General features: G+C 43.9%; 1 protein-coding gene and 1 long non-coding RNA gene across 4 annotated transcripts; one reads left to right on the top strand and one right to left on the bottom strand.

The window, feature by feature from the left end:
- Positions 1-25,085: 25,085 nt before the first annotated feature.
- Positions 25,086-141,056, bottom strand: Lyn (LYN proto-oncogene, Src family tyrosine kinase). Of its 3 annotated transcripts, none has more exons than NM_030857.2 (13): positions 140,832-141,056; positions 75,255-75,391; positions 71,749-71,794; positions 70,929-71,034; positions 68,837-68,935; positions 68,628-68,731; positions 67,328-67,477; positions 65,552-65,704; positions 58,262-58,444; positions 56,380-56,456; positions 31,063-31,216; positions 28,981-29,112; positions 25,086-26,949 (listed from the first exon to the last, which is right to left on the bottom strand). In NM_030857.2, exons 2-13 carry the CDS (start codon positions 75,384-75,386, stop codon positions 26,747-26,749), a joined length of 1,539 nt encoding a protein of 512 aa, NP_110484.1. In that variant the 5' UTR covers positions 75,387-75,391; positions 140,832-141,056; the 3' UTR covers positions 25,086-26,746. The 3 variants fall into 3 exon arrangements, with proteins under 3 accessions (NP_110484.1, NP_001104568.1, XP_006237896.1); NM_001111098.1 differs by having other exon boundaries at positions 75,318-75,391; XM_006237834.5 differs by lacking the exon at positions 140,832-141,056 and adding an exon at positions 84,205-103,941 and having other exon boundaries at positions 25,633-26,949.
- LOC134486916 (uncharacterized) lies at positions 32,750-54,464 on the top strand. Its single transcript, XR_010066479.1, has 2 exons — positions 32,750-35,947; positions 48,150-54,464. It is a non-coding gene; the product is annotated as an uncharacterized LOC134486916 (long non-coding RNA).
- Positions 141,057-144,179: the final 3,123 nt, after the last annotated feature.

The following is a 144,179-nucleotide window of genomic DNA, read 5'->3' as shown; positions in this document are numbered from 1 at the left end:
ACACACACACACACACACACACACCCCACAGGTGCATGCACACATATATTTTGGGAATTGAATCATATAAAGTATAAAAGTTCCATAGCTCTTCTGGTCAAAATGGAGAGGGCAAGTGTTAGTTCAAGTCTCAAGGCCTAGAAACTAGGAGTGCCGATGTTCGTGAGCCATAGAGAACCGTCCCCCCAGCTCAAGAGGAGCTTAAGTGGACAGCAAACTGCCCTTCCTGTCACTTTATTCTAGTCTGGCCCTCGACTGGTGGTATGGGGACTACCTATACCTGTGACGGTAGATTGTACTCAGTCTACTGATTTAAATGCTAACAGCTTCAGGAAACACCTTCACAACTGTAATGAGAAATGACGTTTTACTAAGTTTTTGGGTCAAGTTGGTACCTGAAATGAACTGTTACGGGTCCACCTCTTTCAACTTAGTATACGGGTTTGCTTACTCTCCAAAAAGACAATCTAGGCCCACACAATACTATTATCCAACTCACAGCCAGAAATGCACTAACTCCTTCCCCAGGAGACACAAAGTCCTGGAAGAATTGTGACTTTCCTGATGTCCCATGGCTTCAATACCATGATGTTTAATCAACAACACCTAAAATACTGACCTGAAAAATGACACATTGAACATTCCACCGTAGGGGAGTCAGAGAAGAGACTCACTTCCGTTCCACCGACCTGCTTCCAAGTGGAGTTCTATTTTGGTTCTGCCCGACTTATGAGTCATTCTATGCTCAAAACATTTTTCTACTAAGTTTAGTTTGTTTGAAGCTTCTCCAATAACAGAGATTACGGTTTAAACCTCCATGTCAGGGAGGTTTGTGAAACACTACAATCTGTCTGCTGTGGGTTTCGGCGCACATCAGAACCTCTGTCAGGCCACAGTTAGGCCCAAAATGTCATTTTCTCAGGCAGAGTCATTGCTCTCTTATATGAATTCACTATGTATGTTTTTTTTCTTTTTTTCGGAGCTGGGACTGAACCCAGGGCCTTGTGCTTGCTAGGCAAGCGCTCTACCACTGAGCTAAATCCCCAACCCCACTATGTATTTTATAACTGGAGGAAAGAATTTGACTTTTTCTTTCTGCAACTGGAGAAACCAGCTCTGTTTGTGTTGCCCCGTCAGTGCCGGTGGTGATGAGAGGAAGAGCCCTCATCTTTGCTGACCCCTGTTGTGTTGTGACAGAAAATGGTATTGATACAGTGACACTGTTGCCTACCTGGAGCTTTGCCTCCCTGATTCCAGGATGTCTCAATGCCAGGCAGAAACACCTGGGAAAGAGGTGATGATTCAATCTTCCTAGGAGGAAGCAGGGTCATGGCACAGAGAAAGAGGAGGAATCCCAGTAGCTACTGAGTCTGTCGTTGCAATGACTTATGTCTAAGTTTTTGGACCGTGGAGATACCATAGTTCTTTTGAGTCTGAGACATTTAGCAAAGCATATGCTATACTTCTCTCCTAGGAAACTTGTGTCTCAGAATACTTTGTTTCCATTCTTTCAATTTTTGTTTCCTTCCTTCTCTCTTTTCTTTTTTCTCCCCCCCCTCTCCGTCCGTCCCTCCTCTCTCTCTCTCTCTCTCTCTCTCTCTCTCTCTCTCTCTCTCTCTCTCTGGAAACAAAGTCTCAGGATGTATTTCCATCTGGACTCAAACTCCCTTTCTTCCTGCCTCAACCTCCAGTGTTCTGTTTGAGTGCTGGATTAGTTTAGTATTTCCAGGCAAAGATTCCAACTAATGGAGCAAATTACCAGCAGATACATCATTCCTTGGGTAGCATCGTTGAAGTTGGGCAGTAATTTGTTTGATTTTGGGAAACCGTATAAAACCCAAAGGGCAAAGAAGCTTTATTGGGAAGACAAAACCCACCAAAACGTTTGAATTACAACTTGGATTTGTTGTCATCACCATCTTTAGTACTATTTAACCCTAAGTGAAAGCTTGAGAAACAAAACCAAAACCACCACAAATCTGATCTTGCCTTGAAAATCACGTCCTTGATTTACTTGGTTTTTTTATCCTTATTTTATTGTTTGTTTGGCATGTCTTGATGCCTACTGCTCCTGGAGATCAGAAAAGGGCTTTGGACCCCATGGAAATGAAGTTAGAGATGGTTGTAAGCTACCATGTGGGGGCTGGGAATTGAACCTAGGTCCTCTACAAGAGTTATCAGTACTTTTAACTGTGAAACCACCTCTCCAGACCAGACATCCCCCTTCTCTCTGCTTATCTATCTCTTTCTCTATTACTGTCTCTTTTTTCCCCTCTGTATGATGTGCATTTATATGTGTTCCTGTGTATGAATGCAGGTGCCTGCATGTCATAATGTGTGTGTGTAGTTTGCATGCATGGGTGTATGCACATTTGCATACACGTGTGTGTGTGTGTGTGTGTGTGTGTGTGTGTGTGTGTGTGTGTGTGTGTGAATGTCAGAGGACAATCTCATGAATCAGTCCTCATCTTGCTCTTTGCTTGGCACAATGGTTCTCCACTGTGCATGCCAAGCTAGCTGGCCCAGATGCTTCTCCTTTCTTTTCCTCCATCAGGAGTGCTGGAGCGTCTAAGCTCAGGATATCATGCTGAGCCATTCCTCCAATCCCCAAAGATAGTTAATTTCTTAATGCAAGAACATACCTCTTACTCAGATATGATGAGAGTGATATCTTTTTAGTCATAAGTGAGTGAGAAGTGGCATTCAAATTTATAGCAAGAGTTTCCCTAGCTCTGCACTGGTCTTACTACCTATTGGCAGTTCTAAAGCTAGCCATGTTCATCACAGGCTAACTGTTCTGTTCCTTAGTGGCTGTGGACAACACTCCTTATTTCACCTACTTCTTCCTTTTTATGCCATGTTTTGAAAAATCATTCAGATTTAAGGAGTTATTAGTTGATTTTTTTTTCACTTTCAAATACTAATCTTGTGGGCTGAAGATGGCTCCATAGTTAAGAGCACTGGCTGTTCTCCCAGAGGACCTGGGTTCCATTCACAGCACACATAAGCCAGTTCACAGCCATCTGCAACTGCAGTTCCAAGGGAATCCAACGCCCTCATCTGGTCTCTGGGGGTACTGCATGCATGCGGTGCATAAAAATAATATTCCGGAAGACACTCACATAAACTAAAACATAAAATACTAATCTTCAGTGGTTTTTTCTTTTTAACTCTCTATTCGTAATAAGGGCATGGTTTTATGAATAACTGTCTGATATTAAAGCAAACACAAACTCAGGCGGGAACTCTTGTAGCTGTTGGATTAAAAGGAAGCAATAGCAGTAGGATTTCTTGGACTGACACTCGGAATTGAGATCTGCTATTTTGTGAAGCCTACGTTATTTTTACCTTTAAAATAAAAAGTGTCTGTTAGGCATTTTTTTCAAGTTCGTATTTCAGATAAAAAAAATCCCTCATAAACATTGTTTTTGGATTGCATTTCTTGGAGATATAAAAATAGGCATGTCTGTAAACACTGAGATTCTGGAGCTAAATTGTAATTATAATTAAGTTGTTTAAATCTAATTCCTCAAGAATCCTTAACAATTGTGACTGCTCTTTAGAAGGGATATGGGATTTCAACTCCTTGTTCTTTTATGCTTTTATTATGGTCATAAACACATATTTCAAAAGCTAATGGGGTTTACAGTGGTCTCTTCACACGTACAGACATCTTGAACGAACCATTTCAGTTTTGAACTAGGACCAAATGTTTGTGTCTGAAGGGAAGTAGCCAGAGCCTTTAGTGGGTTATTCATGCAAGTGGACACTAGGTGGTGCTGTTTCTTGAGGAATTAAGAAGAACTGACTAGTATTTAAAGCCTCCTTCAGAGGTCGGTTTATTGTGCTTTCAAAAGTGGGGGAAAATACATTTGCTTTTTGTACTTAGGGAACGTTTAACTTTCTGAATAAGTTCCACAATTAAGATAAAATGGGCCCAGTGAACAAATGGCGTGTTGAGTAGGATGTTGAATAAAATATGTATGCTTCGTCATGCAGGAACCAACTCAGGACTGACTGACTTGGGTTTTGTTGCTATGTTTAATTTGGTTTTATAGAACAGTTTTAGGTTTTCAGAAAACTGTTGAGTGCAGGGATTTCTCACAAAGCCTCTATATCGTTTCTACTATTATTGGATGCATATCTATAACCCCTGCTACTCAGGAAGCTAAGACAGGAGAGTGGTGAGCAAATTCTGGGCTAGCAAGAGAAATTCATATGACTTTATCTCAAAATAAAACCCAAAATATCTAGGGTTGCAGTTCAGTAGTAGAAAACTTTCCTACCATACAAGAGATGTTAGGCTCGAGCCTCCCCCACCCCCAATACTCACACACTCAACTTAGTGGTAGAACATTTGCCTAACATTTGCCAAACCCTGGATTCCATTCCCAGAACGGAAACATAGAAATACACAAACCTTGAATGCATAGAATCAATATGGGTACAGTGACTACTGTTCTTTGAAGTGAACTCGAATACATCGGAACTTTGTAGGCTTCAATTATTTTAAAACCTACTTTTAATGAGGATTCGCAAAACGCTTCGACTCCCTTCTTGTCCACTGTGCAAAGGTAGGGGAGAAAGGATGGTAAATAAGATAAGGGGATGTGCCCTGGCCCGAGAAGAAACTGTATAGGGCCTCTGGGAACAGGAAGATGGGGCACTCAACGTTGTGGTCCAGACACCGCCTGGATCGAAGGGACCCGGTCAAACAGCTCCTTGCACCCAAATCCCATGGGAGGGAGAGCTAGACTTTCAGAGGGGCAGACATGCCTGGGAAACCAGAGGAGACGACTCTCTGCCCACATTTCTGACTCTAGAGGAAAACGCCTAGAGCCACCTGGGCCCCCTGTGCACAGGGTCCCGAGCAAAGGCGGGGCAGGCCCTTCTGGTTGCTGCCCTCATGGAGTGCTGAAACCTGGCTCTGAGAAGCGACTCCAGACCTGAGACGAGAGGTAAGACCAACTTTTCTGCTCCAAGTGACCTGCCTGGTGGACTCAGGACACACGCCCACAGGAAGAGCTGAAGACCAGTAGACAGGAACAACTACATGCCTGAAAGCAGAACACTCTGTTCCCATAACTGCCTGAAAGAAAACAGGTCTAGAGCACTCCTGACACACAGGCCTAAAGGACGGTCTAGCCACTGTCAGAAATAGCAGAACGAGGTAACACCAGAGACAACCTGATGGCAAGAGGCAAGCACAGGAACCCAAGCAACAGAAACCAAGACTACATGGCATCATCGGAGCCCAATTCTCCCACCAAAGCAAACACCGAATATCCAAACACAACAGAAAAGCAAGATCTAGATTTAAAATCATATTTGATCATGATGATGGAGGACTTCAAGAAAGACATAAAGAACTCCCTTGGAGAAATGCAGGAAAATACAAATAAACAAGCAGAAGCCTATAGAAAGGAAATGCAAAAATCCCTGAAAGAATTACAGGAAAACACAATCGAATTAAAATTGGAAATAGAAGCAATAAAGAAAGGGAAACAACCCTGGATATAGAAAACCAAAGGAAGAGACAAGGAACCGTAGATACAAGCATCACCAACAGAATGCAAGAGATAGAAGAGAGAATCTCAGGAACAGAAGATTCCATAGAAATCATCGACACAACTGTCAAAGATAATGTAAAATGGAAAAAGCTACTGGCCCGAAACATACAGGAAATCCAGGACACAATGAGAAGATCAAACCTAAGGATAATAGGTATAGAAGAGAGTGAAGACTCCCAACTTAAAGGGCCAGTAAATATATTCAATAAAAGTATAGAAGGAAACATCCCTAACCTAAAGAAAGAGATGCCCATAAACACAAAAGCCTACAGAACTCCAAATAGATTGAAACAGAAAAGAAACTCCTTCTGTCACATAATAGTCAATTGTTAATAGTTAATTGAGAGCAAAACTCTCAATTAACATAGATAGAGAAACCAAGATATTCCATGACAAAACCAAATTTACACAGTATCTTTCTACAAATCAAGCCCTACAAAGGATAATAAATGGTAAAACCCAACACAAGGAAGCAAGCTACACCCTAGACGAAGGAAGAAACTAATCATTTTGCAACAAAACAAAGAGAAGACAAGCAGAAACATAATCTCACATCCAAACACGAATATAACAGGAAGCAACAATCATTATTCCCTAATATCTCTCGACATCAATGGACTCAATTCCCCAATAAAAAGACACACATTAACAAACTGGATATGCAATGAGTTTTCCTCTTAGCACATTTTTGCTGCCTACAGGAAACACACCTCAGAGACAAAGACAGACACTACCTGTAAAAGGCTGTAAAACAACTTTCCAAGCAAATGGTCTGAAGAAGCAAGCTGGAGTAGCCATTCTAATATAGAATAAAATCGATTTTCAACCAAACGTCATTAAAAAAGATAAGGAAGGACACTTCATATTCATCAAAAGAAAAATCCACCAAGATGAACTCTCAATCCTAAATCTCTGTGCTCCAAATACAAGGGCACCTACATACATAAAAGAAACCTTACTAAAGCTCAAAGCACACATTGCACCTCACATGAAAATAGTAGGAGATTTCAACACCACACTCTCATCAATGGGCAGATCATGGAAACAGAAATTAAACAGAAACATAGACAGACTAAGAGAAATCATGAACCAAATGGATTTAACAGATATTTATAGAACATTCTATCCTAAAACAAAAGGATATACCTTTTTCTCACCCCTTCATTGTACTTTCTCCAAAATTCACCATATAATCGGTCATAAAACAGGCCTCAACAGATACAGAAAGATAGAAATAATCCCATGCATCTTAACAGACCACCACGGGCTAAAGCTGGTCTTCAATAACATTAAGGAGAGAATGCCCACATATACATGGAAGTTGAATAATGCTCTACTCAACAATAACCTGGTCAAGGAAGAAATAAAGAAAGAAATTAAATAACGGTTTTAGCTGACATTCATGGAGAGAATGAATCCTTAGAACTGTGCCACTAGTGAAAGGAAATCCTGTCTAGAGTATGTTTCTTTACAAAGCTGTGTCACACCATCCTTTGGGCCCTCTGCTGGAAAAGTAGAATCAAGTCTCAAATAATGCCTTTTAAATTGTATCCTCTAGTATTATAGATGTAGGACAGTACTGTATCATACCTCTGTGGATGTAAAATAGCTTGTACCTGCTTTATGATACGTAGTAGTGACCGTGCTTTATCAGAGCTGTTTTTAATGATGTTGCTCAGAATGTTTTCTTTCCAGATGATGATTGAGAAGCTAATTTAAAAAAAAATGGTGCCAGGTACCACAAGAGTAACAGAACTGTGCTGTTTTCTCGGGTTTTGTTTTTTTACTTTTTTTTTTTAATGGAGTATGCTGGATGTCTCTACAGTTTTGTTCAGATGACTGCAGAACCTGGAAAAGCTGTTGCTGCTGTTGATGCATAACACTGCTATTATTGGTCTTTTTATATAAATATATATATATATATACAGATATATAATTTGAATTTTTTGAAACTTTACCTGTGCTGTCAACTTTGGAAAAAAGTATCCCCGTTTACTGTGTTGAGTTGGCACTGTACAGAAATTAACAGCCATATTGGTCTAGAAATGTTGAACTTAAGTTTTTTCCATTTGTACAGGGGTAGCACACTGTATTAAATATGTAAGGTCTTATATACGTGGGTTTGATTACAAAAACTAATAAAGTATTCTCTAAATTAAAAAAAAAAGAAATACAGAACTCAGGTAAACAGGTTAGATTATCCAGTGCTTGCTGTGGTAAGAGAATTGAGTTCTGATGGTGTCAAGTAGCATTGGTTTCTGTTGCTTATGTTCTGCTTGCTTCTCACCATCTGGTTATCTCTGGTGTTACCTGGCCTTGCTGTCTCTGCCTAGAACCTGTTCTTCCTGTGAGCCTGGTTATGATGGACCTTGTTAAGTCAGGCTGTCTCTGGGTGTGGGAGGGGGACTGCAACACCCCTAGGCAGAGTTGCATACCAAAAGGAAGATGTGTCTCAGGCAAGGCAAATAGGTCCTATATCTGCTGAGCCCCTTGGGTTTCCCAGCTAGGCCAGGAATTGGGTCTGGGGAGTTGTTTCTCCTGTGAGCCGATTCTGACAGATCTCCTGGGAGTTGAGCTGTCTCTAGGTATAGGAAGTGATCTAGATCTGCCCTGGGCAGAATTGAAAGCCAGAAGAAAGAAAGCCTTACATTTTTAACTTATATATTCATCTTTTATATTACCTACCTACTGCAGTTTCCCATTCCTTCTGTCCTCCCAAACCCCCTACACACACACACACACACACACACACACACACACACACACACACACACACACATACCTCTCCTCTTCCCCAGATCCACTCATCCTCTCTTTCTCTTCAGAAAAAAGTATCAAACAACCATGGTATAACATGTTACCATGATATGACTAGAAACATGAAAAACAGAAGGGTTCCCAAAGTAGACAAAAGGACCAGAAACAGCCCCACTACCAATGTTAGGAGTCCCACAAAAACAACAATCTATACAACCATAACATATGTGCAGAGGACCTTTCTCAGATCCATACATGTGCCCTGACTGTCACTTTAGTCTCCATGAGCCCCTATGAGACAGACTTCATTGAATCTGTGGGCCAGGTTCTGGGGTTATCCTTTACCTCACTGTCTTTAATCCTTCCTCCCCTTCTTCCATAGGATTCCCAAAGCTTCTTCAAATATTTGGCTGTGAGTCTCTAGTCTGCCCCTATCAGTTGCTGAATGAGGCATTATTGATTGCCATTACGCTAGGCTCTGCTCTATGAGTATAGCAGAATATCATAAGAAATCATTTCATTGACTTTTTTCTCGTGGTTGGTTCTATCTTAGGTCTTTGGGCTATTCAGCCTTTGGTTCCTGGCCATCAATAACACGTCCAGGGAGTGTTAGGGATGGGCTCCCTCTCCGAGCATGGGTCTCAAGTTGGACCAGTCATTGGTTGGCCACTTCCATAAGGTCTGCACTAGCTCTACCCTAGCACATCTTGCTGACAAAACAAATGGTCGAAGGTTTTGTGGCTGGGTTGTTGTCCCAGTCTTTCCACTGGAAGCCTTGCCTACTTACAGAAGATGGCGGGTTCCAGCTCCATATCCCCTTATGAGCAGTCTTCACTACAGTCACCCTTATAGATTCCGGTAGTTTCCACTATGCCAGCTTTCTATTTTGCTCCCAAAATGGACCCCAATTCAAGGCGTCTCTTCCATTTCTCTTCCCCTCCATATTCCCTCTAAACACACCTGATCCCTCCTGTTCGCATCCCCACCGTGACCCCACCATATATCCACCCAAAAACCTATTCTAATTATCCTTTTCAGATAGATTCATGCTTCCCCTCCTTAAGCTTTCTTTATAATTTAGCCTCTCTGGGTCTATAGAATGTAGCATGATTATTTTCTACTTTACAGCTAATATCCATTTCTAAGTGAATACATATCATGTTTGTCTTTCTAGGTCTGAGTTACCTCACTCGAGATGGTTTGCGTTTTTGTTGTTTTTGTTGTTGTTGTTGTTGTTATTGTTGCTGTTTGTTGTTTGTTTGTTTGGGGAGGGGACAGTTCCATTCATTTGCCAGCAAATCTCATAATGCTATTTTTTTAAAATAGCTGCATAACATTCCATTGTATGTAAATTTATCCACTCTTTGGTTGAGGGACATCTAGGTTGTTTATAGTTTCTGGCTATTATAAATAAAGCTACTATGAGTCTAAAAAAAAAAAAAGAAAGAAATTAAAGACTTTTTAGAATTTAATGAAAATGAAGGTACAACATACCCAAACTTATGGGACACAATGAAAGCTGTGCTAAGAGGAAAACTCATAGCTCTGAGTACCTGCAGAAAGAAACAGGAGACAGCATATATCAGCAGCTTGACAGCACACCTAAAAGCTCTACAACAAGAGGAAGCAAACACACCCAGGAGGAGTAGAAGGCAGGAAATAATCAAACTCAGAGCTGAAATCAACCAAGTAGAAACAAAAAGGACTATACAAAGTATCAACAGAACCAAAAGCTGGTTCTTTGAGAAAATCAACAAGATAGATAAAACCTTAGCCAGACTAACCAGAGGACACAGAGAGTGTATCCACATTAACAAAATCAGAAATGAAAAGGGAGACATAACAACAGAGCCAGAGGAAATTAAAAAAATCATCAGATCCTACTACAAAAGTCTATATTCAACAAAACTTGAAAATCTGCAGGAAATGGACAATTTCCTAGACAGATACCAGGCACCAAAGTTAAATCAGGAACAGATAAACAATTTAAACAATCCCATAACTCCTAAAGAAATAGAAGCAGTCATTAAAGGTCTCCCAACCAAAAAGAGCCCAGGTCCAGATGGGTTCAGTGCAGAATTCTATCAGACCTTCATAGAAGACCTCATACCAATACTATCCAAACTATTCCACAAAATTGAAACAGATGGAGCACTACTGAATTCCTTCTATGAAGCCACAATTACTCTTATACCTAAACCACACAAAGACACAACAAAGAAAGAGAACTTCAGACCAATTTCCCTTATGAATATTGACACAAAAATAATAAAATTCTGGCAAACCGAATCCAAGAGCACATCAAAACAATCATCCACCATGATCAAGTAGGCTTCATCCCAGGCATGCAGGGATGGTTTAATATACGGAAAACCATCAACGTGATCCATTATATAAACAAACTGAAAGAACAAAACCACATGATCATTTCATTAGATGCTGAGAAAGCATTTGACAAAATTCAACACCCCTTCATGATAAAAGTCCTGGAAAGAACAGGAATTCAAGGCCCATACCTAAACATAGTAAAAGCTATATACAGCAAACCAGTAGCTAATATTAAACTAAGTGGAGAGAGACTTGAAGCAATCCCACTAAAATCAGGGACTAGACAAGGCTGCCCACTCTCTCCCTACTTATTCAATATGGTTCTCGAAGTCCTAGCCAGAGCAATCAGACAACAAAAGGAAATCAAAGGGATACAGATTGGAAAGGAAGAAGTCAAAATATCACTATTTGCAGACAAAATGATTGTATACTTAAGTGATCCCAAACATTCCACCAGAGAACTACTAAACCTGATAAACACCTTCAGCAAAGTGGTTGGGTATAAAATTAACTCAAATAAATCAGTAGCCTTCCTCTACACAAAAGAGAAACAAGCCGAGAAAGAAATTAGGGAAACGACACCCTTCATAATGGTCCCAAATACTATAAAATACCTCAGTGTGACTTTAACCAAGCAAGTGAAAGATCTGTATGATAGGAACTTCAAGCCTCTGAAGAAAGAAATTGACGAAGATCTCAGAAGATGGAAAGATCTCCCATGCTCGTGGATTGGCACGGTTAATATAGTAAAAATGGCCATTTTACCAAAAGCGATCTACAGATTCAATGCAATCCCCATCAAAATTGCAACCCAATTCTTCATAGAGTTAGACAGAATAATTTGCCAATTCATCTGGAATAACAGAAATTCCAGGATAGTTAAAACTGTCCTCAACAATAAAAGGACTTCCAGGGGAATCACTATCCCTGAACTCAAGCAGTATTACAGAGCAATAGTGATAAAAACTGTATGGTATTGGTACAGAGACAGACAGATAGACCAGTGAAATAGAATTGAAGACCCAGAAATGAACCCACACACCTATGGTCACTTGATTTTTGACAAAGGAGCCAAAACCATCCAATAGAAAAAAGATAGCATTTTCAGCAAATGGTACTGGTTCAACTGGAGGTCATCATGTAGAAGAATGCAGATCGATCCATGCTTATCACCCTGTACAAATCTTAAGTCCAAGTGGATCAAGGACCTCCGCATCAAACCATGTACACTCAAACTAATAGAAGAAAAAGTGGGGAAGCATCGCGAACACATGGGCACTGGCGAAAATTTCCTGAATAAAACACCAATGGCTTATGCTCTAAGATCAAGAATTGACAAATGGGATCTTATAAAACTCTAAAGCTACTGTAAGGCAAAGGACACTGTTGTTAGGACAAAATGGCAACCAATGGATTGGGATAAGATCTTTACCAATCTTATAACAGATAGAGGGCTTATATCCAAAATATACAAAGAACTCAAGAAGTTAGACTGCAGGGAGACAAATAACCCTATTAAAAATGGGGTTCAGAGCTAAACAATGAATTCACAGCTGAGGAATGCCAAATGGCTGAGAAACACCTAAAGAAATGTCTAACATCTTTAGTTATAAGGGAAATGTAAATCAAAACAATCCTGAGATTCTACCTCACACCAGTCAGAATGGCTAAGATCAAAAACTCAGGTGACAGCAAATGCTGGCGAGGATGTGGAGAAAGAGGAATGTTCCTCCATTGTTGGTGGGATTGCAGACTGGTACAACCATTCTGGAAATCAGTCTGGAGGTTCCTCAGAAAATTGGACATTGAACTACCTGAGGACCCAGCTATACCTCTCTTGGGCATATACCTAAAAATGCCCCAACGTATAACAAAGACACATGCTCCACTATGTTCATAGCAGCCTTATTTATAATAGCCAGAAGCTGGAAAGAACCCAGATGCCCTTCAACAGAGGAATGGATACAGAAAATGTGGTACATCTACACAATGGAATACTACTCAGCTATCAAAAACAATGACTTTATGAAATTCATAGGCAAATGGATGGAACTGGAAAGTATCATCGTGAGTGAGGTAACCCAATCACAGAAAAATACACATGGTATGCACTCATTGATATGTGGATATTAGCCCAAATGCTTGAATTACCCTAGATGCACAGAACACATGAAACTCAAGAAGGATGACCAAAATGCGAATGCTTCACTCCTTCTTTAAAAGGGGAACAAGAATACCCTTGGGAGGGAATAGAGAGGCAAAGTTTAGAACAGAGGCAGAAGGAACACCCATTCAGAGCCTGCCCCACATGTGACCCATACATATACAGCTAGCAAACTAGATAAGATGGATGAAGTAAAGAAGTGCAGGCTGACAGGAGCCGGATGTAGATCTCTCCTGAGAGACACAGCCAGAATACAGCAAATACACAGGCAAATGACAGCAGCAAACCACTGAACTGGGAACAGGACCCCCGTTGAAGGAATCAGAAAAAGGACTGAAAGAGCTTGATGGGGCTTGAAACCCCATATGACCAACAATGCCAACAACCAGAGCTTCCAGGGACTAAGCCACTACCCAAAGACTATACATGGACTGGCCATGGACTCTAACCTCATAGGTAGCAATGAATATCCTAGTAAGAGCACCAGTGGAAGGGGAAGCCCTTGGTCCTGCCAAGACTGAACCCCCAGTGAATATGATTGTTGTGGGGAGGACAGTAATGGGGGGAGGATGGGGAGGGGAACACCCATACAGAAGGGGAGGGGGAGGGGGAGGGGGAGGGGTTAGGGGGATGTTGGCCCGGAAACTGGGAAAGGGAATAACAATTGAAATGTAAATAAGAAATACCCAAGTTAATAAAGATGGAGAAAAAAATAAAAAAAAGATAAGGGGATGTGGACCTGTTTAGAAGTAGTTCTTTGAAGCGATTCCAATCTCCATTTGTGGGGATACCAGCAGTACAGTTCAGTAGTGTCAGAAAATCAAGCAGGAATCAGCAGCAGTGGAAACTGCCAGGCCTCCACCAAGTTCCCATGAGTCAGCAGAATTGACCAGAATCAGTTGGAACTTCTCTGCTGTGCCTCTCTCAATGAATTGAAGATCAATGAAGATGCAAGACCAGTGAAGCATTGCAAAGCTAGCTATGCAAGCTCAACATCACTGTCCATTGACTCCTATTTATACTCTCAAAATATCACATGTTCTCACATAGGTCTTGCCTTAGCAAAACACCACGAGTCAGTATCACATGACATATCCAGAAACTTCTACTTCAGGAATTAGTTAAAACCCAAATGACTGAATATACCTATGAGAGATTTTTTTCTTAATTAAATAATTTGAAGTAGGAAGACTCACTTTTAGTTTAGATCTTTTGAGGTGGGAAGACCCACCTTTGTTATGGGCTACACCTTCTGCTGGCAGCCTACACAAAGGACATGGGAAAATGAAGAGCTTGCTCTTTGCTTGGCCTCACTCTTGCTGGCAAACTATTCCTTCATTGCTCTAGAATGTACTTCTTTGGGAATCCAGCATATACTAAAGACCAACTGAGACATCTAATCTCATGAACTGAGCAACTGCTGGATTCTTGGACTTTCTGTTGGTCAGTTAGACTAGCTGGACTACAGCCTATAAGGCACTCTAATAAATTATCTATCTATCTATCTATCTATCTATCTATCTATCTATCTATCAATCTATCAATCTATCTATCTATCTATCTATCATCTATCAATCAATCTATCTATCTCATATATTTATAGATTCATTCTATAAGCTCTGTTCCTTTAGACAACCCTGACTAGTACAAGTACATTATTATTTTTTCAAGTCCACACTTTTCTAGATTTGCTTAATTTGTTTCTTATGCCCTTTCGTGTCTTGGAACCCATCCGGAATATCAGATTCCATTTGTTGTTCTCATCTCCCTTGCCTCCCCTTGCCCATGGTAATTAGTTACTCGATGTAACTGGTTTCCAGTAAACCGGAAGGTGTTGTGTATTCTTGGCCAGTCACCCTCCTTTTCAAGTGGGTCTTCTCCAGTGATAAACACGAGGCTACAGGGGCATAGCATGAAGGTCACAATATCACCAAAGCAGCTGCTCACCACGGATGCTGCCCCTTAACCCTCGACAGAGGAAAGCTCTGTCAGGTGTCACCACTGTAAAGCCTTATCCTCCTGCTCTTCAAAAGTGTTTCTTCAAAAGGAAGCACACAGTGAGCTCTTGTCGGGACCTGGGCTTCACTTCTACCTGGGGAAATTGAAATTATTTGCCATGAGAAAATTGCTTCCTGTTTATTTGATGACTCATTTATGCACACCAGTATGGACTTATGGGTATTTATTTTACCCCCAGTATAAACTTATGAGATGTTTATTCCACCTCTAGGGTGGACTTATGGGTATTTATTCTACCCCCAGTAGGTCTTATGGGTATTTATTCTACCCCCATGGTAGACTTAGTATTTATTGTACTCCCAGTGTGCACTTATTGGTATTTATTCTGTCCCCAGTGTGGACTTAGAGATGTTTATTCCACCTCCCAGTGTGGACTTATGGATATTTATTCTATCCCCACTGTGGACTTATGGGTATTTATTCTACACCCAGTGTGCACTTATGGGTATTTATTCTGCCCTAGTGTGGACTTGTAGGTATTTATGCTGCCTCAGTGTGGACTTATGAGTATTTATGCTGCCCCAGGGTTATACTCTAACACATTATGCTGTTCTGTTGCTTGTATTATCCCCACTTGGCTTCTCTGCTCTTCCACTTGGCTTCAGAACTTCTTGTGTGTACTCCGATCCCTGTGGGGTGTTTTAGCAACTTGTTTACTTTCTAATATGCAGATTTCTTTCTCACTCTTCTAATAGGATTTAGTATTAGTGCTGCCTGAGCATCTTCTTTTTCTTGCCTCTAAGTTAATCTATAAAAATGAAAACAGAAAAATACATGAATGCTGAACAGGTCAGCCTTTGCTATGACTTTATTGTGTTCTCTTCACATATTTTGATTTTCTCCTTTGCTTTTTGACCCTTCATTATTTTACATATTTTCACAGACCTTTTAAAGTGACTCTGAACATCCTTTGTAAATAACTATATGTTCTGATTATATTTTAACGACGGATCGTGAGTGTTGTCTCAGTTTCTCACATACATCACTGTACTGTTCTACATGATTCTATTACCCTTCTCTTTATATGAAGCACACACTAAGCTGGTGTGTGCTTCAAACGCATTGCACATTTCTGGATGCACAGCAGGTTTAGAATGTATTGTTGTTACAAATTAGATATTTGCAGGTGTGTGTGTTGTGTTTTATAAAAAGATAAGGAAGAAGCGATATATTTGGTGGGTGTGTAGTAAGGTGTGTGTGTGTGGGGGAAGGGGGTGCCTCTGTGGGCCCATGCTGAAGCATCCCTTCCTTCTAAGGGACTAGCAACATAACAGTATAGTAGAGAATAGAGTTTATACAGAGCATGGGGAGAGGAGTTGAGAGGGTAGTTGAAACAGAAGGGCAGAGAGAGAGAGAGAGAGAGAGAGAGAGAGAGAGAGAGAGAGAGAGAGGAAGGAGGAGGAGGAGGAAGAGGAAGAGGAGGAGGAGCAGAGCCTGGCCATGAGCACGTGGGAGAGAGAGAGGGTAGTGGAATGGGGAGAGAGGAGGGGGCAAGCAGCCCTTTTATAGGGAGTCAGGAATACCTGCCTATTGCTAGGTAACTGTGGGGCAGAGCCTAGAAGAAATGCCTACTCTCTCTCTCTCTCTCTCTCTCTCTCTCTCTCTCTCTCTCTCTCTCTGTGTGTGTGTGTGTGGTGAATATGTGTGTTCTCTCTCTCTGTGTGTGTTATCTGTGTGTGTGTGTGTGTGTGTGGTGTATGTGTGTGTTCTCTCTCTCTCTGTGTTCTCTCTCTCTCTCTCTCTCTGTGTGTGTGTGTGTGTGTGTGTGTGGTGAATGTGTGTGTGTTCTCTGTGTGTGTGTTATCTGTGTGTGTGTGTGTGTGTGGTGTATGTGTGTGTTCTCTCTCTCTCTGTGTTCTCTCTCTCTCTCTCTCTCTCTCTCTCTCTCTCTGTGTGTGTGTGTGTGTGTGTGTGTGTGTGTGTCTGCCTAGGGATTGAACTCAGAACCTTATGGATTCTGCACAGGAACTCTACCGCTGAGCTATGTCTTGCAAGTAGTTATTTAAGGCTTCTTGCCTTGTTTTGCATATTTAAGATTTCTGAAGGTCACACTGGGTTAGATTATATCAGTATTTTAAAGCTCTTGATACACAATTAGGTTTTACAAAATTGACTAAACGGCACGAGGCTAATGCACAGAAAGGAAGAAAATGATATATCTAGATTATACAAATAGCAAAGGGGTTTGGCTGAGAATGTAAACAAAATTGGTTGATTCATGAAGAATACATTCTTTCTAGAAACAATAAATCTAACTCAGATCCTGGATACCTAAAATATGGGCTCCTTAAGGGCAGCACAGTCACCACTCTCTTGGCAATGATGACCTCCCATTTTTCCCTCAGGCCTCTGCTTAATTGTACTGCGTTCTTTTACCCAATGGGTTCAATTAGCATAGGTGCTGGGCCTACCAGAGAATGACGACAGCTGATAGGAACAAAAATGGAGTCCTAGCTCTTTTCAAACCCTCTCACCAACAGAGAAGCAAGAAGCAGGATTCCTCTCATTGCAGCTGTAAACCTGTAACTTCCCGGAAATTGCCCCAGAAGTCCCACTTACAGGGAAAGAACACCCTCTGAACACGATGTGCAACCGTAAAGGCTTCTGCTTTTATTCTTTCAGATTTAAATTCTAATCGTGCTTGTCAAGGAAAGGAGGGGAAAAGATTTCTTTGCAGCCTTTTTAGATGTAACTTGCGAACCACCTAAATAATATTGATGACTAGTTAATTGTGACTCCACTGGCCTATACTAGGCTGTCCTTAGGCACCCCTCTTCCTCCTAACCCTTGTGTTTAAGTCTATGCTAAATTATCTTTAATTAAAGCTCCAAGTGTGCTTCGTGTACACCTGGAAGTCGTTTTTACCGTTGTTTTGTTTTTCTTTTGAGTCAAAGATGTGAATCTCGGTTTGGCCCCGAGTTGAGGTTCTGAGAGGTTAGGGGAGGTGCTCCCCATTCTGCTTAGGGTGACAGCATGGAGCTGTCTACGTCTCCTCACCGCTGACGCTCACGTGTTCAGCAAAGACGATGACAGTGGTCACCGTAGCTTTAAGGGTGTGTTGGGAAGGTGAGGTTTATGCCTAGATAATCGTCATATATCAGCTTTCCCTAGCACCCATCCAACATGGTGCCTGCTCTACGGCAGGTGATTAGTAAATATGACTGATTTAGAGAGCGAGTCAATGAGATTCTAGTGTCTTTATTCTCGTGGTTGACAATAAATTCATTCCTGTTTTTGCTTCCCAAATTCTGGTTTCTTTAAGAGAAAGAAATGGCTTCCAATAACAGCTTCAGCAGCAGCATAAGACAATTTGGACTGCGGGTGTGGTTCAGGGGCCAAGAATTGATACAGCACGTCCAAGGCCTGGGTTCAATCTAACACTGCATAAACAAACAACAACAAAACCAGGAAACTCTTCAAGGACTATAAGAACAAACATCAGGGAGAGTTTGTCTCTAGGAAGCAGCAACAGCAACAAAAAGAATCCCGTCTCCTAACTATTTTATGTTAAACATAGCTTGACCTTGGCGTGCCTACACGTCCCTTAGAATCAAAAAATGGAAACCATCTTTCTTGACAGAATTGTAGCCAGATGTGTGTATGTGCCCACAAATGTAGCTAAGAGCTTGAGTGCAGAATGTATTTTTATATCATGAGATTCAAGATGTGTTTGGTTGTCCTCTGCCAGGAAACAGTTCTCCTGATGCTGACCCACTGCTGAAGTAGCTGTGGGGTCCAGCAGGGCCTGGCTTGGCGTGACATGTGCTTAGGGTGCCTGAGGAGTCTCTGGAGTTATGCTGCTATGCTGCCCCCCTCCCTTATTTTTTTTAAAATTTCATTTTATTTTGCACGTGTGAGTGCTTTGCCTGTACATGCATCCCTGGTGCCCATGGAGGCCTGTAGAGGGCATCAGATCTCTAGGAACTGGAGGTACAGTTGTCACTTATGTGAGCACTGAACAAAGGTCCTCTGGCGCTCTTAATGACTGACTGCCTTAGGGTTTTACTGCTGTGAACAGACACTATGACCAAGATAATACTTTTTTTTTTTTTAAGATTTATTTCTTTCATGTATGGGAGTATACTTCACTGTGTTCAGACACACCAGAAGAGGGCATCAGATCCCCATTACAGATGGTTGTGAGCCACCATGTAGTTGCTAAGAATTGAACTCAGGACTTCTGGAAGAGTAGTCAGTGCTCTTAACCACTGAGCCATCTCTCTAGCCCGATCAAGGCAATTCTTATAAGGACAACATTTAATTGGGGCTGGCTTACAGATTCAGAGGTTCAGTCCGGTATCATCAAGGGGGAAACATGGCGGCAGCATCCAGGCAGGGGTGGTGCAGGAGGAGCTGCAAGTTCTACATCTTCACCTGAAGGCTGCTAGCAGAATACTGATTTCCAGACAGCTAGGATGAGGGTCTTAAAGACCACACCCACAGTGACACATCTACTGAAACAGGGTCACACCTTCTAACAGTGCCACTCCCTGGGTCGAACATATACGAACCATCACAGTTACTGAGCCATCTGTCCTTGTCCCTCATTTTGATGCTTTTTGCTTATGTCGGTTGGTCCGAACTGTCTGTAGGCTCACAAGCAGCAGCGAGTGCAGCCTCTGCATGTGCATTCACTGTTTCCTGCTTACTAAGGCCTCCCACCACACTCAGTCTGTGTGGTTTTGTATATGTGTGTGGGGAGGCATCCTTTTTACCTTCTTTTCTGGTACTTTACAGAGATGACTGGGACTGAGGGGGCTAATTCAGGTGCTAATTCACATAGGGTACTAGGGACTAGTCCTAGGGTCTCATGCATGCCTGACAAGTGTGCTTAGCCTTGCACGATGATTTGGATGACAGCCTTTTCTACTTACTATGACCAACTTTTTCCTACTTACTATGTCTTGTTCCTGCTTTTGCGTGTTCTCCTCTTTGCACTTACCTGTGTCCAAATTCCCTCTTGTTACATGGACCTCAGTCTTACTGATTTAGACTACACGTCTACAACATCATTTATCCTATTTCTGTAAAAACTCTAGATCCGACTACAGTCGCACTGAGGTATTGGGAGTAAAGATTTCACCATATAAATTTGGAGCTGAAGTTCAGCCCATAATACTCTTGGGAAATAGAGAATATGAGCCAGCATTGGTTTTATTAAAAGGAAAAGAAGCCACATTGACAGTGTAGAGATCAGTTAGGAACAGACTCAGCCCTACTAAAGCAGGGGCATAGTCTAAAATTGGGTTGTTTGGCTGCCCTCCCAGTGTTGGACATAGCACATAGAGATGGCCTGATTAAGTTGTACACAGTTTTATTGGCCTCCCTTGGCCTTTGAACCTTTCTAAGCCTGAATTTATTCACAGCCTATCTGTGGTGGTTTTAATGAAAATGGCCCCCATAGGCTCATAGGGAGTGTTGGTGTTTAAAAGGCTTAAGGTGCCAAGCCAGACAAAGGCCTTAGGAGGAAGCCAGTCTGCCCACAACTTGATAATCGCATCTGGCCTCTTAGTGGTGAGAAATCTATTTCTTTGAAGTCACCCAACTGAAATGACAGCCTTCGCTAAGGCCGCTTGGCAACTACCCTTGGTGGGAGGCCTGTATCTAATTCACATTCTTTACACCTGAAGCGTTCAGAAAGCTGAGACAGGCTTCGATTCCGAGGCGACCAGAGTACACTTCCAAAGCTTGGTGGTGTATGGCACATTTGGTATTCTCTGAGAGCAACTGTGGAGAAGGCCTAGGAAGGAGGTGCCTGCTGGAGCCCCGTGGCTGGCCTTCTGGTGAGCCAGCTGACAGGTCACTGTGGATGTCAGATGCTTTGTCTCCGTCACAATGACTTCATCTTCTCTGCCATCGTCTTCAGGTTTGAGTCCACAGCTTCTGTGATGTTAGCATTGCTGCCTGCCTGCCTGCCGCACAAACAGAGCTGCCTCTGTCTTCCCTACAGTTTCTAATCAGGATACACCCTCCTTCCCTCCCAAGTGCCTTCCTGGGTGCTGGGGTGTGAATCAGGGCAGTCTTATTTCTATTCCAGAAACTTTGGTTCTTCTTTGGAGTGTGCAAACACTGTCTCACTCTGCCTGTTTGTACTGTACCCTCTCCCCTCAACCTACTGCTGTCTTTGACTCTGTGCTTCAGCTTGCATTTTAATTCTCTGTTCCCGAAGCTTTGACCTCTGGGGCCTTTGTGATCTTAGAGGGAAGGTCTTTCCCGGGGCCAGTGCTTCAAAAGAACCCCACACCTCCCCTCAACTCCAGCTCGTCTTTAATATGCAGACCAACTATCCAGGAATTTATGCCATTTTCTACCTGTCCTACCCACCCAGGGCTGAGTAGTAGACAGTCAGGAATCATCCCCATCAGTCAGAACTGACTGCAAAGATTCAAAGTAGCCAGTTCACAGCCTTTCCCTGTTGCCTGGACTTCCTACAGATGCTCAGATTTGCTCTGCCTGACAATGTTGTTGCAGTGCATGCTGTAGACATGGGAGGCTCCTCAGTCAGGTGGTGCTGCCACCTCATGGTCTCTGTAAGGCCCACTCCTAACTTGGACTTCTCTGAACCATGGTCTGACCCAGGTTTCTTGGCTTCTAAGCACCTGCCTTGCAGCAAGTCTCAAAGAGGTACACCATCGCTGCCACTCTAGGGCCTTGTCTGAGTTGGGAGACCCAGTGAGCCACTGTAAGGAGCCTGCCAGGAAGTTCAGAAAGGCAGGGTCTGTCTTTGATGTGTCCCATCCCTCTCTGTGCCTCTTCCCTTGCTGCTGTCTTGTCCCTGAAGCTCCTCTTCCTCACATTGTATGCCCGAGCTGTCCCTTTTCTGGTTCTATCTTGTCCTTGCTGTGCTTTTCACCACTAAGCAGGCAATATTAAGGCTAAATGTTTCTGTCCCCAATACATCCACTGTGGTTTCCTCCGCAGGGAAGTGTCTGTTGAGACAGTGCAGAATGAATAGCAGGGAGGAAGCTGGCCCAAGGTCATCAGAGTAGGAGAGCTGACCCTGCCCTCACCTGCTGCAACACTTTGGAGAGCGGGTTCTACACCTTGACTGGGCAGCACAGTGGAGTTGGCCCTGGACATGGGGGTTACGGGTGAGCCAGCCTGAGGGTGTGAGCACAGGAGAGCTGGTTCTGCCTCTTGTCTGCTCTATGGTAGTGCAGGAGAGATGCTCTCCTTCCCTTCCTCATCACTCAACACCTATGGCAAGCAGGAGAACAAGCCTATACCTCACCTGCACAGCAGGGTAGAGCTGGCCCTGGTTGTCGGGGAGGGGGAAGTGAGGAGGGTAGGCTTGAGGTCAGGAGAGCAGGAGAGTCAATGGGCTGAGGAGTTCAGATTTCTCTAAGGCCCAGATCCAGAGCTTTGCATTGGCCACTCCAACGTCTACCCCATTGAAGAACTGCTGGGGTACATGAAGGGACCAGGCCTATAGATCCCAAACTATAGGATCTCCATGACACAGAGCAACAATAGGATATCCAAGAGAAGTCCCAGTGAGTTCCAGTATTGATAAGAGGAGCAGAAGCCAGAGGCCCCACCCCAGACTAAGGAGTCATTGCAATGAACACGTGTAAGCAAAGAAGTGTGAACAAAAGAGTGTACTGTGGGACACACTATGGCAGACTACAGCTTCCACAATAAGATACTTTTCTCTGTTTTAGGGGAGGCTACAAGGGTGGAGGGCAGGTATGAGTGGAGGGAGAGATGAGTGGGATGGAGGTGCATGATGTGAAATTGACAAAGAACAAATGGAAAGTTACAAAAAAAAATCTGAAATTGAAAATCCAAATGACTCCAGAAGCTAAGGGATAAGACTAAAAGTAAATAGAACTCAGCTATCCTTGTTTTCTGATGTGGCGTCTCCTCTGGCGCACATAAGCTCTGTAGAGTTTGACAATCTAGATGATTCCAATTGTCTTTCCAGTATCCTAGAGATGAATGCCATGGGGACTGCCACTGTCATTTCCACACTCAGGGAAGGGCAGTGATGCTGTGGCCATCCTAGTAACATGCCTCTCTGAAGCACCTAACAGATTTCCGAGAGCACAGGACACAGGCTCGGTGGAGTTCCTGAGCAGTTAAAGGCCCCCCAGGCCTGATTACTGGAGTTACATCTCTGGAACCAAGAAAAGTTGGAAGAAGACAACAAAGTTGTCGACGTGCAAGCATGGCCCTTGTTCCCTCACACATCACACATACTCTCGTGTGCAAACACACGCACATCACATGCGCACACACACACATACACACATATGCACACATGCATCACACGTCAAACACATTTATACATTCACATGTATATGTACACACACACACACACACACACACACACAAAGCACAGGGAACTAAATTGGAAAACTTTCTATATAATGGTCTAGAGCTTGCTGAAGAAAAAAAGTGTTATTAGTTTTAATATAGTCTCCCTCATAAAATGGACCAAAAATATTATCAAAACATTTAATTTTAAAGGCTATAATCCCTACAAAGTGTGTTTTAAAAGTATATTGGTGAGCTTAACTCTTACATGACATTTTATTAACTTTGAGGCTGAGTCTTGGTGTATGACTGTGGTGGTTTGAAAACAATGGCCCCAAAGGGAATGTCATTATTAGGAAGTGTGGTCATGTTGGAGGAGGTGTGGTCTTGTTGGAAGAAGAGTGTCACCAGGAGTGTGCTTTGAGGTTTTAGAAGCTAGTCTTAGGCCTAGTAGCTTACTCTTCCTTCCTGCTGCCTGCGATGTAGAATTCTCAGCTATGGTGCAAACACAACTGCCCGCCATGTTTCCAGGAATAAGACCCTAATTAAAAGAGTAGCCAAGGCTAGCCTCAAAACATGGCTTGTATGACATATTGTATACACAAAAAATTACTTAAGGAAACGTGTCGTATCTATGTGGACTTTATTGGATCCTTTTGAAATGTAAATCCATGGCAATCAGAACATCCAACTGAATCAGGGCTCATCTGCTACCAAAATTCTTCAGGATTTGATTTTATAAGGTAGATGCTCTTAGTGGCCTTGAGGTTGAAATTAAGTGCTCTCATTTTATCTCACAAGGAAACAAGGAAAACAAACAAACAAACAAACAAGCCCCAGTTTAGTCCTTCAGTGTTGAATGCACTGGATCGCTCAGTCATGAAATTAGATCTTTTAAGAATTTCAGGGCTGTTGTGTGAAATGGAGAAAACTTTGATAAAGTGCCAAAGTTAAAAAAAAAGCCTGGGGTAAATGGCAGGTGTACTCAGAGTCAACATTTCCCTTAGCAAAAGTAGCAAGACTTGCCAGCTCCTAATCTAAAAGGTTTAAGTAGGAAAATGTGGAGTTGCCCTCCCACTGGGAGGAGGGGAAGAAGGAAGGGAGCCTCCAGGAGGTGGGGTTTAGCTGCTGGCTTTGCTGGTGGTAAAACCAGGAGAGCCGGAGCCAGCAGTCGGAAGAGCATTTCATTTCATTCAACATCTTAGCCCTGTGGTTCTGCTGATTAGAAAGGGGGCGAGGATGGAAATGAGTTTAGAACTCTCTCTCTCTCTCTCTCTCTCTCTCTCTCTCTCTCTCTCTCTCTCTCTCTGTGTGTGTGTGTGTGTGTGTGTGTAGGTGTGTGTGTGTGTGTGTGAGAGAGAGAGAGAGAGAGAGAGAGAGAGAGAGAGAGAGGTGGGGGAAGGGGGAAGGGTTGGGGAGGGAGGAGGAAGGGAGGGGGAGAGAGAGATATGTGTGTATGATAGGTAATTTGTGTGTATGTGTAGATGATGTGCAGGTGATGTGTATATATGTGTGTGTGAGATATGTGTGTGTATGATATGTGTGTGATGTATTATGACACACACACACATCACACACACACTTATGGATGTGTGTGTGCATTTGAGTGGTCAGAGACTTGGGTTTTGGTCTTTTCACCTTCATCTTTTTGGGGTCTCTTGCTTGTTGCTGCATATGCCTGGCTAACTGGACCTCAAGCTTCTGGGGACTGTCCTGTATCTGACTCCCACTCCAGTAGGAACACTGAAACTGCACAAAGTACCTTTTGTTTTACACAAGTTCTGGGGGTGCAAATGAAGATCCTTAGACTTAGCAAGCATTTTACACACTGAGCCGTCCCCCCCCCCCCCCCCCCCAGCAAACCTGCTATCTCCTGATGAAGCAAGCATGAGGAAGAAAGGATCAAATACTCGATAGGAGAGAAATGGAAATGGAAAAAAGAAGCTGGATCGGGAGAAGTAAGAGAAAATGAAAATGCATCCTGAGCCATGTTTTAGCGATTTCTTTAACTTTAAGGATTCTTCACTCTTCCTTCCCATGAAGTAGACAATGCAGGGGAGTCCGAAATGAGTGTGTGGAGAGTGCGGGGTGGGAAGGGCCTCAGAAAACCGCTATTGTAAATCAGGTAACCAAAGACGCACATGCCATGTTTGTAAACAGGGCACTTGGGAATGAAGGGCTTTAGAATACTTTGAAAGGATACTATTTTAAAAAAATCAGGGAAAACACACATTAAAGTTGGACAAACACGAGACGTTCAATCCCTTCCCCTAGGCACCCAGAGCTTCAAATAAACACACAGATTACAACAGTAAAGGTGCCTGCAAAGCCTGTTCCTTGGGCATCCAGGCATCAACTCCTCAGCCCTCCAACCGGAAACACCCCAGCGTCCAACCGGAAACACGCCAGCGTTGGAGGCGCAGACTCCACAAGCTCCTGCAATGTGACTGCACAGAATGACTCCCTGCCCTTTCCCCACCAACCGGCTCTTACTTATGCACGGACAGGAGTTGGAATCTGATACACGAGACAAAGACCTCAAGATGTTATTGGGTGTATTAAAATAAAATCAAAAATAGAAATATTAGGTATGTACACAGTAACACCAGTGAAAGGGACAGACACAGCAGTTTCTAATGGGAGTTTACAGGGGAAAAACCCAGGTAACGAAACTGCTCTGGTCACCAGAGGCTTCTCCATGATTGCCTGCTTCCTACCTTCACGTGTAAATAGTCTCCCACACAATTTAGAAAAGATTACTGAGTCACAAAAATAGCCCCCAACATGGCATTTTAACTTCCTTAGAGTACGACTATACTATATGATTTATAAAATGTTCAAGTCATTTGAGGCAATGAGAGAAATGCTTTGTATTTTTGGAGGGTCTCATAAAGTCCTGACAGACTAGGAGAGACGCTTACGTTTCTCCCAAAGGACACCATCAGGAAAGCCTTGAGAGAAACCTGTGACTGAAATACCTGGACCATTACAAACATTCCTCTACAGGGCAGAACTTGAGGCTTTTCTGTCCAAAGGGCTCCAGTTCAGCAAAGGTCCTTCTGCGTGCCCACCCACGCACAGCGCTCCTGCAGGGGGAGTGAGTGCTGCCTTAGGTCCAGTGATCTTACCGCAAAGGAAAATGTTTAATCGTCTCATTTTCTGGGGGGTGAGGTGGGAGGTGAGGAGGAATCAAACTTCCCAAGCCAAAAAAAAAAAAAAAACCATTCGAATTTAGAGAAGATGTTTTAAAGCTCGTGGCCTTCGCCTGTAAAATTCAACAGGCTGGATTAGTAGTTTTTAAGAAAGTAAGCCAAAGCACTGAGAAGGTAAGGGAGCATCTGCTGTGCACGGGGTTTACTTTCGCTAAGTGAGTTTAGTTCTTGTTGCATCTGGGAATTTGTTGCAAGTCTCTGAACCTGAGTCACTTGGCCCACGTAGAGCCAGTGTGCTTATTGGAGAGAGGGGGTGTTTGTATTCTGACCGTGGTCCCACTGAGCAGTGGCCACCCATGTATGAAACAGCATCCTCTGTCCAGGATGTTCTTCCTGAGTTAATGCATCCTGTCCACAGGAACCAGGAACACAGAGGGTCCTGGTATTCTCCGCCACGGCTGCTTTTCCTATGAGCTCCAGTGGGCTGGTCTCCATGCCCACTATGGCTGCTGCTGATACTGCCCTTCCGTGGCAGTGTAGAAGTCATCCAGTACACTCTGTAAGTAGTCAAAGGTTGGCCTCTCCTCTGCTGATTCCTTCCAGCACATTTTCATGATGTCATAGAGCTCATCTGGACAGTTCTCCATTCGTGGCATTCGGTACCCCTGTGACAGTGCGGTCATCACATCTGCGTTAGTTCTCCCTAAGGCCCAAACAAACAAAAGCGATCATGTTGAGTTTAGAAGCCTGGCTCAATGGCACAACGCTGCAAGGGTGGGGTACGTTCTCCTCAAATCACAGATTGAAGTCTTAACTGCCAGAGTGGGGCTGTGATTGGAGATCAGGTCTATAAAGAGATGATTAACTTAAAATGAACCCTGTAGCTGGGTTCTGATCCAATGTGACTGGGATCGTTCCAAGAAGAGGTGATCACATTGCAGACACATGGAAGACCACAGAATGCCAACTGGATCAGACAGCCATCTGCTATCCAGCGAGAGAGACCTCAGATGAAATCTGCCTTACCAACTCTTGATCTCTTGGATTTTTTTTTTTTTTGAGCATCCATAATAGTGTGGAACTCCCGCTGTTTTAAACCACAGTGTTTTATGTGCCTCTTTCTCAGCAAATTAGGACAGAAGGAACTTGGAGCATCTCAATTCGTATGTTCTAGAGCGGGTATGCATGTCAAGAAGGCATAGATTTGCAAAAGCAAAACTAGGCATGCTTCATAGGCACCGTGGCCTGAGTTAGATTCTCAGAGCCTACATTAAAAGCCAAGGAAGTGGGGCTGGAGGGATGGCTCAGGGGTTAAGAGCACTGACTGTTCTTCCAGAGGTCATGAGTTCAATTCCCAGCAACCACATGGTGGCTCTCAACCATCTGTAATGAGATCTGGTGCTCTCTTCTGGCCTGCAGTCACATATGCAGGCAGAATGCTGTACATAAAATAAATAAATAAATATTTAAAAAAAAAAAGCCAAGGAAGCTGGCACACACTTGTAATACGAACTCAGGGGGAGAGTGGGGGTTGGGAGGCGGTGGAGGTAAGACTAGCAGATCTCTGGGGCTTACTAGCCAGTCAGTCTAGCCTACTTGGCAAGTTCCAGGCTGAGGGACTATCTCAAACTCAATTGACGGCACTAAACAATGACACTCAGTGCTGTTCTCTGGCCTCTACAAGCACGTGTATGTATACATGTGTATTGGCACTCATACACACGCATGCGCCAGCATGCTTCTAAATAACTCCTTCATGTTAACATGCACATACTGTCTGAACGTGGCCAAAGAATGACCCACAGTGAAAATACCTTGGGGAACTGTGAGAGAGGCTCCAGGGAAAACGGAAAAGGGCCTTTTACTTCAAGAGCACTTTGTTCCTTGGCTTGTTCTTGGATATGGCTTCGTGCCTACTGTGTTAAACATTTACACTCAATTTATAAGACATGATTATGCTTGCTGGATGCAGAACATAACTATAGCACCAAGTCTGGTCAGTGTACACTGAATCTGCATGCTGCTTTCTGCCTTGCTTTCCCAGATATACTATAATCTATAGTATGCGCCAGATGATAGTGTTTAGATTGGTCTGTCCTGAGAAAGTTCTGGGAAAGGGCTACTCTGTTAATATATAGTATGTGCTTATTGATGCTTGTTTGCATGGTTTTCTGACCTCACACAACCTTCCTTGGATCGTTGCCTTTTTGTTGTTGTTGTTATATTTGTATATAAAACTACACTGAAACTTAAATAAGGTTTCTGAAGCATCCGACTGTAGTCTGCCCTATTCCTTCAGGTCCTCAGATCCCATAACCGGCAGAAAGAGCTGCACAGGTAGGCTGAGAAGTCAACAACATGCACACAAACCAATGTTAGACCCAACTGACCTTTCAAGTTAACCATACCAGCCCAATATTTAACCTCAGTTCTCACCACTAGCAGAAGACATTGAAGACCCTCGTTCCTTGTACATGTTCTGCCCCATCTGGAGCCCCGTTTTGGCAGAGAGGGGCACACTCGTGTCTAATCTGCCTCACCGAAACACCCAGAGCAGTGCCGAGTGCACAGGGTGAAGAGTGAGTAGAGACAAAGGAGCATCTAAGCATCTTTCAGCAAGATTTGCATAAAAGGTAACGACCCCAAGCTGTCAGGAGCACAGGTAGACGAGACTGTTGTCTTCGGGGTGCTTGGTTCTTCCCTCGCACTGGAGGGGGGTGTGGGGAAGTGATACCTGGGTAGGGAATCTTCCCATAGGTGACGATCTCGTACAGGAGAATTCCGAAGGACCACACGTCAGACTTGATAGTGAAGCAGCCGAAGTTGATGGCCTCTGGAGCCGTCCACTTGATAGGGAACTTGGCACCTGAAGAGGAAGACATGGGCTCTTACTCCAGGTTTAAGCTAATGGGTTAGAGGTAATTTTCTTCCTTGACTTTTTTTTTAAAAGAAATTCAAGTAATTTACTTGGAATAGAAAAGATACATGCACAATCAAAATGGACATGGTGTCAAATGTCATTCGAACAGAGTCACCTCCCTTGCCCTTCCCTTTAGGGTCCTCCTTTCTTTAGAAGCAGTTTCTTCTAGAACCTCCAGGGGGCACTGTAATCAGCTCAACTTTAAACGGGAAAGGGTGCGGTGTACTATTTTCTTACACTGTTGGCCTTTCAAAAGGGTTGCTGAAATTTTATCTAGAGTTTAGTATGCTGGCATGCACCTGTATTCTCAGGTGAGATAGGGGAATCTCTTGAATCAAGGAGTTTAGCTTTAAACTCCTGGACATCAATATAGGACCCCATCTCAGAAAACGAAACCAAACATACAGTATCAAAACGTCACACCAAGCCTTCTCTACAACACAGTTCAGGCTTTTCTTTAGTAAGTCCATTCTAAGTTTGAGTGGCCATATTTATTATTTCATTTAAATGTACCTACTTAATTTTTAGTGCCGGAATGAGTGCTAAGTACACATTTGACTACTGAACTAGATCCACAACCAGAATTATATTTAATTTCCTTCGAGGAAAGCAAGACTTGGCGCAGTCTGTAGCTCCAGCATTGTGGAACTGCTAGGGGTTCATAGCCACTGCTTGAAAACATTATCTTTACTATGTCTTTGCAGGCATTTTCTTTTGCAGTGCCTTACTAAGACTAGTAGTCCCTATAAGAACAGAACAGACAGTTGTGTACACCTGTTGTGTGCTGGGCTCACAATCACTGACTCCTGGATTGTTTCTAGACAGCCTGGAGCAGTGGTGCATGATGGGAGGACAGAGATACAGAGTCTCGGAGCATCTCCATGTTACCACTTTCTATTTGGTATCATCCTAACATGTTCTTTATGGTCTTTGTCCTTTCTGGTATTTTTCAAAGACTCAGTGCTTGTTGGTGTCAACAAACCAGTGTAATCAATTCTCTCTCATGTACTCAAAAGCTGGATTCCCTGGCTTGGATCCTGGCTCAGACCCTTACAGAGGATCTCTAGAGTTGCAGAACCTCCGAGGCCCATCATCAGTGGTCTGCAGCATAGACTAAGTGTTACGAACATCTCTGCAGTCCAGGGAAGCACATGTGCTTTATTATTTGAGAGGGGAAAAAATCTGCCTTACAGGGTAAATAAAGAATCTTAATTTTGACAAATTTAGTGTTGACTAAGTGAAATACAAGGCTGGATGTGTGGTGCACATACTTGTAGTCCCAGCACGTGGGAGGCTGAGGCAGCAAGATTTAGAGTTTGAGGCCAGCCTGGGTTACACAGCAAGACTGTGCTACAACTCAGTGGTTGAGCTCTTGCCTTGCAAAGATGAGACCCTCGTCCATTAATCCCCACTGCCAAAAAGTAAAACACCCCCTTATCTCAAAAACCAGCAAAGAAGAAGACAGATACTACTGTTCATGAATCTTGTTACAGTATTGAGTGGCCTTATCCAAGACAGATCTTACACAGAAAGCTACCATTGAGGCACATCTTCAATATTGTACCAAATAAGCCCTTTTTTTCCCCTTCAAAATGATGACTTTTTTGTAGATGCTTTATTAAAAAGCAAACAAAAATGAAATTAGGCAGAGAAATAATGAAATATTTCTTGTTATGTCGCTTTTTGAGTTGTTTGTATATTAACTACCTGTCAGATACATAGCTAGGAGATTTCCTCATTACACAGCAATGCCTTGTCTTGAAGGTAGAAACAAGGTCGGTGGGAACCGAGAGAACACAGGACAGAATTGGGGGGTGGAAAAGTGGGAGGGCATCATCATGGGGGGCAATAGCACACTCCTGCAGCAAGATGGCCTCTGTAACCCAGCACACGTACCTTCCCTCGCTGTGTATTCATTATCTTCGATTACTCTCGCGAGGCCAAAGTCTGCAATCTTGCACATGAGAGACTCAGAGACCAGCACGTTGGCAGCTCGCAGATCGCGGTGGATGTAGTTCTTCCGCTCGATGTACGCCATGCCTTCTGCAATCTGCAAACAGAAGGGGGTCATGTTCATATTCTAGAGAGGCTGTCATGGTTGGCCATCAAGAAAAAAACTAGTTTTTCAAAATTTTAAGATAGTGCTAAAGTCACCCTTAGAATTCTTTTTAAAGTCTGTCCCTAACATCTCCAACAATGGTAACTTTTTTAAAAAAAGTTTTTATTTTATTTTTATTTATCTCTTTGTGTGTGTGTGTTCGTGTCGGTCCGTGTGTGTGTGTGTGTGTGTGTGTGTGTGTGTGTGTGTGTGTGTGTGTGTGTCTTTTGTGTCTCAGTGAAAACATTGCATGCAGGTACTCTTGGAGGCCAGAAGGGGGCATTGGATCCCCTGGAGCTGGAGTTGCAGGCAGTTGAGATAATTCAACATGAGAGAGGGGAACTGAATCTGGGCCCTCCCTAAAAGCAGTTCACGGCCTTAACTGCTCAGCTATCACCTCAGCCCCATGGTAACATTTTGTTTTTTAAATAACAATAGATTCAGCATTTTTAACAGTGTGAAAGCTTTTTTTAAGACCTGTAAAACCTGCCCATGCTGATATACAGAGGTCATGTTAGATTCTTAGGTGAGGTCCCCTAAATTTATATATTGATATCCTGACCCTCAATATGATCCTTATGTGTTGGTAGTTGTAAAGTAACTAGGTTGGGGGGCAGTGCAGACTTGGTGCCCTTATATAAGAGGCCACAGAGAGCTTCCTAATCATTTCCACCTTGGGTGGCCATGGCTATTAAGAGGCTGTAAGGAGAATGGGCCTGTACCAGATACTGAATGTGCTGGTGCTTCTTTCTGGATGTCCCTAGAACTCTAAGAAATAAATGCCTGTTGTTGGAAACATCCAGTCCATGGTATTTTGTGGTAGAAACCAGAACTAAGACAACAGAAGAGAAGAAAGTGATTTGCTAATACAAGACACCAGCAACAGGACGTGAGACACACGCTTGTTAGTAAGACCCTTTCTGTCAGGATCTTGCTAAGGAAGAGGTGGGGCCAGCTCTCCAGAGCCTCTGAGCATAGTCCCTCAGGACGAACAGAATATACTCTGGCAACAAAGCAAAAATATGAGGCAGAATGAAGGATTCATATAGACAACAGCCCAGAGAGGAGAAGGTACTACTTAGTGCTGGTAGGAAATGTGGCAGAGCTCAAAAAATCAGTTAAAGGATTGTGCCACCAAATTACACAGTCAAGGATAAGGAAGGAAGAAAGTGTGTGTGTGTGTGTGTGTGTGTGTGTGTGTGTGTGTGTGTGTGTGTACACGTGCGCATACGCTCATGCTTGTGTGTATTTATGTGTGCATGTATGTGTGCTTGCGTGTGTTTATGGAGTGCATGTTTGTGGTGTGTGTGTATTTCTGTGTACTTGTCTGTGTATTTGTGTGTATGTGTTTAAGAGAAGCTTCCTCTGGGGTTGGGGATTTAGCTCAGTGGTAGAGCGCTTGCCTAGGAAGCGCAAGGCCCTGGGTTCGGTCCCCAGCTCCGGGGGAAAAAAAAAAAAAAAAAAAAAAAAGAAAAAAAGAAGAGAAGCTTCCTCAATTAGGATGACTTCTCAATAGAGTGAATTGTCCCCCAGAGGCTGTAAATTGCATCTGGGAAGGCTCCTCCATCACCAGCAGCAGCAGCCTCCTTACCTCACACTGTGAAGACTGCACAAGCCCCTTCAACCTCTACTGCTCAGCAAAGGAGCAGCTGGTTAGCACTTCCTTTCCTTCCAGGCCTCATCCTGGGTCCTCTTCCGGAGTCCTCCTAGTCCCATCCTGAACCTCTCTTCACCTGTCTTGCAGCGTTGGTCTGCACAAACACTACTCACAGCTAAGGGTTACAGCTTTACCATTGTTTTCTGTTGGGGGGGGGGGCTTACTGTTGCCACAGCAACCAGATAATCAACGCCTCTAAGGCAAAGGCTGCACTGTATATCTTTTCTATTCTCACTCGAGTGCAACTTTGCTGCTGTCACTAATCTCCTCCAGAAAAACGAGCTAGAGTTTTGATTTTTGTTTTTAAGATTTATTTATTTATTTCGTATATGTGAGTACACTGTAGCTGTCTTCAGACATACCAGAAGAGGGCATCAGATACCATTACAGATGGTTGTGAGCCACTATGTGGTTGCTGGGAATTGAACTCAGGACCTCTGGAAGAGCAGTCAGTGCTCTTAACCGCTGAGCCATCTCTCCAGCCCCCGAACTAGGTAGGGTCCAGGAAGCTATGTTGCTAGCACACAGGATTTGTAGGTGTCATTCTTCTGGTCACAACAATTTGAGAATACGCAAAGTGCCCCAGATCTACTTTGAAGTCTAGTCAACCCAGAACTTCACTCCCTATGGGCACCCAGGCACACTGTCCAAATACTTTAATAATGCTACCAGGAGCTGGTAGCATTCTACAGGACCTGGCTTTGCTTTATCTTCCTGATTCCTCACCATGACTCCTCCTGCAGCCTCTTGGCAACCACCCTCAAACCTCACTCCCCCGTTATGTGGCCCATTCATCCTGCAGGTCTGGGCTGAGAGGCCATTTTTTTTCCCTGAGCCTTTGTAGCACAGCACTTTCTCCGAGGAGTGCATCTCCACGGCTCGTCACTCTGTCCATGTGCCCATCTCATGTGGCCACTTCCCTGGGCACAGGTGAGCTGCATGTGCTGCCTGCATTCAGCTCTCAACTTGGTACAAAGGAAGCACGATGACATGGGGGGCTGACCTTGTAAAACATTGCACACATCTGACGATAGGTAAGCACATAGAGCAGAAACCAGAGCATGGTGGGGGAAAATGTGAGGCTGGTTGAGATAGCAACAGCTGGGTGGCCTCTGCTTTCCCTACTCTCAACGGCCCTAGGCGCACAGAAGATGCTCGCCCTTATCTGGAAATATTCAAAATAGCTTCAACAGGAAGCCCACCGAAGGCGGTGGGGTGGGGTGTGAATGCCCTGGCAAGGGCATGCTGGCATTCGTGACTTCCTCTAGAAGACTCTGCACCAGACCAGTGGGGCATGACATAGAGGGCAGAGGGTGATGTAACACAAGGGACTGAGGCAAACGTTGTTGGGGCAGGACTCAGGCTTCAGTTTCTCATAGTTTGCTGGCACGCCAACCTCAACCAAACTTACTAAAGGCAAGGCAAGAGTGCAGAGCATGCTGGGACTAAGCAGAAGAATGGGCCAAGAAGCTGTTACACAACTGGATAGAATGTTTGGGTTAAGGAGACAGAGACGTGCCTTGCTGAAATGAGCCAGCAAGGTTCTAGAACCCCAAAGGGATACAAACAATTGCATGGTCATTACTGATGCTCTCTGAGCCTCTTTCCAGTCCTCCTTAGTAACAGAGCCTTCTTGAAATGCTAGGCCATGCTTACCTAGCTAACAGTCTAGTAAATATATAGACCCTAGGTCAGGAGTGCAAAGAGCTGAAGCTGGCTAAAATCCCGACTCAGGGCTCAGCTCCATCTCCTGCTTGGCCATGGATTTCCAGGGTCAGCTTATTCTAAGATCATTCCAAGAACTTGCTAGGAGGGCTCCAGGCACATCTACTCAAGCTGGGCACCTGCTGAAAGTGTTTGGAGGTGATTCTCTGAAGCAGTCACAGTCTTGAACAAGCCTTGTGTACTTGGGATCTCTATTCCAGTTACAGCGCTTTTCCGGACAGTGATATTGGTGTTGAGATGAAATCCTAAAGTAGCTTGAGCTGAGCTCAATAATTAGCAGACACCCCAGCAAAGCGAAAGGCTCCCAAGTATTACCACCCTAGTCTGTAAAATTCGTTCCCTCTCTTCAGCCCCCAACTCTACAGTGTTCTTTATTTGGCTTTTAAAAACCAACCAACCAACCAACCAACCAACCAACCAACCAACCAACATTTAGAATCAAAAGGGTTTTACTGTAGCCAGAGCAAATCTGGCTATATTTGATAGCAGCGGGAAGAAACCAGACCCAGCTTCTGCTGGTCCAGATTAGGAGGATGCTTTGTTCATAGGATATCCTCTTCCTCTTTCAGCAGTACAGAAAGAACTGTCAGCTAGATACATCAAACCTGTCCCCAGGGATCCCAAGAGAAGAGCTCAAGCCTCTCACTTCCTATATCTCAACACCACATAAAAGTCACTGGTATGGCAGCTACTGGAGATACCGTGTCTAGTGAGAAAGGACCCTTTTGACCAGGAAATGGTTTTGTTGTGTTGTGTTCAGGTAGTAGATGATGATGATGATGATGATGATGATGATGATGATGATGATGATGACAATGAGGACGACGATGATGGTAGTGGTGGTGATGGTGGTGGTGGTGTGGTGGTGATGATGATGGTAGTGGAGGTAGTGGTGGTAGTGGTGCTATGGTGGTGGTGGTGTGGTGGTGATAATGATGGTGGTGGCGGTGTGGTGGTGATGATTATGATGATGACTATTAGAGAGAGATAATAATCACCACTCGTTCAGCATTTACTCTGTTTTACAGCCTTTACGCTTAATTCATGTTTGACCCTAATGACAGCCACCAGGCAGGTTTTACTCCCACAGAACACATGCAAGTGACGCTTAGGAAAGCTAAAGTCCCCATAAAACACACGAGTGAAGGAAGCCATGGAGGTATATGGCAACCATACTCCGTGACCACACTCTGTCCAGCATGGTGCCTGCCACTTGAAAATGTTTCTGATCGAAGCAAATGCTATAAAACACGCCCTTGCTGAGTGTGCCGCTCTCCTGGGAGGAGGGGCCAAGCTACCAGGTAAGGCAGAGAACTATGAACCACAGGGTGGACACCAGCTTAGCAACCTAGTCATAGGAAGTAATAGTGACGATGCCTGGGGTGAAGGACTGTCTTGTCTTGTCAGTTGATAAACAGACTTGCAGTGTCAGGAAATGAGTCCTGAGGTGCAGCCACTCTAATGGGACTTGGGGAAGAACAGAGGCTTCAGGGACGCTCTTACTCACTCACCAGTCAGCTGACTTACCTCAGCTTCTGATTATCTTCAATGACCAATCAGCTGAACATCCTGCCCTCCCAAAAGCCCAGAGCCACAGGTCTGGCCAAGCACACATGTCAGAATGGGGAGTATCAGCCTCTAACAGAAGTCATTCCAGGAGCCACAGCATGCAGAAAACACACACTGCTTCTTGTAAGGGTAGGCTCAGATTTTTTTGGGGGGTGGGATGAGGGGGTGTAGAGTGAGCCGAATCAGGGCTGGACCTTAGACCATGGTCAGAATCCCAGAGGTCACTATGGACTGCTAGCCTGTCATCATGCCTTAGTTTATGAATATAGCTACACAGTTATGTTGCTTAGCAACAGGGATCCATTCTTAAAAATCTATCATTAAGCGATTTTTCTATTGTTCAAGCATTGTGTGTTATACTTACATGACCTAAGGGGTGACATCATCACTAGGTGCTATAATCTGGGACTACGGTTGTCTATGCAGCCAATGGCTGGCACAGCATTGGAATTGGGTAACCATGGGTGATTTTTCACACAAAGTGGTTCTTATAGCACAACGGTCTTACATGTACACACACACACACACACACACACACACACACACACACACACACATATGGTGGGCTGGGTATTGATTGACTCTAAACTCCAGGGTCTTATTACTTTGCAAATAATTTTCTTCCAGGATACAACATTAGAAATGTTAAATCAGACTAAAGATATTAGAAGAATCTTGCTTGGGCATGCTAACATAAAGGTCCCATCCACTAACAATGCTTACATAGAAAGCCTGTCTTCCTATCCTGCACACAAGGGGTGCACAGTGCAATCTGTCTCATCGGGCCCCAGGATCGCTCTGAGGAAGGCAACACTGGTCCCTCTCTGCTAATGAACTTAAACTTCACATCCCCATTGCACACTTAGCGCCATGCTGGGGTCTTACAGCACAGTTACATCTGTCTGAAGAACATCTAGGGCCCACAGTGATACGCAACGAGCCCTCTTTATGAGGGATTTAACTCTAGCTGGAAATAACAATTATGTCTGCAAACCCAGGCAGAACTCAGATAATTCTCCTTGCTAGTGAGAACTGCTCCCAAGTCAGTCATCTGCCTCCCTGTGTGGAATTGGTCAATCCCAGCACCCCACAGAGTGGTATCTTTGGGCTAGCTCCCACCACAACAGTGCTTGGAATCCAGGTGGCTCCTAACTGTGCCCTTCGTCAGCTGTCGCCACCACACTTCCTGATGTTTTGGACAGATAATGGAGGGTCTCACAGGTGACTTGACTCCAGTGTTTACGCCCACTAATTACTGCAGCTTTTGCGAACATCAGCGGGTAGCAGGTGAAGAAGGTTTGTTTCTGTTTTTAATAAGAAACACCCGCACCAGAGTCAGAGTCTCAGGGAGAAAGGAACTCAGGAAAACTGAATGCGATCTCTCAAGCAAAGCTAAACTCTATCCCAGGAAGTTCCAGCCTGAATGAGAAGCTGGAACTGAAACGCAGCCTGCCTTAGAATGGGCTGTGGGAATAGTCAGACATCCAGAGAAGCAGGAGAGACTCTAAAGAAGGAGCCACCGAAGGGTGGAAGAAGGGACCCACCGTTCTGCTGCCTCGTCTGATCTGTGGAGCAAGCTTCTATTCCTCTCGCCTCCTGTGGCTGAGCAAAGGGTCCAGATAGTTAAAGCACCAAGAGCCCATGGAGTAAGGATGACTCCAGTAAAGTGGAAGGGAAAATGAGTGGCAACTGGTACACATCACAATCTCTAAAGTGTCTCTCCCGATGGGGAGAAGGTGTAGCGATAAGAACAGAAAACAGAGTTTGCAAACCAAGCAAAACAAGGACTCGCATTTCTCTGTGTTCCCAGCAGGGCTGCATTTGTCCATTGGTTCTTCATTTCCATAGAAACAAGAGTTAGTAATGGCCACTGATTCTGCACACTGGGTCCCTGCACTGCAATCTATTATGTGGGTAGAGGAAGCATGGATCAAAAAGCCCACTCATTGCTGTTGAATCTCTTGAAACTCTTAGTTTTATTCAGTCATAATATCTACATTTCCCTAAGAAAACCCAGCTAGACAGAACGATCCAAGCTTTGATGTTGATGGTGCTGATGACAGCGGCTGTCACCCAATAGCTTCTCCTCACCCTGACACTGCTACACTTTTATAACAGTCAAAGCTAGGCCACACGACAGGTGCCACTCATCACAAAGGAGAGGAACCGGAGTCCAGAGAAGGCCTGCTCCAAGGAAGACCAAGATTAGAAGCCATGTTTAGTAGGCTCCTCCTTGTGCACACTGGCTTCTGCCTTTAAAATGAGAGCACTCACCAAATAAAGAAGAGAAAGAGGAAGAAGACGATGAGATAATTGAGAAGCCAGCCAAGGCTAAACTGGAAGTCTGTTGGCCTGCCCTCACAGCGGAGGACGAGGGAGGGGAGCGGAACACGCCCATGCAAAGCCACATCTGTGGCTGGTCAGAATGTAAGCAGCCAACAACAGGCAAGGATTCCTCAGGGACGCGGGTTTCCAAAGGTGGCTCCGCCAAGCGACCGACTGCAATTAAATTAGTATGTTCCATGAGGGGAATCACTTTCTTCAGGAGGTGGAGGGGAGTTGTCAGTTAGTTTTCTTAGACTTTCTCTTGCACAATAACCCACACGTGACTACTTCACTCCTCTGAGAATTGTGTGAACTCACTAGAAAAGAGGAAGGTGGGCTAGTGAGGGGCTAGGGACCAGAGTGGATGCCGGGCAAAACAGCAGGGTGGGCTGTTATTAGCGAATATAGAATTACTACATGTCCCAGAAAATTTTTTCTGAAAGAAAGAAAGAAAGAAAGGAAGAAAGGAAGAAAGAAAGAAAAGATCTCTGACTCCCAGAACCCACATAGAAAAGCCGGCTATGGTAGCATTCTAGTGCTGGATAGGCAGAGATAGCATGATCCCCTGATATCCTAGTCAGTGAGAGACTCTGCCCCAAAGGAGGTAAACTGCTCCTAAGGAGTGATACATGAGGTTGAGCTTTGGCCCTTCAGACACACATGCACCTATACTTGCACATGTGCATTTGTACTCACATGGACACACACACGTGCGCGCGCGCACACGCACACACACACACATTATATACACATAGAAGAAACTATTGTAGGGGCTTGAGCAATACTTGTACATCTGTTGTGGTAATTTCTTACCCCAATGAGCCCATATAAAAAACACACAACCGTTATTATATTTGTAAGTCGTATGCCTAGATCTATCACTACACTAATCTGTTTCTCAGGTATGAGACCCCTTTTGCAGCTTCTCCAGGACATGTGGTTCTGCTCCATCCTCCTTCCACCTCCTCATCCTCTGTCTCTCTCTCTCTCTCTCCCCCCCGTCTCTGAGACCTCCAGTCCCACTTTTCCCATCCGTTGTCCAGTCACCGATCGGCTCTAGCCTTTATTCGATCAGTCAGAATGGGGTGAAGGTTTAGTGAGATCACCTGAGTATGTGATCTACTTCTCATCAGAGGCAGCCCCTCTCGAGGAAGCAGGATTGATATCAAAGTACAAACAGTGCCTGGACAACCACAACATACATCTATGCTCAGAGAAGCATTACACACAACAGTAACCCAATATCCGCTGATGGGTGAATACTGTGGAACATTATACAGTCAACAAAAGGAAGGGAATCTGATACACATTACAACATACATGAACCTTGTAGATATTAATCTAAATAAAACAAGTTAGGAGCTTTAAATGGTCAAATTCAGAGCTACAGAAAGCAGAAAGCTGGTTAGCAGGTTGGTCATCAAAGGAATATGGGGAGTTAGAAATGGGTGTCAAACGATAGACTTGGTGACTCACAGTGTGGAAGTGCTTAATACCAGACATAAGTAGAGAGTGACAGGCCATGTGGATGTCTGAATGGCAGGGTGGGACGAAGAAGAAATTGTCTTCTCTTCCCATTCATTCAGTCTAATCTCAAAACTGCAAACAGATGGCCCAGGGGATAAAAGCTCTTTATACAGGACTCATAAACCTGAGCTTAATGGGAAAAGGGAGTGGGGGATAATTATTACTATAACATTTTCAGATTTATTTATTTTGCACAATGACTGCTTTGCATGCGTGTATGAGTCCATGTACCGCTTCCACAACTATTGCACAGAGAAACCAGGGGATGGGCTCAGAACTCCTGGAACTGGAATTATGGATAGCTGAGCCACCATGCGGATTCAGAGACCCAAACCTGCGTCCTCTGCAAAAGCAACAAGTGCTCTTAACCACCGAGCCACTTTTCCAGCCTGAATAATTATTATCCTGATTGTACTGCCATCCCTGAACCCTTTGTGTGTGTGCATGTGCTGCTGACATGCCCTGACATGCTAAGCATCGCTGTGCCACTTAAACCCTCAGCCAGCCCTGAACTGTACGGATAGGAAAATGACTAACAATAGCAATGCGCTTACGGCAGTGAAATAAATTATAAACACTAGAGTTGGTCTTGGAGAGGCCAGATGTGAGGCCATGTGGGAGGAGGCCAGGAGGGCATAGCCTGGTCTCAGGTACACTGGCTATGCAGGTTGACTACCATGGATTCATGGAGATGACTTATGGCTTTGACAAGCACAGGATAGGGCAGGAAGTGGCTGACGTGCTAGAAATCTTTTCACTGCCACAGCAGTGGTAGAAGTGCCGTACCTGGTGGTCTCTACAGAGACCACGAAGAAAGGAGAAAGAAGCAGTTTTCTACTGACCCCAGTGAGGGAGGGGAGGGAACAAGAGAACTGCCACTGGCCACTGTGTACTTCTTCAGAGTCAAGACTGTTCCTGCTGTGGAATGTGCACTGTGACCAACGGGGGACTCCTGATGCCTCCAAGCCCCTAATGCTTCCCTCAGCTCGAGGCTGAAACTGCTCAGTGGGAGTGAGCTGTGACTTTGACAAGAACTAAGACAGCCACCCTCTGATGCAGCTGTCTGGTCCTTGTGCACAGCTGTGCTCTGTGCTGCTGCTGACCAGGGAAGACCTGGGTGAGACCTAAGTGCGGTCTGTAGGGGAATGCAAAGGAAACAGTCAGGAACAGATGACATTGTGACAGGCACACACATATTTATAGATTTTTAGTAAAACATGGGGGAAAAAAGCACTGTGCCTTCTCTAGGTGCCCCCAGCTCAGCATACTGCTGTTATTACCATTACTGTTGTTGCTGCTGGGACTGAAACTGATTGAGCTACAGTAGCTTTGCCTTAGTGTATCAAAGGACTGAAAGGTCAAGGTCCTTCTGAGGTGGGTGGGAGCCTTCCTTGAGAGAACTGCATTTATTCGTCCACCCACCCGTCCATGTATCCACTGACACAGACGTCCCTGCCTACAGGCCCCGCCCTGTTCTCAAGGCAGGGGTCTCCCAGAAAGAGTGCAGGTCTATCACGGTTACTTTCTGATAAGGGAGACAGAAGGCAAGGACTCGTCAAGACACCAAGCCAGGAACAAAGGAAATGGATTGTTTCCTCTCTACATTTCAATTGGTTAGACTGTGCCCTGCAAGCAACCACTAATGCATTCACCCTGGGATGAGCTTCAAGGAAGTCTGTAACGCCATCTAATAAACTCCAGAAACAGAGTCGGGGTTCATCTCTATTTGTATTTCATCCCCTTTGAAGTGAGTTTTCAAAATAGTCTGTGTTTACGGATGGAGCCTAACGGTTTCCCTCTGCCACTCCAGCTTTTCCTTATGAAGCAGGAGGGGGTAGAGGCTGGAGTAACATTGAAAGGAATGTGTCTGCTCACTGGTCAGAGTTTGCCTGAACCCGCAGGATTGGGCAGCTGACTCCTTGGCTTCCTTGACTTAATGAGTATGACAAAAGGCCAGTTCCTCCAGCTGATGTGCCTCAGAGAGGAAGAAGCATGGGCTTCTGGCAAGATGGTCTGTGAAAGCATCACCCAGCAACTTCCCATCAGTACTTCCTAGGCTCATCTAAACCCAAAGGACACCCAAGGCCTGTCCTTGATTACAGATAACCAGACCAGGTATACATAGGTTTAAACAAGCACATAAGAGGAGACTCAGGATACGATATGAAGTGGGACTCTGCAACACAGTTGTCTAAACACGGAACAGACATGTATGTAGAGAGCTAACACCTGGAACATCATCTAATACAAAGTGCAGATCAATGGCCTCTATCAGGGCTCAGTCTGTCCTGAGTGATGGATAAAGTTCTGGAGGTCTCCAAGCAAGGTATGACTCAACTCTTCTCATCCCACAGTTCTCTGGCCAGTTTCCAGTGGTCTCACCAGCAGGGAAACCAGAAGCAAAGAGCAGCAGGCAGTTACCCTATAAGTCACCAGGGGGTGGCAGAGGTAGCCATGTGAGTCACCTGTGTAGGACTGCATTTAGTAAAGGACTGAGGAGAGTGTCAAGGTTGGCAACTCTAAGGACCATGTCGCCTTCAGCGAGAGGAGACCAGCCACAAATGGGAATGGTTCTGGAGCAGGAAGAAAAGGCAACTCGGCTGGGCATGGCTAGTGTGATGTGATTAGCAGACATCTGTGTGGAGAAACCAAGAGAGCAGTGGACTGGAGGGAGGCATTAGAGCTGGAGACAGGAGCTACAGTGCTCTCAGAGCTGGACAGTTTTACTAGATCTACAGTGCCCCAAATGGCTATCCTTCAGAATACAAAAGTTGACCCTGCAAATCAGTGGTTCTCAACCTGTGGCTCATGACTTCCGGGGTGTGCATGGAATGACCCTTTCACAGGGGTCATCTAAGACCACTGGGAAACACACACATTTATAGTACATTTCATAACAGCAAAATTACAGTTATGAAGTAGCAATTTTATGGTTGGGGGTCGCCACAACATGAAGAACTGTATTAAAGGATTGCAGCAGCATTAGGCAGGCTGAGAACCACTGATATAAAGAAAATATTTGCAGATTTAATAAATTAAAGATCCTGAGATGAAATGCCATTCTAGGCTCAGGGCACACCCCATGTCTAATGTCTGGTTGCTGTTTAAGTAAACAACCAAGGGACGCTTTTCTTCTGCAGAGGAGTCTTGGCAAAGACACGAGGTTGGGGTAGGCACGACTCACAGAACCCTGCCTCAAACCAGGGAGTGCCAAGAGCCACCAGAACCTAGAAGAGCTGAGGGAAGAATCAGGGGTCCTAAGGAAACATTGTATTCCTGAGGCAGCTGCTCAACTTTAAATCATAGGAATTTAACCTGCGCTTACAGGAGAGTCAAACCTCTAGAAACAGCTGGAGAGGCGAGGGCTCAATGTGTAACACAGTGTAACATTGTAATGCAGTGTAGCATGTCAGGCTGGCTGAGGCTGCTTGAGGGCCCTCTCAGGGAAAAGTCCAGCCAGGTAATCCACTGAGAGCCCCACGAGGGTGGGTAGTTTGCAGATGAAAGAGACACACTAGTGCCCAGGAGCTGAAAAGGCATGGGCTTGGATCATATAGCAGGACCCACAGATGAGTAGTCTTGAATCAGAAATGCGACAAGCCAGCAATCATAATAGCACATAACTGAAAATTAAGGGTCTAAGAGATGAAGATCTGGCCAGGCACGAGGCCAGGAAAGATTTTACCCGGAAGGTGTGATGGAGGGGACAGAGAGAGAGAGAGAGAGAGAGAGAGAGAGAGAGAGAGAGAGAGAGAGAGAAGAGGGAATATGATGAGGGAGGAAGTGGGGCAACAATGACGTGTGAGGGGGCAACACTAAAATGAAATGAGAACAGTAGAGACAGCAGGATTAAAAGTCCAATGAGCACCTCTCTCTCACCACCCAGGGACTCCGTGAGGAGTAAAAGACAGAGTCCTGGAGGGCAGGAAGTAAGAAACAGCCTGAGTTTGAAAGTGAGGATTGCTGGGAACAGTGGGAGATGTGCTTAGAGCCAGTGTTCTGTGTCATGGTGAGGCAAGCATCCAGGAACCCCAGGAGGACTGCAGCAAGCAGTCTGAGGGTGAGGGCTTCAAGGGAGTTGAGGCTCTGGGGATGAAGCAAAGGGTCTACAATCAGCAGGAGGATCACATTGTGTAGGAATGCGCTGAGAAAAAGTGAGGTAAGAAACACACTTGTACCATGTATCTTAAAGGAACAAGGGGTTGGTATGACCCAGGAAATGGTGGAAAATTTTCTACCAGCTTTAAGTCATAATTTTGTAGAGGAGTGTTCCTTCACCATGTGAATTCCAGAATCAAGGTGCAGTGCTGAGGAAAGGCCCAGACTTAGGCCAAGAGAGGAAAACACCTGTTCCACTGTGCACCCCCTGCCCTCATGCTTCAGTTTCAACCAGTTCGTTTATAGTTTTTCATTCTTCCTGGAGCTCTTTATGCCACAAGGAACGTGAAACAAAGCCACTCTTTGTTTTCTCTGACAATCCAGATACTCACATTCTATTTCCTTCTTCTCTTGCTTTTGTTTAACCGATTAGGCAAGTTTTGTGTAGGGGACTAAACACGCGGAAGACGAGGAACATGAAAACGTTTTTGTTCACACTTGAGCCTCAGACGACCTTCAAGGTGACACACATTCTTCCAGTTGCCAGTTCAGAGCTATGTGAAGTAAGACAGGTGTGCTCCAATTTAAGGGTCAATAAAATGACTTATGGAGTTTTTACCCAGCACCCACTCTCTTCAAGGCTCTGCTGCTGTTCACGGATGATGCGAACACAAACAAGAACTCACTGAAATAGTAATTGTACATGCTATGGAAGAAATGTCTAGCAGTGTCTTCTGAGAACCATGGAGCAGACAGGAGGGGAAGTGGCTCAGGTGGGAGGTCAAATGTTGGCAGCAAGAGTGTGGGCAGGCATGAGGCAAAGGACAGTAGCTCCCAGGAAGGAAAATTTGGGAAAGACGCTGAGTCCAGAAAGCATTTGTGAGCTGCAGAGCTGAGGAAGGAGGGGGCTGTGGTCCACTGGAGCTGGTCGGAACCCATGGAGGGGAGTTGCATGAAAGCCATCCAGGTGGTGAGATACAGACAGTGTGCAGACTTAGAAAGATGGGTAAGAGAGGGTGACAGAAGGTACTGCCAGGGGTCATGGAGAAGGCAACAGAGGAGCTGGGAACAGAGTGTTTTTGGTTTTACAACAGTGTGAATGGACTTAATGCTGCTGACAGCAGGGAATATGGTTAGACTGGTGCATTTGACGATATGTATTTTTTAACCACAATTGTGTATGTGTGTCTGAGGTTGGGGGCGGGGCAGGGCATGGGCACGCGCCACAGAACACATTTAGAGGTCAAAGGGAAACCTCAGGAGTCCTTACCTTCCACCCCATTTTTACATGGAGCTGGGGGCTTTGAACTCATTCTCCCTGCTTGTGTGGCAAGTGCTTAACATACTAAACCATCTTCGAGCCCCTCTTTAACCGCCATATTTGAAAACCCAAGAATAAGAGAGGAGAGAGGAGAGAGGAAGTGGAAGAGACGGGGAAGAGGGAAAAGAGAAACCCAGCAGCTGACCTGCCTACTTAGTGAAACTTGGAAAGAAGGAAGCCGAGGAGAGAGGAGAAAAGAAGAGCTGACAGCCAACTCTCTGTCTGAGATTTATGGGTCCTGGCCAAGTTTTAGGTCAGCTTAACCCAAGCCAGAGTCATTTGGAAAGAGAGAACCTGAATGAAGAAGTGTTCCCATCAGATTGGCCTGTGGGCAAGACACTGTCCGTGGTGAGGGCCCAGTTCCCTGTGGGCAGTGCCAGCACTGGTTAGGTAGTTCTGGGGTATAAGAAAGCAGACTGGGCGAGCCATGAAGAGCAAGCCAATAAATAGCACCCCTCCACGGGCTCTGCATCAGCTCCTGTCTCCAGGTTCCTGGAAGTAGGAGCCCCAGGATTGAAGGGGTCATGGAGAGCAGCGAGGCTTAGCACTATGTGGCAGGGTTAGAGTCCCTGATGAAAGCCCAGGAGAGGCTGTTGGTGTAGGTGCAACCCACTTACAGTGAAGACCCAATATTTTGGAGATGCTGGTACCATGGGACAACCAGCAACGACAGCAGCAGTTGTGCAGTGGACCTGGCTTCAGTTTACAAGACAAGCTGTGTGCGCTGCCTAAGTCCTGTAGCGTCCAGAAGAGTATGGATTGTTACCAGATATCAAACGCTGAACGTCTTATATCATTGAGTTCTGTTTTAATTTGACTTGATTGTAATTATGCAGATGGTCCTGGGGTGTGTAAGAAAGCAGGGTGAGTCATGGGGAGTAAGCCAGAAAGCAATGTTCCTCCACACCTCTGTTTCTGTTTCTGCCTTGAGTTCCTGTTCTGATTTTCCTCAGTAATGGAGACTAGATGTTATTTGCAAGCATACGAAAAAATAAACCCCTTCCTTCCCAGGTTGCTTTTGTTTGTGATGTTTCATCATAGCAGTACAAACCCGAACTAAGCCAACGTGTGTGGGATGTTTAAAGTTTAATGACCTTGCTGCTTAATTTTTATAAAACACACACAATTATATTTATCTGTAGGTATAAAGCGGTAGTTCGTTATATGTACACCCATCAATATACCAATCACCTCAAATGCTTGAAGACAAAGGCCATAGATTCTCAAATGTGCAAACTGACAATGGCCTCATGGATACAGAGAGGAGCATGGCAGTTGCGGAGGCTGGAAAGTGTAGAGGTGCGGAGAGATGGAAATAGGCAGGTTGCTGTGGTGTGTCTAGGTTTCCTGAGCAGACATTCAGGTGCCGTGGGGCAGATTGCTGCCTTAGACATGGCAGTAAAATCCAGAAAGAATGTTCCAGAGGGAAATGCAGAACTCAAGAATGCCCCACACCTCCCATGCACTGCCTACACCTCAAGGAAACCCAAGAGAATGTGTTCCAGAAACAACATGACCTTAAGATAAACATTTAAGTCAAATGGTCACTAACTGGGGTGAAGGCCACTTTCAGTGACTCCACTTTCCTGTACTTTGCAAAACCCTGGGGTCCAAGAGGCTACTGCACAAACATCTTGAAGCACATGATGTTCTGGGGCAGAGAGAGAAAGCTCTTCTCCACAAAAAAGCCAGTATGTTTTCTTGTTCTTTCGTTTATTGTAAAGGCCGATAACTAAAATGTAATCTCGTTTCCATTTTTGCCTTCCTAAGACTTAATATAAGCCTACTTAAGGAATGAAAAGTATACAGCTCCCTCTGTGTGTGAGCAGAAAGTACGATGTGGAGAATGGCCTGGGGAGGGCTGTGGGGGAGTAGGGGAAGGAAGGGTGACCAGGAAGAGCAGTCAGGCAGAGAATAGGAGGAGAAAGGAAGTCTAGGAATGGGGGAGAGAAACAGCCAAGAGGGACTTTCCCCAAAACCAGTACACTGAGAAAGGCCTTGCAAAATTCTCTGAAGGCTCTTTTGCCCCAAAATGCAATGTAAGTTTCTTTGTTCTCAGTAAACCCCCACTCCATGGGTAGCTGGCTCTGTGGCCTTTCTTGCTCCACAAAGGATATGACGCACTTTATGCCAACTCTCTTGGTTCTGTCCCTGTATATCCCTCTTAGGATCGTCCTCCACCTCCTCACTCCTCACTTGTTCTTTTGAAACCCTAATTGTGTCTATAGCCCAACTTCCCAGAGCTCATCAGTTCCACCCATCTTCAAGTCCCAGACCCCACAGCAAAGCATCTGAAACCCAGGATGCCTGTAGCCTGTGCTCACAGCATCCCAAACCTTCCTACTCCAGAGCGGTGGTGCCACTCCTGCAGCCGCTCAGTGTAGACAGCTGAGCAGGCTCGGCACCTACTATCGACCCCACCCCCAGTCTCTAGTTCTTCCTGTATAACACAGTTTTCTAGCACCATAATAAAACACTGGAGGCAAGGTAATTCTAAGGCAATGAAGGCCTATTTAGATCATAGATGGCCAGCTCTGGCAAGGGCTCCTCCTATTTCTTAGATAAGAACTGTCTCCTACTAAAACTCAAGTTTAGCTGACAGTGCTACTGAGAGGTAGATGGACCCTGAGGACCCATTTGTGAATTAATTATTTCTCTTACAGCACTAGGGATGGAACCTAGTACCGTGTGTAGTGGGCAAACGCCCAGCCCTGGATCCACAACGGCCATGGACGTCATTATTGGTGAGGAAAACTTAGCAGGTGGGGGCCTGGCGAGATGTCTCTGGGGGATATCTTTGAAGGGTACACTTGGGACCTTTCCTCGTTCTCTCTCTCTCTCTCTCTCCCTCCCAACCTCTCTCTCTCTCTCTCTCTCTCTCTCTCTCTCTCTCTCTCTCTCTCTCTCTCTCTCTCTCTCTCTCTCTCTCCCTGTCTCTCTGCTTCCTGGCAAGCTCTGACAGGCACTCTTACCAGCATGGTGTTTTCCCTCACCACAGGGTCACAGCAATGAAACAAGCTGACCATGTACCGAAACATCTGGAATCGTGAGCCAAAATAAACCAAAATAACCCTTTCCCCCCTTTCCCTTTCTAAGCACTTCTTTCTGATATTCCTCATGGTGGCTAATAGAAACCAGAGGGCAGGAGGGGCAGTCTTGTGTTTTCCTAGGAGTCCGCTTCTTTTTTTTTTTCCCCTTCATTTTTTTATTGGATATTTTCTTTATCTACATTTCAAATGTTATCCCCCTTCCCCATTTCCCTTCCAGAAATCCCCTATCCCATCCCCCTCTCCCTGCCTCCATGAGGGTGCTTCCCCCACCCACCCATCCACTCCCTCCCGCCTCCGGCCCAGGCATTCCCCTACACTGGGGCATCGAGCCTTCACAGGACCAAGGGCCTCTCCTCCCACTGATGCCCGACAAGGCATGGCTGGAGCTATGGGTCCCTCCATGGCTCTTTGGTTGGTAGTTTAGTCCCTGGGAGCTCTGGGGTGTCTGGTTGGTTGGTATTGTTGTTCTTCCTATGGGGTTGCAACCCCCATCTGCTTCGTCAGTCCTTTCTCTAATTCCTTTACCCGCCCCCCTTCTCAGTTCAATGGTTTAGGAGCCCATTTCTTAAAGTGCTCACATCCACACTCCGTATACATGGGCTCTTGACAGCCATAGTCAAGTTAGACCCACGCTGCAGACCCTCCTTTCTAGTCATTCCTGTATCCAACATGGCAAGGCCAGAGTTGACAGCACATTCCTGCTGCAGAGTGGTCGGTTCCTGACACTCCCAGAGCCGTCATGCCAAGTAGCCTGCCAGGACGTTGTGCCTCAGGAGCCTGTGTGCCATGGTATCACCAGAAATCCACCTGGCTAGAGTTTTCCATGGATGTCATAGTGACTCCAAGAACCATGTATTCATCCAAGCGCCAAAACATTAACTAAGAGAGCAAAACCACTGCAGCCCAGGCAGGACCTCTGACTGAGCACACTCTCTCGTGTTGTTCAAATACAGCTTTAACCCGTGGAGCTATCTAAAAGACAGTTCACTGTGACTGACAGACATATGCAGGGTCCCCAGCATTTATGTCCCGCTCACTGGCTTCTCTCATTCCACCACAAGCTTCACTTGCAACTCTTGTAGCTTCTTTTCTAGGCAGTAACCGCCCGTAGTCAAAGCTCACTTCCACAGTCTGAGCCTTTCCCAAGCTGATGGAGTGGTCCTGTCCCCACAGCCAGCTCTCCTTCCCCATTGGGTTCCAGCTTCCCCGTCTACAGTGCTCTGAGAGCAACATAAGGTGCTTACTTTGGCTACATTACTGGTGCCAAACCCTGTCCTCACCCACCATGCATCTGCCTCCCACAATAAGCCATGTTCTTCTGGGAGACTGAGTATGCCTTGCTCATCCCATTCCTAGCAAGGAGCCAGGCTGTGCTCCCTGCTCACTGTGGGTGAAAGAGAGGAGAGAGCCACATGGTGAAGGTAAAAGGAGCACAGAGAAATCCCAAGGAGTGCTGTCCTTCCTCTGCTTTGAATGTAACTGGTGAGGACCCTCACTGGTCCTAAGCCACTCACTCCATTAAGTCTGGCCCTGTGGGATGCCATGACATGTTCCCAAAGAGAAAGCTGACTTGTGACTCCAGGATAACACAAACTAGCAACTATCATCTTGGACAAAAGAGTATCAAGATTCAAGGCCAATCTGACTCATGGGTTCTTTCTGGGGCTAGCACGGATTTCCAACCAGGTTCAAACAATACAGACGGCTGTGCCATCGCACACCCGGAATCCCAGAGGTGGCAATTGGAGCAGGGGATTGAAAGTTTGAGGCCAGCTTAGGCTAAAGAGCGAGGCTCTTTCTCAAAAAGAAATAAAGAAATAAAACAATCAAACCCTGAAAAACAAAACAACAAAACAAAAAAACAACAACAACAAAACAAAACAAAACAACCAAAAAAAAAAAAACTCCTCTGGGCTCATTTGTGTTTGTGACCACAGTCCCTCTGCCTAATATGCTAACCTCACAACCCACCATAAACACAAATAGAGTTCCTGTTTTGCGTTATTTTTAACTGACAATTAAGTGGGGTTTTTTTTCTTTCTATTTCTTCCCCTTGAAGAAAACTGCCTGTTATCCAGTTTTTCAATTCCTACATCGGCTCCAGTTTCACTGGTCCATTTTTATAAGTTTTCATGCCCCAAGGGTTAAGTCACATGCTTCAAAATGAGTTTTGAATGAAACTCATTATTCAAAACGGATAAAGAGAAATGGGGTCAAGTTACAGTAAAACATATGGAATGAATTCTAGAGTTCTGAAGTGTAAAAGGGTGGCAACAGTTACCAGTGACTAATTGTGGATGTCAAAACGGGTAGGGCAGTGACTTTTGACTGTTCACCGAGATGGCTCTGCAGGTGATGGCACTTGCTGCCAACGCTGATGAGTTGAGTTGTATGCAGGGACCCCATGTGATGGAAGGAGAGAACACAGGCCTGTAGATTAACCTTTAAACTTTACATGTATGCATGTGCACGGGTGTGTGCACACAATAAAAATGTATTAATTTTGTTAAAAGTCACACTGAACTGGGACAGTAGCACATGCCTGTAATCACAACACTTTCAAGGTGGAGGCAGAATGATGGTGAGTTGAGGGCAGCCTGGGCTACATAGCAAGGTTCTGTCTCAAAAGCAACCGACAAAAGTAATCACACTGTGCATTTTAAATGTGCACAGTTATTTTCTTAGCAACTAAAATCTTTTTAGTTTTGAAAAGAGACCGCTGCCCTGCCTCAATCTGGCTACCAAAATAATAATAACGTATTTATGCCCCTTTGTTTAGAACATTAAGGTCATTAATTCTATCAGAGTGGCAACTCATGTAGTCTCAGTAGAGAAGGAGTTTTTGTGTCATGCAATGCTAGAGCTGAGACCATGAAACACCCAACCCGATGCTGTGTACACAACTGCAGCAATCCATCTCCCGTTTCACAGCGCGAGGCAACCGCCAGTTGTGTAGGTTTGCATGTATTGGGAAGTCATGGTTTCCAGGCACCGATGCACTCTGAGGCATCTTTGTCCTGGTCCCCATGGCCTCTTTCTCTACACAATATTTCTTCGGGAATTAGTGAATGCCCACTTCATTGCTGGTCTTTCCCATTCTTGTGCCATCAGGTGGACAAGCAAGTGCAAGGGCCAAAACAGAGGCACATATGAGAGGCTCCAGGAAAGAGGAACGACTAAGAAGGTGGGAATCATCATGGTTTCCAGGCAGATGGACAAGCCAAGCCAGTTTCTAGAACCTTCCACTTGCCTTCAAGCTGGTTTCTACATGTCAGTGCCTCTTCCTCTGTTGAAATAAACTGAGGATGGTGCCCTTGGCAATAAGGCTACAGATCCTAGTTTTGAAGAGTTGATGAGTAACTTGGGGGTACAATGCTTGCTTTGCAGGCAACTGCCTAGAGATCAATCCTTAGTGCTGAGTTTATGTTTTAAATCTGAAACAAGGCTTTGAACATGAAGTAGATCCGTATTACAATGGTTCTCAAACTTCCTAATGCTGGGACCATTCAATACCATTTCTCATGTTGCGGTGACCCTCAACCATCAAATTATCTTCATTGTTACTTCATAACTGTGATTTTGCTATTGTTGGGAATCATAATGTAAACATCTGTGTTTTCCAATGTTCTTAGGTGACCCTCACAGGGTTCTTAGGTAACGGCTCACAGGTCAAAAGCAGCAGCTTTGTGAGGACGTTATGGGAGCAATGGTGGTGAAGGAATGAGGCTGGACAAGAGTCAGGAGCTGGGAAATGAGAGTCTGACTTCTCTTCAGTTCCTCCCGAAGACAGAGTAAAGAGATAACATTAATATCATATTGCATCCGGTGACATTATCAAATACTCTAGGAGCTTCCTAAGGACATTTCTATGCTGTACCTTCCAGTTGATTTATCACAGATTAGTCTCCTAGTTACTGAAAGAGGTTGAGAAACACTTGAATTGAGATTTGCTCCTTTCCTCAGCTTACTGATTTCAAAGTTAGACTGTGACTTCAAATTTAATACCAATGGCAAGAGACATCTCAAGGGCAATTACTACATCATGCAATGACTTAGGAGTGGCGGTGCATATGTGTGATCCTAGCATGAGGTAGGTAGAGGCAAGAGTATCAAGAGTTCAAGGCCACACTCAGAAGAAAGAAAGGTGTACATTGACAATAAAGATGAGTGGAAAGAAGAAAGGAGTTAAAGAAATCATTAACTTATCAGCAAGGCAAGGCAAGGCAATGGAGGCAAAACACCCGCCATGACAGGTCAGACATGAAATCATCACAGGATGAATGCTGACCACCAGTGCCAATACAATACAGGTGAACGTGCTGATAGATGGTCTGTAGTCAAGAAACCCTGGGCTAAGTCCTAGCAATTCCACCCGCAAATCGAAGTCAACTCACGCATTTGTAAAACACACTAAGAAGGCCAGTCAATGCATCAGAGTTGTTGGGCTCTCATTGGGTAAGGGAGATTGCTTCATTAGCTAGAAGAAGCTAAAGCAGACGTTAATTGTTGCTATGATTCCGTGATCATAACAGATGGGCTTTTACAGCTTTGCTCAGAGATAACTGTGTTTCTCTGAGTGCAAACTGTGTTTGCTTTTCAGAGGTGCTGATGCCAAGTAGCAAAAAAAAAAAAAAAAAAAAAAAAAAATGCTGTGCTTCACTGGGCCAGAAAGACGAAGGGATTTTATCTGATCTTCAAATTTTGTATGTTATTTTCTCCTCAGTTTTACAAGCTTGTGATTTCACATCTGGTTGTGTCCCAGGGTGTTCCCAACTAATTTCTGCCTCTTTTGCTACATTTTTTTTGTTTTGTTTTTTGTTTTTTTCTTTATGTATCTCCTGGGATTTTGGTGAAGGTAATATGCTCAGAAATGTCAAATGTCTCCTAAGGCATCACTTTCCCCTCTAAGCAAAGAAAAGCATGAAACGGCGTTTAAGTACAAGGAGAAAAGCTGTGAGGAAATTTGTTCCAGTCAAAATTCCTTCACCGCTACCCGGTGACCAGGAGCTACATGGGCTGGAGGGGTGTTGCTGAAGAGCGAGGATTACACGGGTGCCCCATAAGCCTTTTCAGAGCTTTCCTGAGACAGGAAGTGATGAAATCAGCTCTCACATGAACTGGGAAGTGGCCATGTGCATCATGGGTTTTCTGTCTCAACTGGACACCCGGGGAGGGCGGGAAAGAGAAAGTAGAGAAGTAGGTCATGGGGAAGTCCCAACTCTTCCCCTCATGCTTTTCCTTGTCCTTCTGATTGTGAGCAGACGCAATCTCTGCTGTTGACGGTAATGGTACCCATGGCGAACATTTAATTTTTTCCACTCTTGACCGTATATGACAATGCTAACAGGACAGAGTGACCATCAACGTATTATACACCTGACTCACTGATTAAATTAGGACTCAAATACCGAGTGGATTCAACCAATTTCTACCCTAAGAAATAAGCTGGGGAAAAGATATGGGACGCAGGGATGAATTATCTAAGTATTCAGCCACCAACTATCTATCTAGATTAATCTCATTAATACTCACTGTTCCTGTGCGATTCTCCACAGAAAATGGACAAAGTTAACTAGAGGCAAGTGAAAAATTAAGAGAGGGCTTGAGAAGTATGAAGACTTAGCCCAGGCTGGCCTCGAACTCATGATCCTCCTGCCTCTGCCTCCTTCAGCAAATCCTACCGGCGTGCGCCACCACAACCGGCGTATGAAGACTTAAAAAAACACACACATTGGGCTGGAGAGATGGCTCAGCAGTTAAGAGCACCCGACTGCTCTTCCAGAGGTCATGAGTTCAATTCCCAGCAACCACATGGTGGCTCACAACCATCTGTAAAGAGATCCGATGCCCTCTTCTGGTGTGTCTGAAGACAGCTACAGTGTACTTATATAAATAAATGAATAAATCTTTAAAAAAAAAAAACACACATGAAAGACAAGACAACCCGTTGCGCAATACCTCCATAAATGGAACCCAGGGCATCAGGGTGGCAAGAGGAACACTGTAGAAGTCATTGTGTAAGACTGTTACCAGGGGTGAGCCCAGCACCCCAGTCACAGGAGGAAGAGTCACAAGCAAGTGGAACAAATGACGAAGGAGCGTAAACAGGTGCTTTCACCAGCTGCACCCCAAGGGAACGAGCATGGCAGAGTCTGGATGGGGCTTGTGTTTTGAACAGATAGGAACACAGAAGGAACGAGATCTTAGGTATGAAGAAAACAAATTGCCTGGGTGTGTAGCTGAGTAACGGACAGGCTTCACATGCATAGGTCCTGGGGTCAACCTATGAAAAAATGAAGGGAGAGAGGGAAGAAAAAGAGAGAAGGTGGGAAGGAGGGAGGGAGGGAGGATGGGAAGGAGGGAGGGAGGGAGGGAGGGAGGGAGGGAGGGAGGGAGGGAGGGAGAAGTGAGTGTGTTTGTCCTGAGCCTGCATGCTCAGGCTATCCCTGGCTGCGGTGTAACACTCTCAGTAATATGACTCGGCAGTTTACCCAGGGCCACCTCCCTGGAAAGACGCTCTGGGACATGGAAGTGAGAGTTCATCTGGCACAAGCTGGAAAGGACAGTGGCGGTGTCTTGATTGTGTCTAGCCTCTCCAGTCACCAACGGGGTTTAGGCTAGTTAAAGTGGAGTCCTGTAAATGGGTCTGGTATCCAGATGCACTGCCACAGTTAGAGTAGGCTCTGTGGACATTATGCCTGCAAGCTACAAAGGCTCAGAAAGCAACCGTTCCCTAGTCTTATTCATACGTCAATGAAAGCTACCCTTCATATGGTAGCCTCAGACACCCAGACTTAGACCTCAGAATTTCAGCTACAAGATAACGTCTTATCAAATAAGATGTACAAAACCAAATATAGATACCCATTTGTAAAAAGACAAAGACAGCCATTAGATACAGCATATACCCTGCTGTGTGTAAAGTCTGACCCAAACTATGGGCACAATCTGACCCAGGCCACGTGTGCCATATTACCTTATCCCTGCCCCACGGGACAAACCTTTACAGTGGTCCTCTATTCTCCAGCCTAGTAGGAAACACCACTAAAGCAGAGGGCCTCTTTATCTGTGTTCAGTGCAATAGACATTTATCAGACTTCTGCTTTCTCCACTTCCTGTTCTGCTAGCTTTGTGGGACCCACAGCTGCACCCAGCCATGCTGCCTTTCCTGCAGGGCAGTTGTCTTCATACCATCGTCCTAAATGGATGAAGCCCTGCACTGGCACCTTAGAGCCAGGGCCAGTATAGGAGTCCAGGATGGCAAAGAAGGCAGGCCTCTGGTTCCTTTCCCTTCCTCCCCGAAATGTATATTTCCTTACTGCACCAGGCATAGTTCAGATTCCAGGGAATTTGCCTTGGCTTATAAACACACTTCAGGAAGTATGCGACTCCAAAAAAAAAAAAAATAGTTAACTCTCTTTAGTATTGGAGACATTACAAGCGAGTATATCTCAGACCCCTAGTGAGACACACAATAGGGGTTAAGAGGAAGAGTAGGCAGAATGCCAGGACTCCAGAGAATCAGTGTACTAGAATCACACTTGATTAAACACATGCATGATTTAAAGGCTGATGCACTTACACAGTATGGAATTGGCTTTTCAAAAGGCTCAGCACCATTCCTATGAATTATGGGAAAGTGATCCAGAATAAAGAGGTTGACCTGCTTCATAGAACGTGATATACCAGCGGGTCTGAAGGCAGATGGACAGACATATAGACATACAGACATACGACAGTCCCATGCACGCACGCACACACTCAAAGGGAGTTCCTTCTCACAGGAAGAGACGTTGCATCTGCAAGAGTACAGGCACATTCACTGGGCTTCCTAATACTTCACCTGAGCTGAAAAGTCAATGAGTTTCGGGAGCAGAACCTTGCTGCCTTCGTCACTCTTGAGGAAATCCAGCAAGCTACCTGCAGGCAGAAGAATGACTGGTCAACGCCATGCAAGCACACGAGGCAAAAGCCAAAAATTCCATCAAGGGGCTTGTGGTGGAGCTCAGGGGTAGAGTGCTTATCCAGCATGCTCGAGGCCCTAGGATTCATCTCCAGTACTGAGAAAGAAAACTGCCATTAGGGAGAAGCTCCCATAAAATGATGGGCTTTGTAGCTCAGAATGCTTATAAAACCTTTTCCTGAGATTGCACAAGCCCAATCCCTTTCAGTCTGTTACTGTTGACTGGCTACTCTCAGGGCAGATGGGAAGATAGTGGCATCTTCTCTCCATAGCTATGTGAAATCATGTTTCAGAGAACTAGCCAGTGTAGTAACATCCTGCAGCTGCCTAATCACTGGTCAGCTTGTCTGGGACAGAAAGACAGGAAGCACATCTCACGGAAGGCCTTTCCCTTCTAGGCATCAGGTTAGGCTGGCTCTGACTTGTTTCAGAAAAAGTACAGACCTCAGAAGAAGCCTGAGGCTCTGGGAGAGCTGTTGCACTGGAAACAAGTCAGTTCCCTAATTTTGGTGCTGACAGCAGCCCCCACCTACTTCCTCTGGTTTCATATCTATGAGACCTCTTTCTCCCATAGAATCACAAGCACCAATCTTACATGCAGCCTTGGTCTACTTATCGTCAAGTCTCTGCAAAGTGGGCCCTGTAGCGCTAAAGGAGTTCTTGTCGAAATGTAAACAAGGGGATTTAAGTTGTACATTGTGGGGTTTGGTGGGTGGTAAGCACTTAGTGTCACAGAATAGCACTTAGTTCTTGGACACAGAAGCCACTGGCCAAAGTGGTACATGTTAAGTACTCAGCGAACACTAGTGTTTCAAGGAAATGCCACATGTACAAATGACAAAGCACCTGGTCCTGAGTATGGTATCTCAGTTATAGCAACCAAAGCCATGGAGTTCTTTCTATGTTATTAACAATATCTCTGAGGCTGGGGACACAGCTCAAGGAGAACGTACTTAGCCAGCCTTGGGAAAAGCGAAACACAAACAGGACAGCACATGTCCCCTTATGGGGAATGCTTTGAGTCAATGATGTTCTGAACGGCACTTGTTAACAGATATTAAGTTAAAATATGCAACACCCATGCTTCTAACCTGCTGGCTAATAGAACTTCCTGTTAGCTCAGTGCTAGAGTACTTGTCTACCATGAGTGAGGACCTAGGTATGATTTCCAGCATTGAAAACAGTTACTGACATATTGACTATCACAGCACGCTCTAGTCAGACTTGCAGGAGCAATTATTAATTTAGGATTATTACTCACCTTGCTTTCTTCCCTACACTCATTTTTCCAAAGACTTAAAAAACAATGTGAGGGCTTAGAAGTATCTCTCTACCAGACTGAAGGCGAAGGGAAAGAAAATCATGATTGATAGCCATTTCCAAAGAGCTAACCAGGAAAGATGGCTACTTAGGACCTTTTCTTCAGGGATTCCACAACACGGGGATTTAACTTCCATGGGTTAAAAAACATTAACTAAATTTAGGCGCTACCTAAGCGTTCCACCTCAACCACATCCTCAGACCCTACGTTAGCAATTTAAAGTAACATTCAGAAATTTCAATCATGCTGAAGAAGAAAAATAAGCTGTTTTAGAATTATGACTACTCAGACTTTGTGATTATGTAATGTCCTCTTTCTCTTACTTTCTGACTTCCCAGTACTGAGTAGGCTTTACACTAAAGCTGAGGGTTCTCTGATCACTGTAACACTTTGCTATGCGACCTGCCTCCTTTAGGGGTCTGGACTGGGGATGCCACTCACCCTTGGCCATGAACTCGGTAATGATGTAGATGGGCTCCTCCTTGGTGACCACGGCATACAGCCGCACTAGCTTGTCATGCTGCAAGGTCTTCATGAGGTTGGCCTCTTCCAGGAATGCTTGAGCAGACATGGTGCCAGGCTTGAGGGTCTTTACAGCCACTTTTGTGCTGTTGTTATAGTAACCTGGAGAGGACCGAGAGCAGAGCATGCTGGTCAAATGCAGAACCCAAGTGCTGTGCTTCCCAAATGTGGCGCTAGGAAGCTTATTTATAGACAGGAAGCTTAAGATAAAACATACTGTGGTGTTAAATACCAAGGGCACAGTGACTGGAGGGTTTGTGGGAATTCTTTGTACTCCTTTACGGAATGCTTAATATTTATTGCAAAATCTAAAAGGTTTTATACAACAATAGTTGTGAAAACTCTATATGCAATTTACCATGAGGAATAATATTTCCCTCTAGTTAATAAATAAAATGTTATTCAAGGCAAAATAAACAAGAAAATTAAAACTTTATAATGAGAAAGAGAGAGAGAGAGAGAGAGAGAGAGAGAGAGAGAGAGAGAGAGAGAGAGAGAGAATGAACATGCAAGGGACAGTGTAAAAGAAAATACATCAACACACATTAAGCACTGGTTATTATTAATGAAACAATGCAGACAATTTTATAAAGTGGCTAAGTACGTGGTTTGTTTTGTTTTGGTTTGGACACTATGTAGGCTTGGTTGGCTTGACTCTGGTGTTCCTCCTGCCCCCATCTTTTGGTTTCTGTGGCTTGAGTGTGTGTCTCCATGCCTGGGTTATATCAGCTATGCGGTCAGGAAGACCTCCTGTAGACCTGTAAAAGCTGCTTATATACACACTTGAAAGTATAATACCCTAGGGTCAAAGAAATATTTTCCAAGGTTTTCAGAGGCCTGGTCTCTGGCGAGTGCCCATGCTGAAGGCAGGTATCACACCTGGCTACCTCTCCTGGCACTCTTTGGGCAAGAAACCTGGATTTCTTCAGTGGTCTTTCCCACACCTTCAGGAACGCTGGCTCGTGGAAACCCTTGAGAAATGCCAACTCTTTAATGTAGCTTTTAAAGGTCTCACTATTTTGGAAACTGCTTCAATGAAATGCCTGTATTTTTTTAAGGAAGTCCTTTTTTCTTTTCCGGTAATTTGGCAAAGCAGAAAAAAAATAATAATCAAAATTCCCCTTTCTCCGTCTGTTTCCATAGGTCTCTTGAAAAATAAAGTTGAGGAGGGATGTTCGGCTGGTAGCACCCTAAAGATCTGCTAGTGTGTCACCTGCTGTGACAGACCTTTGCAGCCACCTTCAGACAATGGCTTGGGAGTGGACAGGCCCCTTCGCAGGCTAGTAAGTCAGCTGTGGCAGGCAGCAGGCTCACATGACAGTGGCTCTGGGTGACAGCATTTGGGGTGGCTTCTACTTGTTTCTTATCTTTTCTGTTTTTATTAAAATCAACAATGATTATGCCTATTTTTCACAGAAGGAAGTATTATTGTTATTTTTAAAGTATTTTCGAAATAAGCAGACCAAGAAAGCATTGATTTCTAGGAGTGCCTGTAGCCAGTGATTTTCTTCTGGCCGTTGAGAACGAGTTCTCTGGGTGGGGGTGTAGCTCAGTGGTAGAGTGCCTGATGCCCTCCATCCCCAGCCTTGCAAAGAAAGGAGGAGGAGAGGAAGAGGGGGAGAGAGGAGGCAGAGGCTGATCTCTATCAAAATAATTCCTTTTTTTAATATAATACTCTGTGATGCTTTATAGTGTAGTAAGATTGACAAGTGTAAGTAAGACCATGGAGGAGAAATGCGAAGAACGTGTTAGAAATAAGCTTTAAGCAAACCGAAGACAGCGATAGAAAGGGAAGCAGAAGCTACCTCTTAAACATCAGAGAGTGCTGAGTAAATTACATTCACTTGTCTTTCAAAGGTGAACATGGTGTCTCTTTATTTGCATTGAGAGCAATTGTAAAATGGATCCCATCCATTAGTCTTTTAAATCATATTGGAAGTGTGCAGAGGTAATGAATACCTGTTGTTCGTGCACAGGACCCAAGTTTGATTCCCAGCACCCACATAAAGCTCACAAGTAACAATCCACTCAAGTTCCAGGGGGATCCAGTGCCCTCTCAGGATCTCTGGAGCATAAAGCCTGCACACAGCACTACACATACACACATGCAGGTTAGACATTCATGCTTGAAATGAAGTGAATAGACCTATAAAAAATAAATTACACTCAATCACAAATTCCATTATGGTATTTTTAATTTATAGACAAGCCCTCAGTTCTACGAGCATACTGATAGAAAAACATAAGAAAATGCACTCTTGGAATAGGGAGGGAGTTAGCGGTGATTACTCTGCAAGCACGAAGCCTGGAGTTTGGATGCCCAGCGCCCATTTAAAAGCTAGGCATAACCCTGTGACTTCAGTGCTGATGGGGCAGAGATAGGATTCCTCGAGCTCACTGGCCAGTGAGTCTGACTAGGTTAAGGAGCAGTAATTCCCCTGGCTCAATAAATGAGGTGGAGAGCAAATGAGGAAGACACCCAGTATCAATATCTGACACGCCCCACCCCCACGCACACACAGAGACGGAGGGGCAGAGCACGAGATTTTCCATGACTTATACAGCCGACAAGGGACTAGTATCTCGAATCTGTAATTGCTACAAATCAGTTTTAAGTAGCTTTTATATGCTTTCCAGAGGCAGAGGTAAACGCTCGGATGCACATTCTCAAAAGGAGAGATTACAATGGCTCAGATGAACCAAAGGAATTTGATTGTATTAGTAATCAGAGAAACGCAGAAGAAACTCTCCAAACCAGCCCGGCTGACAGAAATCAAAAAGTGTGTTGATGACTGTAGGTAAATGCTGGGGTTCGAGGGCCGCTATGGCTGCTCCCTCAGTCCCTGCCTTGGCTATTTTTTTTGAGCACCCCTGAATGTTAATGACAAAGCGTTGTGATGAAATCCCAAAGGGCCTACAAAAGTTGATGACAGCAGCCTTCTGAGTCACCACACAGGCGGTGCTGCTCTGGAGCCATGCTGTAGGCACAGGTCCACTGTTCCGGAGAAGGTATATTGTGTATTGCTATGAACAGGTGAAACCGAGACCTGTTGACAGTATTAATAGGGCAATGATTCATCCATGGTCTTTCTTATATAATCCATAGAGATTGGTCTATCTATACAGTCCATAGGTGATTGATCTACGATCCTGGAGCACATAAAAATCCAAGGATATCTTTCACATAAAATGACACAGTACTTGTTTCCAACTTGTGCACATTTTCATGGATACTTTAATCACCTCTAGGTAACTTAAGATACCTAGTGAACGCAAATGCTACGTACATAGTCGTTAGACTATATTGCTTAGGTATAAAGAAAGAAATGAACAGAAAACCCTGTATCATAAGTGTAACCCTCTCCCCAAATATTTTCCACCTAACACAGGTTGACTCCAGAGACATAGAGGCCTGACTGTACTTTATGACCCAGCAAATCCATTACTCCTAGAAAAAATATTCATGCACCACCAAAACCACAATCAAAGCAATATTCACAGTAGCCACAACTTAGGAGTAACTCTGATTTTACCAGTGAATGTTGAAAAAAAAGAAGAAAATTCTATATCTGTTGCACACACACACACACACACACACACACACACACACACACACACACACACACAGCAACAAATATGCACTAACTGTTATGACATCCCAAGACATGGATGAATTCATTAAAAATGTCTAATAAAAGAGAAGAAATTCAAGAATATATTCAGTGTGACCCATTAATATTAAGCCCAGACAAAGCTGGAGTAGTCTGTTTGATACATGCTGTACCACACATAAAAGTAGTCAAACTATATACAAAAGACCTTGCACTAAACTATGTATAGAAAGACTTGGCCTGCACGCATAAGCACCACTTCCAGAATCCGTGGGTTTAAGTCAGGAAATTATGACAAAGGTCAGAGTAGCAGCTGTCCCTGGGGGTAGGTAAGGCTGGGATAGAGAAGGGACAAGAGGAACTTTAGGGTCTGACAAGTTTTTTTTTTTTCTGTGAACTTTGTAAATACTTGTTACTATTCGTGCTGTAGCTTTTCTGTGGACATGCTACATCCCCTAGAATCAAAGTTAAAGAAACAAAGTCACTCCCACTCATCAACCCGAGAACAATGGAGCCTGGAAACGTTCACATCCTTTGAAATGATGAAAAATATGCTTTCCAGAGGCAGAGCAAAAGGTTGCCAGGAAAGAGCGCAGCTGCTAAAGACATTGAAAATGCTGATAAGGAATTTGGATTCAGCCGTGACTTAACATCTGTGTCCGCAGCTTTGGAACACCAGCAGACCCACCAAAAGGATGGAGAGTTACCTTTAAGAAAAGCATATAATTGATGTGGGAAGTTGGCTGATTATTAGTTTTAACTAAATTGCTTCTAAATAAGAATATATTGGATTGAGAGATGATTCAGAGGGTAAGAGCACTGGCTGTTCTCCTAGAGGCAAAGGGTCGATTCTCAGCTCACGTGGCAGTTCATAACCGTCTGTAACTCCAGGGGACAGAAGCCCTTTCCTGGCATGTTCACAGTGAGCGTACATACACACAGGTAAGCACTCAAAAACAAGAAGTAAAAACAAATCAATCTAAAAAGAGGGGGGTGGGGGACAGCCAGGCAGTGGTGGTGTGTGCCTTTAATCCCAGCGCTTTCAAGGCAAAGGCAGGCAGAGTTCTGAGTTCAAGATCAGTGTGGCCTGCATAGTGAGTTCCAGGACCTACATAGTGAGATCCTGTCTCAGAAAACCAACCAACGAAAGACTGAATCAAACAAAACTCAAAAATGTTCATTCCTTAAAATAAAGCCTTCCAGAGAGCAAGCTTTAAGAAGTCACATCCTCCCCGTCGTCCCTGTCCAGTCAGATCTCTGGGAATGTTAACAATACACAGAGGAAGCAAGGCACCCACAGCAGACGCTAGCATTGCACAAATGGGAGGAAACAGCTTGACGCAGAGACAACTTTCGCTTTCATCCCAAAGGCCTTCTTCCTGCAAAGGGCAGGTCACATCTGAGGACCTCTTCCCTGTGTTTCAGTCCTTATATTGTGAGAGGCAGTCTGTGAATAACACATCGTGATTAATGGATATTATAATTTACTCACTTACAACGATGATATAACTTTAACTGGCTGGATTTTGTTTTGTATGTGAAAAAGTAGTTCCCGTGTTCCTTGAGGATTAAAAACTAAATCTCGGGACTGGAGAGATGGCTCAGTAGTTAAGAGCACTTGTTGCTCTCCCAGAGGATGCGGGTTCTATACTCAGCCCTGACATCGTAGTTCACCACCATCTGTAACTCCTGCTGGGGTGGGGAATCCAATGCCCCCTTCTGACCTTCCTAAGTACCAGACATTCAAATGTTTCACAGACATACATGTAAGGAAACATCCATACACCTAAACAATAAAAAAAAAAATCTTTAAAAAACAAAGCAAAGCAACGAAACCTGGGCAGTGTTACAGTCTCTCTGTGAGAGGAGGCTCGGATGGGTGGATGGATGTGCACACACGCGGGAGTGAGGCACAGGCACCACTGACTCTGACACGCAGCACCCACAGTCACTCACTGTCCTTTTGGCTTTACTCCCAGTGCTACCTGCTAAAGTTCAGCAGGGTGACATCTTCCAGGTGCTAAGGAGATGCCTAACCAACAGTCAAACTCAGATTCGGCCATGTTTTCTGTTTCTTGTTCTTCCTTCCTGCCTTTTCCTCTCATTCCCTCCCTTCCTTGAAAAGAAAACTTATAAACAACTGGGTGAACGATGGCTCCTGGCACCCAGGAGACCTAGGCAGGGGGATCGATATGAGTTCAAGCTCAGGAGTGAGGTCTGGATAAGACAGGGGGATATGGAGCAAGACTGTCTCACAGATGAATGAATGAATGAGTGAATGAATGAATGAATGTTGAGTAAGTGACACTATTGATGTCACTGTTTTAGTAGTAATATTTTGCTAGAATTTTGAGACACATTACTGTGGGGGACTGGTTAAATGGTGCCTAGAAGCTCACTATATTGTTTATTTCACATCATGCCTGCGTCGTTGAAACAGAACTCACATGTCAGGCTCTTTGTCCATTTCAGGCACACAGCTCGTCATAGTCGTGAGGTTACTACCATAAGCTACTTTGAAACATTTCCATTAACTCTCAAAGATCAATCCCTCAGCAACCGGGCACCCACTTTCAATCTCTGTGGCTTTGCCTGTTCTGGGCTCTTCATATTCTATGGGCACACAGAACGATGCCCCCATGACCAGCTCTTTCCAAGGGGTTGTCCATGGTACGTGTGCACCAGCTCCTTCTATTCTGTGACTATAACAATGTTTGCTTGTACATTACATTTTTGGTAAAGATTCAGGTTGCTTATACTTTTGTTTCTGAGACAGTTTTTGCCATGCAGCCCAGGCTGGCTCCAAACTTAAAATTTTCCTGCTTTATTCTCATAAACGTTGAGGTTCTAGACCACTTCCCTGCTATTATGATATTATGAGTAATGCTGTCACAAACGTTCCTGTTCAGGCTTTTATGGCACGTACTCACTCACTCCCCCCCTCCCTCAGTTGAACTTGTTTCTTAATGTTACTGCTATTTTGCTTTGACTTGGCATTTCTTTCTTTTCAAAATGTTATTTTATGTGTCTGAGTGTTTGTGTATATCAATACACAAGCACATGGCTGGTACCCAAGGAGAGCAGAAAAAGGGCATCAGATGCCCTGGAACTGCAGTCACTGACATCAGAGAGTTGCCCTGTGATGCCAGGAATTGATCCAGGTCTCCTAGAAGAGCAACCAGGGCTCTTTCACCTCTGAGCCATCTCTCCAGCTCCTTCTGTGCTTTTTCACACAATCGTGTGGATGCCAATTATCTCAAAAATTATTTAAAGAAACAAAAAAGGTCCTAAGCCTGAGTGTAGCTGTCACTGAGTTGAGACTTCAAGTGTTTGCCCAGAGTGAGAGAATGAAAGATGGCTGCAAGAGGAGAGAGGATTTGGGCAAGCATCCATGTTCCTAACCTGGAAAAGATAAAGGAATCATTGAGTCCCACATCTGTCTGCATTGAGCGAGCATCTAAGCAGACAGAATTTGGCCCAAGACAGAGAGGAAAGCAAGAAATGAGGCTTCGGAGTGGCCCCGTGCTTGGCTCAGTGGCTGGCAGAGGTTAGAAACCTTCATCATCCCCTCCAGAGTGGGACACTGTTGAACACTCACCCATCCAGACTTCCCCGAACTGCCCTGCGCCGAGTTTTTTCACCAGCTTAATGGACTCCCGGGGGATCTCCCAAGCATCTTTATCCCATGGCTTCTGTGGTTTGGGACTGATGCATGCCTTCTCCAGTCTTCTGCATAGACCATCAGACTGCTCTGAGGTGAGAGGAAGAACAAAGGTTAAGGGATGTGTGCCGGGCTGCAGAGATGCCTCAGTAAGTGAGAAAGCTTGCTGTCAATCAAGTCTTACCAACCTAGGCTCAATCCTGGATTCCCCAACATACACACACAGCAAATGTAAAAGGAAGAAGGGAAAGGAGAAAGAAAGAGAAAGAGAAACAGTAATCTAAGCAATAGAGTTTGTAACCATGGCAGATGGGTGCCAGGGTCCCCTTAAATTCAAATAACAAAGTTCCATATATCTATATCTACATCTACATCTACATCTACATCTACATCTACATCTATATCTATATCTATATCTATATCTATATCTATATCTATATCTATATCTATATCTATCTATCTATCTATCTATCTATCTTATTTAAATTATTCTTATATTACTTATATTACCAAATACAATGTGAACACCATGTTGTAACCCACATTGTTTAGGGAAATGACAAGAAAATCATGGGTACACATTCAGTACAGACACATTTAAAGATTCTTGGCTGGCCAAATCTCTGATGCAGAACCAATATGGTACGGTCTTTTTTGTGTCTATGTAGGAAATCTTGAATACGCTGTTATTTTTATAAATACAACCTGACACCATCTAAAATGCAAATGGGGATACCTTTTGCCTAATCCAACCTTAAAAATTATCGGAAGACAATTTGAAACATTTTGTTTCATTCATTAACACCGCCAGCATAAGTAGACCCTCAGTGAGTGAGTTTTGTCATAGAGCCTCTTAAAGCAGGCAGGAGGAACCCACTACAGCGGCTCCCACATCTGATGTCAGCCAAAATGAGTGGACTTAGTAAGGCCACAGAGGTGAGCTTCACAAGGCAGACACTGGTACCGGACACGAAGCATTGACTTTCTACTTTTAAATATGCCATAGTTCCCGAAATGCAAAACTTTACTGTCAGAGGGTTTGCATGATGGCTAGGCAGGTAAAAGAGCTTTCTGGGTAAGCGACTTGAGTCCAATCCCTAGAACCTATGATGGAAGGAAGGATGGGCACACAGTCCTTTTGCATTACACTCAGAGACATGAATCTGTACAGCTTGTCTTTTGAATATCTACACACGTTAAGAGTATGCCTTGTGTAAAAATAATATATACTTTTCTCCACAGGAAGGGAAACGCACTAGATGTTAAGTAACTGACAATAAGCAAGAAGGCCCCACAGCAATCTCTCTGTGAATGTGGTGACAGCCCCCACTTACTTGCCCAATGTTCTCTATTTACCACGGTGTGAAATCGCGCCTATACAGTCAGCCTGTGTTCATCTCCAGCCAATAGCGCATGGAGGTTATGAGGGTGAAAGACTCTGTCCAACTGTAGGGACGCGTAAGAAGCTGAGTACATTCACCGAGTAAGCCGGGGTGATAAGAAGACAAGGCGAGTGAAACGTACTTTCAACTTACGCCAGCTCACAACAGATGCATGAGAACACATGACCACTGGAAGTCAAGGGGTGTCTATGTTAAGGAAAAACTGCTCATAGAGTACTACCTGCCGCATCAACGGAAAGAAAAACTATAAACTTTATATTAATCGTCATAAAGACGATCTAACTTCTCCTGGCCTTCGGCTTTCACTTACTTTGGTAATGCTTAATCATGTCACTGATACAGGGAAAAGTGATCCTCGGAGAGATGTAATAACCACCATTGTCCAGGCTTCTGATTTTGTAGTGCTTAATGACGTCGCCATGCATAGGGTCGTAATCTCTGACGGAAAGAGAGAAGCTTCCTGTGGGGAAAAGTTAAGCGAAGGCGTGCTTACATGTTACTAATAAAGGCCACGTTATACCGCACTGTGGTACACACTTTATAACGAAATTACAAATATAAACGCATCACAGGAAAGTCCTGCAGCCGGGTGCAGGGATGATTTTCATCCAAACACTTGGGAGGCAGAGGCAGGAGAATCTTGGCCAGTTCCAGGCTAGCAAAGGCCTCAAAAGGGAAAATTAAAGGTACTTTAAAATTTGGACTCGATCAATGACAATAGCATTGTGTTTGCTAGACAAGCAGCCAGTATATCACTTTCCTTCTTCACCGTGGTTTTCCAAAGTCATTTGACTGAATAGAAAAATCGTTTTGAGTTTCCTCTTGACACTTAGGACTCACTTTCATAATAACACAACAAAACTGTAAGTACGACCTGGCCATAATTAAGACTGTTTTCTGTTTATTAATGTCTATCATTTGAGTTTGTCATTTGCTATCAAAATGCAAAACTTTACTGTCAGCGGTTTGCACGATGGCTAGCTAGGCAGGTAGAAAGAGCTTTCTGTGTAAGCGACTTGAATCCAATCCCTTGAACCTGGGATGGAGGGAGAGAACTAATTCTCAAGGATGCCTTCCAACCTCCACGTATGCACTGTGCCAGACAGGCACACGCACGTGTACACATACATGTGCACACATAACATGTACACATACATGTGCACACATAAAAATAACAACAACGACGACGACAACAACAACAACAACAACCTCAAAATTAAACCATCTAAGTGTGGTGGCACAAGCTTTTAATCCCAGCACTTAAGGGGGATTTCTGAATTTGAGGGCAGCCTGCCTAGTCTACCTAGTGACTGGTCTACCTATTAAGCTACAGGTAAGCCAAGGGCTACAAAGGGAGACTCTGTCTCAAAACTGAAGAAAAACCAAATCCAAACCCAACCCAACCCAAAAGTCACCCCTTCATTCCCAGAACCTACTGAATTCTTTATTTTATTCATTCCAGAATCATTTTTTTCAAATGATTTCCAGTGTGTATGGCTGTAGCTTGATGGCAGAATGTTTACCCAGCATGCACGATGCCCTGTGAGCTACATCTAAGGAGACTGCCCAAAGCCCTAAGAAGTCTCTATGGTCTCTAACCACGTACTCACCCTTTAAAGTTTCACTTTCTCTGATCAGGAAAGCCCCGGCACTGTTCCCTGGTGCCAGAAGCTGTCGTTCTGCATCTTTCCTTGTTATGTCCTTGAAGAACCACCTGTGAAGACATATTCACATTTCATAGGTGTTTGGGCAGGGATACAAATGTAAGCAAACCAGCGCCGTGTTCGGAAACACCAGCTGGCTGTGCGAGAGGACTCACTCTTCGGTTTCTAAGGTGTTGACCTTGGCCACGTAGTTGCTGGGGATGAAGCCTTCTCTCTTTGATGAAAGGGACTTAGCTTTCCACCACTCCCCGTGCCTGGAATAGAAATCAAAATTAATGGTCGCAATGGCAACGGTCCTATGGCATTTCTTTTGCAGAGTGAAGGCAAGAGGGAGCATTCCTAGAATCCCTGAACCCAAGGGAAAAGTGCATTCCTTTTCATAGAAAAATATATTTAGTGATAGGAGCAAAAAAAAAAAAAAAAAGCATCCTTACAACTTCAATGTGGCCTGCAGTGCAGCATAGAAAAGAACTAGCAAAATGGCCAACCTTAAAGACGCCAAACACTTCTCACTTACCCCGGTGCCTAAGAAATGTCTGAAAGGATCCTTATAGCAATGGGTGTGGAAGGAATAGAGACTTAAAATTCATGTGCTATAAACTTTATCTACTTTATCCAGAGATAGGCACCATGAATAAAGAAAAATAAAAAAGTAAATAAATAAACAGACCAAGAGTAATTAAGAGGAAGTAAGCCTCCTCACGTGGTACTGCACAATGCTATACTAACCCAAAGTGTGGCAGGAAGGAGAAGCAGGAAGGGCCATGCCCAGAAGGAGCAAGCAAACCAGATGGGTGGGGGTATGTGATTGGTCCTTGAAAGCCTCCATGTTACTCTTCAAATGCCTGCATACAGATCAGACTCTTGTCTGTGAGAAAAGAGAGTCATAGCCAACTCTGAGCTGTACCTGGGAACTGTTTATCCAAACCACAGGCAGCCTGCGTACGCTACCCCTTCAAACAGAGCAAACTGTAGATTTAAAGTATTTAGGTTGGATTTTTTTTTTTTTTGACATGTAGGGGTATCGAACCTAGGACCTTGCATATGCTAGGCAAGCTCTCTCTCACTGAGCAACCTTCTCGGGACCTAAAACTTTTATATCTATGGTTCTTATTATTCTCCATTCAAGTGCAGCATAAGGTTATTTCTACAACAATCACAACCACATTGTGTTAGACAGGAGAAGTTGTCCAGAGATGGTTTGAAGTACGGAAGGTGGTTATTTAGCATAGATGGGGCTCATGGGCCACGTGGTGCGATTTCTAAGGATGGGGTGCCACGGCCACACTGGAAAGTCCGGCTCAGCTTCCTCACTGATTCCCTGCAGCTGCTTATGTGTTTCGTTTCCTTGACCCCTGTGTGTTGACTCACACGCGTGACCCTGGTCAGGCCCCAGGGCAGTGAGGAGGGAGAACAAGGAAGTCTGAGCACTTTAGGTCTAACTTCCTTTCTGTACTGAATTTGCATAAAGCAGCACCCTGACCCTGACCTGCCACAGAGCGAGAGAGTGGATAGCCCCTCCCCGAAGATAAAGCGCTAAGTGCCTATCCAGGGCATCAGGGTGAACTTGCATTTCAACGTGGCCCTTTCTTGTGATAGTTCTGAGACCATGAAGAGTCACTTAGTCTATTCCTGGGAACCTTAACTTTCAAAATGGAGATGACCCTATCTAAGTCACGGGATTATGATGGGCATTATGTGTGTGTGTGTGTGTGGTATGTATACATGTTCATGAATGTGTACTTGTGTTTGTAGGTATGCATTACATATGTACATATGTGCTCCTGTCAGAAGATGCCTCATAGGCATTCCTCAGATGCTATAGGTAGATATAGATAGGTATAGGTATTAAAAATAGGTATAGGTATGTATAGAGATAGGAATAGGTATAGATTAGGTATAGCTATAGGTTTTTTTCACAGGCCTGGAACTTGCCAGACAAATTAGACTGGCTGGCCAGAGAGCCTTCAGGGATGCGCCTGTCCCACCTCCCCGACCATATGCCACCACAAGCAAGTGCTGAACTAACTCAGGATATGACTGAGCTCTCTCCCAAACTCTACAATGGCCGTCTTAAGTAGCATGTCACAGAGCCAAACTTCTTAGGTAGCATTTTGACAAATAAAGAAACAGTAACTGTCCTTGTTGGGAGAAACGATGGAAGGGCTCACCCCTACATTCATAAGGGAAGTTCTTTTTGCTCTGTTCCTTCTGGCACTGAAGCAACTGGGGGGCTGGCATACTTACTCTTCCAGAACTTTCATCTTTTCTCCTTTCTTGAAAGACAAGTCGTCTGGGTGGATGCCATCATAGGGATACAAGGCCACCACAATGTCCCCTTGCTCCTCTGGATCTAAGAACAAAAGATACAAGCAGAGCCCTTCAAAACCTAGCAACATAGACACAAAGGAAGAGAGGAAGCAACGGAGAGAGGGCCGTGGAGTGAAGCTCCGTGCTTCCCACCTGTAAATGGCATGAGGTACATCCTGTGCACACCAAGACCCACAGGAACCCACTATACCTTTAAAACCATGTTTAGGAAAAAATGTACGCGTAATCGTGGCAACACTGCCATAGTCCCCAAAGGCAGAAGCTACCCTAGTGAGCACTAGTGGAATGCATAAAGTGTGACACATACACAGAATAGGACATCCACATACACAGAGCAGTCAGCCTTAAAAAGCATTGAAGTTCTTACACACAATGGAGTGTAGATGAGCCTTGACGACCAAGTCAAACGAGCCAGGCAGGAAATGACAAAGACTATATTTCCAGTTGCTTGTGCTACATAGAATCAAGTCCATAGGGACAGAGAGTGCAATGGTGGCTGCCCAGAGCAGAAGGGAGTGGAGAACAATGAGTGAGTGCTTAATGACAGTGTTCCACTCGGAATAATGAAAACCTTCTGTGACGGACACTGGTGACACTTGCACAGCAATGCGTACTTCCTGTTCTGAGCTCGACATTAAGAAAAAAAAAAAACCACTGAAGCTGTGATAAATTTGAGTTACATATATTTTCCCATAACGACAAACAAAACATGAATAAGGTTGAAAGGAAAACATACCTTTTGCTTGAAATCTCTGTCCTGGTAAAAGTTGAGATTCAGGAACCTACGGAAGAGTATTTGTTAGAGGAAAAAAAAGTCATGATAGTTTTTCTTTTTTCTTCTCACATGCATGCCATTTTCCTAACAGTGACAAGCGAGGTTTAGATTTGCAGCCACTAAACGAGAAAGAAGAGCCAAACAGAAAAATCCTATAGGGAGATGCCAGGGCTCCTAGTTAGACTCTCACACTCGATGACGTCTTTGGCAGGGTCCTACCTGCAAGTCAGTTTCATGGCTTTTCGTGGACATATAACCCTTGGTTTGTGTCAGTAGACCGAGTGGATAGGGCTTCCTGAGATGGGGACTAGATGACAACCCACCAGGATTGTTTCTCATGCTTTTAACAGGACCCTAATAATTGGGGTGGCAGTTTGCCCAGTGTGATGTCTGCTTCTAGACTCACAGCCCTCTACACAGTGGTGGGGAGGAGCATTTCATAAGCTCACTGGTTGGGTATGGCCTTGGTAAAATGTGCCTCTTAATGCCTAGAAAGAACTAAATGTTGGAGGCACAGCAGTTATGGAAGGTACATAGTAAGTAGGGCCAGTACGACCAAACACAGAAGTGACAGGACCCTGCTGACTTACAGACATCGTCACTTGCTCATCTCCATGCTTCCTGAACTTACTTACACATTTGATCAGACCTGTCACTAACAGACAAACACAAGCCCGACCGACTCAGGCTTTCTTGTCTGGCTGTCTGTCCAGCGTCCAGGGGTATCCCTCAGTTATGGCAGCAGCAGGGTGTTTCACACCAGGTACCTTCTATTCCGAAGCCTTTCCACAAAGAGCACTGCTAGGGGTTATGTAAGGCCTGGTGACCTCCTCTAAGGACATCCTGCCTGGGCCCTGATTTTAAACATCTCATCCCTCTGCTTCTCCTCGAGTAGTCATTTCATCAAAGGTGACTGACCAAAGTGGTTTATACTAAAATATAAATTTCTCCTGAAAGCGAGCCCATAAAATCTCAATCAAATACACTGAGCGAAAGGACTGGAGAAGCGGGCAATCATTGGTCCATACTGACATTCAAGACTTAAAGCAGTTTTATACTGCTGTTTTAGTCATGTAAGTTGCATAATTAAGAACTGCATTCTGTTTTATATGATTTAGAGAAAACAATTAGGTGAGAGATTAAATAATTTTGAAAGCAGCAAGCTGATCTGCAAATACCAGAGAGGTTAGTTTACAATACAGCAGAGCACATTTTTATATGGCTGGCTAGGCTGGTCCTGAGATGTGTGCACCGCAGGACTCCAGCCCATCTTAAAGCACTTTCGTAAGACACATACATGTGACGCCCCATGCTATCACTCTAGCTCTTTCTTGAGCAGTTCCACTTTACCTCCTTGCAGAGCCCTTTGTGATCCAGTGGGAGCATGTGTTTTTCACATGTGGCAAAGACCGAGAGTCTTGTTTATGGTCATAGGATGAAGCCAAGCTAAGAAGTCCATGGGGAACATCTATGACCACAGAAGACCTGAACTAATTTTTTTATGGTGAGCAACTGAAAGATTTTAAACATGTTCACTATTGCTTTTCAATCTATGTGTAATCTTTTTTACATTGAATGTTTGAGTTTTTTTTTTTAAACTAGCCTCCTTTGCTTTCCTAAATAAATAACACTTGGACAAACAAACAAAAACAAAAATCCCAAAATGGACAAACGAAAAACCAAACCAAACGAAAAACACAACAGATCCAAGCAAACAAAGAAAAAAACAAAACAAAGAACTCTTCAGGTTTTAAAGCACATAAAAAGCTATAGAATTTGCTACAAGAAACAGAACTTTTAATGAGGAATTTGAAGTGCACAAGAAAACTACCTTTTGCCTTTTCTTTGCTCTAACATTTCTATTAATCACGTTTGTCTAAGGATATAACTCTATATCCATATTTATAAAGTGATTTTAAATTTTATATTGATATATATTCATCATCACCAAATTACTAGTACTCTTAACAATCTTCTACATTTGGGTGGATATGCTTTCTAACCTTTTTTTTTTCAAATGTATTTATTTTTATAAGGATAGGTATTGCACCTGCACAGATATCTGTGCACCATGTGTGTGCATGGCAGAGTCCAGAAGAGGTGTCAAATGCCCTGGAAGTGGAGCTACAGAGGGCTGTGATCTGACATGTGGGCCCTCTGCAAGACCTCTATATGCAACTTTATCCGATATATTGATAATGTATCTATTCAGAAACACCATATAGAATAACTTAACAGTTCAACGCAGTCAACATTCACCACTGCTTCTTTTTAACTAACTCTGACCTAGCAGTCTAAATGATGACAGCTGATTCTGACAGCACTAGACAATGACAATATATTTCTAAAATGTCAGACTTAACAGCATAGGTCAGGGGCTGGAGAGATGGCTCAGAGGTTAAGAGCACTGACTGCTTCTCCAGAGGTCCTGAGTTCAATTCCCAGCAACCACATGGTGGCTCACAACCATCTGTAATGGGATCTGATGCCCTCTTTAATAAATAAATAATTCTTAAAAAAAAAAAAGAGCATAGGTCAGACTGGAGAAACTCAGCAATTTCTTCTGTTTTGCTTTTTCAGACAGGGTCTTACTGTGTAACCCTGGCTGTCCTGGAACTTTCGATGTAAACCAGGCTGGCCTCGATCTCCCATGGATCTACCTGCCTCTGCTGCTGACTTGTGATTGCAGGTACCACCATGCCTGTCCAAACAGATAACAAAGGCATTTGGGCTAAATGGGAATAACTTGTTTTCAGCATACATGCCAAGACAGTCCATGACACCTGGGTGATGGGTTGGCATACAGACACCCAACGAGAAAATGCTTTCCAGGTTATGAGCTCCAAAGTAAAGCGGATTGAAAGTTATAACTATCCTAAGTTCTGAGTTCCCCTGTGTTCCTAAAACTTGGCAGCACTTCTCCAAGTCCAGCAAGTGGCACATCGCTTAAAGTTTCTAATGGGGACACCCGTGTAAAGTGTCAAGGCAGACTCTGATAAGCTTTTTCTTAACCTTTTACTCCACTATAATAAATCGTAATGATCTTAGTCTCTGTACAATGTTAAATCAGTTGAAGAAAAGGCAACAAGGAATTAAATGTAATACCCCAAAGACACACTAGCTATCACATGTTTTAGATTCTGGTTTAAATCCAGCAAATCCTTTGTCCCTAGAACCTCTATCCTGAGGCACACATGCCCGGGTACATGCTGAGGTCTTTTCATCAGGAGCATTAAAGATGGTTTTCTCCATGCTTGAAAATGAAACCAAAGATCTATTTATCATCTAATAAGTATCCAGACTATCCCTAAAATCTCTACACACTTTTCAAAGGATTAAGTTACAAGGAATATAAAATTATCTGGGGTCCGTGTAATCAATATGATTTTTTTTTTGCATGCAAAGATTGGGGTTTAGATTGTGCAGCCGTGCTCTGACCCTGGTGTCCCTGAGACTAGTCTACTTACTGGCCTTTGCTGTTTATTGGACGTTGGATCTCTCACATAAATAGTTCGGTCAGTATTACGTACTGGTTGAGTCTTCATATCTACTCCATCGTCATTCAGATTGTCTTTCCTTTTTGATTTAATACATCCCATATTTCCTGTTGGAATAGAAAAGCAATGGTGTTGTTTTTTAAACAATCCAGAGTTGGATGAAAGTCACTCAAATCTCTGTATTAAAGAAGAGCAAAAAGAATATATTCATTCATTGTGATACACGGATTAGCATCCTCGAAGGCCGATGCTGCTTGGAAATAGGGCGTCTTGGTTGTTCATTTGTTCCTTGCTTCATTTATTCAAAACTACTTCCTGAGTGTCGCCTTTATATCAACCCAACATAGTTCCTTCTGTAGAGTTGCTCATGTCTTTGTGGCAAAGAAGGATGAATGGCATTAGAGTACGGTGTGGTGAATCTATGACACAGGACACTTGAGTCCCAATAAAGGAAAGGACTTGTAATTCAGGCAAGAAGAGAAAGAGCTGCTCCAGGAAGCTTCCTGAAGTGAGGTGAAACAGATTTAAATCTGGCGGCAAATCGGCAAAGGGGCTCTGGGAAGGGTCTTCAGATGAAGCCATAGTGACTACTGGTCCGCTACTGGCTAATCTGGTCCCAAGAACTAGTGGAAGAAGAGGTAGCCCTTTAGTGAAGGAGCATGCAGTCAGAGGGGGAGAGAGAGGACCATAGTGAGTATGACAGTATCAGTTTAGTTTGTGTTCCCTGAAGACAAGTGACACATCCCCTCTGCAGTGTGCAAGGGAGAGACAAGGGACTTGAGGCGTCACAGGCTGGTGTGATTGACAGCTGTCAATCTACTGGGTGGGGGTGGGGAACCTACAAAGATGGCGGTGCCTTTGTCAAGACTGGAAATAAAAGAGACACAGGTCTGAGGGTAAAAATAATTGAAGGATCACTCAGATGATCCAGTTGCGTAGGCTTCCTGTTAAGATATCCGAGCCTGCAAACCAGGATAGACGGTCGTACTTATAATACAGTGCCATCGCCCACAAGCCATGATTACAGATAGAACTGAGGGGTGAACTATCCCCCCAACCTGAATCCTGATGCCCCCAGAGGAGTTACAAGACTGCTATAGGAAACAATTTGACTCAGCCTTTGAGAAAGTGCCTGAAATGATGTATATATTATAATCTCAAAAAAAATTAATTAAAACAAAAAAAGAGAAGTGCTGTGGGTCCCAAACAGCCACAGAATGAGTGAAGGGTATGGGGATGGGAACAAGGGGGCAGGGGCTTCACAGAAATCTCAGGAACTTGGCTGCCAACTGGAGAGGCAGCAGGAGTGGAGCCCGACGTAGCCCTCCGGTGGACGCTGCCCTGCCCCCTACAGGCTTTGGCTAGCTCTGGGACTTGAGCTTGTTCCTCTCTTCAGCAGTCTGGGGTGAGAAGTCTCTGAAGCACAGCCACTCCTTTTCTCAAACTAGCAAAGTCGTAAGCGGTAATTCCCAGAACAAAGGGGAAGTGAGCACTTTGCTTCAAAACAGACTTTTCTTCTTCTTTTCATAGCCTAAGTTTCTGAAATGGAGATACTTTTTTTTTTTTTTTTGAGTTGCTCTGTAAATATGTGTAAGTTCATTCCCCTTATCCATGCTTCACCCCACCCGTTTCCAAAACTGCTGTCCAACTGGACATCCCTTAAGATGGTGTTCTACACATGGTGACAGGAAAGTCCCGGATCCCTGAGCACACAGAAGCTGGCTATGCGCACTGAGGAGACTGGGCTCCTCAGATCCCAACAGGATCCCCACCCCTCCCACCCCTACTGCTAAGTTCACCATACTGCTGCTAACACCAAAACAGAACTGCTGCTCTTAGACAGGGCTCAAGGCCCATTCTCCTCTCCTCTCCTCTCCTCTCCTCTCCTCTCCTCTCCTCTCCTCTCCTCTCCTCTCCTCTCCTCTCCTCTCCTCTCCTCTCCTCTCCTCCCCTCCCCTCCCCTTCCCTCCCCTCCCTCTCCTCCCCTCCCTCTCCTCCCCCTCCTCTTCCTTCCCCTCCTCTTCACTCCCTTCCCTTCCTCTCCTCTCTTCTCCTTCCCTTCCCTTCCCCTCCCCACCACTCCCCTTCCCTTCCTGCCATTCTGGCTCCTGAAAGCTGGAATTACAGGTGAGCAGCCAGACCAGGCTCAAGCCTCCACCAAAGAGAAGGCTTAGTGGACCCCTGCTTTGTGCTAACAGACCGACCGACCATGTGGGTCTTTGCTGAGAAGAAGCATCCGAGGGAAAGAAGGGGACAGGGTGAAACCCCTCTTAGGCTCTGTTTTCATGGGAGACAGCATGTGTGGTAAAAGACTCTACACAGCCCTCTCAAAAACTGCAGTTTGGAAGCAGGGATGGTGGCTCAGCTGTAATCTCGAAGCTCAAAAGGCCAAGGTAGGAAGATAGAGTTCAAGGCCAGTCTGAGCCACACTGTGTGAGCCTGTCTCATAAAAATTAATTCATTATTAATTTTGTTTTAAAAAGGAAGTGTCTCTAGAGTAGAAGCAATGCAACAGTTTGTAGAAAATATGGGAGGGGTGGAAAACAGATAAAGTTAGACAAGTCTAAAAATGTGGCCTGCTCTAAAATGACTGGCCTAGAACTTCTCTAGGGAAAAGAAGGCAGAACTGTCCCATACTAAAAGAGATTAGGGGGTGGGATACAGCTTAGCATACCCATGAGGGCCAGGGTTCCATCCCTGGCCCTGTAGAAAAAGACTAGAATGGCACAGGAACTCCATGTGCACCTTGACTGAATCCGGGGAGGGGACTGAGGGGATGCAGTGTGCATAGCCAGGAAAGTCTAGGGGAAGTGTGTCGGTCCCAGCACAGTCTTAGGAATTGTCTCAGTTCTATAGATTCAGGAAAGGTAACTTGGAAACGTAGGATGTGAGTGAGGGGTATAGGAGTAAAGGCTATAAAGTCTTTGCAATTCCAGATCCTTCTACCACAGTGAGAGGGAGCTGGAGGAGAGAGGTGGTGTATAGATGCATGAAAACTTGTGACTCTACAAAAGGGACGGCGTGACTTTCTATCTCTTTCTGTAGATTTGAAATTTTCAAAAAGGTAAATTTGGCAGGTCGATATTATAAACAGATATATAAAATTCATTGAGGTTTTTTTTTTTTTTGCCAGATGGTGCTAGCGCATGCCTGTAATCCCAGGAGGCAGAAACAGGTGGATCTCTTAGTTCGAGACCAGCCTGGCCTACAGAGGGAGTTCTAGTAGAGCCATGGTTACACACAAAAAAACCCCATCTCAAAACAAAACAATACAAACAAAAAAACAGAACAAAAAAGGAAACAAGATACAGAACAAAGTCTACTGATTTTCCAAATGTTAAAAATAGTTAAGAGGCTTGTGGGTGTCTGTGCACATGAATAGATGCTACTAGGAATGCTCTCTGGCAGATATCATCCCTGTAGCATGCTAAACAGTCTTGCTACAGAGCAGTCTTCATTTCAGCAGGGAGCCACAAAAACTATCTGGACTGACACAGAGATGTGGAGAGCTCTTTGTGAGAGATAAATTTATGGGAAACATCAAAGTCGGGCTGGCAACTAGCAGGGGAGCTCTCTTCTTCAGGCGTTTTGACCTGAGGAAGACCTGGAGCAGAGGTGATGACTCTGTCAGTGGAGGACAAACATAAAGTAGCAAGTGGATGGGTGCAGGGTGTCAACCTGGACCAGAGCGTCAGATTGTTATTTGCTTGTATTTTGTGATTTCCCCCCACTCGCCGTCACCACAATTAACCCAGAAACAAATGCTCGCTTTGCATGGTGGACAGGAAGTGAAAAGAAAGATCAAAGAGAGTAGCACACCACATGGCCTGGGCTGAGCTCTCAAGCACAGAGTTCAGGTCTGGGCTTCTGCATACAAACCCAACCAGGTCCTGCAGCAGCTCCTTGTGCTGTAGGAAAGAGTTAGAAAACCCCAGAATGCAATCGATTCCAGTGGAAACCCAAAGGCATTGCTACACTGCTCCCAAGGATCTGACCGGTCTGAGCTGCTTTGCACCTTTGACGTAGTTTAGGGAATGTATAATGTGCTAGAGTTTCTTGTTTACTCCCTGAAGAAACTCACCATCTCAGGCCTTATGATTCTCCCTCTACAGAGGTGAGAACTGGCGCTGGGGAGTGACCTCAGGCTGGCCTCAGGCTAGGCACCAGAGCCAATGTCACAGCCCATGAGCTGCCATTTCCTCACAACGTAAATGCTTGAAATAGGCATTTTACTAAGTTACACTCTATTATCTTAGTGTAAGTTAGTTACACTAAAATAGATCAGTCTCATAGGCTGCCTCTTAAGGTGTTCACCATTAGAATCAATGAGATTAATACAATGAAATCAGACAGTCAGGTCAGGGAACAGAGGTAAACACAATGTGCTTCTGCCACGGGTGACTTATCTAGCCCAGCTGAGCTGCGTGCTAACTTCAGGGACAATGTGACTCACCAGGAAAGAGGAAAGGGACAAGCCTTATTCAGGAACACTGTGGGTCCCTAGTAAGAATTTTAATTTTGTACTCAATGGACTTAATTAAATAGAGTAGATGATGCTGTGTGTATTACTTCTTGATATTCTCTCTCTCTCTCTCTCTCTCTCTCTCTCTCTCTCTCTCTCTCTCTCTCTCCTTCTTTCTTTCATACTATTTACTATATAATCCAGGCTGGCCTTGAACTTCAATCCTCCTGCCTAAGGTATCCCCAGTGCTGGGATTTCAGTCATGTACCCAAGTCTACCTCAAATCATTTCTAACAGTAAATAAAGGCACATTTAGTATGCAGATACTTTATTTAAAATCTATTTTAGGGGGGGTTGGAGTATTAACTAAAACTGAGAATGGATAAGAACACTTATGAAAAATCACTACTTTGCATGCCAATTTAAAAAAATACAATAGTGGGGCTGGGGATTTAGCTCAGTGGTAGAGCGCTTACCTAGGAAGTGCAAGGCCCTGGGTTCGGTCCCCAGCTCCGAAAAAAAAAGAACCAAAAAAAAAAAAAAAAAAAACAATAGTTACACAAAGAAGGCAGGAAGGTAAAGGTGCTTGCCCCAAGTCTGACAGCCAAAGTTTCATCCCTGGTACCTACATGGTGAGAAAAGCATGCAGTCACGGGCCATTTTTAAAATGTAATAAAAATAGTATGTTTTTAAAAAGGATTTTCAATGCAGATATTCACTATGGATAGAAAGTACTTCTCCAGGAAACATTACTTACTAAATCAAAATCCTACTAAGTGCCAAGCACAAGATATGTCCCTACAAGTTATTGATCAAGAAGGTCCCAGGAAGCCCTCCAAACAACACAGGCTATAGGCATTGCTCTTGGTTGCCTGCCATAGCTATATGTAAAATCCCATTGAGACATTACCCACTTTGGGTGCAAGACACAGAGAAAGCTCGAACTGACCTGGAAACTTTCTTTATCCTGGCTAGCTCTCATGGTACCAGACATTGTTACGAAGGTCTTTGAGGGAGAAGAAACATCACTGGATTATCCAGCGGTGAACCCTAAATGCTACAATTCCAATTTATCAGGTGTGGCCACTTGTGCAAAGTAGAATGTAGGTTATGAGGTACTGAACATCCTTCTGATTGGACTTGAGGCCTGCTCCTCAAGAGGGAATTTATATCTAGTGCTATAAACAGGGTCAAAAGCCCACATCTTGGGGGTTCATAGGCCCAAGTCAGGGGATGTACTCCTATTGTTTTGCTAACTGGACAAGTCTTCAAGCTGACTTCAAAATATTTATGCTTGGTGCTATTTTCAACCTTGGCCAGAGAAGTTTCTTTTTGCAGTGTGTCTCAGACAATGTTGAGGCTGGTGACCAATCAAAGCGTTGAGACTGAATGGCCATTGCATGACTGACACCCTAAATGGGGTGGCTATATCATCCCCTCCACAGCTCAGAAAAACAGCATGGAGGGAGGTCAGAACCCAAGGAGGCCAAGTATGGAGAAGATCCTGTGAAGTGCTGTGTGGACATGACATGGCCTTCTACTCACAGACTCCTAGCAACTTTGGTTACCTGCATAAGAAAGAGTTGAGTCAACAATATTTCATAAAGCCAAGTAGACTCAGTGGATTGGAAAAAAAAAGGAGAGGGCATGAAGGTGGGAGGAAGACTCGATGGGGCGGGGAAGGGGGGGTAGGTCTGTGGAAAGGAAGAGGAAGGAATTTGGGGGTGGATAGAATCAAGTTACATTGTGTGAAACTGTCAATAAATAAAAGATATTATTAAGATAATAAAACTTAAGTACACGTTTTAAAAATCCTTATCGTTCAAGGTTTGACCCGACAAAAAGACAAGTCCGGATTCCCTGTAAAAGCTCAACTCTGTGGTCTAGAGCTGCAAATGGATAGGCAGCCCTTCACGCACACAGGAATACAAAAAGTTGGTAGGTTGCCGATGATCTCTTGCCCGAAGATTCTTTCATAAGAACAAAAATTCATCTGCATAGGTAGCCATCAATCTAAAAACTTAGAACAGTAAAGGAATAATTGTTTTAAACCAAAGACAATATTCTAGACCGCCTGCTGTGGTTTGCCCTGGAGTTATCTGTATTTTGATGCTAATTCCTCTGCCCCAAGGACAGCTGCCTAGTCACATGCTCAGAACTCAGGTGACTTCACCAGAACCTTCTCCCCATTTAATTTATAAAATATAGGTGAGGGCAGGAGCAGGATAGAAGGAGGCCTGTCATTGGATGAGAAGGAAGGATGGGTGGGAGAAAAGTTTAAAGGAAGAGGAGGAGACTGGAACAGAAAGAGGGAGAGAGAGAGAGAGAGAGAGAGAGAGAGAGAGAGAGAGAGAGAGAGAGAGGGGAGAATGGCAGGTGAGGTTAAGACTCCACGCTGTACTTTTACAGGTTGTTTCAAATGTTAAGGGATGGATGTGTACAGGGCTTTGTATGTTTAGGTGGGCAATTATATCTTATCAATTGGGTCAAAGGTTCTTGTGTTGTGTGTTCTTTCATGTAGCGATTTAAGTGTAAGGGAGTGTGGGGCGGCTGGTCTTGGGGAACTGTGGTGCCAGATCTAGAGCGGGATAACAGACAGCATTTTTTATTTTTTATATTTTTACAACAACAACCACCAGACTGTAGCTCATGGTTATCAACCTGTAACCTTAGGCTCTATCTGTAATAATGCCTAAGGATTGCTGTCTATAGAATAAGAAAGCCACCATGCATCTGGACACCTTAGGCTCTGCTTCTGGGAGCTCCAGCAATCCCAGAGGACCCCAGGATGTTCACAGCAACTTTATTTATATTCTAAACAGAAACCAACAGACACCACTAGGGAAATTCATTAAATTAGGGCAAAGTGACAAGTTTTTCATTGTTTGCATCAACAGAACTTAGACCCCAAAAAGGAACTTGGATGTCAGTTCCTCTTTAAGGAATCTGTTAGTCTTTGCATGTTATCTCATGTTCATAAACATAGCACTTGAGATTGCTAGAGCAGAAGGGGTGCTATGAGTTTGAGGCCAGCCTGAGATACAGAATGAAACCCTGTCAGAAGGAGAGGGAGAGGGAGGGGGGGAAGAGAGAGAGAGAGAGAGAGAGAGAGAGAGAGAGAGAGAGAGAGAGAAGAGACAGAGACAGAGGAGACAGAGAGAGGAGACAGATACACACACACAGAGGGGGGAGGACAGACAGAGGACAGAGACAGATACACACACACACACACACACACACACACACAGAGAGAGAGAGAGAGAGAGAGAGAGAGAGAGGAAATCTGAATATTCTAGATCTTTCTAGTTCTATTATTGTATTCTTCTATTGTATTCCTGTCTATTCCACTCTATAGTCATGAATATTATAACCAAATACGCGTCTACGAAGGATCCATGCAATCCCACATCTTAAAATTTAAAGACAAAACCAGCAGGATTTGACCCTTTATGACCTAAATATTATGCCGTTATAAACTAATAGAAAATAAGCTGTGTTGCTAGCTGCAGTAGCACAGAACCGAAAGCCTAGCACTAGGCAGGAGGGTCAAGAGCTTGAGACAGTTCTCACCTAAAGGCTCCTTGGGAGCCCTGATGTCTGACTTCGTCTTACATAACCTTGCACTGTAGCAAGCAGCTGCCTTAAGGCAAACACAGAGGAAACAGGGCTCTAAGGTGTGGAAAAGAAAGGGATGGTCACTCCAGCCCCAGGAAGGCCCATTCCGGGTCATCCAAAGTCTCAGAACTTGCTTCATCTGGCTTCAAAACTGCACTTGATTTACACCCACCACAGCCTCCTTGCCTGCCTGTGGACAGGCCTCATGTCTGAGAGATTCCTGAGTTAGGAGCAGAGACAGGAAAAGAAAACAGAAGCCCAAGAACCTTTAAAAGGTTTTTTTTTGTTTGTTTGTTTGCTTTTTTTAATTGGATATCTTATTTATTTACATTTCAAATGTTATTCCCTTTCCCGGGTTTCTCCTCTGCAAAGCCCCATCCCATCCCTCCTCCACCTGTTTTTATAAGGGTGCGTCCCCACCTCCACCCACCCACTCCCACCTCATTGCCCCAGTATTCCCCTACAATGGGACATCGAGCTTTCACACGATCAAGGGCCTCAAGTCAGCTTTAAGTTTGGTTCAAGCGTCACTGACGGGACCGATCACTACAACAATGCCCCATCCTCACTCTCCTTCCATTACTTCTCTTTCTACTTTCAGAAATGAAACTTAAGAGGAAAAAAAAAGGCACATGCAACAACCAGTTTAGGAAGAGAGGGCCCCACCAGAACACGCCCTCTGACAGTGTGTTTGGAAACCCCATGCAAAACAGAGCCGTAAAGCATCTTGCTAGACCCTCTTTACATAACTCAGTAATCATTCCAAAATCATTCCAAATCTGATCTTTCCATCCATATCCCAGAAAACCAGGGCCACCATAGTGACTGAGTCGGTAACCTTACCTGTGGTCTCGATGGGTGATTTGGGGCTGTGAAGTAACTGTCAGTCGGTACTGCTCTGCTGATGGGGATGCTACATGGATACTGAGAACATTTGTGTTTCCTGAGAACCGTCCACAGAAGCAGAAAGAGGAGCCCTTGGACAGTCTCAAAATCCCTTTCTTAGCTGCCTTCCAGCTCCCATGACAGGAAGTGAAGAGAGAAAGAGGAGGCTCCTCCTTCAGACCTAGAGTCCATCCAGATAGCTGACTGGACTTCTGTTTGTCCAATTGCAACATCAGACCCTCCCCAGGGCTTAAGTGTCATAGGTGATGGATAAGTAGGAACCAAGATGGGCTGGGTGGGGGCGGAGGGGTCTGGGTGAGCCATAGTGTTGGTAAGGGGACTGAGGTGAGAAGAGAGGCAGTTGGAACTTACAAAAAGTGAGAAGAGAAGGAATAGAAGAAAGAGCGGCTGGTTGGGATACAGCCTGCATTTGCACGGCCCACAGCCACATTACACGGTGTCCTTTGGTTCTTCTAAGACAAGGTTTCACTGTTTAGTCCAGGCTGGCCTCAAATTTTCAATTCTTCTCCCTTAACCACCCCCCCCCACCCCCATCTCGCTCTCTTTCTAGCTCGCACTCTCTCTCTGTCTCTGCTGTGGGTCTCTTTCTCCCTCTCTCTGTCTTTTTGTCTCTGTCTCTGTGTCTATTTTTTTTTTTTTTTTGCTTGCTTCTTTTTTTAAGACAAGGTCTCAGTACGTAGCCGTGACTGTCCTGGAACTCACTCTGTAGACCGGGCTGGTTTTGAACTCACGGAGATCTGCCTGCTTCTACCTCCCAGTGCTGGGGTTATTTATAGGCATGTGCCACCACACCAGGCTTTCCTTAATCTCTCAGCACTGGAATCACAGGATTATGCCACACACTGCTTCTGTTAGTGGTTAGTTGGGAAAGGGGTCATGAGAGAGGAATTTGTTTTAAGAATCTCTGATATGTACTGGGGTGTACATCTTACATATAGAAGTGAGGTAACGCAGTTTGAAGTAGTTGCTGTTTCTTTCCTCATGTCAAGACAAAGGATGTCAAGACAAAAGTCTATTTTTATTTTTCCTCACTGAGTCTGTGGAAGTATTTCAGGGGAATCCAGAGGTCTTCGGTATGTATACGACTTCCCCCAAATCAGCAGTTCTCAGTAAACTCTCAATAGCCTTCCGTGCCCAAGACCAACTCAGTAAGAATCTGAATGAGACTTCTTCCCCAGACAGTGTGAGAACCACCCTACCCCAGTGTCAGATTGGCAAGCAATGCGAAGAAGCCTAAAGGACTAGGCTGCTGTCCTAAAGAGACGGAATCATCTGAAAACAGCCGAGTTCCACCGAAAGAGACTCCTGACAAATTGAGAAGCTTACCCCACTGACTGCTATTCAGAGGGCCGAGGAAAGAACATACACACAAAATGTAGGTTTTCCTGGGGCTGAACTGCAGTGTATAAAGTCCTGCAGAGAGCTACACACAAAACTCAATGGCTCCAGAATTAGGCAGTGGTGATGTGATGGTGTGCACTGTGAAAAGTATATGAAAACATACTGAACAGGAGACTTTAGTGTGTGTGTGTGTGTGTGTGTGTGTGTGTGTGTGTGTGTGTGTGTGTGTGTGTGTGTATAGGTCACGTGGATATGAGCGCAGTGCCTTCAGAGGCCAGCAGAGGGGGTCAGATACCCTAAAGCTGAGTTATAGGGAGTCAGAGGCAACTCAACATGGATGCTGGGAGCCTCTCTTAACTGCTGTGTCATTTCGTCAGCCTCAAGAATTTGATACTTTAAAATGGTGCACTTCTTTGGTTAGAACTTTCAGAAGGAGAACTTGACTTTAAAAATGCCCCCCTCCTCATTGCAGCCTTATTTATAATAGCCAGAAGCTGGAAAGAACCCAGATGCCCTTCAACAGAGGAATGGAAATGGATACAGAATATGTGGTACATCTACACAATGGAATATTACTCAGCTATCAAAAACAATGCCTTTATGAAATTCGTAGGCAAATGGTTGGAACTGGAAAATATCATCCTGAGTGAGGTAACCCAATCATAGAAAAACACACATGGTATGCACTCATTGATAAGTGGCTATTAGCCCAAATGCTTGAATTACCCTAGATGCCTAGAACACATGAAACTCAAGACGGATGATCAAAATGTGAATGCTTCACTCCTTCTTTAAAAGGGGAATAAGAATACCCGTGGCAGGGAATAGAGAGGCAAAGATTAAAACAGAGACAGAAGGAACACCCATTCAGAGCCTGCCCCACATGTGGCCCACACATATACAGCCACCCAATTAGACAAGATGGATGAAGCAAAGAAGTGCAGACCGACAGGAGCCGGATGTAGATCGCTCCTGAGAGACACAGCCAGAATACAGCAAATACAGAGGCGAATGCCAGCAGCAAACCACTGAACTGAGAATAGGACCCCCGTTGAAGGAATCAGAGAAAGAACTGAAAGAGCTTGAAGACCCCATATGTACAATAATGCCAAGCAACCAGAGCTTCTAGGGACTAAGCCACTACCTAAAGACTATACATGGACTGACTGTGGACTCTGACCTCATAGGTAGCAATGAATATCCTAGTAAGATCACCAGTGGAAGGGGAAGCCCTGGGTCCTGCTAAGACTGAACCCCCAGTGAACTAGATTGTTGGGGGGAGGGCGGCAATGGGGGGAGGATGGGGAGGGGAACACCCATAAAGAAGGGGAGGGGGAGGGATTAGGGGGATGTTTGCCCGGAAACCGGGAAAGGGAATAACACTCGAAATGTATATAAGAAATACTCAAGTTAATAAAAAAAAAAAAGCCCCCCCTCCTAAGGGATATGGAAAAATGACTCAGCAGTTAATTGTACTTGGTGCTCAGGGAGAGGGTTCTGGTTTAATTCCTAATGCCCACGTCAGACAGCACACAATCTCCTGTAACTGAAGCTCCAGGAATCCACCCTGGCTTCTGGCACCTAAGGGCACCTGTACACATGTATAAAAATCAAACCATATAACAAAAACCGAAAATAAGAAATCAAATATATTTTAAATGTCCCTACCTTAAAATGAGACATTGACTCAGTGAAGCTTACTTCTAGCTTAATTAGTTTCAGTAGTTCCAAGGGTTTCAAGCTTCAAGTATGCCAAGAAAACACTGTAACCCTAGCTTCATCTTCAATCCTCCTTTTTTGGGGAGCGGGAGTGGAAGAGGGGCTGCAAGTGTCACAGCCAACAGGGAAACAATCCAGGTGAGGTAAGAATGAAATCTGGGTTCATCTCAACTTAGCTGCTGCCCGGCCAAAACTTCTGGAGTCTGACTCTTAGAGGTTTTTTAAAACACCTTTAAATGCAGCAAAACTTTAGAAAAAGAAGTTTCCATCTGACAATTATCCCAACAAGGTACCACTCTGTAGCAGAGAGCACCTGTGACCTTTTCCGTGAGGATGGCTTGGATTGATTGAGAAATTGCTCCAGAGTCTGGGCATGGGGAGGAAGGGTTTGTATAGTCTAAGAATGGATTCAATTGACCAGGAAACAAAGCTCAGGATTCTGAGGGATTCAGTGAAGGCTGGCCTTACAGAATAGCAAAGATCAACCGGTATTAACGAATCCATTCCCAGCCTTCTGGATGGATATCACGTGACAGCTTCTTTCATTGAATGAAACTGCCTGCGTGTTTAATAACTCTGGTTTCTCTGGTGCTGTGTGTGAGCACGAGAACCCTGTGTCCTTTGATACCCTTTACTTTGTATTTTGAGATAGTGTCTCACTGAATTGTCCTGGGTGGCCTTGAACTCTGGAATGAAAGCTGACTGTGAACTTACAGTCCTCCAGAGTAGCTGGTGTTGGGTGAGAATTCCAGGAAATAAGCTGCGTCTGCTGAGATTGATCGACTGATTAGAGCCGCAGGCGGTCGGGAGGTTGGAATGGTGCAGATCCAGAAGCTTGTCCTATCTCCCACCAGCTTTAGCACCTGGACCAGTCATTCCTTCACCACCTTTGTATCAGAACTAAGGACCTTTGGGTAATAGGTAAAAACCTTTCATAATTTATTCACTTAGCAGACTACTCATCAACTCCCAAAGCTATGGCCGTCATCAGACAGTGTCTCAGACCTATTGGAAAGCTTCCTACATCTTGCTCTAACTTGTGATGTACACAGAGAGGTGCAATGAGGTACAATTTCATGAAACTGCTTCCACATTAAAATTTTGAATTTGGGTTAACCTGAATCTGTGTTTCTGGGCCACGGTCACCCAAATTTGGTTCTAGGATAATCTTTTATTTTCAGAGTGAGAACTATGGGTGGGTGTGTGTGTGAGAGAGAGAGAAGGGGGGGAGGGGAAGGAGGGAGGGAGGGAGGGAGGGAGGGAGAGAGAGAGAGAGAGAGAGAGAGAGAGAGAGAGAGAGAGAGAGATTATAAGCCTGTATCATTAGAGCTGGCATACTGGGGGAGAAGGAAGGTTGTGACTGACCTTCAGGACTCTACTTTCCAAATGCTGGAATTACATTTTAGCTGGGCACTGCCATTTTCAGGTTTCTTCCCTCTTTATTTCTGTTTCCTTTTAATCCCAAAATAATGCAACTGATAGAGGTTCTACATGCTTGATGCCTTCTTTAAAATTTAGGTTTTTTTTAGACCTAAGTCAGATCTTCGATCCAGTCTACTGAATTTGAAATCATGTCTTTATTCTGTGTCCCAGCACTCACACAGAGCCATAGATCCAGAACTGCCCACTTAGCTATGCCGTGGACAGACTACAGGAGCATGTGAAGCTCGCTGATGCTGAAACTACAGCACACGAATGCCGCAACTTCTTTGCCTATCAGAACCTTTAATGCATCTCTGGGAACACGGCTTCACTGGAGTTGCTAGAAGGCATTCAAGAATGAACGTTCTGAAGAAAAAGCTATCCATTCTGGAGGCCAGAGGGGACACCAGACAATCATCACAGGAGTGAGCAAAGAAATGAAAGGGTAGTGAGTAAGACTTCTAAATCCAGCTTAAGTCACTTAAAGGAATCCACTTTCTCCAGCCTCTCGTTTCTTCAGCTTAAAGTGAATTTTGGGCAGGGCAGGAGGCAGCCATGGTCAGATTAGCCAATGTAGCAAAGTCTTCTATAGTGTGGGCCTCTCTTAGCCAGACATTAACACTTAATAACAAATAAATTATTTCTAGGAAAATTACTTAGAGGGGTGCATTACACAATGTTCAGTGTAAAAGAACATTTATTATGGGGTCTATTTCCAGTATCACACAGAAATTACTTGCCAGACAACTGGCCACTGATTATAGAAATGCCAACCAGTTCTCACACTTCATTTCAATAAAACTCAGTTCTCCTAGGACTTTGGTTTATAAGATGACCCGTCAATGCCTGCTATTTTCAACTGTAAGTTTTAGGCACTTTCATATTAGATGCAAGAGAGTTGTTGTTATTTTAATAGCTTGAGAATGTTATTCTTATCAATTTTAACCGGTTTTCAAAAGCTCTTGTCTATTTTTTTAATTCGATATGTATATGAGTGTGTGTGTGTCTGTGTGTAGGTGTGTACATGTGTGTGTGTATGTGCCTACAGAAGCCAGAAGGAATGGATATTCCTGGGACTTGAGTTAAAAGCAGTTTGTGAGCCCACACAACATGGCTGCTGTGAATTGAACTCAGGTCCTCTGCAGAAGTGAGTCATGGTCTAACTGCGGAGCCATGTCTCCTTGAATATTTCTATGAGGTTTATTATGGGGTGTCTCTTGGGTGGAGGTTAATGCAGGGCCCACTATGTAGCCCAGGCACTGCTTCCCAAGTGTGGGGTGGTAGGTGTGCACCACCACATCTGGCTCAGAGCGTCCCATGTTTTTAGAAGTTGAGGATTATTAAACCTTGTTAGTCCTTTATTAATGATTTTTAGCAGCAATTGTAGTTTAAGTATTTGTGTGAGATCTGCATACTTCGATAAATTGCTGGCCTGTTTCTTGCTGTATCCAGTCTCACATCGTGCGTGGGACCTGTGATCATTTGCTCTCAGGGTGATAAGGCTCTCACTTTAGGGCTGTATGCTTACTGTATCTCATATGCCGCTGTAGGCTTTTGCTTCTCCTTCCTGTTCCTCCTCTCACCCTCACTTCCTTCCACATCTCAGGATAGAGCTGACCTTTCACACCAGTGAATACTTACTCTCCCCTCCCCCACCCCAAGACAGAAGACAGCGTTTCTTTGGCTGTCTTGGAACTTGCTCTGTAGATCAGGCTGGACTTGATCTCAGAAATCTGCCTGCTTCTGCCTCCCGAGTGCTGGGATTAAAGGCATCTCCTCCTACGGACCCAAGTTTCAGCATGTTGTATGTGTTGGGAATTTTGGTTCACTTCCTTCTTCAGCCCAGTTTCCTTCCAACATTCTGAAAATTCAAATTTTATTTTTTTCACTGCTAAAATATGTATTCCTGTGGACATGCCCATTTGAAGTTCTGGCAAAAGTAACTGTAAAACTCAAGTTAGGCTGTGGACTGCTCAACACAAAGAACACATTTGTATCACATTCCTTCCCCAGTGCTCAGCACCCTCTATGGAAGATGAGATAGAAAGAGTCTAAGAGCAGAGGACAGGAAGCACCAGAGCCACACTGTCTTCTGGACATGATAGGACCACACACTCATGGGTGCATAGCCACTATGGGTGTCCGCTCAAGTCCCACACAAGATCAAGCCAGCCAGCCTCACTATACGGAGAGGGGAAGGTTCACAAGCTACCACCTTAACTGAAGAGCTGTTGGCAGATGATGGCTTCTGGGGTCAGGAAGGATCTTTTATTAAGGGTGTGGCTCCTGGGTCAACCGAACTTTGTGGGTATATGTGGGTAGCATGAACTGAACTCATTGGATTATTCAAAAGAAAAAAACGAAGGTCAGGAAATTGGGGAGGATATAGAAAAGGAGTTAGGGGAAAGAGCAGAGGATGACTGTGACCAAGATACACTGGAGACATGTGTGAAATGCTCAAAGAATGAATAAAAATCTTTTATGAAGAAGGAGAATGAGGAGGAGGAGAAGGAGAAGGAGGAGAAGCAGCAGCAGCAGGGGTGGCAGCAGGGTGGATCCAGTACTATGGCCCAGCAAGTACATATGCTTGTTGAAAAGCTTAATGATCTGATTTTAATCACTGAAACCTGTATAATAAGTTTTGAATTTTGTCTTTCCAAATTCTATGTGAACATAAAGTATGTGTATATAAACAATATACACAGCATCTATGTTATATATTTATTATATATACTACGTACAAGTTACATAACGATCTATACTCATTCTATATAGATCACTATATATTTTATGTATAACCTACTAAATGGAAATATATTAAATCTTTAATCAAATAATTTGAATGAGACTGCACAAAGCTACTATGGATTTTCTGGCCTGCAGCTCTGGTAGTCTATAGGACTGAATAATTTGGGATAGATGAGTACAGCTGGAGCTGTCGGCCTTGCTGAGAATTTAAAAGGAAATGAAATTCAGTTGTGACGATTTGTTACTAGTTTTCTAGAAAAATCTCTGGCCATGCCGGCAATGAGCCCAAGTGTGCTCTGGAAGACTGAGAGGGTCCAATGGGGAATTTCAGAGGGACCATAGCAAAAATAAGTTGTCAAGCAAAAGCTTCCTGCCTGGAATGAGCTGAGGAGAGAGAAAAACCTGGTGTAGCTGCACAGAAGCAGGTAGAGGACGGCATATGACAGAGCCCAGCTACCAACAGACCTCTCCCAGTTCTGACTGATGGTCCCAGGTCAGCATACAGGAAGCAGCCCCTCCCATTTGACTTTCCCACTTGCAGAACTCTCCCTGGCAATCTCACTGAGGAAGACAACAGTGGATGACTGAAACCGAGGATTTTTTAAAATTTTGTTTCTTTTAACAAAAAGGAACAATATGAAGAGAGGATGAGCTCATGAAAACATATATGCACAGGGAAATGAGCCAACTGAAGGTCTTAAGGGGGAAATTAAAGGCAGGACCAGAATCACACAACAAACCAAGATGCACCAGTAAAGCATCAGCTTTCTTTCTGGACTCAGACTTTATGACCAACAGTCCAGCCATCTATGTTTAGAAACATACACAATGGTTGACTCTGTCTCACATAAATAGTTAAACCCCAACACAAAATGGATGTAACAGATGAGAGCAGGAAATAGGGAAACTGAAAGATGACTTGGTGTTACTTTGGATGTGCCCGTGTTTGCACAGTTGTTAGGTGTGGACAGCAAATCCATACAACTCATACTCATCTAGAGGCCAACCTAACGAGGAAGGCAGTGCTTCTCAGCCTCTGTAATCCGAACAGTTCAAGCAGGACAATAGCTGAAGAGGAGGCAGTCCTGTACAGTGCAGGATCTTCTGTAGCAGGCCTGGCTCTTACTTACTGAAGTTCTCCATCCCCCCCCCCCCCCCACGCCACGACCGTTTGTGATGACCACAAATGTCTCTTGACATTGCGTGATGTCCTTCGATGAAACCTGCCTGACTGAATGCTGCCATTTTACTGATTGACAGAAACCCTCAAGTATTAACATTCATGTTATAGACTGCACAGAACAAATATGTTCTCTTGTTCTTCAGTAAACGATGAGTTTAATATAGAAGAAGCATGATGAGAGGACCCGTCTAAACAGATGTCTGACACTCTGACAGAGAGCTCATCTTCAAGATCAGTAGGCCTAATGAAGGCTGAAATGGATTTTGAAATGTTCAGTAACAATACTGCCAGCCTGCCTGTGGTCTTAGTATAAAGAGTCTCAGGGGCTAATGATAGAACAGTATGAGTGACCCAACGGGCCTATGAATGACTCAGTGTATCTATTTCCCCTCACAGCACAGCCAAAGGTCCCCACAGCCAAACCAAGATTAGCAACTCAGATTTCATTTTCACTAAAAGAAACTAAAAACTCATTTAAAATGACATAGTACACAGAAATGGAATCACACACACGTAACCAGCCAGTCTCTGGCAGAGGAATAAAGGTGGTTCGGCGGTAAACAGAGGGTATCTTGTCAACAATCAGTATAGAGCAACAGAACATCATAATGGGGTTGACGAGGATAATGACCCAGACCCAAGCCTTACTCCAGTCTCAATCACAGATCTAAAGTAAAATGCAAAACTAGAAGATAATACAGAAAAAAAAAGAATACAGGAGGACATGGGCTGGTGCTGAATTTTAAGATCCAAAAGAAAAATGGTTGAAGTTTATTAAAATTAAAATCTTCTGCTCTGCAAAAGTCAGCATTAAAGAAAGCGAAGGATGGAGAAGCAGGGCGGTGCATATCTTTAAGCCTAGCACTCGGAAGGCAGCTCCAGCTGGATCCCTGGGACTTCCAGGCCAGTCTGGTTTACTTAGAGCTCCAGGGCAACTTGGTAAGATCCTATCTCAAAAAAAGAAACATCAAAGAAACAAGGAAAAGAAAGCTGAGCCACAACAGGAAAAAAAAAATCTTTTTAAAAGTTCTTTTTTAGTAAAAGGCTGGCAATCAAATTATAAAAGGAACTCTTAAAAAAATCAATACTGAGAAAACAAGTAACCCATTATTAAAAATATATTAAATATATTAAAAATGTATGAAAGTATTTAGCAAACACCTTACCTAAAAACAACAGCAACAACAACAACAACAACAATAACAACAACAAAACCCAAAAAAACTCCAAAAGTCTACAGGGGCTAGGGGCCAGCAAGGCACTTCAGTGAGCAAAAGCACATGTGTCCAAGCCTGAAGACTTGAACTTGGTCCTTTGATACTATATGGTGGAAGGGAGAAAACCGATTTCCACGAGTCGTTCTCTAAGTTTCAAGAGTTCCCCTTGGTAATAAAAAGGGGCTGGAAAGGTGGCTCAGTGGTTAAGAGCACTGACTCTTCTTCCAGAGGTCCTGAGTTCAAATCCCAGCAACCACATGGTGGCTCACAACCATCTGTAATGGGATCTGATGCCCTCTTCAAAAAGTGAGACTAAAAAATAAAGAGGCATACAGGTGGCCATGAAAAGATACCCCACATTATGTAATGAGGAACTGTAAATTAAAACAATAATGAGACATCCATGAATGTATGAAACCGGCTAGCTCATAAAATACCAACACCACCCGTTGTCTGGGCGGATGAGGAGCAGCAGGATTGTCTCACTGCTGAGAACAACATAGAGAACAACCCATGGTTTTAAGGGTTTTCTTACTGTGTGGTCCAACAATCCCACTCCTTGGTAGTTATGCTAGAACGCTGAAGAATCTGCGCAGGGATGTTAATAGTACCTTTATTCATAATCGACAACAATGTAGAAGCAACCAAGATATCCACGGAGGTGCAGTTACTGCTTATTACTAAGGAAATAAACCCATGAGAGATGGCTCCCCAATGTGTACTCCAACCACATGACAGTTGGGAAAAGGCAGAGAACAGAGACTGAAAAACAGGGTCAGTGTTTGTCAAGGGGCTGAGAGGAGGAAGGGATGAGCAGTCCAACTGGGATGTTTTACTGACTCTATTTCATGAAGTTTATGGTGGAAACATTTTATTATGTATTTTTCAAAATCCATAGAATATATAACAAGAACAGTGAGAACGAACATATAACATGAAAAGTGCCAATGTCATGCTGGACGTGTAGTGCACGTCTTCAATCCCAGCACTCGGGAGGCAGAGGCAGGTGGAGCTTTGTGAATTGGAGGCTTGCTTGGTCTACAGAGTGAGTTCTAGAACAGCCAGGGTTTTTACACAGAGAAACCCTTCTTGGGGAATGGGGAGAACAAAAAACAAAAAACAAAAAACAAAACAAAAAAACTAAACCAAACAAACAAACAAAAAAAGTGACAACTGTGGACCTGCAGTAACAATGTATTGGACGGAACTGTCATCAACTCTAACCAACCCCTAGATGCTCTTACGGGAATTTGGTGAGTGGGAGGAGGATTGGTGAGAGCTGTACAGGGACTCTGTGCTTTCTGCTCAGTTTTCTACAATTCTAAAACTGGCCCTTACTCCATTAATGCCTTTAATATGTTCTGACAGAATAGGTCACAATCTGAAAACTTTTAAATCAAGTTTTAAAGAAAGGAATTTTACAAAGACTATTAGCTAAAAGCATTTCTACAAGGAAAGTTCTATAGCACAGCATGTGCCCCTCAACACCCAATAGCCTTGCAATTACCAAGGTCACAGGGCTACTTGGCCTGCTCTGAAACCCCTGGGCTGAATGTAAGGGGAGGGGAGGGAGAGGAAGAAAGGTGGGGGGACGAAGTAGACTTTCACTGATTCTTCTTGAGACAATTCTCAAGCATCTGCACTTTTAGCTTGAGATAAGAGTGGGGAGCACTATTAATGCTTAATGATAGTCATTATTCCTAATATGCCCATAGTTGTTTATATGAAATAAAACATGCAATTAGATGGGGCTTATAAAAACAATAAAGAAAGTGCATTTGATAATGTAGCCTTGAGATTGTTCAGATAATTTATCAACTCATGTAGTGAACAGGACTTTACCAGCAGTTTGTAACCTGGGGGAGAAACTACTTTTTTATATATATTTTAAAATTTGGAGACAAGGTTTCTCTGTGTGGCCCTGGCTGTCCTGGAACTCACTTTGTACACCAGGATGTCTTTGAACTCAGATCTGCCTGCCTCTGCCACCCAAGTGTAGGGATTAAAGGCCTGTGCCACCACTGCCTGGTTTATTGTTCTGGAATTTTTAAATCTCTTTCTGTTTTTGTCTTTGTTTCTGTCGTGTGTGTGTGTGTGTGTGTGTGTGTGTGTGTGTGTGTGTGTGTGTGTGTATCTGTTGACCTTAGGTCTGTTGGAGTCTCATGCTCCTTTTTCTCGGGGCCACAAGCTGGCTGGCATGAACTTCTGGCCATTCTCCTGTCTCTGCTCCACTCTTGATGCAGGAATGCTGGGACTCAGTTTCTCAATCTAGCCTGGACACTTTATTCACTGAGTCATCTCCTTGATAAATAAATTGGGTATTTCCTTTGACTGATCTAAGAACTACTTTCTAATTAATTTTATCAGGGCTGGATGTGCTCAGTGGTGTTCCAAATGCTCAAGGTCCTGGGTTCAATTTCTAAGAGTAAAATAAAAATAATTAATAATAATTTTAATAATAATAATTGATAGTACACAAAGCATAAAAATTGTTCTTATTTGTGGGGCACTATATATTTTGATACATGTTTAAGAATGCTAAAAGAACTATAATTAACTAAAAATATTTAATTAAATTTTGTTCAAAAGTGTTTTAATATAATATACATTATGTTTCCATAAAAAAGTTACAAGGCATGTTAAGAGCCAAGGAAACTGAAACAAAAATCTTAACCCTTACTCTCCCATGATAGGTCAGTTTTTATTTTTCTTTATTTTTTCATTATCACGGTATCCACATGAGCTACAGTCTTTTACACTTAAAAAGACATGGTTATGTCAGGTGTGGTGACACATGCCTTTACTCCAGGCACTCGGGAGGAATAAGCAGGTAGACCTCTGTGAGTTCAAGACCAGCCTAGTCTACACAGAGTCCAAGACACCAGAGCTACACAGAGAAACCCTGTCTCAAAAAACCAAAAAAAAAAAAACCAAAAAAAAACCAAAACCCAAAAAACCCTGAAACCAAAACTGGTTTTAGAGGTTCTAAATAAAATACAAATTTATCTAATTCACCTGCACCCAAGGTGGCCCCTGAGGTTGTCCTGAAACAGGAACTAGTCCCATACCTGTAGGTGACCTGATGTCTAGTGCTCCCTCCCTCAGATGGGAACAGGGTGGTCTCAGCTCAAAGGCCACTGAATGGTGCTGGGTCCAAAAATATTGAAAGCAGGGAAGGACACAGGAAGGCTTTCTTTCTTGAGGCACACTCGTGAGTATGTGGTAAAGTATGGAGGTTAACCCTAGGCCATGAACCTCTCCCAAGATTCTCAAAGCTTAGCAAGGCGTTTTATTACTCGGCTAAGCGATGCAGTGCAGGACACCACAGTGTTCTGAAGAGACTTTAACAGACCCTGGGAGTTTTAAATGGAAAAGAAGCAAAGGCCTGGGCAGGTCCAGAGCTGTTCCTCTTAAAAATGAGGCCAAAAAGAGCCACAACAAGAGATGGTACAAAAGGGTGACTCTTGGTGCCACCTCAGGGCACCAAGTGACATCACAGAATGCTGTAGGGAACTTGAAGCTTTCAGGGGAAATGCCTCGAAGGCTTGGTTCCAGCACTGGCTCAGCTGTGTGAGCTTCCCTCACCCACCTCTTAGCTGTGGGTGACCAAGTTGGCTGTGTCTGATGTGACTCAAAAGCAGCAAGTGTCAACTGCAAAAACATGGAACAGAGAAACAGGACAGTGACATGGAGTAGCATTCCAAAGGTCTGAGAAGTGTCATGGCAAGGTACACGGGACCCGCTTGTGAGTGACTGTGACTCTGAAAATATAACAGAAATAGGATGTTTCCTTCCAATGTATGACAACTTTTCAAACAGCACTGTGTCCTTATATCCAAAACTTACTCCGCTTTTGGACCTCACTACTCAGAGTTTCTTTCATTCTACGACTACTAGAAAAAAGAAAATTGAAGGCAGAGGACCATGAGCCAAGAGTGGCTAAGTACCGGGGAGAGAGAGCAGTGAGCCTGTGTGAACAGAGGCTGTATACCTTGTGTATGGTGTCAGGAACACACAGCATGTGTGTGTGACCACCAGCCAGCACTGAGGGCAGGAGCTGGCACTGAGCGATCCTGCCTTCACTTTCTGCATTGTCTACAGTCCAGACAGAGACGTTCCTGGCTTTCCCAGGGACTAATACTTTAGGGAACACTGTCAATCAGTTTTAGACCATGTTTTCTTATAAAATGTAAAACTTGCTCAGTGGGATGTACATGTCTGTGGTCCCAGTGCCTGGGGTAGAGGCAGGAGGATCAGTTCAGTGTCATCTTCTGCTATTTAAATTTAAGGCCAGCTTATCTCATAAGTAATTAATAAGAAAGAAAGAAAGAAAGAAAGAAAGAAAGAAAGAAAGAAAGAAAGAAAGAAAGAAAGAAAGGAAGAAAGGAAGGAAGGAAGAAAGAAAGAGATGGAGGGAGGAAGAAAGGAAGACAGAAAGACAGACATTTTAAAAACAGTAAGATAAAATTAAAAGGAAAATTTTAATGTTTAAAGAACACAAAAACACAAGCAAACGTCATGCAATATTACCATAAAAATTCCAAGACTAAGATAAAATACAATGCTTTGTACCTCTGTAACATGTTGAAAGTTTGAAAGATTTTTTTTCTGTTTTTCTTTCTTTTTTTGGACAGGGATTCTCTGTGTCACACTAGCCTTGTTGGAATTCACTCTGTAGACCAGGCTGGCCTCTGCATTCCATGTGCTGGAATTAAAGGCCTGTGACACTTACTCCTGGTAAGAAATCCTTTGACATTATTTACTTTACCTATGTACTTCGACAGCATATCACAAAATTCTATTGATTCTCATTGTTTATTAAATTCCTCACTGTACTGACCACTCAGCATGGGAAGCCCCAACCATGCAGGGTTGCATTTTTCTAGTCAAATCTAACCTCATGAGGTCCTGTCAATTCTGTGATAGACTTACACTTGGGTTCTGAGCTCTGGGAAGACATGCATGAGAAAATGGTATATTTTGATTTTCTTCCCTACATTATTTTTTCCCCAGCAGATTTCCTTGATATTAATGATTATAGGATCTATTTAGAGGTGAGGTTGTCCACCAGCTGGTCCCTATGGCATTGGTCTTCCCTCTGCCCTTGTACTGTGGTTCTGACTAGGAACATTAGTTTACATTTAAAATTCTTCAGACACTTCCTCCCATCTCTTACCTTTCTGGTTTAGTACAAAGGACACACAGAGAAACAAGCTTTAGAAATGTGATGTCCTCTTCCGAGTGCTCTCCCGACTCATAGCTCTCTTTGTTCTTCTGTGACACTAGCCCAAGAATTTACCTATTTTATCTGTCATGTAAATGTAGGTCCATGACAGCCAGGCTTTCTGTCAGTAGTGTGCATTGCTGACTTGTCAAAGATGGGCATTCTAGACATTCTATAGACATTGTACAATAAAGGCCATTTGATAGGATAAATGTGTAATAAGCATTCAATATTATCCTCACTGTCACCTCTCATTAGATCTAAGAGCATTGTCTTTCTTTGCCAGGAGTACACGCTCACATGCTCACGGTCTGGCAGTACCTCTCTCCAGCCTACATCTGCGTGGCTCCAGCAGAAAACTTCTGTCAGGGACACAACTGATGAACGTGGCGGTCATCTTGTCTCCCCATATCTATTTTAGCAAGTTCTTCCCATGTAGGCAAATCTGACCAGCCTGCCAGACCAAATGCAAAGTCTGACTAGCTGGCCTTCCACAACTCATGTACTCCTCTGCCTCTTATCTCTTTTCTCCTCAGTTACGAGTCCCGCCATTAATAACTCACAATGAGACTTTCCGTGTGCATTGAGTCCTCTGCATTGGACGCAGGTACAACTCTTTCCTCAACTCCACTGCACACACCCTGGGGGGCAGACACAACGTCACCTCTGTCACCTGTGTGACATCATCATACTTAAGTGAAGAGAGGCATCTTGGCCTCTTACACAAACAAAATCACTAATTTCTAGGCTACTGGGCAAACAATTGTCGGTACCTTAAACAGAGAAAGGAGGCCAATGGCTACCTGGTCAACAAGGCAGTGGCCAAGCACCATTTGTTGAATCAAAGAGGACTTAGAAATTCTATAAACTATGTTTTGTGGTTTATAACAAGCATATAAGTAGAACCCACTCCTTTTGGCCATATTTTTTTTGGTTTATTATAAATGATCAATAAATATTAGTTCTCAAGGTTATTTTACTTTCAGACACAACTACACCACAAACTGAGCCAAATCCCACCCACTTCATTAGGAATTGGGAGTCACTCAAAGGATTTGGGCTAAAAGACTCTCACTTTAAAACAACCATCTCCCTGACATAAAGCAGAAAAAGACAATAGTATGGGGGAAACTGGGTCCAACCTGGACCTTCCATTTTTTAGTAGACACATAAGCACTAGAAAAGTTTCTTAATATGTGTTTACTTCATCTGTGAAATTAGATAATTCCACTCTTCCAAAGGTTACTGTGAGAACTAAATAAAATACCAGATGTTAAATGATTCTCACAAGTAGGTAAACAATGGGTTGTGTCTCAGCTTCCTTCCTGGTCCCTTAAAGCCAGAGCAGAGTGACTTAATCACACTTGAAGGAAGAGAGGCTCCTGTGACTTTTTTTTTTTAACAAACAAAATCATTAAATGAAACGTCCTAAGGGCTTTGGGAAGCGGTTGGGGGTGGGGCAGGCAAGAAGATGGAGGGGACGGCATGGGAAAGGGTATGCGTGTGTGTGTGTGTGTGTGTGTGTGTGTGTGTGTGTGTGTAAGTCTCATAGTGAAATCTATGATCTTGTACACTCCCCATATACTGGGGCTGGAGAGATGGCTTGGTGGTTAAGAAAACTGGCTGCTTTCCCAAAGGACCAGGGTTCAATTCCCAGCAACCATATGGTAGTTCACAACCATCTGTAACCGAATTCCAGGTATCTGATGCCCTCTTGTGGTGTCCGAGGGCACACATGCCGTAACCATACATGCATGCAGGGAAAACATGTGCACACATCAAGTAATAAAATGATTTTCAAGAACAGCATAAATATGCTAGTAGTTTTAATGTCAATTGCATGCATATCAAAGTGTCTAGAAATGACATATTTCATGCCTGAAAAAGAAATGCTGTGAACGATGGCAGCACTTTGACTGTCCCAGCACTCAGTGATTCGGAATATGCTCCTGGTCCAGCCCTCAGTTCCTTTTCGTGAAATTGAGTGGCTGAAATTTCAGATCTTTGGCTCACACTGGCTCCAGGTGACTCTTCAGCTGGATGGCATCCCTGTGTTTACAGTTCATGATCAAACACTTGGCAGGAAATCATTTCATATTTATAGATTGTTCTTTTTTCAACTGGCTTTCACATTTCTTCTTGATTCTGCCCACAGGGAAGCAGAGAGAGAGGAAAAGAGAGAGAGAGAGAGAGAGAGAGAGAGAGAGAGAGAGAGAGAGAGAGAGAGAGAGAGAGAGAGAGATCTACTTTGTACCCTTAGGTCTTGGTAAGTGTGAGTGCAAGCATCAGAAGACAGGGGGCCCAGCTGCAGGAGCCCTCCCTTTTGTTTCTGTGGATGCAGAATTCACAAGCTGACTCTCAGCCCTCAGTCTTCCAAGCCTGCCACTGCAGCCAGTGTGTTCAGCTTCTCACCCCCAGAAGCACATCTTCCCTCCCTGGGACCCCATGGCCTCTTGGCTGCCTCCCCAGACTGCTTCACGCTGAGTAGGAAAGGAACTTCTTTCAAGCAGCCCTAAGAGGAGGAAGCTACTTGTTCCCAGGGGACCTAGTTTTTCTTTTTTGTGTGTGGGTATGTTTTCTCTTTTTGAAACCAGGAAGCTAAATTTGCCTAATGATTAAACCCAAAGGGATTAATTCTTTAGAGAACTCACAGTTGCCTGCTGTCTACACCATCCCTTCCTGCTGAAATCAGCCTATTTCCAAATCACTCAGGCAGAAGTTGTTTCGGTGAGGCCTATCCTTTTTTCTCTCTTCTCTGTGGAGGTTACAAGGGAACCAATCTGGGCTCTAACATGCTATCCATCCATCTGTTCCATTTCCTTCACCAAAAGCATGCTTTCACCAGGTTACTAAATTTATATTTCACCCTAGACTCACCAAACTCTCGAAACGTACAAACTCAATTGGATCTCCACTTCTAACAAGACAAAGATCAAAATGTCACTGTTTCTTGTTTATTTTGGTCTTTTGTTCTCAGGGATGGAACTCAGGATGTATGCAAGCAATGTAAGCTCTCTACCACCGAACTGCAAGCCCAACTTCCTCCTCCTCTTAAAAAGAAAACAACTATGGCTAACCACACTCAAACATTTTTCATATTTCCCCTTAATCAGCCCTGAAGACCCAGCCTGGTCCACCTTTCTTCCTGTACTTGAGATTTTTTTTCTCTCATGGATTCTGCAAAGATGCGCTCTGCCTTGGTCACACGTCTAAAATCCTTGATGTCAGAAATGTCTGCCATCAAGAAATGTCTGGCTGTGGAAACCTGTACACCTAGTATTAGCCTCCGTGCAGGCAGAGAATTCTTGCCAAAGTCCCTGCATAGTCCTTCATGGGCACCAACCAGAAAGAATGGGTCAGAATTCTATTGGGTATCGCAATAGTTGTGTTTGCTGAGAGTGGTGACCAAAATCTAATAAATCGTAAGCCTAAACTTTGGGAAGTCACGTAATCCCCCAGCCTCAGCTAACTCGTTTGGAGAGTATGGATATTGCTAACAACTCTATGAGAATTGAAGAATATATATATCTCCAGAACATCTACTAAGCACATAATCTAGGAGAATTCTTGTGAATGTCTTCTATGCACTGGCCTACAAATATTCATCTTTGCTAGATTCATTATCCTTAATCCATTGAGACATCTTTTTTTTAGCCAACCTGGTTAAAACAGAACATCCTCTGTCAGTGCAGAAGACCAAGAGCCTTTGTTTTAGCCCTGTATCTGAATAACACCAGATCTTTTAAGATAAATGCACAAGTCCTGGCTCCACCCCAGGCCAAAAAAAATTTGGGTAAGAGGATGGTGTTTTGGGGGATGCCCTGGTGGGAGAGGCTTGCTTCAGCACATCCTGCTTATGCTGAGGCCTGTGTGGAAGGAAACAACAGTCTCCTATTTAGATCAGAGAGACAGAGACATCTGCTCCAAGCACTCTGGTAACACCACACCCCTGCAGGTCCTTTCCCATCACAGACTTGCTTGGTCAGTTCTTCCTTTAGTTTTGTGCAATTGTTTGCAAAACTTCAGCTTCCTTTCAATAAATTCCTCATTTTCTCTAAAGCTAGCCAGAGGAGGTTTCGGTAGAAACCCAAAGGCCTTCTACGAGTACACATGTCATTTCCGTTAAATTAGTCTTAATGCACAGTTACACTTGACAAACTGGTAACCTCAACCTAGGAAGCCTGGGGGATCTCTCACAGCCTTACCTCTGAGCAACCTAAATACATTCTGAATTCTAGAGTCCAGAAGTTGTAAAACAACTGGGTGACCTCAGTACTCATCCATCCCTTGCAGCTCAGAAATCTCTGACTCTCTGAATCTGTGGTAATTTTCACTTCTTAGACACAAAAGAAGACATAGGAGTAAAAACCTGCAAGATGGGCTGACGGTATCACCATCCCCAGTAAGTGGAGGGCAGCGGTACACAGACTGAGAAATTCCTTTTCTTTCTTCTTACTCGTCTCTGCATATTGGGTTGTCCTATCCACCATCAAAGAAGAACTGTCAGAATAATAATTCTTTCTGATCTTAACCATTACTCTAAATTAACAGGAATCTGATAAGCTGATATTTTGCTTTTCTGTCTAATGTTACACACACACACACACACACACACACACACACACACACACACACGCAACCCATATATAGTCCTCCCTCTATTATTACTACACTGAAATATTTGAGGCTGAGTAACCTTTGAAGAAAAAAAGCTAATTTTGTCTTATAATTTTTAAGGTCCAATTCAAGGGGCCACATATGGTCATGGGCTTTTGGCAGCCAGAGTTCCAAGATAGTGTGAAACAGAAAGTGGGAGACAAGGACCACATGTAGCTAGTCCTCTCTTTCTCTCCCCCTCTCCCCTCCTCCTTCTCCCTCCCTCTCTCCTTATAAAGCCACCAGAGTCCAGGACTTTCAACCTGATAGCCTAACAAAGTCCTATGTTCCCCCCCACAGCCACACCTCTGAGCATCAGGTAGGTCTATTTCCACTCTATTCTTCTATCAAATCAGAGCATAAAGGTCAACACACTCTGGCCACATCCAAATAACTACATGCTCACAGCCCAAAGCTGCACTTCAGTATGGTTCATCATTTTCATAAATATCCAGTCTGGAGCCAACAGAGGTCTGCCTGTGCTCTGCCCTGGCATGAGCAATGGGTAGATAGATTCTGCCAAAAGCAAACATGAGGAGAGATTTATCTCTTCCTCAACATCTGGCACTCGGGAATTATCATCAAAGGAAGGATACATATCTGGAACAACTGTCCAAGTCACAAACTGTGCTACATGCCCTCTCTGTTGAAGGTCTGTGCTCATACACACGCACCCTTTCAGACCACACCGTGAGGAATCACCCACAGCATGTAGTCTAACAAACTTCAGAAGTAGGACTTATAACTCTAAAAGTAGTATTTTAAGCACAATTTTAAAGTTAGAAAGCAGGGTAACTCCATATATGTTGAAATTGGAAAGATAAATGTTTCAATCCACATTAAACACATCATCGACACAGAATGCATGCCTCAAAGCCACATGAAACAACAACAGAACTTCACACATATTTCTTTATGGTGAGGAGTGGAATGCTGTGCAGATACAATGTATACAGTGAGGATACAGACCTGGGAGAGTTAAGAGGCAAAGTCTGCGACTTGGGGATGACTTTGGGCAGCCATGGAGCCTACAAAAGTAGAAAGTTCTCAGAGCCTCATAGAAATGCAAGCTCTCAGGTCCCCCACCCCAGAATGTGGGTCTGAGCAAACCCTCAGGGGTTTTGGAGGCTAGCTCGACTTCAAGTTCCACGTCCTTGATTTACAGACAAGACAGAACCTGGAGACCAGACTCGATAGTCACAACCACATACATGGTGTGTGTGCTCACAAGATCTCAACCACATACATGGTGTGTATGCTCACAAAATCTCATACAGAAAATAGAAAGACCTGCCCAGCAGAAGGCATCAGCCACCCATTCTAGACTGGACAGACCGGCTGGACGCACAGGTCACAGATGAGAAAATAGCTTTCCCAAGGGAACAACAGACAACAGACAAGGTTTGATGGAGTACAGTCACTGGTCATCGACCTATGGCTAATTGGATGAGAATTATAAAATGTCACTTTTTCATCTAATTAACAAAGCAATTTGTACTCTCCCAGTCTGATTGGCTATAATTACGTCATCCTAATTGAAAGCAGATGAAACCAGGCTCACAGATGGCTCAAAGCCAACTTCAAGTTCAGCCATTCCTGACTGGGATTTGCAGTGTTCACCTTTTCTACATTTGTTTGGAACTTGGTTCCACCATTGAAAACAACAGAACAGGGTGACAGGAGCTGAGAGAACAGCAACTTCCTCAGCCTTTCTTATTGGGTAATTCCACAAGACTGTGTTCTGAGGTAGTGGGGTCCTCACATCTGGAAAGTCAGAGGCGGGTGGAAATAGAACTGGAATAATGCAGTGATTCTGCCTTCAAAATTCCACCCTGTTCCTGAAGGAGGTCTGGGAGGAAGGCCTTGAGTTCCGTCAGTGCACATCGGTGGTGTCAGGGCTGCGGCCAGGCTGCTGCACACAGAGTCCTGGGCTCTCAAGCACCTGAGATTGCCCAGCAGACAACTCTGCTGCCTCCTCAGCCCTCACACTGAGGGGACGTTAGAAGCTGTGGTCAATAAAGTCTTTTCTTAAAGACTAATGTATTTTATGTATGTGGATGTACAACACGTGTATCTGGTGCCCTTGGAGGCCAGAAGAGGTCATCAGATCACCTGGAGCTGGAGTTAAAGATGGTTGTTGAGCCATTATGTGGGTGCTGGGAATCTGGGTCCTGTGGAAAAGCAGCCAGTGCTCTTAACCACCAAGGCACCCTCCAGGCCCAGTTTTTTTCTTCTTTAAACTGATACATAAAACCATAAAACTGTACAGATTAATAGGGTGCTGAACCGAGTTTCATATCAAATACATAAAGTGTCCCTAGGAAACAGCAGGACTGGCCTCCTCAGGACACATTTTTGTAGACCTGCTCTGCCTGTTACAGAGTCTGTTTGTAGCACTGCCTCGGCCTCCTTTCCTAGTGCTTTCCCATATCATTCCCCAACATACACACCGCTGCTAAGCCTTCTTCTCAGCACAGCTCCTATTCTCTGCCTCCCGCTTCCTCCCTGCCTGTGGCTCCTGCGATGGGACTGGATGGCAGTTGCTCCCAGTACAGGCCTTCTGCTTAGTTACAGGCCACACATTCCTTCCAACACGTCAAGGGAGCAGACAGGGGAAGCACAGCTCAGCTCCTGCCAGCTTCCTGGAACACCGCATAATGTAAGCAACCTCCGTCATTTCCAATAACCCATTTTGAAGACCACATCCTCCGTGGAACTCGCCCCTAACCCCCAGGCAACAGCACACATCCCTCATACTTCATGCGGAGTATTTACTTTGTGCCTTATTTCCCCGAGTAGTTTTGGCTTCAGTAGCTGGGACACTGCCCACTGCCAAGCTCCACACACCTTGTCCATGCACAAACTAAATAACTAAATAAATGTAATTAAATAAAAAAAAATCCCTCCCTTGTTACTTACTGTCAGGTGACTAATATAAAATATTCCCTATGTTTTACAGTGTTGGGGGACAGAGCCTAGGACTATACACATGCTGGGCAAAACTAAAACTAAAGTACTTGGCTGCAATCCTGAGCCTTCAAGGCAATTCCCAGGCTGATTTGGCTTAGATAGTATTTTGGATATTTTGTGAGTACTTTGGAGAGAGAAACATGGTAAACCTTATCAACTGTCCACACTTCAACGTGAACTGCTCAAGAATGCCCTTTAGGAAGCACCTATCTTCACAGGGACTAGAAGTGCCAGGGTGAGGGGATTCCCAGAGGGGCCCCCACCTGCTCGAAGGAGAATAGGATGGGGATGGGGGAGGATTGTAGGTGACTGGGAGGAGGGCAGTGAGTGGGATGCAAAGTGAATAAGTAAAAAAATTAATTTTTTAAAAAAGAATGTTCTTTAAACAATCTCGATGGGAGGGCTATGGTTAAAATTCTTGTTTGGAATTTTTTGGTAGAAGACCATTTTCTCTGCAACAAGACCATTCTCCATCTAAACCTTCTGAAATCAGCATGCTTGTGGGTCTGGAGGGATGGCTCAACAGTTAGGAGAACTAGCTGCTTTTCCAGAGGTCCTAAGTTCAAATCCGAGTCCCTACATGTTAGTTTGCAGCCATCTATAACTCTAGTACCTGGGGATCAATGCCATCTCTGACTTCCATGGCCACCAGTCGTATGGTGCACAGACATAAAAGCAGTCAAGCACTCAGACACACAAATTAAAACCAACAAAAAGCTTATCTAATAGTGTTTCTCCTCCAGACACATCTTCCACCAACTATGCCAGAGAATTTCTAACTTGTGCCATAAGACGACATTGGTGGTCTCAGTGGTTAGATCCAAGTAACACCTAGGAGCTACAAACTTTTGTTACTGTAAGAAAATAAAGTCAAAGTGAATAGATGTTTAGTAATAGGGCCATTTTATGGAAAAGAATTATCTGTAGTTAATTTTAAGGAGTACACATGCCCACAGAGACACACGTAAATACACATACTTAAAAATTAAACCAGTCGTGGTGGTGCACACATTTAATTCCAGCATTCGGGAGATAGAGACAAGGCGTATCAGTTCCAGGGCTATATAGTGATTCCAGACCAGCTAAATTACATAGTGAGACCCTGTCTCCAAAAAACAAACAAACAAACAAACAAACAAACAAACAAAAAAGTAAAAATATATTTCAAATTATTTCCTTTTTTTTTTTTTTCGGAGCTGGGGACCTTGCGCTTCCCAGGCAAGCGCTCTACCACTGAGCTAAATCCCCAACCCCAAATTATTTCTTTTTATATCAAGTAATGTGATATTATAGTGCTCATGGACACTTTATTTTTCTTCATAACAAAATGACTTCTTAGCCCTTTCTGTTGGTATATGCCCTTGATCTCAGCACTTATGAGGCAGAGGCCACAGATCTCTGGAAGTTCAAGGCCAATCTGACCTACATAGCAAGGCTAGCCAGTGCTGCATAGTGAGACCCTGTCTCAAAGCAATAACTAACTAAATAAGTAAAGAGGAAGGTTTCTTAATTTGGGTCAAAATATTTAAGTGCAGGCAAGGAATGGTCCACAAACTTCCACATCTTCTTTTTTCTTTTTTTCTTTTCTTTTTTTTTTTTTTTCCGGAGCTGGGGACCGAACCCAGGGCCTTGTGCTTGCTAGGCAAGCGCTCTACCACTGCGCCAAATCCGCAACCCCAAACTTCCATATCTTCAATGAGAAATCTAACACATCCTTTAGGTCAGATGTAACTGGACCCACTCCCTTTCCATCTTCCCCAACTCAGTAAAAAGTACCACCCAGTGCTGAGGGTTTCAAAACCTAGAAATAATCCTTAATCTTTGCTTCACTCCCTCCTCAGATTTGTCTGCAACCTTTCCAAAGACCGTAGATGCTAACATCTATCAGATCCCTATCCGGTAACTTATAGGGGGCCACCTCAGCACTGTTAGATAAACACAGGACACTCAAGGAGGAGGGGATATCACATCAACAACAAATTACTCTGCAGTAGAAGCGTTTCCTCAATACGGCATAATCTATACTAAGATGTTTTCACTTCTGTCCTGGTTTGCTTCTCTGTTGGTGACCAAAACAACTTGGGGAAGAAAGGGTTTATTTGGCTTACAGGTTATCATTCTTCATTGAGGAAAGCCAAGGCAGGAATCTAGAGGTGGGAACTGAAGTTAAGACTCTGTGTGTGTGTGTGTGTGTGTGGGTGTGTGTGTGTGTGTGTGTGTGTGAAAGAGAGAGAGAGAGAGAGAGAGAGAGAGGAGAGAGAGAGAGGAGAGAGAGGAGAGAGAGAGAGAGAGAGAGGCAGAGAGAGAGAGAGAGAGAGAGAGAGAGAGAGAGAGAGAGAGAGACTTCCTACCTTGCTCTCCTGGAGGAGTGCTGCTTCTGCTTTGTTCTATGGTTTGCTCAGCCTGCCTGAAGCACAAGATTTTCTGCCCACAAATGGGATGTCTCACAGTGGGCTAGGCCCTCCCACATTAATAGTCAATCAAGAAAGTACCTCAGTAAGCATGGTCACAGGTTAAGCTGATGGAGACAATTCCACAGTTCAAATTCTCTCTTTCCAGAAATGCTTAGATTAGTATCAAATTGACAAAAAATAACCAGCACAATTGCTTACCTGAAAATTTAAGAGCAGCCTAACAGCATGTATTTTTGGGTCCTTGATAATCTGGAGATTCCATCTGCCTCCTGATTTTACCACACAACTAAACCTCAACTAACTAAAGCCTTCTTTAGTTGAAGAGATGGCTCAGTGATTAGGAGCATGTGTTGCTCTTCCAAAAGACCAGAGTTCAATTCCCAGCACCCAAGTCAGGTGGCTCAAAACTCAAAACTGCCTATAACTCTAGGTCTAGGGATTGTCTGGGGGCATACATACATACATGCACACACACTATTTTGAAAAAGGAAAATAAATATGCTTTACAAACCCTCTCACTAAAGCTATTAGCAAAGGTCAGGAGTAACTTGCTTGTCCATCACACATGAGCCCAAGGATCCAACCCTCACAACACATTGAAATAAAACCATTTGGAGGCTTTCTTCATGCTTTTTACTTCTATTTAAGATTTGTAATGAGCCCATCTCACTCTTTGGATGGAGAGGGCAGGAACGACTGGCGGAGGACCCTCCCTGTATTCCAACTTCTGTCAACAAGGTCTTCTGAGCACTTAAGCTTAGCTCTACCTATGTACTTGCTATACATCCATCTAGAACCTTCTCCTCCTCTGTTAGATAGATCATAGCTCAAAGACACGCAATCCCCACCATCAGAGTAGCTAATACAGTACTCATGCGTCCCTTTTCCGTGACTCAGTGTGACTTTCCTCAGAGCCCTTAATCATCCTGCAAACCTATATGTAGCATGTATCTGCCCTGATCTGGCCCTGACCTGCCCTGCATCCTCCCTGACTCAGGAGAACACAAATATGAATCTGGCACTTGCCAGTTCACGATCTCTTTGCTGGTCAATGAAAAATGGTGCCATCTGTCAGCTGAGGTTTCCTTCTGCTCTGGGCAGACTTCCACTTCGCGTGCTCCATTTTTTTCATATATCAGCATTCCTAAAACAATCCTTCCTGCACCAAATCCAGACTTCTTTCCACCAAGCTGTGAGTACACATTCCACTTGTTGCATGATGCTACTACCTGCCATCCTGACCAGAATTGCCATCTGATCTGTGTGTGAATATGATTTAGTTACTTGAACATGTTACTGTGTTTTGACCTTTTGATTTTTAGACCCAAGTAGAAAGTCAACATCCAGGGTGTTGATGTGCATGCTGCAGAAAGCCTAGGTTCCATAGAACATAAGAGAAAAATCAGAGGCTCACAGCAGAGGCTCCATAGCCTGAAGTGAAACACTTCTGTGACTTAAGCTGATATATTTATTCTGGGGGCGAGGCTGGAGCATTGAAGACCAATCAGATGGTATATAGGTTGAAAACTGCTCCCACATGAAAATCTGTCGTAGTAAGCAGCAGAGGACGGACTAAGTTCTAAGAAATGGTCCCAAGTTATAGTAGCTTGAGAGCTAAAAATAGATGAAAGAAAAACAAAGGAAGAAGGGACTTCCTGAGCATGATCCAGGCATAGTAGTGTGACCAGCGTCTGAGGCACACAGTGGACTTCAGGATTTATACCCTCCCAGCACTCTGATATGAACATGCAGGCCTTTTCGTTGTTCAGATGAGTGGCTTTCTTTCCTTCTTTCTTTCTTCCTTCCTTCCTTCCTTCCTTCCTTTCTTTCTTTCTTTCTTTCATTTTTTTATTGGATATTTTCTTTATCTACATTTCGAATGTATTCCCTTTCCCAGTTTTCCCTCCGGAAACCCCCTATCCCCTCCCCCTCCCCCTGTTTCTATGAGGATGCTCCCCACTCCCACCTACTCCCTTCCACATTCCCACCGTGGCATTCCCCTACACTGGGGCATCAGGCCTTCATGGGACCAAGGGCCTTTCCTTCCATTAATGTTCAACAATGCCATCCTCTGCTACAAATGTGGCTGGAGCCATGGGTTGCTCCATGTGTACTCTTTTGTTGGTGGTTGGTAGATATTGTTGTTCTTCCTATGGGGTTGCAAACACTTCAGCTATTTGAGTCCTTTCTCTAACTCCTCCATTGGAGACCCAGCTCTCAGTTCAATAGTTGGCTGCGGGCATCTGCCTCCGTATTGGGCCAGTGGTCTGGATGGAAGCAGGAGATAAGTTCATGGTGAGTAGTTTGGAGGAGCATCGTACTAAATGCAGCTGACTTCAGGTTTCTAAATTCTCCAGGTCATTAATAGCCAAGTATAACATTCAGGGTATGGGCATGTTTTCTTTAAGAAAACCTTGAAAATAGGTTCTGCTGCTGTCACGGCCATTCAGCTCCACATGCTTCCCAACACCCAAGGCCAGGGAAGGCTTGTACAGCAGCCTCGGCTCTAAGCTCAGCCCGGGAGAAGAACACAAACAGGCAGACCCATGTGTGCGCTAGCCTGGCACTGCATGGTAGGTGAGGGCTTAATACTTCAAATGCTGGTTAATTGATCTCACTTGGGTGGTGTCTGCTTTCCCACCAAGGTAGGTGTAGTGTTCACACAGATGGTGGTCATGTCTGCAGACCACTGTACTGAATCCCTGCTCAGAACCACACACTTACATATAGGTAAAATTAAAAACTTTTCATTTTTTTCCTAGAGTCCAAAAGGCACATGGCAAAAGGCACAGACGCAGACTGTTGTCTGGAACTCACTGTGCTATGTATACAAGCCCAGGTAACCACCTTTTAAACCCAACCACACATTGCTATCACTCATGCTCCCATTGTCTAGTCGTCCTCCCTAGAAGCCCAGTCTCGAGCTCCACACTTATGAAGGTGTATTCATTCCCACATGACTTATGCTGCTGAACAAAAGGCTTGGAATTCAAGGGCGTCTGCCCACGTGAGCATCTTACATGGGCTGACTCACATGATCTCATTTCGGGAATATTTCAAACTCTGTCTAACGTTCTCCCGGTGATTGAAGTCTGATGTCTGTTATGACTGAAGCTAACATTTGTAGCATTCTACATATTTGAGGGCGTGTGCTTTCATTTCTCAAGGAAGGGAATTGGCGGTGAGGACTGGTCTGCTGAGCTTTATGTGCAAATTGCAAAGGTCTTCCAGCAGCAGTCTCTACCTGTTTATATACAGTCTTCCTGCGCCTCTGCCAGGATTATGTCTTGTTCGTTTTTTTGTCAAGGGTGGGGACAGATCAGTGAACAAACATTGAGGGCTACATCCCTTCCTCAGCTGGAGTCTGGATAGGTTGGTTTCATCTTATTTCTTTTCGTTTTTTTAAACATTCATTCATTCATTCATTCATTCATTCATTCATTCATTCATATAACAGGTGTTTTCTGCCAATGAGAGAGAGCATTGATCAGAGTGCAATTTATGGGAGTTGGCTCTCTTTCCACCATGTGTCCTCCAAGGATTGAACTCTAGTCATCAGATTTGGTGGCAAGTGTCTTTACATACCAAGCCATCTCACTGGCCACCTATTTCTTTGTTAAACAATTTTCACATAATGACCGACCCTAGTTCAACCATGTAAAGAACTCACAAAGATCAAGAAAGATCAGCTCTGAGATGGGGAATCTTGTCAACATTCAAGAGCCACATTCACAGTGTGGCTTAGCTATCTCAGTCCTTGATGAGATAGGTACCCTATCTGACATGTAAAAGAAACAAAACGACAGGAAAAACTATAGAGTGATGGAGCTACCAGGGAACTACTTCATGGCTGCCTACTGTGTACATTTCCTCACTCGTGGGCTGCTATGCAGAGTGTAAGCATGCCAAGCCAAGAGCTGCTAGAATCAAGACAAGAGAGCAGGCCTCCTGCTCCGTGACAATTCAGCCCTGAGTAGGACATCCCCAGAGTGACAGAAGCTTTGTGCTTTCCCATTTTGTGCACAAAATGGCCCTAGCAATACCGTCTGTGAGAGTGAGCCTGTCTCACAAAGTGCGCCTCCATCCCACCCAAAACCCAAGGTGTCGTTAGAGGGCAGAGACAACTAGGAAGAACTACAGTGTAGGGGACATTGCCTCACCCTGACCTGAACCTATAAACTAAAATCAAAGCAATAGAGGACCTGGTGGATTTTACTTCAGGTTTCCTGTAGGATGGTTGCTATAATAATGATCCCATATGGCGTTACCATTCTCTGCCCTATTCGGGAGGGGAAGGGGATTAGAATTTATTCACTTCCATTGTGGCTTCATATCTGAACTCAAAGAATAACAGCAAAAGAAACCTGAGCAACAAAGAGCTTGGCAGAAGCATCTTACTAACCATCACTGGTTTCACTGGTCTCCTCCTCCTCCTCCTCTGTCTCCTCCTCCTCCTCCTCCTCCTCTTCCTCCTCCTCCTCCTCTGTCTCCTCCTCCTCCTCCTCCTCTTCCTCCTCCTCCTCTGTCTCCTCCTCCTCTGTCTCCTCCTCCGTCTTCTCCTCCTCTTCCTCCTCTGTCTCCTCTGTCTCCTTCCTTTTCCTCCTCATCTTCTTCATTTCTTCCTCTTCCTTCTTCCTATTCCTCTTCTCCTCCTCCTCCTCTTCCTCCTCCTTTTCTCCTTCTCCTCCTTTTGCTCCTCCTCTTCCTTCTCTTTCTCTTCTTTTCCTCTTCCTCCTCTTCCTCCTCTTCAGTACTTTTTCTTGGGCAATGGTGCGGGATCCCTCTCTGTATGTAGCAAACTACAAAGCTAGCAGTATAAGGCTTGGCACTGGTGGGGTTAACCATGTGGCTCTTGCTGCCTATGGGGTTGGAGATAGAACTGCAGGGTCTCCTATTTGTAGCTTAAATGCTAATTTGGTAGGGGGAGGCCTGCAAGAACTCAGGCTATTGGGGCTGAAGAGATGGGTCAGTGGTTCCCAGCCCCTGAGATACTGGACAGACACGGCTGCAGGTAACTCCAGCTCCAGGGCATCTGATGCCCAGGGACAAGTACCAAGTACACGACCTGACACATCAATCTTTTTCTGTATCCAAGTCAGTGGTCAAAACATTCATACTTATACTGACTTCATTGAGACGAGAAATTAAGCTTTTGCTAAACAAATCATCTGATACCCTAGCAATGAAAGAAAGTGGGAAAATCTAAATATATTGCTCTTTTCTAAAGCAAACTTGTGGCCTTAGTCATTGTTTAACTGTTATCCTTGTCAGAGAGTGACCACTGGTACACGGAGAGATCGGCTACCCAACATCAGTAGTTCCATATATGAGCTGTTTGAGTGTATGCAGCAGTCATGAAATTCACTTCATTTCTTGGGAATAAACTGGTTTTTCTCAGATATCCTATACAGGTTGCACAGATGCCACCAAGAAACCAGGAGGAGGATAAACTATTCAGTTATAAAACCACATAATCTTCCTTTTGCTGATAGCAATCTGTTAAATTAAAATCTAACAACCTCTCAATGTTTAAGATTTTGTAGTACCATTTCCAAATTCCAGTATCAAAGAGCATCTGTCAGGTAGGAAGAAAAAGACAAGCAGAAAACCAGCCAGCCAAGGAGAAAGGTGAAACACACCAAGAAATATTTGTTCCCAATTAATGGTGACAACTGTAATAGGATAGGAACTAAGTTTTTGCTGAAGTCAACATGGGTCACATTGACTAATCACGATGTAGACTCTACTCAACGTTTCAAATTCCTTTTTAATTTCATTGAATTTATTTCTGCGTTTATTTAAATTGTGACCACAATAAGCTGGCACATATTGGCAGAAGCAGAACCATCTTGTGGTGCTGCCCTGCCTGGTTGGAGTGTCTGGGCCTTTGCCTTCCCAAGTCAGCATCTGAACCTCCCATTCTTGTAGCTACACTAAGTCTGAGGGCAGATTCCTGGGTTCAGGTTCCAGCCCCACCTCATTGAGCAACACCACAGTGACACTTTAACCTTATCTGTACACTAGACTAACTTCGCCTATTTCATAAAGGCTCCATGGCCAAATGACTCAAAGCTTGGCTAGTGTTTAGAATAAGAAATGCACACAGGGCATGCTCCAAAAATATTCCCTACCTCCTATTTATTGTGAGTTTTTCAAAAGTCAACTGATAGACGAAAGTCAAGGGCATTGCCTCCTACGTGTGGAAGCACAACGTTTGAGATTGCTGACCCATGTCCCATTTACTTCGTAAGTATCTGTGCATCCCAGCGCCCTCGTCTGTAACACGCTCGAGTAAAACACCTTCTAAGAAACTAGGCATCTAATAGAGTGTGCTCATCTAATAGCTGACTGCTGCTTCACTAGACTTTTGAGTAAAAGTTAATTATTGCTTTATAAGAAGGTAAAACAAACATTCACAATGTTGCGTCATTATAAAAATTTTCCAGCTGAAGAAGAGACTTGTTTTCCTGTCTGTGCCCAATGGATCAAGCCCTGGCTCCCTTCCTCTCTTGTTCCTTGAAGAGTAACCACTCATGGAAGGAGAGAGCTTCGCCTTGACTTTGCATGCATCTCTCCATCAGCTGAGGAGGCGGGAGGCACCCTCAGCGGGGTTCAGGTCCCCTGGGAAGGATGCGAGGAACTAAGAGCCAGGAAGTTTCTTCCACTTCCTAGAGAGACTAAACAACGCAGGGAAACAAATCACCCTGGTGTGAGTGTCTCCCTTGTCCGTCTTCCGTTTGTCCAAACATTCTCTCCCTTTAGCAAACATTTCAAAATACAATGGTGGTTCAAGTCAAAGCATGCATCTGGGTGCAGATCACTACGGTCCTTGCAAAGGGCTTTATTTTGTGCAAATGAGGAAGATGTGAGACATAGGGAGTGGGGAAGAGGATCAGGAGGTCAAGGCTAGCCTGGCCTTATAGGGTAAGAGCCTGCACTTAAAGAAATGAAGGAAGGAAGGAAGGGAGGAAGGAAGGAAGGAAGGAAGGAAGGAAGGAAGGAAGGAAGAAAGAGATAGAAGAAAGAAATTTTGCGATGATGAGGGTTAGACCAGTTATATAAATTATAGTGTTTGCCTAGCGTGCATGAGGACCTAGGTTCAAGTCCCAGTATTAAAAAATAAATAACACTCAAGCACAGTGGCATGTGCATACGGTTCCAGCTACTTCAAGGAATTTGAGAGAGGCCCAGGCAACATAGCAAGACCTTGGCTCAAAAAAAAAAAAAAAATTAGTGCCAGACTATACAGAAAAAAGCCCAGTCCAAAACTTCTGTGGTCTAAATAATTACTAGTTTCTAGTTTCAACAAAAAACAAAAGTGAATGTTTATCTAGCCTCTCTTATGCTTGGACATATCCACAGAAAAACTTCAAAATGAACTTCTATCATTAATTACCAAATCTCTTGTGGCTACAGAAGATGTGGGACAGTGGCTTGCCTAATGCTATGTCTCCGATAGTGAGGATTTGTGCCTCCGACTGTGGAACCGGGTCCTGAGATGGGTGTGTACCTATCTAGTAGACCTCCCTGGTGCTGCCTGTGGAGAAGAAAAGGGCTTTGAAGACCCATCATGCAGTCCTCACTGTATCCTGTGAGAACCCCAAGAAACTGTGGACCAGTCTGTTACTTAGGTGGGGAACCCAAAGCTCACCAATACCTTCCCTAAAGGAAACCTGGGAGGGACATCGGTGCCATCATCTTCACTGCAGGAGTGTACAATAGAATGTGGCAAAAGAAGGTGATCATAGCATAGCCTTCAGAGTTAAGTTTGCGACAGAGGGCATTGCTCCAAAGTAGAGAATGAACCCTGGGTTCCATGTCCAACATCACATAAGAACTGAAAACTTGGTTTCTCCTGCAAGGCTCCCTCCTAGTGGTATTTGTTCTGAGGTAGGCCGCACAGCCATCTTAAAGGATGAGGGCGATCAAGAGACAAGAGACTTAATTGGCTTAATGGAGGACATGGTAAGAGTTTTCCCCATGCTCCCAACAAGGTTTCCAGAAACTGCAATATAAATCGGACCCCCAAAGTCTGCAAAGTTAAGTGAGTTACAATAGAAATAGTTCAATTTGAAAAACACCAGACCCTGTGAACAAATCATTGAAAGCATTTGCCTGGAGTTTTCCAGGCTCAAGGGATCTTTAAGTCTTGACCTACAGGTAAGACAAGAGCCATCACACCTGGCTTATATAAAACAATGTAAAAGTTGACTGAAGGAACAAAGCCAGGAAAAATATTGCTATTTCTTAGCATCAAGTCTATATTCTTCTTTTGTTATTCTTTTCAAAAGTAAAATAACTATTTGCTGATTACGATGGTCAACAAGTTGACAGATTTTAAGAATCACCCAGGTAACACACCCCAGGGAGGGAGTTACCAGAGGCTTGATTGAGGAGAGAAGACCTTCTCTGTCTGTGAGAAGGTCTCTCCATGTGCTGCAGTGCTGAACTGAATGAAAAGGGGAAGTGGAGGAAAGCATTCATCCATCACAACCAGAGTTCCCTCACTCCCTCACTCCCTCCCAGCCACACCCTTCCCCTCACAGTGGGCAGGCTAACTGTGGGGCAAGTTAAACCATCTCTTCCTTAAGTTGTGCCCCTGAGTATTTTATCATGGCAATAAGAGCAGTAATGAACACATCGACGATAAAAAGCTATTTTGGGCAGCTGGAGAGATGTTTCAATGGGTAAAAGCACTTACTGTTCTTGCAAGGGACCCCAGCATTTCCTAACCCATGTCAGGCAGCTCACTAGCAGCCCAAACTCCCTAAACTCAAGACACATACACACATAATTAAAGATAAAACTTTTTTAAAGGTTGTTTTAAAGGTTTAGAGTACTGTATGCCTTTTCAGTAAACTGAGTATTTTGGAGTGTTAGGAAGCCATGGGTTTTCCATTTAAATCAAGGAATATCAGAGTTGAAGAATAATGGAGAATAAACGAGAAGGAAATACAAGCCAAATGTGTCCAGCTACCAGGATCTTTACAGTCAAGTTCCCAGGAACCACCTCATAGGAAGCCTGATGCCTATTTACATGGAGAAAAGAACTTGGGCTTTCTCTGTAGTTTCATGACATTTTAAGAAGCATGAACAGGGTAATGAATGTTTCTAATAAAAAAAAAAAGTGGAAACCTGAAGTACTCCAAAATCTGAAATATTCACACACCAATAAAAGCCACAAGAAGAAAAAGCCCCGATCTCATGTGATTGCTTGCAGTCAAAACACAGGCCCACCGAGCCTCCAGGGTATATAAGGCACACATCAAACATAATGGGTTTCATGTGCAGGCTTAGAACCCATAGCTAAGGTATTTCATAGGTATCACATATATTTCAAAGACTGAAAAACAAATTCCAGAGCACTCTGGTCCTAAATGGTTACTCAGATGAACACCTAAACTGTTCTTTACTTGTAGCCGAGAGGCTAAGACACAGTAGAGGGGCTAGTCAGATGGCTCAGCTGTTAGATGCACTGGCTGCTTTTCCATAAGACACAATGTTCAATTCCTAGCACACACATGGTGCTAACTCCACAATCAGGGAATATAGTGTGCTATTCTGGTCTCCTTCGTCACCAGGCACATAAGCAGTGCACAGACATGTATGCAGCCAAAATGACAGTACACAGAAAATAAATAGGCTTAAAAGAAATAATAGAAAAACATTACTTTCCTGCATATAAAATCTGATTTTTTTCATAACATCAAAAAGAATCAAATGAAGCAAAGGGCTTTTTGTTTTTTGTTTTTATTTATTATTTTTTGGTTGGTTGGTTTAATTTTATCTTTTTGAGACAGGGTTTCTCTGTGGAGCCCTGGCTTCTCTGAAACTAGCTCTGTAAACCAGGGTAACCTTAAACTCAGATCTGAGTGTACCACCATGGCTGGCTCAAATACACTTTTAAAAAATACACTTTTTATTTACCTTTCAAATATTATTCCCTTTGCCAGTTTCCTGTCTATAAGCCCCCTCTTCCGTCCCCCTTCCCCACTTCTATAAATGTGTTCCCCCGCCCCAACGACCCCCCTTCCTGCCTCCCCACCCTGACATTTCTCTACTGTGAGGGGCCTAGCATTGAAAGGACCAAGGGCTTCTCCTTCTATTGGTGTCCAACAAGGCCATCCTCTGCTACATATGCAGTTGGCCATCCTCTGCTACATATGCAGTTGGAGCCATGGGTCTGTCCTCTTTGGGTAGTGGTTTAGTCCCTGGGAGCTTTGATTGGTTGATATTGCTGTTCTAATTGGGTTGCAAACCCCTTCAGCTCTTTCAATCTTTTCACTAATTCCTTCAACAGGGATCCCATTCTCAGTTCAAAGCTTTGTTGCTAGCATTTGCCTCTGTATTTGTCAGGCTCTGGCTTAAACTCTCAGGAGACAGCTATATCAGGCTCCTGTCAGCATGCACTTCTTGGCATCAGCAATATTGTTTGGGCTTGGTGGCTGTACATATATGGGCTGGATTCCCAGGTGGGGCAGGCTATGAATGGCCATTCCCTCAGTCTCTACTCAAAACTTTGTCCCATATCCCCTTCCATGAATATTTTTGATTCCCCTTTTAAGAAGGACAGAAGCATCCACACATTGGTTGGCCTACTTCAAGAGCTTCATGTGGTCTGTGGATTGTATCTTGGGTAACTCAAGCTTTTGCATTAATATCCATGTATCAGAGAGGGCATACCATGTGTGTATTGTGTGTGTGTGTGTGTGTGTGTGTGTGTGTGAGAGAGAGAGAGAGAGAGAGAGAGAGAGAGAGAGAGAGAGAGAGAGAGAGAGATTGGGTTACCGCACAGAAGGATATTTTCTAGTTCCATCCATTTGACTGAATTTCATGAAGTTATTCTTTTTGATAGCTGAGTAGTACTCCACTGTGTAGATGAACCACATTTTCTGTATCCATTCCTCTGTTGAGGGGCATCTGGGTTTGTTCCAGCTTCTGGCTATTATAAATAAGGCTGCTATGAACATAGTGGAGCACGTGTCTTTTTTATCTGTTGGGGCATCTTTTGGGTATATGCCCAGTAATGGTATAGCTGGGTCCTCAGGTAGTGCAATGTCCAATTTTCTGAGGAACCTCCAGACTGATTTCCAGAATGGTTGTACCAGTCTGCAATCCCACCAACAATGGAGGAGTGTTCCTCTTTCTCCACATCCTCGCCAGCATCTGCTGTCACCTGAATTTTTGATCTTAGCCATTCTCACTGGCGTGAGGTGGAATCTCAGGGTTGTTTTGATTTGCATTTCCCTGATGATTAAGGATGTTGAACGTTTCTTTAGGTGCTTCTCAGCCATTCGATATTCCTCGGCTGAGAAATCTTTGTTTAGCTCTGTACCCCATTTTTTAAATAGGGTTATTTGACTGTCTGGAATTTTTAGCTTCTTGAGTTCTTTGTATATATTGGATATTAGCCCTTTATCAGATGTAGGATTGGTAAAGATCTTTTCCCAATCAGCTGGTTGCATTTTTGTCCTAATGACAGTGTCCCTTGTCTTACAAAAGCTTTACAGTTTTATGAGGTCCCATTTGTTGATCTTTGATCTTAGGGCATAAGTCATTGGTGTTTTGTTCAGGAAATTTTCCCCAGTGCCCATGTGTTCCAGACTCTTCCCCACTTTTTCTTCTGTTAGTTTGAGTGTATCTGGTTTGATGTGGAGGTCTTTGATCCACTTGGACTTGAGCTTTGTACAGGATAATAAAGAATGGACCTATTTGCATTCTTCTACATGCTGACCTCCAATTGAACAAGCACCATTTGTTGACAATGCTTTCTTTTTTACACTAGATGGTTTTAGCTCCTTTGTCAAAGATCAAGTGGCCCTACATGTGTTGGTGCATTTCTGGGTCTTTAATTTTATTCCTCTGATCTACCTGTCTGTCTCTGTACCAATACCATAGAGTTTTTATCACTATTACTCTGTAATACTGCTTGAGGTCAGGGATGGTGATTCCCCCAGAAGTTCTTTTATTGTTCAGGATATTTTAGCTAACCTGAGTTTTTTGTTATTTCAAATGAATTTGCAAATTGCTCTTTCTAATTCTACGAAAATTGAGTTGGAATTTTGATAAGTTGCATTGAATCTGTGTATTGTTTTTGGCAAAATGACCATTTTTACTATATTAATCCTGCCAATCCATGAGCATGAGAGTTCTTTCTATCTTCTGAGATCTTCTCCAATTTCTTTCTTCAGAGACTTGAAGTTCTTGTCATACAGATCTTTCACTTGCTTGGTTAGAGGGATTTTATGTTATTTGTGACTATAGTGAAGGATGTCATTTCCCTAATTTCTTTCTTAGCCTGGTTATCCTTTGAGTAGAGGAAAGCTACTGATTTGTTTGAGTTAACTTTATACTGAGCCACTTTGCCGAAGTTGTTTATCAGGTTTAGTAGTTCTCTGGTGGAACTTTTGGGGTCACTTAAGTATACTATCATATCATCTGCAAATAGTGATATTTTGACTTCTTCCTTTGCAATTTGTATCCCTTTGACCTCTTTTTGTTGTCTGATAGCTCTGGCTAGAACTTTGAGTATGATATTGAATAAATAGGGAGAGTGGGCAGCCTTGTTTCGTTCCTGATTTTAGTGGGATTTCTTCAAGTTTCTCTCCATTTAGTTTGATGTTGACTACTGGTTTGCTGTATATGGCTTTTACTATGTTTAGGTATGGGCCTTGACTTCCTGACCTTTCTAAGACTTTTAACATGAAAGGATGTTGAATTTTGTCAAATGACCACTCAGCATCTAATGAGATGATCAAGTGGTTTTTTTTCCTTTGAGTTAGTTTATATAGTGGATTACATTGATGGATTTCCATATATTGAACCATCCCTGCATCTTGATCATGGTGGATGACTGTTTTGATGTGTTCTTGGATTTGGTTTGTGAGAATTTTATTGAGTATTTTTGCATCAATATTCACAAGCGAAATTGGTCTGAAGTTCTCTTTCTTTGTTGGGTCTTTGTGTCATTTAGGTTAAAGTATAATTGTGGCTTCATTCAAGGAATTGGGTAGTGCTCCATCTGTTTCTATTTTGTGGAATAGTTTGGACAGTATTGTTATGAGGTCTTCTATGAAGGTCTGATGGAATTCTGCAGAAACCCATCTGATCCTGGGATTTTTTTTTTTTTTGATTGGGAGACTTTTAATAACTGCTTCCATTTCTTTAGGAGTTAGGGGGTTGTTTAGATGGTTTATCTGATCCTGATTTAACTTTGGTACCTGGTATCTGTCTAGCAAATTTTCCATTTCATCCCAATTTTCCAGTTTTGTTGAGTAGATGCTTTCGTAGTAGGATCTGGTATTTTTTTGAATTTCCTCATATTCTGTTTTTATGTCTCTCTTTTCTTTTCTGGTTTTGTTAATTTGGATACACTCTCTGTGACCTCTCGTTAGTCTGGCTAAGGGTTTATCTATCGTGGGGATTTTCTCAAAGAACAGCTCCTGGTTTTGTTGATTCTTTGTATAGTTCTTTCTGTTTCTACTGGGTTGACTTCAGCCCTGAGTTTGATTATTTCCTGCCTTCTACTCCTCTTGTGTGTATTTGTTTCTTTTTGTTCTAGAGCTTTTAGGTGTGCTGTCAAGCTGCTGACATATGCTTTCTCCTGTTTCTTTCTGCAGACACTCCGAACTATGAGTTTCCCTCTTAGCACAGCTTTCATTGTGTCCCATAAGTTTGGGTATGTTGTGCCTTCCTTGTCATTAAATTCTAAAAAGTCTTTAATTTCTTTCTTTATTTCTTCCTTGACCAGGTTATCATTGAGTAGAGCATAGTTCAATTTCCACGTATATGTAGGCTTTCTGTCGTTATTGTTGTTACTGAAGACCAGCCTTAGATTGTGGTGATCTGATATGATGCATGGGGTTATTTCAATCTTCTTTTATCTGTTGAGGTCTGTTTTGTGACTGATTATATGATCAATTTTGGAGAAGCTACCCTGAGGTCCTAAGAAGAAGGTATATTCTTTTGTTGTAGAATGGAATGTTATATAAATGTCTGTTAAATCCATTTGGTTTATAACTTCTGTTAGTTTCTCTATGTCTCTGTTTAGTTTCTGTTTCCATGATCTGTTCATTATGAGAGTGGTGTTGAAATCTCTCACTATTATTGTGTGAGGTTCAGTGTGTGCTTTGAGCTTTAGAAATGTTTATTTTATGAATGTAGGTGCCCTTGAACTTGGAGCATAGGTATTCAGGATTGAGAGTTCATCCTGGTGGGTTTTTCCTTTGATGAATACGAAGCGTCCTTCCTTATCTTTTTTGATGACTTTTGGTTGAAAGTTGTTTTTACTTGCTATTAGAATGGGTACCCCAGCTTGTTTCTTCAGACCATTTGCTTGGAAAGTTGATTTCTAGCCATTTACTCTGAGGTAGTGTCTGTCTTTGTCTCTGAGGTGTGTTTCCTGTATGCAGCAAAATGCTGGGTCCTCTTTACACATCCAGTCTATTAGTCTATGTCTCTTTATTGAGGAATTGAGACCATTGATGCTAAGACATATTAAGGAACAAGGATTGTTGTTTCCTGTTATTTTTGTTGTTAGATGTGGAATTATGTTTGTGTGTCTCTCTTCTTTGGTTTTTGTTGTAATGAGATTGCTTTCTTGTTTTTCTAGGGTGTAGTTTCCTTCCTTGTGTTGGAGTTTTCCTTCTATTATCTTTTGTAGGGCTGGATTTGTACAAAGATATTGTATAAATTTGCTTTTTGTCATGGAATATCATGGAATGTCTTGGAATATCTATGTTAATTGAGAGTTTTGCTGGATATAGTAGCCTGGGCTGACATTTGTGTTCTCTTAAGGTCTTCATGACATCGCCCAGGATATTTTGTCTTTCATAGTCTCTGGTGAGAATCTGGTATAATTCTGATGGGTCTGCCTTTATATGTTACTTGATTTTTTCTCCCTTATTGCTTTTAATATTCTTTCTTTGTTTTGTTCGTTTGGTGTTTTGACTATTATGTGACAGGAGAAATGTTTTTCTGGTCCATTCTATTTGGAGTTCTGTAGGCTTCCTGTATGCTTATGGGCATCTCTTTCTTTAGGTTAGGTAAGTTTTCTTCTATAATTTTGTTGAAGATATTTACTGGTCCTTTAAATTGGGAATCTTAACTCTCTTCTATACCTATTATTCTTAGACTTGATGTTCTCATTGTGTCCTTGATTTCCTGGATGTTTTGTATTAGGAGCTTTTTGCATTTTACATTATCTTTGATGGTTGTGTCAATATTTTCTATGGTTTCTTCTGCCCCTGAGATTCTGTCTTCTATCTCTTGTATTCTGTTGGTGACACTTTCATCCATGATTTTTGATCACTTCCCTAGGTTTTCTATCTCCAGGGTTTTCTCTTTTTGTGCTTTCTTTATTATTTCTATTTCCATTTTCAAATCTTGGATGGTTTTCTTCAAGTCCTTCCACTGTGTGGTTATGTTTTCTGTAATTTTTTTAAGGGATTTTTGTGTTTCCTCTTTAAGGACTTCTACTTGTTTACCTGTATTGTCCTGTATTTCTTTAAGGGAGTTATTAATATACTTCTTAAAATCCTCTATCATCATCATGAGATGTGATTTTAAATCCAAATTTGGTCTTTCCAGTGTGTTTGGACATCCAGAATTTGTTTTGGTGGGAGAACTGGACTCTGATGATGCCAAGTAGTCTTGGTTTCTGTTGCTTAGGTTCCTGTGCTTGCCTCTCACCATCAGTTTGTCTCTGGTGTTAGCTCCTCTTACTGTCTCTGACAGTGACTTTACCTTCTTTTAAGTCTTTGTGTCAGCACTCCTGTACACCTGTTTTCTTTCTGCTGGATCTGGGAACAGAGAGCTGCTCCTGTGTTTGTGTGTCCTGAAGCCTTCAGGAGGGTTGCTTGGAGCAGAAGAGTTTGTTTTCCCTCTGCTCTCAGGTGTGTCAGCACTCCTGGTGACTGACTTTCAGCTCTTGGAGCAGGCAGAAACCTGAAGGGTCCTACCCCTGATTGCTCCTAGGTTCCTGTGCCCAGAGGCCACAGAGGACACTAATTGGATTCCTCTTGGGTTAGGAATGTGGGCAGGAGTAGTTGTGTCTAATGAGCTTTCAGGAGTGTCTGTAAGTCTGAGAATCCAGCTCTCTCCCCCATGGGGTACCTCAAATACACTTTAATGTACTGATGATTGTTCCTTACCACTTTGTGAGGAAAAACTTTGGCTAAGGTCAGTATTCACTCAGAGAATCTATGTGGCCCTTAAACTAACATAAAGACAATTGTTTGATGAAGTACGGGTTCTCCATTTAGCCACTTTAAATAGAGGGGAAGAGCCTAGGAGTGTACCTTTGCTATATTAGGCAAGGTGTGTGTGTGTGTGTGTGTGTGTGTGTGTGTGTGTGTGTGTGTGTGTTTATACAATGTGGAAAACAAAACGAAAAACAGAACAAAACCCAGAAAACCTCCTATCCCCTTCACACAACGCTTGAGAGTCATCCAAGAATAAAAGGCAGAAGTACCCTGAGTTAATGGCCAGCAGGTGAGACTCTTTCAAAAAAGAAAGAAGGGCCTACAAGGTAGCTAAGTAGGGAAAAGGTGATTGCACCACAAGCCTGGCAACCTGAGTTTGAGTCCCAAAAGCCACATAATGTGGAAGGAGAATAAAAAACTTCATTGACTCCCATATACAGCACATATACCCAGATCTCTAATTTTTCCTTAGCCCATCTCCTGTGCCCCCTTCCTCCCTTGTGTGTGTGGGGGGTGTGTGCACGGATGGGGGGATTAGGGGTTGAATACAAGGACATGTATACAAGCTCATATCAGTTTATGTCTGTGGACTGGTGCATGTGCATATGCCCATTGAAACCAGTTTTTGACATTAGGTGTCCTCCTTTCTTCCTCTTCTCACAGGACGTGGAGATCACTGCCTAGCTAGGATGGCTGGTCTGTGAATCCCAGGGTCCTTTTCTTTCTCCATTGAAGATGTGCAATGGCAGGCCAGTTTGGGTTCTGGGGATGTGAATTTAGTTCCTCATGCTTTCTCAGCAAACATTTTATAAACCTAATCATCCCTCCAAACCTGCCCTAACATTTTAAAAGTGAATTTCACTTTGAGTACACAGATCTCAATTTCTCAAACAGGATGGTTATGATGTAAAAATGCAAGGCAGGGCAAGGTGACATGGCTAGGGGGTAGCTGGGGGAAATGTTATAACTGACAAAAGCCTGGGGATACTATAGTTCAATCAAACCACAGCCACCTGGCCAAACATGGTGTAATGTACCTGAGAGACTGAAGCAAGAGGATTGCTTAAGCCCAAGAATTCTAAAACACTTTAGGCAGCACACAGCCTATCTTCAGACAGACAGAACAACTGACAAACCAACCAATCAATCAAGACCCAAATGTTTGTAGTAAGTTAAGAGTCCTCAGAAAACTCCCAGGAATTAGTACAGTTCAGATGAGTGTCCCCCAAAGGCCCTCACTCCCAGGGTGGTGATATTGAAATGTGCTGTACAGATCTTTATGTGGTTGAGCCTTCCACGAGGTCAAGTCATATGGGAATCATAAGACAATGTTTCTTCCTTTCTCTTTGTTGCTTGGCTCATGAGGTGTGGCTGACTCGGTCTATCATGCATTCCCTTATGCTATACAGCTTCCTCGGAGTCCCAAGCTATGACATCACTAGATCTTGGCCTAAAACCTCCAAATCCAGGAAGTAAAGTCATATTTTCTGTGTTTAAGTTTGATACTTTGGGTACTTTGTCACAATAAGATGAAGCTCACCTAGTTTCATTTCATTTTCTAAACAAGTAGATGGAATAGCAAACCTTAGTACTATTTTATATGACAGAAAATGGAGTCAGGAGAGTTAGAGAAATATTAGCCAATATTTTAACATTGGAATATTGAGCGCCTCACTCCAGTCCCTGATTCTCAGCTGTGACATCACACACTCTCGTGACAATGGACATTTATCACAGTTTATCTTGGTACTGGTCCACGTCCTACAGTCTTTGCCAAGATAAGCAGGAGTCCATTTCAGCTGCTGTTTCTGCTGTCTTCCTGAAATGCAGTCGAGGCTTCACTTCCTCCCTCGGAAATCACGGAAATCATGCTGTGCTACTCCGGCTCTTGGGTCCCACACTCCCCTCTCTTCCAAGGACTCACTCCTTGCTCGGTCCTTGGCAGCACCTGTGGTTGCCAACAGGCACTGGCAGTTGGAATGGAGATGCTGAACATCGGCCTCTCTAGTGAGGAGAAATGAACTGAAGTCAAGGGCTGTGAGCTGTCCACTCAGAGGCTCAGCATCCCTGCAGGCTGTCACAGCCAAAATAGCTTCCCCACAACCCCACTGCCTGGCATGCCCATATTTTATTTGAAATAAAAATCTAGTCTTTTCATTCGATTTTTAGAAACGCTTTAATTTTCCCAGTACAGCTGTCTTTCAATATCAGTGGGACAGCAATGTATAAAGCCTATAGTTGCTCAAATTTTGTTATATAAAATAGTGTAGCATTTGCATAGAATCTACTCCCGTTTATTGCATACTTGAGATCATCTCTGGATTATTTACGATACCTAATACATTATAAGTGCTGTGTAAGTAGCTGTTACACTGTGTTATTCAAGGGATAACAACCAAAAGAGCTGTAATTGCTTTGACCGGTGCAAATTTTAAGAAATATTTTCGATCCAAATTTGGGTACAAATTGAAGATACAGAGGCAAGGGTGTGGAGGTGTGGCTTTATATATGGAACAACTCTGCTTTTGAGAAGCGGTAGCTATAACTGCCAGCCAGTCACATGCATATTTATGAGCACTGAGCATCCAAGAAATGTTTTCTGAATGATGAATAAATAAAGCACGGCTTCTTGGATTCACAAATTTCACAGGTTACATTATGCTCCCTGCCCCCCAATGAAATCAAATATGCAAAGTAGCCCACACAGAAACCAAACAGCCAGTAACAAAGATGTTGTAGTCCTTGACATCAGAATATGGATCCGATTTGACCTCAGAAGAGAATTTCTGAATCCACAGAGCTTCAAAGGGTGGTGCAGACATGGGCGCTATGTCATGCACAGAATGCCTGATGTCAGTGAGTCTGTAAAACCCAGTCTTACTGGCACATCTGCATCTGGGAATTAGCCTCACTGTGAGAACTAGGTAGGAGAACAACCTATGTATACACAGCCGGTGCTGACTAACATTCCTAGTTAACAGATACATTAACAGTATTTAAATAAGGCTCAGATCAAACTGAGGTGTGAGGAATACAACTGCACAGACAGAGTGTACAACAGAACAAGACCTGCTCTCTCCTCAAATGGCAGTAAGCCCAACAGGCGGACATTATGGCATCAGCCAGACACACGGTGTGAAAACCTGTTTATGTGTGAGACCAACTGGCTTGGTTTTGCTTTTCAGTCCTTTAACACTGTGTTGTTAAAAATCTCCCTGCCTTGGAAACTGACTAAAAGGAGAGGCAGGAAGGGGGATGCCTGTGAGATAGCCCTGTGATGGATAGGCAGTCCTGTGTGGGGATGGGCAGCCCCATGCCAACATGACTGCTCCTTGGTCAGGTTGTCATTGCCCCAAAGCTTGCACTGCACCAGACACCTCTTTCTGTACTTTTCTACACAGCGTCACTGAACATAAGATGCTCCACCCTAAACCCCCTGCTCCCCGAAGTCTATGAGGAAGACTTCCAACAGGGATATTCTTTCAAGGGGGTTGGGGACATATCTTTCTGTACATTCTTAAGAATCTGAGCTCATACTCGTAGCACCTATAAGAAAAAAAGCAGGTGAGGTGACACCTCCGTGAAATCCTAATTTGAGAAAACAGAGACAAGAAGACCCTTGACTAGCCATTCTAGCAGAAGCTATAAGCTCCAGGCACAATGAGACTCTGTCTTAAAAGAAGATGGAACGGTTGAAGAAAGCACCTGGCATCTACCTCTGACCTCCGCATGTACACGGATGTGCATAGGAGCTCCTCCCAATGCACCCTCTCATGTGAACATCCACATAAACAAATAAACAATAAGTATGCATTTACACATTCTTTCGAGCTGTGGATGTAGCTCAGTAGTAGAAGGCTTACCGGAGAGAAGGAAATGGAATCAATGAGAAACAGCAGAATCATTAGATCAGAAAGTACCTTTAGAAGCCATTAACCTGATGAACTCTACAGGGTTCTCTAGGGAAACCCCTGACAAACCTCTAAGGACTGAGACTCTATTTAACAGGTGAGCCCCTGAAGGCAAGCTGGATTGTTTTAAAAAGGAAACGGAAAAAACCTTTCTCCTTACCTTCTACAGCGTAAGCTCTATCATAGTAAACCTTCCTCATTATCCTACTTCATCAGAAATCTGCAGGGACTTACACTGAATGAGGTGATCAAGTGTCCCACTGTGGTGGCTGGTTTGGGTCAACTTGGCACAAGCCAAGATATATCTGAAAAGAAGGGCTTTTTGAGAAAATGCCTCCAAAACATTGGTCTGTTGACAAGTCTGTGAGAATATTGCCTTGACTAATGCTTGTCATGGGAGGACGTAGCTCACTGTAGACAGTGACATCCCTGGGCAGGTGGTCCTACATGGCCTGAGAGAGCAGGCTGACTAAGCCATGGAGAGCAAGCCAGTAAGCAGCAATCTTCCATGACCTCTGCTTCAGTTCCTGCCTTGAGTTCTTGCTCTAACTTCCTTTGATAATGGGCTGCCATACAGAAGTGTACAAAGAAGACAAACCCTTCCCTCTCTAAGTTAATTTTGGTCATTTTTTTAAATTATTACACTAATAGAAACCCTAAGACAACAAAGACAGACACACCAGCCAGCTTGATAGGCAAGCCTGAGTCAGGAGAAAGATCATTTATCAAACTCAGTGATGTATCCTCAAGACCACTCTCAGTGCAAATTCCTGCACATAAACTTTAAAAATCATTCTTTAGAATTTTCAGCAAAAATATACACAGTATAAAATTTACCCCTGAACTATTTTAAGGCTGTAGCTCAGTGGTACAGATATTGCTATTATCTATCTTCAGAACCATTTTCATCTTGAAAAATTGAAGTTCTGTGCCTATTAAACAATATCTCCTCATCCCCACCTCCTCAGAGCCCCTAGAAGCTACCATCCTAATTATTGATTTACCCATGGTGGATTGACTAGTCCATGAACATAAGAGCAATCACACAGTACTTTTTCCTTTGGTAACTGGCCTGTTTCACTCTGAAAACATCCTCAGGGTTCATTCATGTTATATCAAGGGCCAGAACCCTTTTAGGCTAAATAGCCTACTGTACATACAGCACACTTCTCCTTGCTGTTTGGTTATTCTAAATTACCCTGCACCGAGCATGGGTGGACATACATCACTCAAGAGATCCACTTTTGGGTGTACACCCAAATGTGGGATTGCTGTGTCATTTCTTGAGGAACTGCCTTCAATGGCTGCCCCATTTGAATTGCCCAATATGAATGCTTAAGGGCTCCAGTTTCTCCACATCCTGGCCATCAGTTTCTTTTCTCCTTGGTTTTATTTTCTTTGGTTTTGTTTTTTGCTTCTGAGTAGCCATACTGGGAAACCTTTCTCCTGTTTCACTAACACTTATAACCATTAGCTCTATGTTTCAAATCCAGTTTGGAATTTATCACAACGTGGACCTCTTACCACCAATCTTCAAGGTTTAATATAAGTTCCCAGAGCATGGCCAGTAAATTTCCAGCAAACCACAGCTAGGAAGGGTCAGCCCCAGAGTCATCAGGGTGACACTCTAAACTCTATTCTAGTTGAAGACGAACAGAATCTCACAGGTAGTAGTTGTTGTGGGCACTCAATACACTGCACCTAATTATGCAAGTGGTTGCTTAGTTTTAACCAAATATTGTACCCAGTTGTGGCGATGCTCTTAGCAAGCTATATATTATAGAACTGGTCCCAGATTGTTTTGTCACAATAGTTTCTCCATAAACTGAATGGCAAAGATTGGTGACTGCCCCAAAATTTAGAACTCTTATTCAAATGGCATGTAGACAAACATTTGGACAAGGCCAACATTACTTGGAGTAGTTAGCATGGCTATCATATATCCACTTGAGGATCCCAGGTGAAGTCTACAGTTCTCATAACAAGCAACAACGGATATTATTTTCTAGCTTTGAGTCTTTCAGTTACTTACCCATCTCTAGAGCTATGGAAGTGCTAGCTGCCTCCTGATTCTATATCATACATACCTTTTTACATCCAGTGGTGGCACATGCCTTTAATCCCAGAACTCAGGAGATAGAGACAGGACAGACGGATCTCTTTGAGTTCAAGGCCAGCCTGGTCTACAGAGTGAGTTTCAGGGCAGCCAGAGTTACACAGTGAAGCACTGTCTTAACATAGATAGATAGATAGATAGATAGATAGATAGATAGATAGATAGATAGATAGACAGACAGACAGATGATAGATAGATACATAGATGATAGATAGATATATAGATAGATGATAGATAGATGGATGATAGATGGATGATAGATGCTTTATAAAAACATGTCAGGATGCTGCTTATGACTTAAAGGGGCTGCTCCTTACTAGAAATTCTCTTTCATCTTTAAAAGTCCATCATTTTTAGTCAGGGACTTTCCTGCCAAGCCTTATTAAAGATTCTAGGACAAAGTCTAATGCCAGAGCTAGATCAATGTTCCCTCAGGATCCAATCCTGGTCATTCACAGTGTGTCTCCCTCTTTACACTCTCTCTTCCTTTTGTATTTCCATCAATACCAGCTGGGCTCCCAGGAGGTACTCCAGAAAAGTTAGCTAAATGGATCACCAAACATCATAGAACTTTCTAAAGAAATGCTCTGGCCAGTCATGATGCCACACATATATAAACCCAGAACTCGGGAGGGTGAGGCAGAAAGGTCAGCCTGGGCTACATAGCAAGTGCAGGATTAGCCTAGAGTATATAGCAAGATATATAACAAAAAATAAAAGTAAGTTAGGACTGTTCCTAAAGTAGGACATAATGGCACAAACCTATCATCCCGGCACATGGGAGAACTGGGGGAAAGGGACAGCAGTCTAACTATCAGCCTAGAGTATCTTGTAAGACTTTGTCTCCAAGAGAAAAAGAAGAAACAAAGGGAAGAAGCAAAGAGGGGAGGAGGGAGGAAAAGAGAGAGGGGGTGGGAGGGAGGTGAGTAGAAGGCAGGGAAAGAGGGGAAGGATGGGAAGAGAAGGAAGATGGAGAGGAGAAAATGTCCTTCATGTTTACATTTCTGGGATACCGCTCACACTTACTCTCCGCCTTGATATCCACGATTCCGTGTCTGCAGATTCAACCAACTCCTGACAGAAATAGTCACAAAATATGCCACTGCTGAACAAGTATAAACTTCTTTTGCTAGGAGTCTGGAGAGGTGGCTCAGAGGTTAAGAGCACTGACTGCTCTTCCAGATGTCAGGAGTTCAATTCCCAGCAACCACATGGTGGCTCGCAACCATCTGTAATGGGATCTGATGCCCTCTTCTGGTGTGCCTGAAGACAGCAGCAGTGTACTCACATACATCAAATAATAAATAATTTTAAAAAGGAGTATCACGTTACAAGTATTTTCACTCTTTCTATATGGCTTTATGTATCATAAGTAATCTAGAGATGGGTTCGTGAACTTCAGAGAGTATGTGAGGTCACACACAAACACAGCCTTGAGTGGTCCTGGTACCAATTATCCACAGGTCACTAAGGACAACAGCCCAGTCCTTATGAACAGCCTGCAGGCCACTCCAGTCTCCTGGCTTCCCTAACTCCTGCAGTCACTGTGTCTGCAGTTCTTTGCACTGCCATGTGTTAATTGTGTGTATTCTGTTCAATTTAAGGCCAGCCTGGGCAACTTAGAGAGTCACTTTCAAAATAACATATTTTTAACCCAAAATGCATTTATTGAGATATAAAAGTATCCCATCGTCTTAATTTGGGGTACTTTTAGTCCTGTTTTGTCATGAAAGAGCACCCTTTGTTAGCCTCATTTTTCCAGGCTCACAGGACAGCAGAGCAGACAACACAGCAGGCTACCCTTTGTGTGTGGGATTTAACAGCATCCTGGGCATTTTACATCCATCCTCCAAGCAAGAACTGGAGCTCTGCACCCGGGGTTTCCTCCCATCCGGGGTGGATGAAGGAGGTCCTCTGAGTACTTTTAAAGGGACAGAGACTAATTAGGCTTGGTGGTAGAATGCTTGTCAGTATCACGCAAATAAATACATAATAAATAAGGATGAAATAAAATAAGGATGAGAATTGGAAGAGATAGGCAGGTGGTAGAATGATTGCTTATTATGCACAATGCCCTAGATTTAACCACAGTAAATAAATAAATAAATCATCACCCATTCATCCTCCCAAAAAAGAAAAACACTATGAAGACCTAGAATAAAAAAAAAGATATATAGAGTTATAAATGATATTTCCCACCTATGATTTTTTAAGGAATGTTATCATATTCAGTTTGTATTTAGCTATCATTATTATCAGTATTATTATTTATTAATTAAAGGAAGCATCTTGTTTTGGCATATAATTTGGAGTGGAGTAGCCCATAATCTGTGGCCCCTATGCTTTGGGCCAATGACAAAGAGGCACATTGTTGATGAAGAATGTGGCACAGAAAACACACTCATCTCAACACTATGAAATAAAATGGAGGAAGCTGGAAGTCTGAGAACTGACTATGGCTTCTAAGAGTGCAGCAAAAAGGACCTGGAGACCTTTTGTGATGTCCTCTTCTGGGGATTCCCATTTCCTCCACATAGCACCAAGCTGGGAGTGACACTTTAAACAGATACATTAAAGAACATCCCACATGCAAATTATGTCAGGGACAGAGTCTACAAACATAGAATGTAGACATACCAGTATTAAAACATCTCAGGGTACCTCACAAATGTATACAACTTTAATGTATCAGTTACAAATGTTTTAAAATTTATTTTTTATCATTTTTTGGAATTATAATTACACCACTTCCTCCTTCCCTTTTCTCCATTTAATGTCTACCATGCATTGCCCCATGCAGTCTCTCAAATTCATGGCCTCTTTCTCTTTAATTGTTACACGTGTGTGTGTGTGTGTGTGTGTGTGTACGTGTGCGTGTGCGTGTGCGTGTGCGTGTGTGTGTGTGTGTGTGTGTGTGTGTGTGTTCCTAAACACATTAATGTAACTTGCTCAGTTTGTATAATGTTATCTGTAAGCATCTGATCTCAGGGCTTACTGCTCATATTTCATAAACAATTAAGGGGCTCTTCCCTAGGGAAGGCTATTCCTACTCTCAGCATTCCTCAGTTGTATTCAGCTCTTAAAAAGCACCTTTGGGCTGGGGGCGGGGGGGGGGCACGGCTCCATGGCTAAAACACTTGCAGCTGATACAAGGGGCCACAGAATCCACACACATGTGATCCCAGTCTCAGAAGGCAGACAGGATTCCTGAAGACACTGGCTAGCTTGACTAGCTGTACTAGAGAGCTCTGGATTAGCCTGAGAGACCCTGCCCTAAAATAACGATATAAAAGAACTGTGAATAAGGAGTCCCAACCTCAGGCCTCCCTACATAATCACTCACACACACACACACACACACACACACACACACACACACACACACGAACACATGATAAGGGGATGGGGAGCATTTTGCTATGTAAGGAAGCATAATCAAATGCTATTTGAGGCATTTACATTTGGAGGCATATTCCTTTGTATAAAAATGTAGTGGGTGGTGCTGATGTTAAGGTCCTGTTCCCCAATTAGTTCTTGATTGATCAATAAAGATACCATGAGCCGATTGCTGGGCAGAAGGAAAGAGGATCGAGTTCCAAGTCTCCATAGGCAAGCTAGCAGATGCATAAGAAGAGGGAGATTTTCACCATGCTTTGGAGGGAGAAAAGGAGACCGGCCACATTGAGATCTCAGGCTGAGCAGTCACAGGCCATTTCCCCAGGCAGAGGTTAGAAATGCAAGTAAAGCTGAGGGAGGTTTTGGGTTGCTTGAACAAGAAGAAGGTAACTGAGCAATTAAAGTTGAGGGCAGATTCATGGTGCTGAGCTAAGAATATTGGGAAGGGCATAGTAGCAGCAGATTAGAAGCGACCAGCAATTGAGCCATAAGGCAGGTTGAAAAACAAGTGTGTGTGTGTGTGTGTGTGTGTGTGTGTGTGTGTGTGTGTGTGTGTGTGTGTGTGTATCTGCAGATCCAAGGGAACCTGGGCAGGACTGGAGCACCTTCCGCCTGGAGCATAAAGTGGATGTAGCAAAAACTACACACTACATGGACACATGCCCCTTAATGTGGATTTGGATTGTGTGGTTTTTAAATGGGATCTCATTGTTTTAGTTATGCTGTCCTTAAACTTCGGAGCTCAAATGACCCTCCTGCCTCATCCTCTTGAATAGCAGCTACTATATAGGTCTGTATCACCCTAGCCAGCTGAATCTGTATTTCTTTACTAAATCTCCAGCCAGACCCAAGTTCATCTCTGCTGGCTTGAAGCCCAGTAGAGCTCTCCAAGCGGGCTCAGGAGGACTCCCAACCACTCTGGTACAAAAGAAAAGCTCCTCAGTCATTTTTCATGTCCTTTTGCTTGTCTGCTTGGTTTTTTATGTGCTATAGGCATAAGTTAAATATGTTTTTAAGAGATATTGTGCTTGTGGAGGTAAGACAGTACCGCTGCACTCGAAGAGTTTAACAAAAGACTGTATATAATTCAGGAGCTTTAAAAAAATCCTTAAACTACTTTAGTCAAGATCTTGAATTGTGAGAACATTTAAAGATTCCAAAATCTTACTTTGAATTTCCACGAGGGGAAATTTCAAAACGTACATCTTTCTGGTGCTGGAAAAATCAAGACTGTATATTTCAAAATATACATCTTCCTGCTGGAGGTCTTGCTTGGGAAGAGTCTGCACCCTTCCTCCCTCTGGTGCACTCTCCCTCTCTTTTTTCCCTCCCACCCTCTATTCATCCCCCTTGTCTCCTTCCAAAGAAATCTGGCTATGAACCTGCAGACCAAGCAGGGCTGGTAGAAGGAACCCCAAGGGGAAGGCAATTCTGAGTGGTTTGAAGGGAGGGGCCCGCAAGCAAATGACTGGATGGTGCAGGGTGTGGAGGGTATCACTTCCTTTTGCTTCTCTGGTTGAGTTCTGTTCTCAGCAACACAGCTTTCCCGTGGAAAGCAGAAGTAGTCCTCCCTCTCCAGAGAGCCTCTCAGAGACCCATTTCTCCATTCCCTCACTCTCATGGGAGTTAACACTTACAGGAAGAGTGGGGCACCTACTTAACCCAAGCACCAAGTAGCCATGAGGACTTCAGGAACCAGAGTGAACACCAATCCACCTCTGCAGTCTCCCCTGAGGACTTTCTGCACTCAGAAGTATCTCTTTCAAGTTAGTATAGCTTCCCCACAACTGTTTTACTAGTACAGAAAGAGGAGGGAAATAGAGGAGGTGTATTCAAGAGTAGCTTCCAATCAGGGTTTCCTGGGGTCAGAAAGGTGACCAGGGACATTTTGGATGCTTATGAAAAGGTAGGATTGAGCACAAAGGGAAATAGTGACTTTGAAGTATAAACTGTAGAGGAGAAAATAAAACAAACTGAAAACATTCCAGGCTACACACATAAGAAGGCTCCCTTGTGGTCAATGAGACATTTAGGAAATTGTCTCTCAAAACTGATGTGTGAGCCAGGTATGGTGTCACACACCTGGAATCCTGCACTTAACGGTAGGTAAGCTATATGAGGAGTCCAGGCTCATCCTCTGCTTCATGGTAAGTTTGAGGTATGTCTGTGACCTTTGAGACCAGGTCTTGAAAACAAGACAAATGACTATGATTTTCTCATCTGTGTGGTTTTATATGACACTATTCATAACAATACCAATTAGGGACCTCAGCCTTATGAACTGTGATTGTGGGTACCAGCGTCTGTGGATACAACAATGAGAACAAGTTTAATCTCTTCCCATAATTCATCTACCAGCATCATGCCAATGATGGGGAGAGGAATGCCTTTGTAAGATGGCAGGAGTCACCCTGGAAAGGCATCAACAGTTGATAAAACACAGTAAAGTCAGCAGGACTTCCAGAGAACTATGTCCTGACTGTGAACACAACTTTCAAGAAGCAGTTTCATGGCAAACAACAAAGTCAATGGCTTATCCAATAAGATAAGGGTGAAAAGCCAGTGCAAAATGTAGAAAAGATCGAATGACTAAGAATGAAGAACTAGGACTATGGAGGCCATACTTGCCAGAATTTGATATAATAATGTAAGCTTGTTTTTCAACCTTGTAGGAAAGTCCTTCTAGCTATCTCAAGACAAGGAGAAGGCATAAGTCTTGACACTGACCTGTTACATACCTTCTAATCCCTCAGTTAATATCCCATTTTCTACACTTGAGTGTCTCCCCTCAAATGGGAACTTCAATGTTAGAAATGACGACAGAGTTCAGTTTCACAATTTAAGCATCAGGAAACTAGACAGTATTTCAGTATTTCTGACTGGAAAAGGAGCTTCCTCTTCTATTTCCTTCTCTTCATTAAAAGATAGGAAGCAATGAGCACACACGTACCCCGAGATGCTGACTTGCCCACAGCAGACACCCAGAAAGTTAGACACATGGTCTTCTACATGGGTCTTATGGGTTTTCTATTTTCGTCGTGAATGGTGTTCTTATTTTAACAACACGGAGAGCTGGTAGAGTTCATGGACAAGATATTTCTAGCGATGGCAGAGAGAATTCTTTTGACAGTCCTTGAAAATTTCTGGTTGACTAGTAAGTGTTGTAACCAAGTCAGTTGCAGCTGACATAAAGTTTATCACCATTGCAGTTATTACAGACTGTCCACACCTCAGGAGAAACATTGCTGAAAATATCGAAGATGGCTTCCTGAAGACCTACTTACATATATAGCTACCAAATGAGTAAAGAAAACTCCTTCATAATTCTCTTTCTCAAATGCGTATTAAGTGATATGTTTATTTTAAGTAATTGACTACTGGCAAAGCAGGAAAAAACATACCTATAATATCCGAAGACCACTTAACCTTTTAACTGAGACAAGTTCCTGAATCTCTTTTTCATGTCTGCCCTGGCTTATTTAGTAGGGAACCACAAGGGCGTCCAAATGAAGTCAACATGGAGAAAGCCTCCGAAGTCATGCACAAGTAAATAAGTAAGTAAAATGAAGCATTATCTTCATTGCTAAGAGCTGCTCAGAAAGGCTCTGGCTGGTCCCACCGCTAACCCGTCCCCGGTTAATGCTTTTCCATGCTGTGTTAATCTATGCATCCGAGGACACATTGGTCCCAGCGAGCTGTAACAAAGTCTTATGCTGCATACGTGTGCATACTGCATTCCTATTTCTGTCATCAGTGCAGGTTTATATATGATCATATGGTTTCAAGTAGGATTTCTATAAGAACGAACTCTAACCTAGGATGTTTCTGTACTTTATTTCTGAACACAAACACTGCAGGAACTAGGTCTTGAAAGTCTCTGATTTGCAAAGCTGTGCAGGACCCTTTTTTTTTTATTCTGCTAAAAGGAAACCACTGGCCATGGGAGTATCACAAAGCACCCAAAGACTCTAATATACATTAGGGTGACTGCCTGTACAGAAACTGTCTTACCTTCTCCAAGCCACATAGAGAACAGTCCTAACCAGATTTCCATGGAGGGTTCTGGTGCAATTCTACAATGTCCTACCCTTGCTACAGAAACCAAGACAGAAGGAGGAATCAGAAGGCCCCAGCTCAGTGTGTCCAGCAGGCAGCCTTCCTTCCTCCTTCCTCGTAATCTTCACTGAGCACTAATCAAGCACCAGGAACCAGGGCTTTGTGTGGAACAAGAGAGATAATGTTGTTGTCTTGGCATTGACATTGTCAGGATGACAAGCCCAAGAACATGGACACCAATGTAACTGCTGCTGCCCTGAGGAATGCTGACTCAATCCATGGCCCAAGAAGCTGGTCCAAAAGTTCAGCTCTGGCAAATAGTCCCTACACTGCAACTCAGTATTCCTGGCTCCTGACCTCTCTTCCTTCACGTCTGCTGTCCTCTTCAGTGGCTCAGAAGGTTACTCCACTTACATACAGCTTATCACTAAGACTCTTGTGAGCCAAATTTTAAAAACAACAACAAAACCCCCAAATCACCCTGCTTCCTCCAAATGAGGACCTGGAAAGGCAGCAATCTTAGGGGGAGGAGAGTTTCCTCTCACTTAAGAAGGGTTCAGGAAGCTCCTGCACCCCACAGGGTAGAGCCTATTTCCCTAAAACACGTTATGGGTGTTGACTGCACAGAGAGAAAACCCCCTACAGCTAGCTGAGCAAAGGGTCCATGTTAGGTCTTGGGGTCTCTTTTTTTTTTTTTTTTTTTTTTCAGAGCTGGGGACCGAACCCAGGGCCTTGCGCTTCCTAGGTAAGCGCTCTACCACTGAGCTAAATCCCCAGCCCCCTTGGGGGTCTCTTGAACTGAGGGGATCTGAGGGACCTCTGGGGCAGCACACCTGTCAAGTATTTATTGAGTAGATTTTCAAAAGTTGGGTAGCTCACCTCAGACATGTGGTCTCAAGTTTAAAAATCACCAAACTTGCCAACCACCAAAGACCTCCGTTTTCATAGAGGATCAGTTGTACACGGAGAATGTCCGAGGACCTTCAGGGTACTAAACCTCTGAAGTAGGTTCATTGTCAAGCAGGAGGAAACCCAAACCAGGAACTTTAATAATCCGCGGTCACACACGAACTGAAAGACTTCATGGCCTAGATTCCCACCTGCATTCTGAGCAGCAAGGAAGTTGGGCGGATTACCATAATAATTAATACAAACGCGGGTACTCCAAGAAATGAAGAGACGACCAGAAGCTCCCAGAGTAGCGGGACTATTGGAAAAAACACTACACAAGCAACATAGGGAAGCCACTATAGTCAGCCAAGATAAGGCAGGCGAGTGGGAACTGTCGCATGCACCCTTCCCCCATTTTGAAGGAAAGGCATCCCTGAATTCTTAAAATAACTCTAGCTTCCTCTTGGCATCCGACTACTCCTCTGCCGGCTGACAGAAGCCGAGCTCCGCGGGAGGTTGAGCTCCAGTCTCAATGGCAGCAGTTCGACGTCACCGCCTTGCCCCAAGTCACCAGGGACTTCAGCCGTCAGCCAGCCTTAGAGAGGGTGTGGGTTCAAACCCCCCTTCTCATCCTTGGTGACCCAGGGTCCGGCCAGGAGACTAGATACTGGATCCCTAGTGACTGCCGCTAGAATCTGCACCGCGCTCCCTTTCCCTACCATGCAAGAGAAGCTAGAGCAGGCATGCGGGAGACTGACGCCAAGGACCCAGGGGCGCCCACCCCGCGCGCACCTCCCTCCACGCCTCCGCGCCGCTCCGCTGCGGACACCTGCGGAGTCGCCGCCCCCGCGTCTCCGCTCGATCGCCCCGGCGAGTCACAGTCTCCCCAGGCTAAAGGAGTCTGGATGCTATCACCACCCGGGGCGAGCGCCAGCGCCACCAAGAAACAGTGCGAGACCTCGGCCGCCGGCGCTGTGGCTGCACCGAAACCCTGGGTCCCGAGCCAAGAAAGCGACCTGTACTCCGGTCTCTGACCCAGCCGCAGTCCCTGCCCGGTCCACCCTACACACCCACCCTATGCTCAAGCCCTTGACTCACTCGCTCGCGGTGGAAGTTTCGGGGCGGCGGAACTCCACGGTGACTTCGGTTCAAAGCTACGCACGCGACGGGATAGCCCTGAGGGGCCCGCCTGGGAAGCAGCTGCGGGCCCGGGTGGTAGGACGCTTAGCCAGTACTTAAGGGCACACTGCTCGGGGGACAGTGCCCAGCCTGCAGCAGGCTACCAGCTGCAGAACGTTGGCCGGGAGGCTCCCAGGCCCGGCTCGGTGGGAGAGGAACTGGCTGTCGCTGGGCTCGGCCGACTGGTCCCAGCTACTTCCTGGTGCTCGGATTTGCATACTGTGCTGGGAGGGCGGGGAAGTGACCGTTTGGTTCCTGTCCAAGGTTTGGTATTTGGTGTGGCCGTCGCGCAGGATTTTGCAAGCAAACAGACTTATGGAGACCCAACGTGCAAGTTGGGAGAGTGGGGGCAGCCTCGGGAACGGCATTCTCCCGTAGGGTTGCATGGAAGATCTGGGAGTTCTCAAGGGTCGTGAAAAACGTTCTCCTCACTTTGCTGTCCTTCGGATCCAACTCCTCAACACACTGTGTGCCTGGGACCAGAGTCAGCATGCTCTGATCACTGCAGGTGTTTGGAGCTTTCCAGAGAGAAAAGGGTACCAGCGAGTAGACGTTTGGAGGGGAGGGGAGAGCAGATAAGGGAATGGGAACCTTTGCTTTAACAATCAAAACATCAAATTCCTTAAAGGTGTACCAGGAGTGCTCAAGATAGTCACTGGAATGAGGAGTGGGCATTAGCTGTGGACTTAAAAGGCGTGTCAATAAGCCTCCAGGAAAAAAGAACTAAGGAAGACTACTTATCAAGAACTGCCCTCTGTAGCCGGCTTGCACTGATTAGCATGTGGTTCTGGTAGCTGTTACTACATTCCTAACAAACGCTGTGTCCTTCCATCCCTGTATGTACACAATGCTTGGCATACTGTAGGTACATAACCAGTGCCTGTTGCAAGATTGCTTGCTCAAACCAAAGTTTTGACTTGATAAATGCCCCACATTGAACCGAGGTATACAATTAGCCTCAGTCACTAGATTCCCATTTATGCTAATCTGACTTCTGTTTCCTGGGATCCCCTAATTGCAGTCCAATAGGTCAGAACAAAGTCCAGTAACGAAGGAAGACTAACATTTGCAAGTGTAACAATACATCCGGTTTTGTTTTGTTTTGTTTTGTTTCTTTTCTTTTCCAGACTGGGTTTCTCTTTGTAACCCTGGCTATTCTGGAACTCACTCTGTAGACTAGACTGGACTCAAAATCGCAAGTGCTGGAATTAATGGTGTGCACCACTATTGCCTGGCCCATGTGGTTTTCAGTCAACCAGGGACTACGCAGATGAAGATGGTGCCGGAGATTATAATGGAGCTGAAAAATCGGTATCGCCTAGTGATGTCATAGCTGTCATAGCACTCTTAGTGTGACAGTGCAAGACAACTCTACAGTGTGGTGATGCCAATGCCAACAAGCCCACTCTACCATTGTTTACCATGACTCCTGGTTGCATCAAGAGGGACATAAAGTGAGTGACCTGGAGCACTTAAGTTTAAGTGAGTGTACAATGTTCACCATAAGATGAAATCATGAAGGAGCACACTTCTCAGAGTGTTCCCATCGCTAAGTTGCAGGAATACCTCCTCAAACGAAAACAGTAGGGGGGGTGGTTATTCCCAAAATGAACCGTGTTACCGTCCTGCTGAACAGTAGCCAGTGGGTTACCCTGGGAATCTGTGGTACACACACGTGAGCTGTTATCTGTCAAATATCCGATAGTTCAAAATCTGTGCATCCCAACCCTTCTGAGGGAAGGGGTTGAATGACCCTTTTACAGTGGGGCAGGGTAATAGAAAAGACATGTATTTAACTTACGGTTCATAACAGTGACAAAGTGACAGTTACGAAGTACCTAGGAAAATAACTTTATGGTTGGGGGTTCCTACAACATGGGGTCTTGGTGAAAGGGTCACAGCATTAACAAGGGTGAGAACCGCTGCTCTAGAGACATTCACCATCTGAGAGTTCATGTTCTGGGCTTCTCTGAATGACCGCGTCAATACGTTGGCTGTAATGACACTCTTACATTGAGTCCTTGAAGTCTCGGCAAATAGCATATGGCAAACAAGATTAAATTATGTGGCATTGACTATTACAGTTCCCCCTTCTACTCTCCTCCAGAGGTCCAGATCTTTGAGCCCAGCCTGTGTACTTTTTTTTTTTAAAGATTTATTTATTTATTATATTTAACTACACTGTCACTGTCTTCAGACACACCAGAAGAGGGCATCAGATCTCATTACAGATGGTTGTGAGCCACCATGTAGTTGCTGGGATTTGAACTCAGGACCTCTGGAAATGCAGTCGGTGTTCTTAACTGCTGAGCCATCTCACCAGCCCCCGCCTGTGTACCTTTAAGAACACCTCTTTACACAGGCTCCTGTTTGACTGTGAGAAGTTGTGGACACAGAGACTCCCTTGGATGATTTCAGGTCTGGCTAGAGACCCATGCATTCCAAATTGCAGTACCACGGAGCAGCATTGCCAGACCGATCAAGTCACTCTCTGGAGGGAAACCCAACAGTCCTCAAGCTCCCTAGACTGCTCTAGTAACGAGATGCCCTTGGGAACCGCTGGGAGAGACTCAGCCAAATGCAAGTTGCCCATTTTGGTACAACTGGCATAAAACCTGTTGGTTTAAGAAAACCATGCTTCCAAGATACGAAAGTTCACTTTCCTGGAAGGGTGTGGGAGAATTTTGCAAGGGAACCAGGAGTAATGGTTCACCAAGATTTTCTGGGAAGGAGGTAATTAGTGGCTTCTTTGTCATAACCACCACCAAGATACCGGGCAGGCTCTTTAATGAGACTCCTACTCAATCCTCCATGACCATGCCGTGCTGTCTACACTTTGTAGGTAAAAAAGGCTCAGTATGAATAGGCAGATTGTCCAAATTCCTCAGTAAAGTGGATGTGTTGGATTTGAACCTTCTACTCTGTGTGTGTGTGTGTGTGTGTGTGTGTGTGTGTGTGTGTGTGTGTGAGAGAGAGAGAGAGAGAGAGAGAGAGAGAGAGAGAGAGAGAGAGATTGAAGCTTTTTATTCCATCCCTTTCCCTGCCTTAGATGCCACAGACACAGCCCCAGCCCCACTCTGTTTCCCAAAGCAAACCGGAAGTCCAGCTCCGACCATGGCAGCTCTCTGACATTACGAGGGAGCAAACAAACTACCTAAACAATACGTGGCTGAAAGCGAGCCACACAGTAATAATAATCATGACACCAATTACATAATTACAGTTTGAATCTTATTAAAGTTAATCTGCCATTTGATGACACACAGA

The sequence above is a fragment of the Rattus norvegicus genome, chromosome 5 (genome assembly GCF_036323735.1).
Source record: "Rattus norvegicus strain BN/NHsdMcwi chromosome 5, GRCr8, whole genome shotgun sequence".
Classification (NCBI taxonomy): domain Eukaryota; kingdom Metazoa; phylum Chordata; class Mammalia; order Rodentia; family Muridae; genus Rattus; species Rattus norvegicus.
The sequence above is the reverse complement of the archived record's forward strand: the minus strand, read 5'-3'. Positions and strand labels throughout refer to the sequence as shown.

Bases quoted from the DNA above. Each gene is read 5' to 3' on its own strand.
- Lyn (NM_030857.2), bottom strand. From the start codon at position 75,386: ATGGGATGTATTAAATCAAAAAGGAAAGACAATCTGAATGACGATGGA. The intron at 71,035-71,748 runs GTATGTTTTCCT...TTTTGTTCTTAG, and splicing joins ACAGAGATTTCAAGCAAAAG to ATCCAGAGGAGCAAGGGGAC. The intron at 67,478-68,627 runs GTGAGTACGTGG...TTTTCCCCACAG, and splicing joins AGAAAGTGAAACTTTAAAGG to GAAGCTTCTCTCTTTCCGTC.